Source organism: Vicugna pacos, chromosome 10, assembly GCF_048564905.1.
Source record: "Vicugna pacos chromosome 10, VicPac4, whole genome shotgun sequence".
In the NCBI taxonomy this organism is placed as follows: Eukaryota; Metazoa; Chordata; class Mammalia; order Artiodactyla; family Camelidae; genus Vicugna; species Vicugna pacos.
The window spans coordinates 73,106,891-73,209,107 of record NC_132996.1 but is presented as its reverse complement, the minus strand read 5'-3'; the positions used below and the strand labels follow the sequence as shown (position 1 = coordinate 73,209,107).

At 56.0% G+C, this 102,217-nt stretch overlaps 2 protein-coding genes, 1 long non-coding RNA gene and 1 other non-coding gene across 7 annotated transcripts; 1 reads left to right on the top strand and 3 right to left on the bottom strand.

Annotated features, from left to right (window-relative positions):
* Positions 1 to 6,627: 6,627 nt before the first annotated feature.
* On the bottom strand, positions 6,628 to 49,524 carry NAP1L4 (nucleosome assembly protein 1 like 4). Its single transcript, XM_072970531.1, has 15 exons — positions 49,397 to 49,524; positions 33,765 to 33,795; positions 32,942 to 33,000; positions 30,499 to 30,598; positions 27,977 to 28,118; positions 27,658 to 27,744; positions 26,290 to 26,424; positions 22,742 to 22,813; positions 18,325 to 18,464; positions 16,874 to 17,019; positions 14,635 to 14,657; positions 14,140 to 14,259; positions 12,011 to 12,040; positions 11,527 to 11,583; positions 6,628 to 6,770 (listed from the first exon to the last, which is right to left on the bottom strand). Exons 2-15 carry the CDS (start codon positions 33,776 to 33,778, stop codon positions 6,732 to 6,734), a joined length of 1,164 nt encoding a protein of 387 aa, XP_072826632.1. The 5' UTR covers positions 33,779 to 33,795; positions 49,397 to 49,524; the 3' UTR covers positions 6,628 to 6,731.
* Positions 22,027 to 22,149, bottom strand: LOC116285534 (small nucleolar RNA SNORA54). Its single transcript, XR_004195247.1, has one exon. It is a non-coding gene; the product is annotated as a small nucleolar RNA SNORA54 (small nucleolar RNA).
* LOC140699082 (uncharacterized) lies at positions 40,899 to 41,478 on the top strand. Its single transcript, XR_012077101.1, has 2 exons — positions 40,899 to 41,177; positions 41,279 to 41,478. It is a non-coding gene; the product is annotated as an uncharacterized lncRNA (long non-coding RNA).
* Positions 49,525 to 58,727: 9,203 nt separating the features above from the next.
* CARS1 (cysteinyl-tRNA synthetase 1) lies at positions 58,728 to 95,338 on the bottom strand. 4 transcript variants are annotated; one of them, XM_072970527.1, is made up of 23 exons: positions 95,204 to 95,338; positions 88,547 to 88,792; positions 83,137 to 83,228; positions 81,994 to 82,082; positions 81,357 to 81,453; positions 80,775 to 80,873; positions 79,757 to 79,906; positions 75,214 to 75,354; positions 74,904 to 74,992; positions 73,040 to 73,161; positions 70,072 to 70,184; positions 69,585 to 69,713; positions 69,104 to 69,233; positions 68,919 to 69,022; positions 68,348 to 68,445; positions 67,967 to 68,156; positions 67,477 to 67,545; positions 65,163 to 65,244; positions 62,993 to 63,073; positions 62,338 to 62,405; positions 60,124 to 60,183; positions 59,507 to 59,590; positions 58,728 to 59,042 (listed from the first exon to the last, which is right to left on the bottom strand). In XM_072970527.1, the coding sequence occupies exons 1-23, from the start codon at positions 95,226 to 95,228 to the stop codon at positions 58,908 to 58,910; spliced, it is 2,493 nt and encodes an 830-aa protein (XP_072826628.1). In that variant the 5' UTR covers positions 95,229 to 95,338; the 3' UTR covers positions 58,728 to 58,907. The 4 variants fall into 4 exon arrangements, with proteins under 4 accessions (XP_072826628.1, XP_072826630.1, XP_072826631.1 ...); XM_072970529.1 differs by having other exon boundaries at positions 81,994 to 82,063; XM_072970530.1 differs by lacking the exon at positions 88,547 to 88,792 and having other exon boundaries at positions 81,994 to 82,063; positions 95,204 to 95,312.
* Between the last annotated feature and the right edge of the window lie 6,879 nt (positions 95,339 to 102,217).

Genomic DNA, 102,217 nt, shown 5'->3' with positions numbered 1-102,217 from the left:
AGAGGCACCAAATTCATAGTCGGACAGTCGGATGTTGGGGGCAGGGGTGGGGAGTGAGTGTTTCATGGGGACAGTTTCAGTTTGGTAAGACAAAAGACGTTCTGGAGACAGACAGTGATGATGGCCGCACAGTATTGTGAATGAACTTAACGCCACTGAGCTGTGTGCCTAGAAATGGTTAAGATGGTAAATTGTATGTTACGTATGTTTTACCATAGTTAAGAAACTGTGCGTCTGCCATCTTTGTCGTGCACATCCTTGTGTCTGTTTGAGAGCCTCTGGAGTGGGTTGATGGTCCCCAGAGGTGTGTCCGTGTCCTCACCCCCACTGACTGTGACTTACATGGTAGAAGAGTGACTGTTACCTTGTACGGCAAGAGATACGATTAGATGATTAAATTCAAGAGCTTGAAAGGAGGCGCTGGTCTTGGATTACCCAGGGGGCTGAATGCCATCACAGCTGTTCTTATCAGAGATACACTGGAGACAGAGGCTGGAGGGATGTGGCCACAGCCCCGAGACAGCTGGAACCTCTAAAGCTGGAAGGTTCCGGAAGGATCCTTCCCTAGAGCCCTGCCAACATCTTGATTTTGGATGTCCGACCTTCAGAACCACGAGTGTAAATTTCTGTTGTTTTAAGCACCACAGTTTGTGGTCATTTGTCACAGCCACCCCAGGACAATGATACAGCCCCCAGGCAGTCGGTGCTGACCCTGCCCTCCCTCTCCTACAGCCCTCCCCCTCCCCTGGGACTGGAGCACACAGTCTAGTGGCAGATGAGGACCAGACAAAGGTGATGGGGTCATTAGCCGGCCATGGGTGGTGAGGTCAAGGCTTCCTAGGGATACGGGTGACTTTTGAGCTGGGTTTTCGAGGATGAACAGGAGTTCTCCACATCCCCTGGCTTGCCCTGGGCATGGGCTCAGAGCTAGACGTCCAGTGTGCTCTGCGGAAGTCTGAAAATCCAGACGGAAACACTGCCTGTCTCAGGTGGGGAGCCTGAGGCCAGGTCTTCCTGGCCCTAGACTCGGAGCCTGAATGGATGTGGATGGCGGGAGGCGGAGGTGCCCTGACAACCTGAGTCCAGCTTGTGTGGCTGAGAGGATGGATGATCTCCGACCCAGACAGTGAGGAGAGGTTTGGGAGCTGCCTGAGATGGGGGAGCACTAGTGGGGAGGGGCTGGTCAGAGGGGCCCGCCTGGCCCCTCCTCTGGTGGAGACGCTGGTTCCTTTGGCCCATCAGCCTCTCTCTCACTCGGCACTTTGCCGGGTGTCCTGGCCCAGGCTTCTTGGGCCCCCTATCCAGGCATCTCATGCTCTGAACAGTGTCCCCTCCCTACCTCCCACTTCGCAGGCCAGAGGCCTCGGGACCCCCTCCCCTGCTCCCACCTCTCCTATGCCTCTTCTGCCACCCCTTCCCATCCCAGCCTCTAGCCTGGCCACCCGTGGCCATCCACATGCGTGCCCTGGGGGCACTGCGACAGATGACAACATGCCTGGGGGCCTGGAACAACACAGATCTACTACCTTCCAGCTCTGGAGATCAGACCCGGCCCAGCCCCATCCTGAGCCCTCTGCTGAGGAGCTGGGAGTGGCCCCTGGGCCTGGCCCCCACCCAGTCTCCCCCTGTTCTTCTCAGAGCCCCTCTGCCCCGCTGTCTGAGGGGACCCCAAGGACAGGGCCAGGGTGCCCCTCAAGATCCCCTCCCCCACCTCCACTGCAGAGCTGGTAAGGGGCTCGTCCAGGTCACAGCGGCTCACAGCCTGGGGGTCCAGATGCTCACTTCTCAAGGGTCGTGGTCCTCAGCAGGGGAAGCCCTGGTTGCTCTGCTGGGATCTTCCAGCTGCTGCGGAAAATGGGGCAGCCATAGGGTAAAGACAAAAAGGCCCAGACATGCACTTTGGAGCCTCCGTGTCCCCCAGCTTGGCCCCAGACTCGCTGAGGCCGAGGGCCTTGACCTCCCGACAAGCTCCCAGCCGGCAGGCACTGGGGAGGCCGGCGAGGGCAGCCCTGGCCTCGCACACCCGGCCTTCCTCTCCCGAGTCCCCAGGGTGGCAGGTGGTGGTTGTCCTCCTGTCTCAGATGCAGAAACTGAGTCCCAGGGAGGCTGGGGTGTGGCCGACACTCCCAGACTTCTGGAGGAGCCCTGGGGAGCACCCCTGCCCCAGCGGAAGGAGCCCATGGAGGGTGTGTCTGTAGGGCCCAACCTGTCCTCCTGGGCCTGGAGGAGGGCCCCAGACCCCGCGAGCTCAGAGCCAAGTTGGGCGGGGCTGGGCCAGGCCTGTTAGGTCGTCATGGAAAGTAACATCCGGCCACCACCCTGAGCTGAGTCTACGTGGCCAGGCTGGCCCAGTGGTGACATCGCTGGCGGGCAGGGGCTCCGCCCAGACGCACCAAGGTGACTTGGCCTCAGGGGTGTGTGTCCAGGCCTCACCTGCCTGGTAGCCTGAGGAAGGGTCGTGCTGAAAGGGGGCCCTGGGGTCAGCGCCTGGTGGGAGTCCTCGCTGTGGCCCAAGTCGACCACGGTCAGAGGCCCCACCTCCAAGGCTCAGGGGCTGTAAGGAGGGTCCCAGGCATGCGAGGTGCCCAGAGAACCACACCAAATTCAGAGGAACTGAAAGTCCAACCTGGGCCAGAGAGGGAGCACCTGCTGTCAGGGCCTGGGGTCACAGGCTCCCGCCTGCCACGTGGCTCTGCCCTCTGAGGCTGAGGCTGGGGAGGACACGGCTGCCTCCAAAGGAAGGAAGCTGGGAAGTCATTCCACTCGGAAGGGCTCGGAGGCACGGGCCAAAGTCCAGGTGTGGCTGCGCTGGGCAGGCCAGCGGGCAGGGAGCCAAGGGCCACCCACACTAGGGCCAGTGCCCTCCAGCCAGGCCCAGCGCCCAGGACGGACCCTTCTTCAACCAGGGGCTCCCTCAAGGCATAGCTGGAAGTAGCAGCTTGCCCACTGGGCCCACTGGGCGCTCCTGGGAGGCAGGGGAGGTGGTCCCAGCAGAGGGCAGGTCAGGGGTCAGCAGCACTTCCAGCCCAAGGGCTTCGCCCTCCCACCCGGCCTGGCCTCCCACCTCGGGGGCAAGGCTTGGTGAGGGGGCATCTCCAGGTCAAAGTGCCCAGGGAGCAGGAGCCGTGGGGCTGAGACAGTCTGGTCCCGTGGTGGCCTGGACTCGAGGGAGGGAGCCCTGGGGCCTGGGAAGGTGCTGCGCGCACGAGGGGGTGGGTCCACTTGGCCCCTGTTCCATGATGTGGGGGCCCTGAGCCAACACAGCAGACCAGCTGCCGGGGCCGGGGGAGGGGGGGTGCTCGAGAGAACTGTTCCCTACGCCAGGGCAGGCCCCGGGTGCCGGAACGCCCAACCCCTAAGGGGGAGACCATTAGGAAGTGCCCTAACGTGGGGGCTTTTAAGAAACCAGCTTCACTGAGGTACGGTTTATAAACGGACCCACTTGAGGGAGCTTCCCCCACCGCGCGGCCCCTCCCTTCCCTCAGACAGCGCCCCGGCCAGCCCCAGGCCCACCCCTCGGCAGCCACGCTCCCCACACAGGCCTGGAAAGTTTGGATGCCACAGAGAAGGGCCGCCCCAAGCCCCGCGCAGGTGACACTTCTGAGATCCCGGTGCTGTGGGCTTCCTATTGCCGAGGGTCCGAGAGGGGCACAGCCACTGCTCTCGCCCACCTTTAACTGCTGGCCACTGGTGGACGTGTCCACACTGCCTAGGGCCCCTGCTCCCCGAGACCCTGCCACAGGGCCCAGTGCCTCCCAGAAGTGGGGGTGCCAAGACCAGCACAGGACAGAAACCAGAAAGGGAAGCTGAGCCCAGTCAGTCCCTTGGTTTTGAGCGTGTGTGACAGGTAAGCCAGGCCATGTCTCCAACAGCTCGGGCAGCCTGGGGCCAGTAACCCAGGGAGCAGGGAGGCAGAGCCGTGGGGTGAGAGCATCATCAAAGTGGCGCCCAGAGGGGGGCCCTCCTCATCTAGGGGCAGTCCAGGGGCCCAGTGCGGACAGAGGCAGAGGGCTGACCAGGCAGCCTGGGCGGCATACCCTGCAAAGCTGACCCAGCTTGCACCCCCTACCCAAGCAGGAGTGCCTCCTCCCCCCGCCCCCCAGCTGATGGCTCCAGGCAAACCTACTGGATACTCCATGACATACAGCAGGAGTGGCAGGGACTGAACGAGCCTGAGGGCCTCTGCACTTTCAAGGTCCTGGCAACAATGGGGATGGGGCACACGGGGCTCTCAGAGGCACTGGAGGGTCCCACAGGAGGGGACTGGCTGAGGGGAGGTCGGAGCCATGGCACATGGGGTGGCACCAATGCTCAGGGCTTCGGGCTGCGGCCTTGCCACCCGAGTGTACCTGGAACGGCCGACTGACAGCCTGAGGCCAGAAGGCCCCCGGCCTGCACGGCAGCCTCACACACTTCGTACCCCACAGGGGAGAGAAAACCCAGCACCTCTGAGCATGGCCCTCCCCCTGCTCCCATCTGTACTGACCTGACATCAGGACACTTTGCTTGGGCACTATGCCACGTGGGTCACCACAGAGAACGCAGAGAGGGAGCCACCCAGGTCTGGATCTTCTGCTGCCCGGGCCTGGCCCTCCGTCCAGCTCCCTGGTGGGCCCGTAGCCTCCAGACGTGATGACCGTGGCCTCGCGCAGCCATGCGCCTCTCAACGCACCACAGAGAGTGTTCTCATAAGGATGTGGGCGCCCTCGAGCTTTGTGGCCACAGTCGGTCCACTGTGGGCGTGTGGGGACCGACTCATCACTCCTGGGAAGTGAGGGCTGCCCCCTTGGGGCCCGTGTAAGCTGCGGGAGCGCACCCGGCCCCTGTGCCCGCACACTCCGGGCTGAAGGCCTGCCATAAGTCACACCTCTCTGGAAACCCTACCAGCTGCCCGGAAGAGGCTCGGAGTCCACACCCCCGCTCCGTCCTCTCAGGCTGTCCCCGCAACTCACCAAACCCCCAGCACCCTCGCCTCTTCTCAGCGGCCATCGGGGCAGGGTTGGGGCAGGCCTGGGGAGGCTCACCGCAGCCCCCCTGCCAGGGGGTCTGACACCACGCTCGCCTGGGTACCTCAGGGGGGCAGCGCTCCCTCTCCCTCTGGCTCTGGTCACCTTGGGCTCAGCCATGCCGGGCGCTTCCTGCTCCTTCTCGTGGCCAGTACTCTCTCCCTCTGGCCGTTGCCAGGGAGAAGCCGGCCCCTCAGGAAGGCCAGCACCAGGGGAGCTGGACACTGGCCCCCGCGGAGCAGGGGGCGGCCCTGCCAAGGGCGGTCCCAGGGTCAGGAACTGGAGTGAGAGCCCTGGCAGCAGGTGTTTCTGGGAAAAGCGCTCCCTCCTGTGAAGAGGGAGGAGCCACCAGGGAAGCCCCAACAAGACGACAGAGCAAATACGGCCTTCAGGCAGGAAGTGTCCCTCCTGGAACCTTCTGACCAAAAAGGCAAAACCCCACAAGCGCTGGAAACAGGGGGAACGCTTCCTTAAGGTAGCAGAGAGCCCACCTGGGGACCCCAGACCCACCCCAGTGAAGTGGCCTCTTTCTAAAGACTGGCTTCAGAAGCCTCAGAAACAAGACAGAAAACCAGGGGGCTGCGTGACCACACCTGGCGCTGCCGTGAGGGGAGCAGGCCGGCACCCCCGCCCGCTCCGCCCAGCAAGAAAGGCATGCACAGTGCTGGCTTCATGTTTCACAACTTTAATAGAATATTCTAACTATTCTGTACAAATTGAAAACACTGTATTCAGTTACAAATGTGTGGTAAGTAAGGCTCAGCACCCTACAGGCCTGGCCACAGCGTGGACACAGCGCCCCCTGCTGCCAGCGGCCGCAGTCGCACCCTTGGAAACCCACACGCCAGCCAAGAACAGGTCGCTCCCAACCCAGGGCTTTTAAGACAAGATGAACGTGGGGCCAAGAAATGGGAGCTGCTGAGAAAGCAGAACATTTACACACTGAACGGAAAGGCTCTCCTCCCCAGCCCGAGCCCCGCACCACAAGGACTGGCAGATCCCGGCTCTGCCCTATGGCCCGCGTGTCGTGGGGACCGGCTCCTGCTGCCGGCAGCTTCCTCCATGCAGGCCTCGTCCCGTAGGAGCCGGACCACTTCCCGCGCAGGGCACCAGGTCTCCAGTCGCAAACCTGGTTTCAGAAACTCTAAGCACAAGCGACAGCGTGCGTCCCAAGCCCTCACCAGCGTGAAAGGGTAAATAAATACGAGATGAACCACAAGAGCTCGTGCCTCAGGGTCAGTGGGCGCCACAACCCCAGGCCCGCCCGAGAAAAGCGAAGCCCAGGAAAGGACAGTGAGAGGAGAGCGCCACTCCGCCGGCTCCCCCGACAGTTGGCATGGCGGGAAAACGGCGTGTGGGTCCTTCAAATGAAACAAGAGTCCGGCCCGATGGCGGGAGAGGGGTAACCGGCTCCAGAGGCCCTGGAACCACATCCCCGGACACGTGCCCCTGGCATCTACCCTGTGTGGTCTGTGCCACCCCCCACCCCCGGCGGGGCCTGGCAGGTCCACTGAGCTGCGCCCAAGGCGGTAGAGGGTGCTAGAATTAAACCTCCTATTTCTGAAATGCATCTGAGTTACCACTGTACAGGTTAAGCAAAATAATAAAGTAAAAGGAGAAGTTAAGTGAAAACCATGCACTTGGAAGCGAGTTAGAGCTGAGCACTGTCAGGTCGCGGGTCGGCGCAGAGCTGACGACGTGCGGCGGCCACACCCGCGGGGCATCTCACTGCTGTTTGCACTCGGAGGGCTGGCTGGGCTCTTTCTGTCAAAAGAGAAAACAAGACTGTAAAGAATCAACCAACCCCATCAGCCAAGCATCTCCACCCAACATCGAACACGAAGACTCAAATGCTTCATTTATTCTTACTGAAAAAATGGTTCCTCCAAATGTACTTTTAAAATAGTAACAAAAAAATTAACTTCCCAGGAAAAAGATCACAGTGGGACTGCCCATTTTTGTTTAAGGACATTCTCATTCACAGCAGAAGGGTCCTGGGGGAAGCGGGGGTCCTCCGGAGGCAGAGGCTGATTAAACGCACAGGAAAGCCCTGGTCCCAAAGCTGAAGGCGCCTCAGAGCCGTGGGGCAACCACAGCCCTGCCCACGGGCACCCCTCCGGCCCTGCAGGGAGGAGGCTCCTGGGCCGCTGCCTGAAGCAACCCCTGTCCCCGCGGCTGGCCCGAGGCTCGCGGGAGGGACGCCCCCGGCACTGGGCTCTGCCTGCGCCCTGACAGAGGACGAGAGGCCACTGAGAGCTTCACAGACCAGCCCCAGCCCTCCCAGGAGCCTGCCCATGGGGGAATTCCATCCTCCAGAAAAGGGGTGAGGGAGATCCTCCCTGCCCCGAGGCGCGACTCACTTCAGAACGACCCAACACCCACACCTCACCACTGAAACACGTGAGGCGGCCCCACGGACCGCGTGTGGAGCCAACAACAGCCCGAGAGAAGGAGCTTCTGAGCAGACAGACTTCCTCCCAGTAACCGGTGGTTTCTGGCTGTGAAGATGACCAATGACTGAACGCGACCAGCCAGGCCCACGGAGTTTCAGAAAAGCCCGCAGCACAGTCTGAAAGGACGTCTGGGACAGCGCCACCAACCCCATCAGAGGACAAGCCAGGCTGCAGCCTGTTCCGGGGAAGCCACACTGAAGGGGTGAAAAACCGTGTGCAAAAGATGCACACAGACAAATGCCCGTGGGCCCTGGTCCCAGCCCCCGCCCAGAAGTGTAACGGAAAGGGCACAGGGACGAGCCGGCACAGGCGCCCCACCCGCAATCCTAGCTGAGGAAGACCGCATACCGCCATTCCAAGGACAGACTTGGAGGAGGCCAAGACCCGTGGCCAAGGGCCCAGACGCTGGCTCCAGACTCACTGGGGGTGCAGAAGTGCTCCAGGCCTGGGACGGCGTTGGCAGGACGAGGGAAGAAGGGTGTGCGTGCCTCCGGAATGCATTTGCAGAAGGAAGGAGGTTAGAGATGCCGAAGCTGGGGGTAGGGTGGGGTGGGGCCGGAGCGGGTGGTGGGCCAGGGGGACCCGGCATGCTGCGTCTCCCTAGGTAAATGTGTACACTGGACACCGAGGATGCCAGGTAAGGCAGAGCGCTGCACAGTCCACAACATGCTCCTCGAGGGACTCAGGAGAACGCATCTTATTCACATAAAGTAAACCCTCTCCTGGGGGTACGGAGATGGCTGGCAGAAAGGGGTCCTCACCAAAACCAAGACCAGGACCAGGGCCAGGGCCACTGCGAGGGCAAGAAGCTGGACGGGAACCCTGCGTCTGGAGGGGGGGGAGGCCGGGAGCTGGCCAGACGAGGAGGACTGGGCCGCCACCGGCACCCCTGCCACCCGAGGCCCGTGTGCAGCCCCGGCCCTGGGGACAGCGTCCACGTGGACGCAACTCCAGGCTGCAGGGCTGACACAGAACCGGGACGTGAACTTCAGCCACGACACTGACGGTCTTCAGCCTGTGGCAGAGGCCGAAACAGAACTGCCAACTAAACCCAAGTGTCCTGCTGCAAGTCAGGTGCTGTCGGAAGCCTAGGCACCCAAGGCTGCTCACGAAGGACAAGAGTCGGTGTTTCAAAGGAACAAACTAACAGCCCACGTTGCCCGTCAGGGGCCATTTAGAAGGGTTTTAACACACAGCCAACTGGCACGCGCCACAGGCACGCAGCCCGGGGCGGAGGGCGGCCGGGCTGCAGAGGGACGGCCTCCTCCCAGGGGAAGCTCCAGCCCTGCTGACAGTCTGACGGCACCGCTGTGGTTACACTGAACAGAGTCCCTCGCTCCTAGAGACACAGGCCGGTGCGGGCAGATGCTCCAGGCAACAGGGACAGCCCTGGCGGGCGTCTTCAGACGTGTGGGAAGCAAGGGCGATTAGATGCCACCACCAGTGATCAGACTTGGCCTTCAGACACCGAGATCCACGATGTACATTCACTCCATCGAGTTAAAATGCTTTCCTCAGCCCATGTCTGCCCACTGCCTGTCAGTTCTCTAAGAAACCAAACCCACAGGAGTAAGACAGGGAGGCCATGCAGACAGGCCCCCAAGGCGCTGGGGAAGCCAGCCTCCCGGCCCCCCGAGCCACGAGGAGGCGCTGAGACACGGCCCCCTCTCCCACACACTGGCCGCCCACTGAGCTCAGCTCGTGCAGCCCTCGCTGTTCCCTGGACGGCGCTGTTCCTGAGCTGGTCTCCCCCAGAGGCCCACCGGCCCCTCCCGTGCACCATACTAGGGAGGGGGCTTCTGGCTGGGGCAGAGCTACGATGCCCGATGACCCAAGTGGGGGACAGGGCGGCGCCGGGGCTGGCTGATGCCCACTGAAACCTGCGGCCAGTTCTTGCCTCGCTCAGGCAGAACTCTTCCCGGCACTAACGCCGACATGAAACGGATGCCAGTGGCTCTTCAGGTAAAATACTCTGGTGTGAGAAGTTCAGTTACCTTTCCTTATCTGTCAGTCTGCATAACACCTCAATTTAAAAAGTATAAATGATCGAGAGACATGTGTCAAGAAAATCGCAGTGGGCTGACGCCTACTGCCATTGTGGGCAGCCGATCCCAGGGCCCCCTGTTCTGCCTTCTTCCTGGAGGGCAGCCCAGTCGTCAACAAAGATGTCACACCAGTTACATCCCTGCTACGTGGTCAGCGACCAACACTGGGCTCGACAAGCAGAAGCCAGATGTGATTTCTGTCAGTTGGCTTTAAGAGGACACGTGAGAGATGCCTGCACAAAACGCCGCTCTTCAGCCAGCCCCAGTCCAGCCTGGCACCCGGTGAGTCCACCTGGACAGCCACTTCCTCTTTATCCACTGAGTCACAACGTGGCATTGTTGCAAAGCGTGGACCCGAAGTTTGGAAGTTAGGAATGAATGGAATTCCACCTTACCTAGAAACGTATGATTAACAGACAAAAATTACACCTAAATGGGGAAAAAAATTGAAAGGAACTGTCACCGTGAAAGAAAATGAAATGCACAGAATTACAGAGGAGGAAAAAGCCACTACCTCTCGTGACACGAGGGCGAGGCCCCGACCCTGAGGTGGGAAGCCTCCCGCCAGAGCCGGGCCACTGACACCAGAACCTCCTTCCTCTCGTTTTCCTCTGGTTGTGCAGGCTGTGACGTAACAGGCCCCTCTGAAGGGGTGTGCGTGAAGGAACAGAAACGTCACAGCATGACCCCAGAGGGCAAGACTGGGGGATTTTGACCACGTGGTTGACAGTTCTCAGCTCACACAATTGACCCTCCTAAGTCATTTCTCACCAGCCAACAATCAAGACTTCACGAAGGGTTAGTATTGACAATTCTCTACTTCTTGTTAAGCTGTCTGTAACCACTTGGTGACAATGCTTGTCCAGAAAACTCAGACGTGAGAGGAGTCAGAAGGTCCAGTGAGGGGGAGAGCAGAGGAGGACAGACAGAAGGAAACAAGACACGGAGGAGCGGAGCACCCGCTGCCGGTAAGACGAGCAGCGGGAGACAGACTGTGCATGCACCTGGAGTGGACGGGGCCAACCACCTCGGCCTCCGCTCCAGAGCTCACACCGGCACCGTGTGTCAGCGCCAAGGGCGGACACATGCACCTGGGCCCCAGGCGTTGCACCCACGGCAGGGCTGGGGCCGGTGGCCCTCCTCGCGACCCCTGGCGGTCCTCACTCGGGAACTGAGCACAGGCGCGTCCGTGCCGAAACGGACAGGCTGGCTCTGAAAAGATGAACGTGCTGGTGAGACCGTGCCCAAAGCAGTATTTATTGGGCACTTTAAGGAAGGAACCATGCCGTGAGCGAGCACTCAGACACAGCTGGTGCTGCAAGGCCACCACGACAGTCACACCCCGACAGCACAGCACACGTTCTGCTCTGGGCAAAAACAGGGTAAGAAACACACAGTCTACAGAAACAGAGGCAAGGCTCTCCAATGCCAGGTAATGTTAGTGGCCTCACAGCCCATGGTGTCAGCCTAAGAGGCAGGTGAGCAGCACATGTCACGTGAGCAAACAGGAGCACTTCTCATCACAGCTTCAGGACAGCACGGGGACAGTTCTGTATGGGAAGTGCGTGCCAGATGGCAAGGCCCTTGATCTCGTCTGAGATCAAAAGCGAAAACTCAGACCTGCAGGTGCCCACTCATCCTCATCAGCATTCTTTTTTCTTAAGCAAAGCTTCTGAGTTTATTTTAAATTATCTGAGATACCTAGACACTTAACTTTTGAGTATTCTCAGCCCAAGTACAATTGTAAGATTATACCCACGATTCCATCATTCGTTTAAAAAACTGAACGAGTTTCTATAAAATAAGATACAGCTTGTGAAAGAGTTGGAAAGTGTTTTAGTGAATATTTATACTTAACACTCAAATTACATATCACGTCTCAGCAGTTCCTCATTCAAGTATTTTTCTGGTGTGTTTTAACTTTACTAATTACAGAACGACAATTACATATTCATAACACCACTGCCTCAAAGTGGGGAACACGATTTAAAAGTCCAACCCCGCGGCCCCCAGATCACTAACCTTGGGGTTGATTTCGGCGTCGTCCTCATCTTCTCCCTCCTCATCACCTTCTAACTCCTGTATCAAAAGGAGAACTAGGTGAACAGACACGAATTAAGTTCCTGTGGCCCACACTGCCCACAAATAAAGCTAAACTCTGATTCACAAGGGAATCAACTGCAGTCATTACTCTTCATAACTGATTAACCCCACCCCCGGGCACTTTCTGTTCTCACAGACAACCCTGAAACGAACATATTGCTGAAAAAGTAGATTCTGTTTGTTAAATGATTATTTTCAAAGATGCACTTTCATGAGGCCAGCTGCAGGGTCACACTCTGGACACAGTTACACATCTGCCACGTCTTCCCTTGGCGCCAGTTCGGCAGGGCTGACAGCCGCCAAGGCCGCGCCGCTGGGATGACTGTGACGCGCCTGTGACGTCACGGGCTCTGGCCACTCAAGCAGAGAAGGCTTAGTGCAACCTCAGGAAAAGACGTCTTACCTCCTCTTCTCCTTCCTCACCTTCTTCAAACTGAAAAGAAAGGAAACGGGTTTTAGGTGTCATTAAGTGCGACGGCAACCAGACCCAGACCCAGACCCAGTCCCCGGCAGGCGCCCATGCTGGTCAGGCCGCTGCCTGAAGCACAGGGCCGCGTGCTCACGAGTCCTGCTGTGTCAGAGGGACACCAGGGATCAGAAAACCACTCGAAGGGGGACTGTGGATGCGGAGGGGTGCAGAAAGGAGACGGTCAGCTAGGGAGTGTGCTGGGTCCCACCGGGAAACTGGCTGAGCTAAGCAAACCCCAGCGTGCTTTTATTACACACAGGACTTCTGATGCCACTTTGTATCTCATACAGGCGAAGTCTTTAATTTGTATTTAGAAATACAATAAAACCTTGGCGTTCAGTCTTAACTGAAGTGCACAGGAGAAACTCCAATACTGTAGCTGGCTGGTCTTGAATGAATTTCTCCCGTGTCCAAGGACATCCCTGGTTGGGCACTGATTGGAGTCTCAAACATAAAGCAAAAACAAAATAAAAGACACCTTATCACTGCTGGCTGCATCGATATGGGAGGAGTTACTAGGAGACCCACAAGAGTGTGGGAGACAAAATCAGGACTTCTACACCCACTTCATCCCAAAACAATGTCCTGTGTGCGCACGCCCCTAGTGAGCCTCAGGTCAGCCAGCTCATCCCTGCACTTCAGCGAGCAGTTCCTCTGCCGGGCGGGGTTCTAAGGGCTTGAAAAGCAGCTGGAGTCATTACATCACCTCCAGCTCACACGGGGAATGGGCAGGACTGGGGCTCCTGCCTAAGCAGGCTGAGGTGAACCCCACTTCTAACCTCACTACACTGCGCAGCAGCAGTCATGTGCAGAGGTGCTGGGAATGAGCACATGCACGTGTGCTACAAGCAAACACGCCGCACTGCCCACGTGAGCACCCGCGCTGCACTCTAGCACACACACGCACACAGGCAGCGTATCAAGGTTTTAAGTTGATGGGTGTATGACCAAAAAAGTCTGGCGACCACTATCTGGAGATGAGTTTCCACTGTGTGCAGCCCCTCGATGGTTTTTGGCCAAATTATATAAAGCTGAACATTCAGTTCCTCACTTTACATCTTCCAGCACCACTAGGTGTTGGCCCTAATGCACTGGATGGAGCAGGTAGAGGAAATTCCATCATCACAGGAGGTTCCACTGGACTGTGCTAGTCTAGAATTCGCTACGGAACCAGCATTTTGTAAAATTAAGTCTGAGCAGCTGTGTGTCCATGTTCCTGGACCTTGAAAGCCACCTCCCAGCCCAGGGCAGACAGAGCGCACTGGAGAAGTCAGCTAGTCTCAGACCAGTCACCTGGCGCACCAGACGGGCCCCTCCCGCCACTGGGGCCTTCAGCACAAGGAGGGAGCTGTGAGGAGACGCTGACCGCCGCCGCCTCAGGGCACAAAGCCACCGAACCTGCCCAGCGCCCACTGCCCTGTCAAGGCCCCAACAGACCGCAGCAGGGAGGAGACACACAAGCACTCAACACAGGGAATCAATGTCTTCTCCCATCAACGTGTTCCCGAACCAGACCTCACTCGTCCACGTCAAGAAAGCTGGCAGTATGCTGGGCCTTGGTCGTGATGGAGAACTGTCTCTGGGGACAGCCCAAGGGCGGCTGGCAGGGCTGCGCTCAGGGGCTCTGCTCCCCAGTTCCGACCGTGGCGGGGCTGGCTCCTTCAGGCAGAAGGCACAGCGGCCGGCACGGCAGCGCTGTGTCTGTGCGGAGCAGGGGTCTCTACCACTCTGCTGGCACGATCGGCTCTGCCGCTAAGTGCTCGGCGTGGCCAGACCCCCGGGAATGAGCCTCCTCGTGTTCAGTCGCCCCAAGCTGAGAGACCCCGAGTGCAGCACAGTGAGCCCTGGTCCCTGAGAACATGTGAAACGAATCCCTGGGCGGGCCTCGCGCAGTGTCTGGCTCTCTGCTCGGACGCCTGCCGTCCCTCCCTCCCCGGTCCACGTCCTCCCAACGCCCCACAGCAGGCCCCACAAGTCTGGCCAAGGATGCCATGAGACCTAGGCCTGGGCGCCCTGAGCCACCCCGAGGCAGGGAGACGCCTGGGCGGCCACCAGCCACATACATTGTCATCATCCTCTACGGCCTCCCCGGTGAAGTAGAGCACAGCTCGAGGGACTATCCGCTCGCGAAAGAAGTGTCCGATCTCAAAGTCGGAGGCTAATGTGAATTCGGAATCTTCATCCTGAGGGGAGAACTGAACGTTAACTAGTCTCAGTCGGTAAACGTCACGCCCTCTCAGCCTCACTTCACCCGACCTCCAGTGACACGGCTGAGGAGCACTCCCCGCCTCCTGGCAGCACTGCCGAGTGACAGCCCTCTGCGAGGCGGGGCAGCGGTACCAGGACTGCCACACGGAGGGCAGGGCCCACACCTGCGGGGGGCCCGGGCTGAAGGACGCCCACAGAACATGTGCTTCCGTCCCACCCCGGGCCACAGGGGGCACCAGCCAGCCCAGGAGTCTAGGGAGGAGGAGCAGACTGGAAAGCAAGCAGCAGATGGCTCAGGAAATGAAGGCTTCAACAGCAAAACGAAGTCTGTGATGACGACATAAGCTTACCAGGGACTCTCCGTCTCCTGATGCTAGAAAAAAACCAGAAGACAGACGTTACGCTGGCAACCAAAACCTCTTAACAGCCCACACCAGAAGCTCAGCTGAGATAAACCGGGTATGTAACAACCCGAGGTTTCCAGTGGGAGTCGCCCGAGCTTCGTGCCTCTCCATTGCCCCCCACTCCAGGGCCCGCAGGCCCGGCTGGCGAAGGCCGCTCTAAGGAAAGGACTCACAAAAGCTCCAAGTATTAACAGAGGGAAAGGTGCACCGAGTGCCCCAGACTGTGGGTTTTTCAGGGGATCTGTGTTTTAAGTGGAGTTTTAACTCATGTCCTGTGCACATGATGATCCAGTAGAGGAAAAGGAAAATCTCGTTGGTTTGTTTTTAACCGGAGGTACTGGGGAGGGAGCCCGGGGCCTCGTGTGTGCGGCGCATGCGCTCCGCCACTGAGCTCCACCCTCCCCTCAAGAGGAAGCTCTGTAAGCCTCATAAGACCTGGGTGTGAGTGACTTGCGGCATCTCAGCTTGGCTGAAACTGCACCTCTGCTTGTTGGCAAAGGAAAGAGAGAATGGTGCTGATGCACTCCTCCACAGAATGAGAACCCCCCGGGCAGGACGCTGCTGCTCACAGTCAGGGAGACTTACTTTCCACACACACGGCCACACAGACCTGGGTGCCGAAGTAGGGCCCAGCCTGGAACCAGGTGTGACAGGAAAGAGACCGAACACCAAGCTCAGGGAAGCCCAGTGGCGCTTGAGCTCAGAACCCCAACCTCCACCGGAAGTGGAGCCCCAGCTGGGCTCAGCCCGGCCTGTCTACCCTCTCGTGAGCCCCTGTGATGGAGGCCTGTCCCCGGGGAGCCAGCGCAGAGAGGCAGCACTGGCCGATCACGAGGACACTGAGTGCTGGGCGTGGGCGCCCCTGCTCCACAGGCTGCTCAAGACGCCGGCTCGGCGGCTCTGGCCTGGCAGCCAGCAATCAGCCCCCAGACCTTCTTCATTTGACTGCTGGACTGGACTGGTTTTGCAGGATTAAAGACTGCAGGGCGCTGGACTAGCCATCCCGTTACATCCGTTTCATCAATTTTGATTTTCCCCCAGACTACCCCTCCCCCACTGTCACCCTCCATCACGGAGCCAGGCTTGACGTCGTGTTTACGTGATCACTCTGCAAGCAGCTACGCTGAGGCATCATCGACATGCCATACAATTCACCTCCAAGCAGTCACCAGTGACTTCGGGTGCCTTTCTAGAGCTGATTGTGCAGCCACGGCAGGTCAGTTTTAGATTCCCCAAAATCACCTCCTAAATCCGCTTGAATTCACTTGATTCCATTTCAGTTTTATTACTTATTTAAGACTTCCAACAAAGCCACCGAACTTAGGACTCAAAGCTCCTCTGCTTCACGGAGAATGCACACCGGTAACATCCAACGTGCCGACGTGAGGCTCCAAAAGGGATATTCCCCAAAAAGGGTATTTCAGAACTAAATTTATGACCGTTCTTATGCCCAAACGAATACACACTTGTACCCTCTAGGTTCAAAGACAAATCACAGAAAACAGTCACCTCAGTAAAAACCAGTGGACTGAGAGCTGAAGGGCAGCCTGGCAACACGGCACAAGGGCCAGACTCCCGGGTGAAGCCACCCTGTGACCCCAGGACCAACAGCCCAAAGGTTCCTACGGCAGTTACCTATGGCAGAGCCAGCATTTCTTTATTTCAAACTGTATTTTGCTCGTGGAAAATAAAGAGAAAAAGGTTTTTCCTCATTTCTGTATTTCAGCACTGCCAGCTGGGCTGGCCCCCAAGCCCTCGAGGTCAGGAGACGACGTGAGGGCTCCGAGCAGCTTCCCTCCAATCCAGGGGCTCAGCCTCTCCTGGCGTGAAGCCCCAGCTCTACTTCACTGGGGGAGGGGGTTCCCAGCTGTGACTCTGCCCAAAGTCTGCGTCTGTCACAAGCTATAGATTCCCAAACCCCTGAAGCTCTGTATCCAGGCACGCAGGAACACAAAGAAACAATCTGAGAAAGAGAGGGGTGGGCAGATGATCTGAAAGCGGAGCCCACGTGACCAGAGCCCCAACCCGCCATCCACAAGCCTGTGTCCCTGCACCCCTGCTGCCGGCACAGCCGCTGCCCCTTTACCGCCACGCTGGCCTGAGGACCGGGACCCAACCTCCTGAGGGTACCTGTCATTCTATGTGAGTGTGCAGCCAGGAGTCACCCAACGCCCAGCCAGCTCACCTTTCAGAGGACTGAAGAAGTTGAAAAAAGAATCGTTGGGGACTTGTTTGGTGATTGTTCTGACGGTGCCTCGACCCTTGTGTTTCTGCTTTTTCTTGATGGTTTTGACTGTCACGTTCTTCCCCTTCTTCCAGTCAATAGTGCACCTACAGGGACAAGACCACAGTCATGAGGACACACTCCATGAGAAAAACCGGTTCATGTGTGCACAGAAAGCCAATCACAGCTCTCTGCTTAAACTGCAAAACTTAACAGCCTGCAAGTAAGCGTCCCACACGCCTGCAAAGCCCCTTTGGAGGTCGGTGAAGGAGGGGCACACGGCCCTGGGCCACAGGCAAAGCTTTATGCCCCTGCAAGTCACTTCTGGCGGGGGGGGGGGGGGGTGTGATGATCCTGCTGTGGCCGTGCCTGGTCCAGGCCGGGCAGAGGGCCCAGTGTGAGGCTCTCGGGCTGGTCACCTGCTGCCCCTGACAGACCCCAACAGACCCCACAGTGCACATGAAGCCACCCACTCAGGGAGCCGAATTCACAAGGCAACTAAGTGAGGGAGACAGGTTGGAGAAAGCAAACAGGCGGCCACTGCTATACTGATGGCCACTGTGGGCCACACCGGTTCCGGGAGTGCTGGGCGGTCCCCGACTGGGCTGAGCACGGACGGCTGCTTAACTCTTTGAACCACCGTGGACCAACAGGTGGCACCTGGCGGTATCTGACTAGCGTCCTCCTGAGAGCACACTGGAAAGCCAGGTCGCCGTCTCACAGGGTGGCCTGGCCCAGGGAAGTGACCTTTCTAAATGAGTCCAGCTATTCGAGTCTAGTAGGATTTGAATAAAGTTCTGTGTTGCTCAAACAGGGAAGTTCATAAGGGTAAGTGCTGGGCTCAGTGAATGAAGGTAACTGTTTCAATGAGGAATAGAACAATTTCCCAAAACATCCCAAACCAACTAGAGGAATGAACTCCAAGCCATCCTCTCCTCTGAATGAGTCCATACTGAAATCGCCAAGTTGCCTGGTCATGAGGCAAACAACAGTTAAACTGCCCACCAACACCAAGAGCAAGCAGCTGAGCAGCACAGCCCGGTACTGACTCAGCCGTTCACTCGACACACGGTTGCGGGAGGAATCTATTAGCTCGCTGGGCACTGCTTCATTTCAGGGGACCAGAAAACCCACGCCCCTCATTAAAGTGCGGAAACTGGGCCACTGCCCCAAACCGTGGCCCACATACCACAAAGTACATTTCCCATGAGGCCATCACATGCCCAGACAGGAAGACTCTTTCTTTCTTTTTTTTTTCTAGGAAGACTATTTCTTGCACATTTTTGTCTAGTGGGCTTTTCAGCAGATTAAAGGCTTTTTGCTTTATTCCTAACTTCTGCCTTACTTGTAAAGTTCTAAAACCATCTCGGGCTTTTGTTTCAGAGAAAGAAGTGGGAACAGCATTTTCTTACCCGTCACAGTCCACAATCTCAGGCCCTTCAAAGGAAAAGGGGTCGGCCTTGTCCGGCTCTGACTTCATCTTGTATGTTTTTGTCAGGACTGAATTGGTAAAGTAGTCATTGGGTTCGAAGTGGAACTCTAATACAAAAGACTGAAAACAAAAACTTGGGGTGAGCACCACACAAAATCTATAAACTACAGACTTCATGAACCGCCCAGAACTTACTGGAACCCAGCCCCCTTCCCAAGCAGGACACCACAGGCAGGAACCATCACCGAGAAGCTCACAGGTGTGGCCACGTCACCAGAAAAACGTCTCTGCTGCAAAAACACCAGCCCAAAGGTAAGACAGAAACGGCATCGGGGGAAATACCAGCCACCCCTCAGGCGCAAGCGGGGGCTCCCTGGGGGGGACGAGCTCTTCTGCGGGATCCAGCTTCTCGCCGCCGCCGCCCTGCCCCTCCCTGCCCGCGGCCACGGCAGGACGGGGCTCCAGAGGCAGAGAGGGCAGAAGCAGCGCAGTCTTCCGCCGCCAGAGGCCCCGAGACGCAGGCAGAACATCTGCTTTGCCGGCAAAGCGCAAGACTCAACGTGGGGGGGAAGAGGAGGCACGGACTGGGCCTCTTCAAACACCCCGAGGACAAGCCCACCCTCACTCAGAGCGCCCTGCAGACCTAGGGACACGCAAGGGGGACGGGAGGGGCGCTGCACAAAGCAGCGGGTGCAAGCCAGACGGCAGCAGAAAGACGCCCATGCTCACGAGGAACAAAGCAAACGAAAAACAAAACGAGAAGCCCCCCTTCTGGGCAAAATGTCCAGAGACTGTGTAGTGCTGGTACGGGTTTCTGGGAAGCAAGGTGCACTCACACACTGCAGAGGGCTTTGTGAAGGGCAATTCAGCAACGCCAAAAATGAACAATGCAAATGACGTCCCGGGACTCGGTAATTCTACTCTGAGGAACCCGTCCTGTTTGCAAAGGACGCCTGGACGGACGCAGCCACTTATGCAAAGACACCCACCTCGGCCCTGTTTATAAAGGATCAGAGACAACCTGGGCGTGCGAATTAGTCTACACGGCCGGCTCTGGGTTCAGACAGCCTGGATTCAAATCCCACCTCTGCCCGTTGGTGCTGCGTGATTCTGCAAAGTTATTTAGTATGTTAAAGTGTGTTATATATAAAGTGTATAAAATATACGAAGTGTGTTAGTATCCTTGTCTGCAAAATGGAATAAAAGTTCTCTCTCTGAGCCGACTGGAGAACTCCTCTACAGGAGCACTGAGGGCAGGGCCAGGCCCACAGGCAACGCCTGCTGGAAGTCGGCTATTTTGTTATAATGACACAACTATCACTTGGGGAAAAAAGTTAAAAAGACTGAAAACAAACCATGTTCACAAGGGAAGTGAAAAAAGAACTCTCCCAAGAAGGGGTGGAGGGAGGAAGGGCCAGTCACAGGAGGGCAGGGGATTGGGGCAGTCCAGTCAGTGTCCAGAGGGGCCGGAGCAGCCGGCTGTGGCCTGGCCTCTGCCGGGGTGGCGCGGCTGGGGAGGGGGTGAGCAGCTATGGGGAACAACATCAGCAGGCCCGGCTCCACGCCTCTCCCGACCCTGACCCCAGCCCCCTTCCAAACCTGATCTTTATGTTGGGTTTGAGAAAAACCAGGGTAAAGACGGAAGGCAAGGAGGCCGCCAATGTAGAGGCTGATGGGGGGAGGGTGTAGCTCAGTGGTAGAGCACGTGCTTACCACACACGAGGTCCTGGGTTCAATCCTAGGTAGGTAAATAAACCTAATTACGCCCCCAAAATAATTATAAAATAAATAAGATTTTAAAAATAAATTTTAAAAAAAGCTTAACAGTTGGAGACTGCTTCGTTTGGGAGCGGCCCGGGACTGTGGCCGCAGGTGTGCGCGGGCAGCCTGGGGCTGCTCCGACCGTCCTCCCTTACTACCCCACCTTCTGTACAGACGGAGCTCTCCGCTTCCCCTCCTCCCCGTTTCCTCACCTGCCATCTCCCCAGAGCAAGGGCGCTACCGCCTTCCTTCGTAGTCTCCTTTCTTTCCTGTCCCGAGCCCTGTTTAGTCACCAGGAAGCCAAGTGCAAGTGGGGCCGATTTAAAGACAGCATTTACTCCAACAGAAAAGGGCCAAGTTCAAGCGACCTTGCCTACAGCCAAGTCGGCCGTGAGCAGAGGGCAGACGCCCAAACACACGCGGAGCTAAGGGTAAAATTCCATCTCTTCTGTCCCGCAAAGTGGCACACTTGCCACTGTCTGTGCCAGCACTCAGGCTGAGGAGACCAGGAGGCGGTCTCCAGCCAGCAACGCCCATGGGGCAAAGCAGGCAACTCAAGTCTGGGGCCTCTGCAGCTCTGCTCTAAGCGCGACAGAAAAGAAAGTGTAAAGAAAACACTAACATCATCAGAAAGTAAACCGAACACTGGCTAGGCCTTACAACATTCGTCTCCTTTGACCCAGCAATCACACTCAAAGGAACCTAACTGAGGAAACCACCAGAAATTCAAACAAAAGCCTGGGGTTCAAGTAAGCCGATCATAATGCATCGATTTAGAACGGGGTGGTGGCGGTAGTGGCACATCTGGGGGGATGTTAAATAGATCTGTTTACAGCCAACAGATACGACAGCTCCTGCCCACCCCACGGTCTGCAGGGCAAGGAAGGAGCAGCGTCACGCTGCCCACAGGCCCTCACGCTGTCACTCCACTGTGCTAAGGCGATGAGCACGGTGAGCTGGGGGTGGCCACGGGGCCGGGGCTGAGGGACGACCACCCCGGCAGTGTTTCATCCGGAAGCTAGGTGGCTTCCTTTCATTTTCTTTGTAACTTTAATGCCTCAGCTGTTTCACAGTAACCTGTAAAAGGGTGGACTGTGGGGAAGCTCACTGAGCCGCTGGTAGTCACTTCCAGAAGACAGAGGTCTGCACAGTGCTCAGCACACTTCTCCGTCTTGTCCCAGTCTTCTTACAGGAAGCACACACGACTTTTACAGTGTGCGCGGGGAAGCAGCAGGAACACCAGACTGGCTCAGAGTCTGGAGCCTTCCGCAGCTGGGGCTCCACCCACCTACGAGCCACTGAACAAGACGAGGGGAACCGGCACAGGCTGGGAGGGAAAGGAAACGGGCCGAGGGGATCCAAACAGGTGTCCGACAAGAGCAAACGAAGGGGAAAAGGAAACGATCCCTAGGGAGAAATTGGTCATCAAGTCTGGGTCAGCCACAGGTGAGGAAAACGCACAGAGAATCTTACAACAGCGCCCGCGCGCACAGCCCGATGGGGAAAGCCAAGACACCCCATCACAGCAAAGGCAGCGCACTGCCGCGAGGTGCCGCCAGGGGGCGCACCGGCCAAGCCCTGCACAGCGAGGGGCGCATGTGGGAGAAGCAGCTAGGAACAACCTGGGTGCCGCGGGAAAGAGGGGCCCCTCAGCTACCAGAGTGGCCCCAACCTGTGAGCAGGCACCACGCTGGCCGGTGCCCGTGCCCCACCCGCAGAGGGATAGCTGAATGCCACCTCCCAAAGTAGAGCAGACTCAGACAGGGACAGGGACAGGGGTGTGGCCCCTGCTCCTGCCCCCAGCAGGAACCACCTGCAGCACCAGGAGAGAGAAATCCCACTCACACTGCTCTGCAGGGAAGGAACCACGCCCAGGTTCCCGTCTCCCATCCCAAGATCCCAAAGTTACAGCCCTCAGGCACTGTGTCCCCACGAGCTGAGACTGAGAGCCACCAGTCAGTCAGTCATGTGCCGCTGGAACTACTGTCGCACCGGAATGGAACCCACCAGCCACAGGCAGACCAGCAGGTCACGAACAGTGCATGCCACCCAGGTCCAGCTCTCCTACTGCAGCCACTGAGACTGAGCTGCACGCCGTGGGACGTGCTCTGCAACGCTGTATCTCATGACAGCAGGGAAACGTTTTCCCAGCGTTAACGACCTGCAGCTGCTTCTACAACTGAACCCTAGCGGGCTTCTTTCACTAGCACCTTGGGCTTCCGTCACAGGCTGCTTCTATCTGAGTCCACACCTACCACCCTCCCCTGCCTGTTCTGTATACCTCAGATCCTCACAGACCTGGGACACTGAGGAAAAGGATGACACCACCCTGCTCGACCGAGGAAACAAATCAGCTTGGAGAGAGGGCGTGGCACAGCGGACACCACGGCTGAGGAGTCCCACCCTGCGTCTGCCGCCTGCACCTGCCACCCAGCAGCTGGTGGCCTGGGTTACCTGTCAGGCTGTGCACATGCTGGGCGAGGCCCAGAAAGGCCATCTGAGAGTAAGCGTCGCATCCAAGTCGCCCAACAAGAGAGTGGCCGGGTTTGGATTTCCTGCCCTGGCTCCAAGCCCTTTGCCCTCAGTGCCCCAATCCCTTCTCATACCAACCAGGAGTTCAAACCATCAGGACTCACCATAGGCTGTCCAGGCTCTGAGAACTTCACCTTGATATCCTGCAGGTGTTTCAAGATTGGCTCATCATATTCCTGAACATAAAGAGAAAAAAGAAACCTCCAGTGGGCTTTCTAAAAACAGCACACACGTTCTCATCAAGTGGCTGCTGCGTGTACTCCAAGACACCGGAGAGTCAGCCCCGTTGGAATCCTGTCCTCGCCACTCCCGGGAAGTCACCCAAGTTTGTCCACCGCCGTCCAGTCGTAGGCTGGCAGCAACGAGGTGCCACGCTGTACGGCACGGAGCACTGGTAACATCAGTGCCACGCAGGAAGGCCAAGGGCCCTGCCTGCCCTCACGCCAGCGCCACTGCACACGGGGTCAGAAATGCCACCAACCTAGACCGGTGGTCCTCAGCACCTCTGAAGGGACAGCATCAGAGGACATGCCTAGACAAGCTACTGACCTTGGCAGCCAAGCCATTCCTGCTCATGGCACGTGGCAATAAATATCCAAAATCCAACACACATAGTTACTCACAGTCAGGGCCACTTACAGGGGGTGTCCGAGACCTCAGTGACAGGCATTCTGTAGGGGCCCTATGCTTTTACATATCGTCATCACACAAATTCAGAAGTTTGCCAGGGCCTGTCATTTGTAAAGTCCAAATGAGAAAAATTCGGGGGGAAAAAGAAATCACAAGACCGGAAGCCGGTGACCGCTTACTAACGATGACTGCTTCATCCGTAAAGTAGTTACTTCTCTGCCCTTGAAGTCTGGGGCTGGACCTAGTGATTTCCGTTACGGTCTAAGAACCGAGTCTGATCACCACCAACTTTAAATTCCTTGGACATTACAGGCACACCTCGCTCTATCGTGCTTCACAAATACACAAATACAAATACATATATATTTTTTTCTCCCAAATTGAAGGTTTGTGGAAACTCTCTTGTCAGATGAAGGTTAGCACTCTCCAGCAATAAAGTGCTTTTACATTAAGGAATGCACAGTGACACGCTACTGTACACTTCAGTACAAAAGCCAGAAACGCGACACAGCAGAACAAAATGTAAGGTACACGCACCGTCTTTCAGACATGTTACCGCACACTTACGAGGTTTAAGTGTGCACGCAGCTTGCACGTACCCTGGGAAACCAAACCCTCGTGTGGCTCACTTTCATGCTACATCTGCTTCCCTGCAGCGGTCCGAACCAAAGCCACGCCTCCCCGCGGTGTGCCCATCTAGCACAAAACAAGCAGCAGCCCCAAAGGCACCCAGCAGGGCTCCAGACGGAAAGCAGCCCAGACGGTTCTCAAAGAAGGCCGCATCAGTATGAGGCGTCAGGTCCCAAACTCCAGAACCAGGAACCACTTGGCCCTAAGGCTGCAGCCTGCCCACCTGGCACACACGGCTAGTTCTTAACGCTCCAAGATGCACGTGTCACTGTATGCATTCCATACGTGGCACAGGGATCTTCAAACTCAGCCCAGGCAAACCAGCAGCACCCATTGGTGTTTTCCCAAATTCATGAAATAACCATCATGTTCTTAATTTCCTCAACGAGCCATGTACCGTGCGGGCCAAGAACTTTCTGTGGCCTAGAGCATAATGGAAAGCCCTAGGTTAGCAGACTCATAACTATGGACCCTAAGGGCCAACAGTGGAAGCAACTCAGGGACTGAGACTTAAAGCTGCCCCTTCCCCAAGTTTCAAAGCCTTACTTGTGGAGACTGCACTTTGGCCGCCCCCAGACAGAGGAGCCAGGGGCCAGGGGCCGGGGGCCGGGCCTGTCTTCAGGACCTAACGTTTGACCAGCAGGGAACCTCCCACCATTACCTGCTTCAGGCTATAAACAGCCTGAGCCACACTTCATCACCCTCTGCACACTGAGGGAGTTCTCGGAAAACACCACCCTGTCTTTTCAGAGCCGTAACACAAAGCGGAGGGAGACGCTCTGCGGCATAAATACTGAAGTGCAGACATGGACACAGAGGTGCTGGGAGAACGGAGCAGACACCTCATCAAAACACAGCCACCTGTGCTGCCACCCCCAAGCCAAGGACAGGCTACACACAAAGCAGCTGCTCTCATCACTGGCTCCCACCTGACCAGCTGGCCACGCAGCACCAGAGTCGGGTCACCCAGTCAAGTCACCTGACCAGCACCGAAAAACCGACTTCATGGCAATCCTGCCGCCACTCAGTGTGCCCCCGACCTGCAGCAGGGCCATCACCTGGGGGCACATCAGAAATGCAGACCCTCAGGTCCCACCAAGACCTGATTCAGAACCTGCATTTTCATGGGATGCCCAGGTGCTGGGTACACCCATGACAGTTCCATCCCTCTCTCCGTCTGCTCTGCTAGTGGGGGGATTTTCAACCCTTAGTGCACGTCAGAAACACGCGGGAGCCTCTCCAAACACGGCGAGCTCTTTCTGACGTGCGGCAGGGGAGACACTGACGCTACTCAGTTTTAGAAGCTGCCCAGGTGATTCTCACAGTCAGGCTGAGAACCAGGCTTTGGTGCGTGCTATTCACGTTTTCCAGTAAATTTCTCGCTCAGACATTCTTTTAAATGGTCTAGTTTTCTTAAGCCCCACTATTTCCTATGAGAAAGGACACTCAGACAAGAAAACACAGGCTATCCTAAGTCATGTATTTTAAATGTTCCGCGAGCTTGGAAGGAGAGCAGGAAACTCGTCCCGCCCATCCTTTCTTAACTTCCAGCCTTCGGATAGGCATTAAAAGAGGCGGGCAAGAAAGGCAGTGACGTGGCAAGTTTCTGGAACCATCACAACTGCGGTAGCGCCATCTGCAGGCCACACGCTGACACGGAAGCACCGTGCAGATCTGACTGGATGAAGCCCGAAAGCAGAGACGACCATCTCTGTGGACTTCTGAGCAGGATCATTTTTTGAATTTTGGAAACTTCTACCGTAACTCAGTTCAGGGAAAGTTACATTTGTTGCCTTTTAACTGCTTCCCATTTCATTGTAGAAAGTCTAACACAACAAGATAAAAACAGAAGGCTCAGCTATTCCCATTAAAACAGAACTAGAGAGGTTTTCAAGTGAGACGATCAGAACACGTGAGTAACTTGCTGTGTATTTATACGACCGGCAGCACCGCACGACAGGCCCATTCTGAGTTTCAAAAACCACTGAGAAACATCCAGGGTCTGTTCGCTCCACTAAAATTGCAAACAGTAAATTTCAGAAATCATCCCAGAGCAGTCCGAGCCTGCACCAGCAAGAGCATGTGTGCAGGTCTCCCATCTCACACCTCCCGCCGGCTCGGGTCACAGTGAGGTGGAACAGGGCCCTGAGCACGCCTCCTGGGGCGCTGGGCGCAGGTGCTGAGCGGCAGCCCCCCCCCTCCAGGACCGCAGTCCCGGCAGCTCGCAGGGCGGGCTCCGGCCGTAACCACGCCTCCCGGCGGGACCCGCACTGTCTGGGCTGCTGGTCACAGGAGGTGCCCTCCCACCCGTAATCAACAACTGCTGAACACCCTGTAGAGTGGTTCGCAGATTTAAGCCTGCCAGCCCTCTGTGAGGTGGACATGCGCCCACCTGGACGAGCTCACTGAGCATGTCGACATTCCTGAAGATGGTGAACCAGAACTCCGGGATTCCTCTGGGGTTTGGCTCTTCTGCTGCTGCTGCTGCTTCTTTTTCTGCTATGACTACTTTGTTTTTCATGTCCCCCTTAAAAAAAAAGTAAAATAAAACACCACAAAGTAACAAGTTTACAAATAACCCAATGGCTTAATACAAAACATTATTTCAAAATCCCATGTAAACTTCTAAAGTTGTCCTTCGAATCTTCGCCTCTAAGACCCACTGTGCCCATCACAATTTCAAACGATTCCAAGAAGAAAGGCGTTCCATCCAGGAGTAACTTCATGCTTCAATGTCAGATCAAGGGGAAGAAGCTGAATCAAGAGCTGGTATGATGCCCCCCATCTGGGAAAGGCCGTCTAGTGCCGGCTCGGAGACACCCATCTCGGGGCAGGCAGCACCGACGTGCGCCCCAGCCACGCTGCACACCCGCCTACACGGAGGGAGAGGTCAGGACGGAGGCACAAGGCAGACACAGGGCGGTGACAGGAAAGGCCCTGTGGCCACGAGGAGGGGAGTCTTTTCCAACATCACAGCCTTGACACGATTCTTAGAGAAAATGATTACAGGGGTGTTTGAATTAACAGAGGCAGATTTTCCTCAAGCAACAAAGACTGGCTCATAACTACATGGATACACCAGCATGGCTTCAACTATGCCAGATTTTTAAAGGATCAAGAACATACGTGGCTACCAAAACTAACATTATACACTTTCAAAAATCTCTAAGAATTTATATTATAGAACAAAAACAGCTACTTGTCTCCCAAACATAAAATCAGGCTGACAAAGTTCACCCTGCCATGCTGGGACTCCCCACGGCACTGGAATGATACTTGTCACCAGAAAAAGGCTGTAAGCAGGTGACCGACAGACAGGGCACATCACCGAAAGGACGTGGAACCCAGCAACCTAGAGCAGCGAAGTGCACCTGGCTACGGCGCTGGCACTGCTGGTCCCTGAGCAGGACGGCTCCGACATCTTCGGTGTGCTCTCCCCGGGCGGGTCTTTGCTCTTTCAACTAAGACTTCTCCTGATGGTTCCATCTCTGTTCCCCTGGTCCCTTAGCTCACTGTACTACTGTGCAGAGTCGTCACAGGTGACTTGAGTCTGGTCCGTCACACTGACAGACAGAACCCAGTCCAGTGCCAGGCCTGCAGGCTGCTCAGTTCCACTGCCATAAAGGAACATGAACACCCAGCCTCAGCTGGAGCAGCACCTGCTGCCAGCAGCTCTCTCCCACAGCTCAAAGCCACTGAAACTATCCTATTTCTAGCAGCACTGGAACAGAACACAAGTTGCACTCATTAGGAAACTTACAGCCAGCTTGTCCTCCTCTTCATTCTCACTGTGCCACTCGGACTCTGCGTCTGTGGGCTCAGCATCACCGGTGACGAACTCCCTTCTCTAAGTGAAGACGAAACCTTCTGAGTTACGTTCAGTTACTCACACAATCGAGAGCTAAGACAACGAGACTGTAAATGAAGTGTGGGGAAACGGAGTGCTTTTATAACTTATCTTAGGATTCTAAGTTTTAGGGCTTCAAGAATAATATCCAGTGATTCACTGGGTATATCTGATGTTTCACCTAAAGGAAGATTTGAAATACACTGATTAAATTTTTCAGCAGAGCCCCTACCTTGTCAAAGAGAGGCTGGTATAAGGCTGCGTACTTCCTCTCCAAGTCGTGGACCTCTTCGTAGAACTTGGCTTCTATGTGAGCACATTTCACCTGCAGCTGTTTCAACGCATTGATCCTTCTTTTTACTGCCTTAGGTAAACTGAAAGAGGGGACAAGACAACAAAACACCCATACGTCTGCAACATAAGGTAGCATGCACAGAATTAACCACCTTACCATGAAGAAAAGCTCCTAAAAATCATGAAGGACACCCCTGCCGCCTCCCCCAAGAGCAGGGTGGTGAGGGAGGAGGAAGCTGAAAACATAATCCACGAAACAAAAAAACACAAACAACCAAACATCAAAGAAAGAGCCAATCTCACAAAACATCCAAAAGAACGCAAATTTAAAAGAACTGCTGTCTTTTCCTTAACAAATCGGCAAAAAAAAAAAAAAAAAAAAAAAAAAATCCCCAGGTTTGGTGAGGCTGGAAGCAGAGGCCCTCTGACTCATCTTTCTTAAGGGCAAACAAGATCCTTGGAAATGTTCTTTGGATCTACTTCTAAGACTATATCCTAAGGAAATAACAAAGTATTTAGTTTATATGCTGGAATGACCACTGATGCATCATCTACAGACTGGAAACAATGACAAGATGTGCAGAATTAAAGCAGGGCCTGTCCTCAGCCACGTCCTCGAGGGGGACTCAGGGCCACGTCAAGTGCTCGTACTGACCCTGACCCTGACCCAGGGAAAATCAGAGACAACACAGCCAGGGCCTCTGTTCTCTTCTAGAGTCAGAGAACTGGGAGCTTCTTTGCTTTCTGATACTTTCCCCTCTTCTTAAAAATACGTTTGCTTGTATGCATTGCTTTTATAAATTAGAAGAAACCATTTTAAACCCATCAGAATCACTTGTTTAACTTAAAGCTCTCAGTCACGCTCTAGAACCAAGAGCAGATTCCTGGGACTCTCAAAGCCCCACAGTCCCTGTTAGTGGGCCCAGGTCCCGCCCTCTGGGTGCTTCTCTCCCGCAAGGGCAGGGCCGAGAGCACACAGCACCAGGCAGCTCTCCAGCACAGCGCTGTTCAGGAAACGCAGCATCCGGGGGGAACTGGTCCCAGGAAGCTGCGGGCACCTCAACCCCTGGATGCTCCCGCCCCTCGCATGGAGCGGGCTGGTGTGTGCACGCGACCCAGCACACCCTCCTGCGACTACCGCCAACAACCAGCACAATGTAAACGCTATGCACACAGCTGCCGGTGTAGGACAAGTTCAGTTTGGCTTTTTGGAACTTTCTGGGAAAGCCCTCCCCTTACTTCTGACCTGCGGTTGGTTGAAACGGCAGGTGCAGAACCCACAGAACCAGCGGATGAGGAGGGTGGACGGTACAGGAGCAGTCCTGAACCACAAAGGACCCCTGTCCCGGGACGCCCACGCGCACGGCAACCTCAGTTTAGGCAGAGGTCCTTCACCAAAGACTCCCAGCAACAGCTGCCCCGCGAGAGCACGGGCAGCAGACGAGGACAAAGGAAAGGCAGAGAGCCGAGCAGAGCAGCAGACACACGGCACCACCTGCGCTTCTTTTCGTCGCTGATTACACACCTTGAACACCTCCTGGCTTGCAAAGCCTCCTTAATGGAGTAACGAGAAGGCTTCTAAGCCAAAGGGCACCCCCACCGCCTTCCAAACAGTAACCGCAACGACACACCGTCCTCCCTGCCCCGTGCGTCCGGCGTGGAACAAACTCTGCCCCCACAAAACCGTTCCCACACCCGCATTTCCTCTGAGAGAACGCCCCCCCATTCACTCAGTTCCCAAATACAGAAAGCCAGAAACCATCGCTCACACTCCTCTACCCGCCCCCTCAGTGTCGCTACACCCCACTGACTAAGCCTGCGAAATCTCACAAGACCATCCCCACCGAGTCCCCTCCCAGAGAACCCTCTACACTGATGGGCAAAGCTGACCGCAAGTGTGCCCGCCCTCCCATAACGGACCCCAGGAGCATCGTCAGGCCCACGTGGGGACCAGTGTGCAGTGGGCGCAGCTCGGCCTTGGGAGGAGGACACCCAGGCTCTGAGAAGAGGACTGGAGGGTGGGTGTCCCCGTTGTCCCCCCTGTGCAGCACAGCCAGGACACTGGCCTCCTCCCAACACGCAGGTGTGGCTCCCACAGGTGATGGAGGAGAGTCAGGCAGGAGCGGTTCTCTTGGCCAAATACAAGCCACCGTGAAGAGACAGCACTCCGCCTGCCCACCTGGTCCAAGCCCCCCGCTATGGCCTCCTTGTCCCCCTGACTCCCCTGAATGGGGGAAGTCCTCTACTATCGCCAAGGGCGGCACTGTGCCCTCACCTATGAGCTAACAGGATGGTCCCATATCATGTTCTAACCCCAGCCCTTGTTCTGGAACCCGACGCCTGACTCTCAGGAGGCAACGTCTGCCAAACAAAAACGTACTTCTTCCTGGTCTGAGGGCGCGGGAGAGCTTTCCCTTTGTTTCTTAAAGCTGTATCGAGCCTCGCTTGCAGCATACTCACGTCTCGATGTAGCTCGAAGGAGTGTGGGAGACACTGTCAAGTCGTTCCTGTAAAGCTGCCAGAACTTGTGGATTCTGCATCACTTGATCTGTGAGCTTTTCTATTAAGAGTTTAAAAAAACAAGGCCAAACACGTCAGCTATGCCCACCACACAACAGAGCCAAGAGTCAAATCGCCAACACATAGACTAGCTTTATCTACTTCAATTTCTAAAGGCAGGAAGTGGCTTCTTAAAAACATGTTTCAAAAATACTTATTTTTAAAGGCATTTGATACTCACTGTTAATCTCCCAAGTGGACAGCTGTAAATCCACTGAAGGACCCAGAGCCCTGACTCTCCCCTGGGCTGTCTGCACCCCACATCCCCCTACTGAGGGCACTGCCACTTGCTTGGTTCAGGCAGCCTATCTCCTGTCACCTCGCCTTCTCTGCCCAGGTCCCTTGGTGGGGCCCAGGAGCTGAGGACAGGGACGGGCACCTGGGCCTCAGAGTAATCAGCACCCACGGGCACCCCAGTTCACAGCCCAGGAAAGCATGACTCCCACCAGTCCGCAGGAGGCGCCAGGCTGCCCGGCGCTCTTGGCCTCCACCTTCACCTGCAGTGCCCTTCTGCCCAAACCCACCTCAAGGCCCTGCCTGACCACCCCTGCCAAAGCCACCTGCTTTGTCCACCACGCTGCCTTACAGCTCACACACTCTATACTGGTTCCCACGAATAAACAGGACCCCCAGAGGTCAGTTGTCCCAGTGAGCGGCACACGCTCTGTGCTGAACCAATTCCCTCCTAGGGACCCTATACAGAAACCCAAACTTAGCGCCTTCACCTACTCAAAAGGAAGCACACACCTGAGTTCTACCTTTGCAGGACAGTGACGCGGGAGCTGAACACAAGTCGGCACTCAGTTTAACATTCAGCTCCAAGCACAAGCACTAACTTGAACCTGAAGGTACGTAAGTGTGTAGATATAAAACCGTATGCGTGTGTAACACGTAAATACCACACGTACACGCAAACATGCATCTCTAGCACCAGCCGCTGAGAGGCCTAAACCCGTGACAGATGGCACCTATACTTTGGGTTTTAAATCTCCCTCCACCAAAAGTCACAGGGCCTCTTGCACAAACGGAAGACTCCAGGTCTAGGACAGGGAAAGTTCAAGAGAAAATGGATCGCTTGTGCCACAAAGTTAGAAAGTACTCAAAATTAGTGGGGACACAGGAAAAGGACATAGAAGCCAGCTTAAAGGGACCCCCCCGCTCCACTGTTCAAAATGAATGATGGCAAATGATAAATCACTGAATAAAAAGCTAATCCATGAGTCTACAGTAACATTAAAATGGGGTGGGGGGAGTAGGGAAGGAAAGCTTTCCTTTACTATATGTAATATGTTAATAAGATCGGCAGAACTAGAAAAACGCCGTTTTATAACCACCAATGTCATCACTGATTTGCAAGGATCACCAACTGTGCCACAAACCTGGTGGGAAAGTTTTATGGAGAACAGGACTCCCACAGGGCATCCGATAGCTCACTTACGCAAAGGACCCTGAAGTGTAGAAACCGGCAGGCACTGTCTCCACCAAGTCACCAATCTCAGTGCCCCCGTCACCAGCCCACCTGCACCTCCCACCCTCTCAGGGCACCACGTGGCAGTCTTGCTAAAACGTTTCCCCTGAGCCTAATGAGGAGGAGACAGGCCAATCCAGGGTGTGGGCACGCTGTAAGACAGGGGACACACGGCCTGCTTCAAGGAAGAGGAACAAGGTAGTGGGTAACCCTAGAGTGAGAGAGACAGAAGTAAATGCAATACACAGCCCCTGGCCAGGCCTGATTTCGCGTTGGGGTGCAGTGAACGGGGCCACACGTCAGCCACCAGGATGCAGTGACGTTAGACTGCTTGGTTGTGGTAGCTGCATGTGGTCATAGGAATTTATCCCGGTTTTTAGGAAATTTACACTAAACTGTTTTAGGAGAAAAGAGCCAGAATATCTACAACTTGTTTTCAAACAGGTCAGAGAGGAAAAAAAGGATCTATCTATAGGTCTGAAAACGGGGGGAAAATAACACACCTATCAATATATGATCACACCAAAATGACATGGTATCTGGGACCTGCTTCCGAGCACTCGGGGTGGGAAGGAAAGGCACAGGTGCAGGCAGGCCAGGCGTCTGGGGCTCGGCGCTAGCCCTGCGTGGCGCGGGTACGGAGAGCGCCTGCGCCGGGCACTTTCCTTCTGCAGAGGCTGAATTTCCTAGAGTAAAATGCTTTTAAATGATGCAGATTTCATTTCAATTATTCTAACTTTGCTGAAGTCTTTAAAGTTTAGTAATTATAGTAATCCTGTACTTGAATCACTTCTTTTATTTCAGTAAATGGTTCAAAAGTAGGAGCCTCCCTGCCCTGCATGCGAACAGTTCAATTTCCCACTGCAGTGAACTGACCTGTATTACTTGCATTTTTAGCAGCTTCCAAGGAATCTGAAGGAACCCCATCTGAAAAACTAAAACATGTTTAAAAAATATTACTCTACAGGAAGTTCAAAAGATAAATAGCTCAAGGGTGTTTTTCTTTTTCTTTCTCTCTTTTATCAGTAACATTTACTGAAGGGATGGATAAATACACAGAGAAACATACTTGACAGCAAGCCATCAAACTGGTAGCCAGAGGGTGTTTTTCTAACTTAATATATTAAAGAGGTGTCTCTAAGGTGACTTCAGATTTGGGCAGAAGAGAACTCTGGACACAGGTGTGATGTATAAAACACTTTCCTCACTGTTATGTTAAAAAAGCAGCCTTGCCAAGCTGTTAGGACAGGTGTCCACAGAGGCTCTGTGACACAGCCACACAAAGTTCTAAAAACAAACTTCATGAACACAGGTCTAGCAGTCTTCAAAGATGCCTGGACACACCCCCACTCACCAAACACAAGCCACATCAAACACAATGCATAACCCGCCGTGGCCTTCAGGGCAATCTGCAAAAGTCTCCCACTCGACCCCTGGAAGCTGCGGGGATACCAGGGTGGCGTCAAGATCTTCCAAGAGCTGCTCACCCAGGAGGTGCCAGGGCTCCTCATGAAGGCCTGAGACATTCCCACACCCAAAGCCAGTTCTCTATGGGCTCAAATACACAAGCGGGGTGTGGGGGTGGGCACGGGAAGCCAACAGCTGGAACGGCTAATGCTGTTTGCTGAAGTAATAAGGCTGGGCTCTTGTCACCGACTAAAATTTTAGACTCCAATAAACAAAGTCCGTTCTGGCTTACCTGTTATCTGCCATCTGAATGCTTTTGTCCCCTACAAATTAAAAAAGAAGTAACGTTACTAAGTATTCAGAAACAAAAAATGTTCAAGTGTACTCTTTTGACAGTGATTTACTGTGGGAGATGAGGGATCTCCTAAGGAGGGGCTCGAGGAACTTTCTGGGGTGCCGGAAATGCTCTAGACCTTGAGCGGGGTACTGGTTACTTGGATACACACACTTGTCAAAATCCATCAAATTATACACTTGAGGTGGGAGGATACAGCTCAGTGGTAGAGCACATGCTTGGCATTCACAAGGTCCTGGGCTCAGTCCCCACAACCTCCTCCAAAAATAAGTAAGTAAGTAAGCCTAATTACCCCCTCACCAAAAATAGAAAGTAAAAGTAAAAAAGTAACTATACACTTAGGATCTGTGTTTCAGTGCAAGCACATTTTATTTATAAAAAATTTCTCTTGTTGGCACTCAAATGACCAGACTTCAGAACAAAGACAATCAATTTGAACTTGCCTGATCTCTATATTGAGTTTAGTTTAAAGTAATCCAGAGCATTTACTGGTGTTCATATTGCCTTTCAAACTCTAACTCACCGGGCGGTTTTACTTTGCTGTGTTCTATCAGCTCCACACGAAGGCGCGGGGCTTGCGTAAAACGTACGTAACATCCTCAGTATGACCCCACTTCCACAAGACACGTATGAAGAAGGATTTACAGCCTAGAAGACTTTCACCTACAGGTGTTAAAGGTGGGTTCTAGGATATTTACTTCTTGAACAGAACATTCTATTAGTACAATTTCAAACCCTATCTAAACGCGTAGCTATAGAGTCAGGTTTGGGGATGGAACTGCTTATTCCCAGACGTAGGAAATACACTTCAGAGCCCCTCTGAAGGGTGGTTCCCAGCCGACAGCTGGTCGACGTCTCATTCTTACGCATCTGAGAGAAGCCCAAACCCCTCAATCAGTGCTTCAGGGTCAAACAAAACAAGAATAACCCTTCATACTTAAGAAAAGCAGCTCCAGTTGGAATTTATGAACTACAACTGTTCTGTATTCAACTCGACCGCATCTTTCTTAGGCCATTTTGTTTCAGAATAAAACATGTCAACTGCCTTTAAAGTTAAAAATACTACATAAATGTTACATTATTTTTTTCAAAAAGCTAAATGAATTAAGGAAGCAAATAAAAACCAGAAGGAAAAAAAAAAAAACCCTTCAAGGGTCCCTATCACGGCTGAGTCCAGAGTCAGTCCACCCAGAAATCCCAATCCCCAGGCTCCCTGGCTCAGCTCCTCTGCCGTTTGCTGCGTGCACACAGCTGCACCTGGGGTATTCACTCCCAAGCTAGTATGTTCTGCTTTTTCATGTATTATAAATGCAAAGCGTGAGACACACAGAGGTTGGTCTTCAAAGTAACACCTGACACCAAAATTTTAAGAGCAAATACTTTTACCTGTTACCGGCTGTTAAACACTGCGGTTTCCCCCGCGATACACCTCTGATACCATCTGTACAAACACGTCTTAGTTTACACGAGATCTTATCCCGAGTTGTCCTGCATTGAGACGGCAATAGCAGGATTTCCGGGTCAAAGACCGTAAGTGGATCGGGTACCTACAGCCAAAAAGGTTCCAGGCAACTCTAATTTGTCCACATAATTAAACTCTCCATTGTGTAACTAACACATCCAACTGCACCTTCTGTGCAGACCACATCCACATCAAACACTCTCCTGCGGCAGCTGTCACTGCCAGCCTAATGGACCAAGTCCAGTTCTCACCACCCAATTCCAACACCTCCTGCACCAATGACAGTACCTACAGGGTAGGTACTTCCCACATTTCATACCCTCACCAACTCTGGCAGGGAGGAGGCACTCCCAGCATACAGGAGAGGACACCAAGGATGAGGAGGGTGAAACGCCTAGTCCACGGCCACCTGGCTAGTTAAGATGTGGACTTGGGTTTGTCAACTTGAAAGAAAGGAGGTAAATGAAGGCAAACATGAGTTACCAGAAAGCAAGTTTATTCGGGAATCGCAGAGAAACCGCGATTCAGGACACGCCGACTACAGCGAGCTACAGGTGAGTCTGTTGAGGCGCAGCAGGGGTCGCTTCCATTGGCAGCGTGCAAAAGGGGAAAACCCCACTAGGGGTCAGCAGCAAGTCCACTGGCTCCAAGGTTGGGAGAGATTCTTGGCAGATCCTCACTGTTTGGAAGGTAAGTTTCGATCTTTTGTAAATCAAACTCTGATGGGAAATCAGTCCCACCACCTTTGACTCTGTTTTCCGAGAACACATGCACGAGACTCTCCACTTCACAGCCTTTGGTTTCATTTCAGATTAAAATTCTTTCACGCTCCTCCCTTTTGATCAAGCTCTTTCACAGGAAGTGTCACCGGTCAACCTTACTGTACGGGAATCCCACTTAATCAAAGGTGTCACTGGCCCCAGTGGCTTATGTGTCACTTGGAGCAGAGGAGACCCAACCTTGGACGTCTCGTCCCACAGACAAGGGAAACCACAAGTGGCTACCTGGCCTCATCTGAGCAATGAAACAACCCTTGAGAAATGGGGAATCTCAGTTGTGTTCCTCCAAGGTGGTCAGTTCAGTTGCAGGATAAGTCTTTACTCTGTATTTACATCTGGTAGTAAGAACTTTATTCTGTACACACATCTGGGAGAAAGACATTTGCCTGCTGGTACAAGACAGCAGAAATTTAATTATGTGGACTATACCCAAGGCCAGAAGTTGAATTACAGCTACCGACTGGAATAAACTTCTCAACCTGTTTCCCCAGCTGTCCACATTTAATAGGTCAAAAATGTCCCAGGACCCTCGGGTTTGGCCTATTTCAGTTAACAGTCTGACGCTATCTTTCATTATTTGTAGTTCCTGTGTGAATTCCCCCGATTTGTTAACATAAAAACAGCACTCCTCCTTGAGCCGGGCACAGGTTCTGCCATGCTGTGCAGGGAAGAAGTTTAGGGCGCTGTGGTTTTCAGACTGCCGCTGCTAGGCTGTCCATTTGGGTTTGCTGATGTTCAAAGACTCACACAACCGTTAAAGGTAGGAGCCATGACTGTGGAGAGATTCTGAACTGCCTTCTCAAGCTCCGCTACTCCAACCTAAGGGGAAAAGGCCTGGGCGAAGGCACGTCCAAGTCTCCATCTACCACGGGGGCATCTGTAGGCATCCACCCAAAGCTGTATCCATCCCAGCCACGCTGTGCGCTTGTAAGCTGGTAGCACAAAGGGCCAAGACTGGTGGTGATGGAAGGCGGGGTTTCCCTGACTTCAGCATCAGGAGGGATGGCAATGACTCTAGCGTCCTTTCCACTGAAGGGGTGTGGAGAGGGCATTCCTTCCACACAGAAAGTAACAACCAGTGCCTTTAAAGATAGGGTTCAGTGGGCCCTTTTGTCCAGATTTCTTTTCCTGGAATAAAAAAGATCTCATGATCAAAACCAGTCATTTATATAAACACATGGTAAGTGGTTTTGTTAGCAGTCAGAATGGTTAGAGGGGTTTCTTAAGTTTCAATATGCGTGGAGTAACAGGTGCGTCTGCCTGCTACAGGTGACGTTCCGATGGAGGACTGGGGGTGCTCCAGGGAGAACGCAGGCTGGCTTAAGTCTCCACCACTCGGCAGATTTTTGATCAATTCCCTATGCAGTACCACTGAAGGAAGCACACCAGCTTCCCATCTCCTGGTATCATTACCCTTTTCATTATCCCACCAAAGAGACCCATTAGTCTCCTAGATTCCAGTGGGGAATAGATTCATGACCATCTGAGTCATACACAATCATTACAAGCATTCAGCAGGAGGCAGCCTAGAGACTTACCTGTCCCATTAATGTTCCTAAAACATGAGAAAGGTTTTGGGTTAAGAGTCTGGACTGTATGGGTGGGGAGGCACCCCATGGAATGCTGTAATATCAGATGCCAATTTACCAGAAGAGAGGATATATACAGCTGCAAAGGCATGAAAGCAAAATCCTCCATCTCTGCCAGACAAACCTCCCCGCCGTCCTTCTAAGGATAACGGCCAGGCTTCCAGTTCAGGTTCATCATGAGTGTTACTGACACTGGTGCAACCAACAGTGAGGTTGGTGGAAATCAGTTTTTATAATGTGGGAGCAAAGGGGTGCATCACAGACAAACTAGGGGGTGGCAAGGAGGTCAGAGAAAAGACAAGTACAACTTTAAGCAGCATGCCTTGGTTGTGTGATACAGAACAGGGTAAAGCGAGAGGTTACATCTCTGAAGAGCCGTCTACTGGTGTTTGCTTCAGTCAAAGGGTTCAGCTTTAGGTCCTGAGCTGCAATGCAGGTCCACTCGAGTCTGGGGGCCTTTTTAAGATGGGAACACGTGAATCCAGGAGCCTAACCCCTGGAGCTTGGTGGCACAGGGGTTAGTCCATAACACCTGGTAGGGGTCCTTCCAATGAGGTGGGGGGAGTCTTTATGGAGAGGCCTCTGTCTCCAGACTGTAAAGAGACATCTTCATCTCCTGGGAGCATGCTGTGGAAAGGGTATTTCACTACAGCATAACCTCAGACCTGTGCAAATGTGATGTGTGCACCCTTTTATTAGCTGGTCAAAGGAAGCAGGGGCTAAATGCACAAGCCGTCCATGACTATTTTCAAAGGGTGAGAATTTATGATTCCCAAATGGAGGAGATCCAAGATTTGGAAAAACCAGGGCAGTACTTTTGGCCAATGTATTTGAAGGAATTCAACTAATTTAGCCAACAGAATCTTTGTAACTCCATTCGTGTATTGAGCCAGTCCTGACAATTGAGGATGATAAGCCTGGTAGGAGGGTAGAACTGGCCGCACAGCACAGTGACAGGAGTCCTCTGGTCACTATGGAGTTCCAGGGCGGGGGTTGGGGGTGATCTTTCTTAAAAGGACTTCAGCTACAGAAGAGAGTCACCGTTCTACGTGAAAACATGCAAACCGTTACTAGAACATATTTACATCCACAAGCTAGGGGCAACTGTATGAAATCCACTTGCCACAACTTTAACAGCCTGTTGAGGAAACAGTCCGTCCTGGGGCGGGACCAACAGGCCTCCCTGGGGTTAATTCAGGACAGGTACAAGCATGACAAGCGCTCTTTGTGGACTCGCTGCTGTTTCTCTACCAATGACCACTTACAAGGACTGTCGTCTTCTCAGTGGCCACTGGTTTAATTCACGTACAGTGGTCAGTAAGGGAAGTTTCCGATTTTCTGGCAGGACCAGCTTATTACTGGGTTCAAACCACAGTCCCTGTTCTTTGCGGGTGTAATGACCGGCCTTCAGATTTCCAGCTGTGCTTTTCTTTCAGAGGCCAGCGGTTGTCCACTCCTGGTTGTTCCCTTAGGTCCCTGCAGGGGAAGAGCCTTCGGGCCATGACAGAGCTTTGGTCTGTGGATACCGTATGAGAGGGTTTTTGCAAAGATGTCAGGAAGGCGTTTTCTTTAGCTTCCAGGAACCAGACCTGCAGAGCGCAGGCACTTCAACGACAGCGAGAGCTACTGGCAGCAGCATGAATTCCACCAGATTCTGAACATAAGGGCCATTCTTAATTTGGTCTCCACTGGAAGTGGGGAAACACTTGTTTCTATAACACTCCAAACTAATGCACCACTCTAAAGGCATACTAGCTATCAATAGATGTTTCCTGTCTTGCCTGAGAGAGTGCACACAGGCACACCTCGGAGATACTGCAGGTTTGGTTCCAGACCACCTCAGTAAAGCGAACGTCACAATAAAGCAAGTCACGTGAATTTTTTGGTGTTTACATTGTACTGCAGTTTGTTGAGTGTGCATCAGCATAATAGCTTAGATAACAATGTACATACTTTAATTTAAGAATACTTTACTGCTAAAAAATGCTAACCACCATCTGAGTCTTCAGCAAGTTGTAGTAACAACAAAGATCACCGATCACCATAACAAATGTAACAGTATTGCAAGGATTATTCAAATGTGGCAGATACACCAAGAGGGCAAGTGCTGCTGGAAAAATGGTGCCAACCGACTTGCTTGACACAGGGTTGTCACAAACCTTCAATTTATAAAAAAATCTGCGAAGCACAACGAGGTGCCCCTGTACGACTCAGCTTGCTGAGCTGAAGCAGCTGAAGGTAAGGGGACAGCCTCAGTGATCTTGAAAGGAGCCGGTAACACGTGCCCAGCACAAAACTTACCATCTTTATTTTTTATGTGGGAGACACTGATAAACCACACAAGATCAGGATTCATCAAGGGGGTTTCCTGTAAAGTCACGAGCGGTCCACAGGTGACCCACCAAAGTCAGGGTCCCAGGGAATTTCATCAGGAGAGGAGGGGGGAAGGGTGCAGACTTGACACCTGCGACCGCTACAGTGAATGAGAGTGACTGAGCCAGTGAGGAAGACTTCACTGTGGGGGGAGGGTAGAATGGCTTGCTGCAAGGTGCTGAGTGTGGTGTGAATTCAAGGGAGCCTCAATGGTCCGAGGTGCACAGATGGTAGTTTACCCAAAGGGCGCAGCAGACAGCTCTAAGGCACGAGCTACCCTCAAGGCCAGGGCTCTAACTGTTGGCCCCAGTAACGCAGGGCGGGTGATAGCCCCATGTTTTTCGCATAAACGTTCTGACAACATCCCTTCCTCCTCATATACCAAAAAGAAAAAGCGCAGCTGATGATCTGGGCATCCAAAGGCAGGTGGATTTATTAAGCTTCTCCTCAAAAGCTAAGCCACCCTGGTCAGCCCCAACCCCGGGGCAGCTCCAGGGTTCTTCAGAAGGCGTTTGGGGGAGAGTCACTACGGAGAAGCTTGGAATCCAACTGCAACAATAACCAGTTAGCCCAAGGAAACCCCATAGCTGACATTTGGTTTGGGGTCTGGAAAGTTTAAAATGCCTTGACGTCCACTGGGATCCAGGTGTAGTCTCTGTTCTGAGAGTAAACATCTAGGTATCGAACCAGAGTTCAGAAAAATTGCAATTTTTCCTTAGAGAACTTGTATCTCTTAATGTCTAAGATTTTTAACAGGTGAACAGTGTCTTTCTGTGGGAATTTTGGGAGGCAAGCAAAGAAGCAAACCATCTACATATTGCAGTAAGGTGGAGCCTCCAGAGAATTCTATGTCATTTAAGCCAGCCTTTAAACTGTCAGAGAAGCAGCCTGAGTGAAGCCCTGAAGCGTGACTGTCCAAGTGCACTGTGGCCTCCCAGGTAACGGCGAAGAGATACTGATTACCTTCAGCAACAGCAACACTAAAAAACACACTGGATAAGTCAACCACAGTGAAAAAGCGGCTTCTGGTCTAGACGGGTGCCAAAAGCACGTGGGCATAAGGGACGACAGGACAGCAAGGACAGCACTGCTGTCTATCGCCAGAGGTCCTGGCACGCCTCCATCCTGGCCACAGAGATTTTTACAGGTAAAATAGGGGTATGACCAGACTGGGGAAAGGCTTAATGAGTCCTTGGGCTTACAGTCTTCTGGACAGAATTTATGCCCGTACGATTTCTTTATTTACAGGCTACCACTTTATTCTTCAGAGAGGTTTTGAGGGGTCAATCTGGATCTCAATGGAAGAGGCACCATGAATTCTGCCTATGTCTGCTGAGCATTCTGCCCGAAAAGCAGTGGGGACTGATACCCGGTTTAGTGGGGGAGGCGGGTAAGTCCAAGGTTTGCTCTTCTCTGGTCTGCAGTGTATTAAAGGCAAAGGGGCTGAATTCTCCTCAGTGCTGATCGGAATTAAAGGGATGCCTCCCCCTTCTGAGAGAAAGGATGGCAGTGTGCCACTTCTCCAGGAGTCTCCTCCTAGTAAACTAAGTATGGGAGCCAAACTGACAGGGAGAAATGAGTGCTCTGCACAAGCCCCAGACAAAAAGGTATGGCTGAGGCTAGGGCCTCGCTGCAGCCCGAGGTACAATGCACTGAAGACGCGCACTATTCTGAGGAAGAAACTGTTTAACTGCAGTTAGGCTGGGCGCTGGCAGAGCAGCCCCATGCCAATCACTGCTGTCAGGAACTTGTCTCGCATGTGGAAAGCAATCTCCCCCAGCCTAAACTTAAAGGCACGACAGGGAACGTGTGTGTCCTCTGAGCTCCAGCACTGGGGTGGGTTTGGCTGTCGGCTCTTGGAGGACTGCAACTGTTTGGATTCCAATTCATAGCAATCTTTTTTCCAGCGGCCAGGTTTGCTTCGGAGTCTCCATCTGCTGGAGCTGTCTTTCTTTCGATATCATAGTATCGGGTACTAGGTAACTGACCGGCCAGATTGACGATATCAGGGTAGACACAGTCTCCAATTCGATACAGGTTCTTCTGACGAACAGATTAATTCCTTGGTCAGGTCATTTAAAACATGGAGTTAAAAGCCCCCTGGCTGGAGTCAGCACCCACTAGAAGCCTGAAATTCCACTTGAACATGATGTGGGGCCTGCCAGAACAGCTACGGACAGGTACAGCACGCTTCCTGACGCATGCCTGCATCTTCCAGTCCCTGGACTTGGGGGAGGCTCTAGGGGTGGCTTCATGTTGTCTTTGGCTGTATGGAGAGCTTGGTCCCACAACAGGGCAGGTGGCTGGTTTAGTTTAAGCCTTGGCGATTGTTCAGGGTTTTCTCCACCAGTTGTTTTAATCCAGTGCTGGGCTTGCCTTATTTCAGGCAAGCAAGTGGACTGACTGGTAGACTGCAGAGCCCAAGCTGGCAAGTCAGGGTTTACAGTACTGAATTTCTCACCAAAGAGGCTCCTAAGCTACCTTGGGAAAGTTCCTTAGTTACAGCCCTAAACCTGACCTTTGCCCAAGGGGTGCAGGAACCTTGCTGTGGTCCAGTGTTGAAAGAGGAGGTTTTAATGGACTTGGCTGGGGAGGTTTCAGAGACAGGAAAGCAAGGAAGTTCAGGCAGAGGGGAGGGGAAGGAGGCAGCAGAGAGATACACAGAAGAGGGGAAGCAGTGGGGGTAGACAGGACCTCAGCTCGCACTAAGATACAGAGGCCTCTCACATTTTTAAAAATCCATCTTTAGCTGTTTATTGGCTTGGAAATAAACAGGATTTGGGGATTTGGAAACAGGGTTCTGTAAGAAGGCAATTTAAGAATCCTGAACACATTCAGGAGCCTCCAGATGACAATTAAAATAATGACCCCATTTGAATGGTTTAATCTGGTAGCCAGGGTCTTGGTTTGATGTTTGGGGAGATCAAAGGTTCCCTACAATGGCCAGTGGAGTTCTAAGTTATCCTTAGTAAGACTGGTCCACTTTACTAACTGTCTTAGCAAAGGTCCTCAATGTGTCCCCATGTAAGCGAACGATTAAAATTAACTTGAATGTAATCAATATGTTTCCTAAGACTTGAGAATTTCAATACAGCCTATAATTCTTATTAGGTTAGGACGGTAGTTAAACGAACCCCACACCATAATTATTCGGCTCACGTAAGTCAGAGCACTAGTGACCGCACCCTGTCAACCTAACACGAAGCCTGGTCAGCCCCAGGGAACAGCTCCAAGCCCTGCAAGGACACCAGGTCGTGCTTTGGTTTAGGAGCACAACAGAGGGGCAAACAGGCCAGCTACTCGTCCCGACTCCAAGAGGGAGTTAGGACATGCCCGAAGGACACCACAACATCACCCACAAAACCTGGCCAGAATAGGAAGCCCTGGCTGAGGCAGCCCCGAGCTAGTCCATTTTGCTCTAATCTGTGGATCCCTTACCCAGTCTGTACCATTACATTCCTTAGTATTAGCCAAGTAATTATGTTGGAATTAACAAACCAGCAGGTAAGTGAAAATATATCTAAAGTAAACCACCAGATAACTATGTAAATATCTGAACTACTGGCAAAAGCTCTCGCAAATCAACACACCCTTCAATACACTTGTTATCTCTTATTGAAAAAAAGTGTTGAGATCCTAAACTCATATAAGTAGTCCCAAACTTACGTTCAATCTGATTTCAATCATGTGTAAAGACTGATAACCTTTTTTTTTTAAGAGTTCTGAATTGGTACTTCACTTTTTATTTGACAACTAATTATCTTTATATACCAGGGTCTTTTATATTACATCTTCTAGTGTCCCCATTGTAAGCATTAGAAGCACTGGTTTTTTTTTTGGAGGGGGGTAGATATATTTTTTCATTGAAGTACAGTTTACAATGTTGTGTCAATTTCTGGTGTATACAGAATAATGCTTCAGTCATACATATACATACATATATTCTTTTTAACCACAAGTTACTGTAAGATACTGAACACAGTTCCCTGTGCTACACAGGATGAACCTGTTATGTATAAGACCGATAATCCAATATATATGCACTTCCTTTTTCTTTTGGTATGATAAAATTTACTTTAAAAAATTCACACATACTACATAGATAAACCAAGACTGGCAAATAGTTAACTACTGTTGCTAAGAGTCAGGTAGTTAGGTATGGGGAATCACTACTTTTGGATATGCTGAAAACTTTTTATTATCACGTAAAAAAAAAAGAATGGATAAACAATACATTTGTCCTCCTACTGAAGAACAAAGCGCATGAAAGCATGGACCTGTCTACTTGCTCAACGCAGCAGTCCCTGTGGCAGGAGACAGTGGCCAAGCAATCTGCCTACCTCATTCACTCACTGCTGCTGAGTGAGTCTGCCTGTGTTATACGTACACAGCACGGGGTCAGGGATCCCTTGCATACCTGAGCCTCTCCCAAGCAGGTTCTGAAGACACACAGGAAGTCATGCCTGCTTAGAAGATCTAACTGTCATGACACAACAGTGGACTGTCTCTTCAGAAGCTTGCCAGAGACCAAGCCCTCAGTTTTCAGGAAGAAAGTAAAAAACAATTTCCCTTCCTTAACCAAAGCATTCCAGGGGTAGGTACAGCTCAGTGGTAGAGCGCATGCTTAGCATACACAAGGTCTTGGGTTCAATCCCCAGTACCTCCTCTAAATAAATAAATAAATAAATAAATAAATAAATAAATAAATAACCGACCAACCCTCATTACCTCCCCCTCCCCCCAAAATAGTAAAATGAATTAAAAAATAAACTTAAAAAAATTTAAAAGAAACAAGTGAAATTAATTTAAAAATAAAACCCAAAACATTCCATTTTTTACTCAAGACACAGTGGTTCTTCACTGCTATAGTTCCAATTTCCCCCTCCACTCTTCTCTCTGCAGCTCACTAGCATATGACTGAATGAGTCAAACATTTGAAAGTTTTTCTTAATCCAAGGTCACCAAAGCTCTTTCTCTCCACCCCATTTACAACGGCTGTCACCCAAGTCCCCACTCTTCCCTACTTCTCTTCTCAAAAACACCTACCAATACTCAACTAGCTCGCCTGTCACCCACTGTGGAGTGCACGCCAGCAAGGCCTTTTGTCCGCTTTGCTCAGCACCCCAGAACCTAGAAGCGTGCCTCACAGACTGAAGGCCTCCGTGAATGAAAGAACAAATAGATGTGAAGCGCTGCAAGCTACTTTGTGATAAAAGGGCAAAAATGATGTTCCAACTTACAATACAACTACATGCTTATCACCTTTGTACAGATTTAAGCTGTATAATCCATCTTTCTACTGCACAACTACTGAACAGAAGCCATCTTACCTCATTTTTGAATAGGCTTTTTGAGATAATAAAATGAACAGTACAAACATTGAAAAAAAAAAGTCTCATGACCCAGAATGGAAGCACATTTAAGAACAACAGTGACAGGGTATATCTGTAAGAGGAAATGTAAGGCTACACAGCAGGTGACCAAGATCAGAAAGCAGAGTTCACAAAGTGATCTTTTGTAGTTTTCTTACTACAGAAATATACTGCTGCTCTTGTCGCTAACTATTCATGAAATTTAAAATTCAATGGCAAACAATGTAAAGCAGCCCTGTCTTCTCTGAAAAGGGCAGGGGAGAAAACCAACGGTTGTCAAATAAAAACAAACCTATGTCATCACAAACTATTTCTTGGAAACTGTCGTAACAGTCCAACACAAAAGTCTTCACTACCCATTAGTAAGGGTTTCCTTTGTGCTCAAGGGAAAAAAAAATCTCACAACTACAGTTTAGGAAGGCAAGTATTCACTAAACTAGGAGATATGGTTCAAAGTAAGCTAAGGCCAGAGAAGAGCGACTTCCTGCAGTAACTCCGCATCAGCTACATTCTAGTTCTGAAATTATCCCAATGGTAGGACAGACAAACTAAGTGGTTTATCAGCCTTTTACTTTGGATGCCTAAACACAATTCCTCTTTTTTTTTTTTAATGAATGAAGTCTTTGAGCTTCTTTGATTTATTTATTTATTTGGGGGACAGATTAGGTTTCTTTCTTTATTTTTAGAGGAGGTACTGGGGATTGTACCAAGGACCTCATCCGTGCTAAGCATGCTACCACTTGAGCTATACCCTCCCCACATTTCCCTTTAAAAAACAAAAAAGTGAGGGGGCGGGTATAGCTCAGTGTTAGAGTGCACGCCTAGCATGCAGGAGGTCCTGGGTTCAATCCCCAGTACCTCTACTAAGTAAATAAACTTAATTATCTCCCCTCCAAAACATAAACAAATGAAAATAAAAAACAAAAAAGTAAGCACTCCTTAGATAACAATCCCAGACCAATCGCCCAACAAACTCCTCACTGCTGCCTTATTATTCAAACCGGCCATCACTGGGAGCACTGGTTCTTCCCCATTTCATACAGCTGATACCTTCCTGCCCAGATACTATTCTTCAAAAACAAACAAACAAGAAAACTGGGTTCACTGGCAAATTTTTTGGAAGTACAACATGAACTTATCGAAACAGTTTTAAACCACTGTTAAACTGTGGGCAATGAACAAAAAGGAAGAAAAACACTCTGAAAATGAGTAACTCTGAACTTTGTTATCTCACGTATACACGTGTATTTGAGGTCACCTCCTCCTGAAGCCAGAAGACTATCAACTGCTCCAATGAAGGAAAGTGGAGAAAGCTTCAGTCTGAACCCCAGCTGGTCAGAGAACTGCAGATACAGGGAATTAATGTGCTCTCAATATCAGGCTGCTAAAAATCCTGACAGGTTAATGGAACTATTTTAACTGAAGATTCAAGTATAAATTCACAGACTGCAATGTGTTGATGAACACATTCCAACTCAAAGCACTCAATTTCTGTAAAATCATGAACTACCTCATACAGAGAAAAATCTCTAAACTCAAAATACCACAGAAGAGTCTGATAATCTAAACCATCAATTCACAAAACTACAATGCCTGGATATTTTCAGAGGACAACAATCCCAAAACACATGTATTCTTTCCAGAATTCAGCTCACTGAGGTTATCAAATCAAAAATGACAAACCCAGCCATGGTACAGAACCCATTCAAGGTCTCCACTCACTGTTCTACATATCATTTTCAAAGATAATGTCACATAAGTACTTAGATGTTATCTCATGATCCAGAGGCACATTCAATCACAAACACTCGAAATTAGTAACACCGTTCAACCAGGGGAGGAAAAAAAAATAAAAAAAGACTGCAAATGTATGTGTAATAACAGGTATTTAAGACAGCACTACACAATTAGAATTACTTTGTATAATTATGAACAATTATTTTGAGAATAATAATTCTCATACCATGAGACAAGGTCTTAAGCTTCTAGTGAAAATGTCCCTAAGTAAACCTGGGAAGGTTACAATTTCTATTTTTATTTTATCTTTAAAATTAATTTCTGTTGTTACTTTAATTCTGTAAGAAATTAAGCTTTGCAATGTTTTTCTTGACCAATAGTCATATCCTCAGTTGTCTTCCAAATTTCAGAACAAAAATGATAACTTACCTTCAAAAGATTAAAGAAAAAACTTTCCTTCTCCCAAAACAAGTTAAAAAAAAAAAGGAAGAAAGAAAGAAAAGAAGAAAAAGAAAAAAAAGTAGCTAGCAGATTCGAGAAAATTCATTTTCTGGGTTATTTTTCCTGTCAACTCTACCTTAATAAAGTTAACCACTGATAACTTTAATTTTTAAACCATCTCCCTCTGCTTTAGTCACTCATTTAATCTTTTAAACGTATCCCTACTCTATTACCACCTTTCTCAGGAGTTCATTTTACATTTGTGTATTATTTATCCCACTAGCAACTGTTAATAATCAATCTGAAATTATTTCCAGATTCTATTATGGGAAGCATTCAGCATTCTGGGGAATCACACTTTGGAGCTGGAAGTGATCGACCAGCTAAAATTCTCAAAAACTAGTCTTCTGTTAGGTTCAGTGCAATAATAAAAACAATTTCTTATTAAAACTTCCTTTATTTTCTATACAGAAACAGTAAAACTGGGCAAAGTGAAAACCGCCTGCCTTACAGGGCCTTAAACTTCCTCAGTGGTTAAAAGGAACAGTACTTATCTCATAAGGTTATCAGACTATTATTACGAGTTGACGCAGCCAAAGAGATTATCGGAGGCCACGGTGTGCAGTACAGTCACTAGTCATCTCGAGGTACAGTTACTACTGCAGGAAGGCAGGAACTTTAAAAAGGGCAATTTTAAGTTCCACGACTTCCCCTGCTTGCTTGTACGAGAGAATTTTCACAAGCCTGTATGTATGCTTTACACCTACACGCAGGTAAAGCAGAGTGAGCATGTGAACCAAAGCCCGGACCGACGCGTCCCAAGGATTCCTTTGAGAGTGTAGGACAGTGACGACCCTGCTAGGTGAGTGCACACGCGCCCACACCAGTGACCGGACACAGCCCTCCTAGGGGCCTAAAGGCTTCTTGCCGGGCTCACCTTAGACCACAGAGAACTGCGGACGGTGGCAAGTCTTACCACCACCAGGCAGCCCTTTCCTGGGACGAAAAAGCAGTCAGAAAACAAGAGATCGGGGGGGGGGGCGCGGGGAGGACAGTGGCCTAGCATTCAGGTAAAAAGACACCAGTGTGTCTGCTGTCACATCTCTGAGCCGAGACATGCATGGCACCGTTCCATCCGTGACGTGCCCGCGCCACCGAACTCTCCCTTCTTGGAAGGTCCACTTCTCCGTCTGCAGGATGACGTTAGACAGTAGCGCACGCTAGCCGGCCGCCCCGTCCCGCGTGTCCGTTAGTCCGCCGCGGGCGCACGCCGCCGCCGCCCGTGTCCCCTGCGCGGCCTCCAGCACCACCCCGGACCGCGCCGGGTCCCACTTTCTCCGCAAACGCAGCAGCCCCGCCGCACCGACGCGGGGACGGAGCCCGCCGCGGCGCGCGCTCACTCTCCGCGCGGAGAGCTCCGGTTCCGCAAACAAAGGTCCTTGGGCGGCTCTGCGTTCGCCCCGGACCCCGCGGCCTTAACCTTCGCGGGACGCCGCGGGGCCGGCAGGCGGGAGCCACGCGGGAACAAAGCGCTCCTGACCTTCAGGAGCGGGGCGGGGCGGGGCGCGACACCTGCCACCGCCCCGCCGCCGCCGCCCGGCCCCACCCGGCTCCCCGCGGGTCCCGCTCCCGCCCGCCGCCCGCTCCCGCACGCCCCGCTCCCCGCCGCCGCTCCGGGCGCTCCGGGCCGGGCCCCGCCCCTGCCGCCGCGAACTCCCGAGATGGCGGCCCCGGGCCTCGTCCCCACCGCCCCTGTCCCGCCAGCTACGCCAGCCGCCCCAGCCGCCGTTACCCGGTCGAGCCCTCGCGTCCATACCTCACGCCTCCTGCGGCAGTAGCGGCGGCCGTGTCTACTTCGCTCGCTCCGGGACTGCGCCGCCGTGGCCGCCAATAACGCCGCCTCCCATTGGCTGAGCCTCTGGCCCCGCCCTCCACGAGCAAACTGGGCTGCGATTGGGCGGGCATGGCGCAAGTCAACTACGCTTCGGCGCCGATGGTGACGACCAATCAGAGGCCGCAGAGGAGGCGCCAAGCTGAGCCCGGCAGAGACCCGCGGGCCGCATGCAAACAGGAGTGTGTGACGTCTGCGGGGGCGCGCGTCCGCGTTCCTTCTGCCTCTTTAAGGGCCGGGGGCGCGCGGAAGCCACGTGGTGGGCGCCTGCGGCAGCCCACCCCCCAACCCCCTCCGTCGCACCGCCTTCCCACCCCCCCAACCCCGGCCTGCGCTGTGCATTCCTCACCCCGCCCCCCCGGCCGGTGCAGCCCCCTACTCCCGACTCGGGCGCACCGCCTCTCCTCCTGCGCGGTCCCCCTCCCCAGGCCCCGTAGGACTGGGTGCCATCTCCTGGCCCAGTCATCCCCCGCGCCCCCTAGTTCCTCTGGTTGAGTTCCACCGCCAGGAGCGCGCGCTGACCCCACCGACCTCCGGCGACCCCATCGCCTGGGCCTCTCCCCTCAAATTCCTGGGCTGTTCCTGCCTGCGGGGCGTGACACGCGGGGTCCCATCTTCCTCACCCACCCCCACCCCATCCCGCACACTCACGTGCTCTTTTGGACAGCGCCCAGGCCTTCCCTCCCCAGTCTCTCAGCCTGGCTTCAGCTTGGCAGAGCCACTGGCCAGAAGGGCAGGGGGTGCTGGGCCTCATCTGAGTTCCTAGAAAAGCATTAATCTAAAAACTGCATGAGTAAGATGACAATTTGGTTGGAAACCCATATTCCCCAGGCCTGGTCTTCTGAGAGAATTTATTTCTATGCACTATCTTCAGTTACGGGAGGGTCTTTGATTATTTCTGTCCGTTTCTTCAGAAATTTTACTTTCTTTGAGTGGCGTCTGAAACACTCCTAACTTTCAGCAAGTTCCTGTTCTATGGTGTTGGGGGATGGGAGGAGTCTGAAACCATCCCGAGGCTCCTGTTAGGGACATAAGGTCAGTTACAAACCACAGGGTGGCCAGCAAGTGCCCGGCTGTGACCCTCACAGCTGAGACTGGCCTCTGCCCGCGTCTGAACTGGGAGGATGTGTGTGTCCTTCCTGTTTGCTTTACCTGGATCTTTCCTGCAATGACTTTGCTTTGCTTTTGGCGAGGTTGGCAGAGCTGGAGGGTGGAGGGGGAACATAAGCTACTCCAAAAGTAGGAAGCCCAGCATTTTCAGGTTTGGAGGTCTTTCCTCCGCCTGGTTAGTAAAGTCTCAAACCCTCAGAGGCCACCGGATCTCGTCCTGCCTGGATGCTGGGGGCTGGTGCAGGTGGCATCGAGCTGGTGGAGTCCTCTCCAGAGCCGGCCACCATGCCAGTGGTAGTTAGGTGGCCTGGTGGGCTGGTAGCTGGGTCTGGTCCTTGGTGGAATGGCTGTGGTGGTGCGACTGTTCCCCGGGTCACTTGAGTGAGTTGGTGGGAAGGTGGGTGACATCGTCCAAAGCCCTTCTGTCTATGACAATACTGAGAATGCTGTTCTGATTTCTTGCCACAGCAAAGGAACACAAACAGTGGGGCTTAGAAAACAGCAGCATTGTGTTCTCTCAGGGTTCTGGCAGCTAGGAGGCAGAAATCGAGACGCCACGGGGCTGGGCTCCCTTCAAAGGCTCTAGGGGAGGACTCTCTGCCTATGCCAGCTTCTTGGGGCTCCAGGCCGTCTTGGGTTTGTGGCTGTTCTCACTCCAGTCCCTGCCTGATCTTCACATAGCCTTCTCTGTGTCTCCACGTGTCCTCTGCTTAGAAAGACACTCCAGTCCCTGCACTAGGGCCCACCCTAATGGCCTCATCTTAACTTTATCACATCTGCAAATCCCCTGTTTCTGACCATCAAGTGCACAGGTTCTGGGAGTAGGGGTTGAACCTGTAACTGGGAGGCTGCCATTTGGCCCACAGCACCTTGAGGCGGTGCCCTGGCCGTTGCCTCGACCCATGGGCTGTGCACAAGAGAGCAGGGGTAAAGGGGCAGGTGTTCCTGGGTGGAACCACCGGAGCCAGAGCCCTGCTCTACCCAATTCTAGCGGGGTGGCCTTGGCTGAGAAGCTGGCACCTGCTTTGTGGGACTGGGGAGAGTTGGATCAGCACTGGGTGAGTGGCCAGTTTGGTGTGGGTCTGTTCTGGTTACCACAGCTGCCTGGCAAGGGCCAGGAACTAAGTGCCTGGGGACACGACATGTGGCGAGGGGGAAGGCTCTTCCCTTTAGTCCCTGCGCAGAAAATCCTGTCTGGTAAGCCGCTGGGCCTGCGTTGCCCCAGGTGACATCTGGTCCACCACAGCCAAAGGCCCTGATGCTCAGGGTGGCATGTGCAGCCACCTCGGAGCCAGCACACTGAGTCCAGGGCCACTCTGGGCTGCCTTTTGACAGGCCAGAAGGGCCAACTTTGGGGCCTGCTTGTGGCGCAGACACTGCCTGGAGAAAGCAGGCAGGGCCCGGGATGGTAGAGCCCTCCTGTCCGCACCCCCGGCCTGCCACTCTGGGGCTCATGTAGGTTTGGGAGAAGGCCCCTTTTGGGGGTTTGTGAGTGATAGCAAGATCCTGTCTACCCACATTTTCCTTTGTGGGCTCCCACCTGTCGTTTAGGTCCAGCTGGAAGTACTCTCCTCAGAGGGCCCTTCTTTGAACACCCCTACTGCCACCTACCCCTGCCTTATTTCCACCACAGCACTATCGCCAGCTTTCTTGAAGTATGTTCACTCAATCAGGAGCAAGTCTGTCCCCCCTACTAGAAGAAAAAGTAGCAGGAAGGCTTCCAGGAGGAAGTGGTGCTCCAGATACCTGAGAACTGTAGGAGAGGGCGGAGCGCGTGCGGAGGCAGGAGGCGGGCAGCACAGGGCATTCCAGGACCTACAGACAGCTGGCAGGGGTGGGGGGGGCTCACACCCTGCAGGGAGCTCCTGGCAGATGTCTGGGCACACGTTTGCACGACAGAGATTTCAGGGCGGGGGACAGCGGGTGATGCCTCAGCCAGGCTGCACTCCGTGGCCTCACCTGCAAGGAGGAGTGACGGGGAGGGGTGTTGCCAGCAGGGTGCCAGGCTCAGAGTGATGCCAGCAATGCCACCCCATGCCCTCTGCCTGGGTCAGACGTTTCCCCAGACCTCGGGCACTGAGTCTGATTCCCCAACAGAAAGGGGAATAGGAATCCACTGCAGTTGTCCTCATGCGGAACGGCTCTTTGAAACCTGCGAAATGTCCGCCTGTGTCTATTGTGAAATTAGGCAACGTTCCTCGCCTGCCTGCACTGTGACTATATTTTCTTCCCCCACCCATTATAGTCACATATGGGTTTATTTAAATAAAGCACTAAGTCATATTAAATGTGCTGAAGAGGCCAAAGTTCAGGGATGGATATCTGCTGGTTCCTGGGGCTGTCACAAGGAGGTACCAAAAATGGCAGAGCTTCAACAACAGAAAGCTGTTCTTTCCCAGTTCTGGACAGCCAAGCCTGAAGCTGAGGTGTGGGCAGGGTCCCGCTCCCTCCAGAGGCTCTAGGGGAGGGCCTTTCTGCCTCTTCCAGCTCCAGGGGCTCCAGGTGTCCCCGGGCTCGTGGCCACAGCACTACAGCCTCTGTCCTCACATGGCCTCTCCCTGGGTCTGTGTCTCCCCTTTTACAGATAAAAGTCATTTGGATTTAGGGCTCACCCTACTCCAGGGCGACCTCTCCTTCTTCTTCTTTTTTTTTTTTTTTTGGAGGGGGAAGGTAATTAGGTTTATCTATTTACTTATTTTACTGGAGGTCCTGGGGCTTGAACCCAGGACCTCATGCATGCTAAGCACGCACTCTGTAACTGAGCCCCACCCACCCAGCCAGTGCGACCGCTTCTTAGCCTGACTACATTTGCAAAGACACTGTCTCCAACAAGCTCGCACTGTGGAGTTCTGGGTGAACGTGAGTTTTAGGGGGACACTACTCAACTCAATACAGCAAGGCACCTGCGAGATGCCCACCCTCCAGCAGCAGCCCCACTGGCTGCCTGGGTTCCCTGTCCCTGGCTTTAGAAACCAGCTCCCAGCATCTGGGGCCTTGTGTCTGAAGACACAACCCCCACCCTGGACCACAGGCTTCTGGAGGCTTCCCAAAAGCCGGGAGCGAAGGTGGTTTCCATGTCACACGGATGCCTGGAAGGTGGGAACACACTCCCATCTCTCCCCTCAGGATACTTTCATCTGACAAACACCCAAGCTTTGCTGACACCAGAGCCTAGTATTGGAGACTCTTGTTCCGTGGACACAGTCCTTCCTGACTATCCCCCGACGGCAGAAGCACTAGCAAATGGATCTCCACTGGGCCAGTCCCTCCTTAGCCAGGAGGGTCCCTGCTCTTCACAGGCTGAGGCCCCTTGTGCCCTTGGCTTGAGGTCACAGCCAGTCCTCTGTCCATCTGCACCCTCCACACTGTCCACCAGCACACTGGTGAGCTCTGCTGCTCTGCAGCCTTCTGTAGCTCCCTGCTGCCACTGGTGAACCCAGAACGGGGCAGGCGGGCCAGGCGCCAGTGGTTTGTTTATAAGTCCCCAGATGATTCTAAGTATTACCAGGGCCGGGAAACACTGGCCAGCTCATGGCTTTCTTTTCCCCGCCATCGTCACACTGACCCCAGTGAGCTCTGAGAACATGCACATCTGTCAACAGCCCCTCTGCACAGGTCCCTAGCCTGGCTCTGCCTCCAGCCATGGGGAGCTCAGGGGGTTACCCTCCCGGGGCGGCCCTGCCCTTGGATCCTGCTCCTTGGCCACCTCAGCCTCATTGACCATCCCAAGACTGAGCTCAGGAGGATGGGCACCTGATCTTGCTTCCCACCCGGAGAGTGTTCCTCATCTCGGCGCCACAGAATAGTGGCAATGCCTTGGCCTGGCGATGCCTCGCGTGGACACCATGGTCCCATCCCCAGAGGAGGAAATGGGAACATGGGCTGCATGACCCCTCCAGACCCCCCCCAACACCCAGCGCTCAGAAATGGCTGGACCACATCCAACCTTCCCCTCACCTCTTGGAGGCTCTGCTGGATGAATAACCCCTGGGGCTGGTAGAAGAGGGGGAGCACCATGCCCCGGAAGCACTCCCAAGATCCCCTAACAGGGCAGCGGCACCCAGGTCATGATGCACTAATGAAACAGACACGTGGAGACGTGAAGGAGGAAGCAGATCTCCTGGTGTATTGGCATCAGAAATACCCACCATGTAGTCCGTGCGAGGAGAGAGCCGCACAACGCGGTGTATCTGTAAGCTCACACCCTCAGGAGGAAGGAGTCCGGGGGGCTGTTCCCCAGCTGTTATAGGCTCTCTGAGACGGCCTTAAAGGGACGCTAGGTTCCTACTTTGTAAGGGTCATTTTCTGCATGATTTGATTTCTTAAGTAGTGAACTATGACTTTGTCTAACAGAAGCATGAAAGACTTCTCCTTGGGGAGAAGCAGAAAGACAATTCTGGCTCTTAGAACTGGAAAGAGTCTTCCTGCACACAAAAGAAACGCTTTTTACGGTGACTTAATATTTTACAAGTTAAAAAAAAGTTTCTGCCTCATCTTGTTCCAGAAGATTCTGCAGCAGCTTGTGAGGGTGCAAAGGCCAAATGCAGGGGGCCAGCGAGGACGCTCTGACCAGGTGGCCCCAGTCCGCCCCGTCCAGGCACCCTGGCAGAGGCCAGCCGCCCACACACCGGTCCCCTGCAGCAGCGGGGCAGGGCTCCTGTCCGCACTAAAGATGAGAGTGTTTCCTGGCGGCATGTTTTAAAGAGCACTTGCTTGTGGGCAGTTTCGAACACAGGTGGGCAGACAGGATGACCTCGGAAAGACACCGGTCACTGAGGTGTGACCGTGAGTACCTGCGTGATTTGTTTCATCAGTTCCCTTGGTTGAAGGACATTGAATTACAGGCCTCACGTCACTTTGTCCCAAACTCAGGACATCTGTGGACACAACTGCCTGATCACACTGACGAAATGAACAAAAATTCCTTAGCTTCACACCACACCCAGGCCATGTGCTGATTTCCCTAAACGTCTTTGTGGCCACTTTGCTCAGACCAATCGCGGTTCGTACGTGGGATGTGGTGGTTTTCTTTCTCGTGTCTCTCTTGTCTCGTCCGTCTGATCCTCCCCCCAGACAGGACTTCGTGAAGGTGCCAGCTTAGGGGTCCCGACGAGGGCCTTGCCTTCTAGATGGCTCCATTTGCTCCTCGCAGCGTCCTCTGCCTGTGTCTCCACCCCCAGTACGTCCTGTGAACAGGAAGGGAAATGGACAGCCTCCTCCTTTCAGTGGGGCCCCTGAGCAGAGGCCTGGGCGTCACCCCAGGGGCTGGGGGACATGCAGGCCCCCCGGCCCCACCCAGACCCCAGCCACAGACCGCGTGGTAAGGAGGTCCCGGCGGCGCCAGTCTAAAGGCTTCATTCAACACTGATTGCAGGTTTCTGGTGGAAAGACTTCCCTGTGCAGGTGATGCTGGGGGCTCCCCACAGGGGACACCTCATGCTCACGGCCCCTCTTTGGGGGATGCTGACACTGCGTACTGGTGGGGGAGGTGGGTACAGGAAGAGCTCAGCATTGTTAAGGTGACATGCCCACCTTTCCCAGTCCCGTGACCTACAAGCCACCCTCAAGGTGACGCTTTGGCATCGTGAGAACAGTCAGCTCCGGCCAACTTCCACCGAGGGTCTCAGCACCACCGACGGTCCTGGCCTGCGGCGGGGCTGCAGCATGGACGCTTTCTAATCGTCCTGTTTCGTCCACTTCTACCAGCTGGCACTGTTACCCCTTCGGTGGGGCAGCTGGTGGCCCTGAAATACAGTCCCTACGGAAGGAGGAGAGATGCTGAATTCTGCCGTTATAAACAAGTTTCCAGACCAAGCGTCACCTCCACTGGTGACAAGTTATTTCTTGGCTTTTGCCTTTAAGGGTACATACATATGCCTGGATTTCACTGACTCCCTCTTTTCAATGCTCAGTTGTCCCAGACTTGGCCAGGGGAAGCTCCTGAGGTTCTTCACTTTGAAATAATTGGAGGTTCCCAGGAGGCTGCCATAGAGACGTCCCTGCACCCCACCCCCCCAGGTTCCCGACAGTCACATCCTGCCCAAGGTCAGCCCAGGAGACCAGCAGCAATGCTGTCCTGTGGCCGCAGGCGGAGACTCCTGAGGCCACCACTGCAGTCGACGGCAGGCTGTCCAGAACTGTCCCACTGCCATGAAGGTACCCTTCTCCTGCTGTACCTTCTAGTCAGCCTCCATCTCCACCCCTGGCCTCCCTAACCTGCTTTGCAATTTTGGCATCTCGAGAAAGTCATCTCCATGGAATCTCATGATCCAATGCCCTGGAGACCCGCCAGGCTGCTGTGTGTGTTACTGGCCTGACCCCCGTGTCCCTCTGACACTCCTCAGTCTGGGGAAGCTTACCCTGGGGCGCCGGTGGCCTGTCCCCTGGTGCATTTGCTCCAGGCCTGACATCAGCCGCTTCTCCAAGGAGAGGGCTGGAACCCAGAAACCTGGAACTGGGCCCCCAGTGGTGCTCGCGGTGTCCTGACAGCCCACGTTGCTTTCTCCGGCTCCTATTTAACAGCAGTGATTTCCCTCAACTTCCTTGACGTTATCTTTGTGCTTTCCCTCTCGTTGAACTCTGCTGCTGACACAGGCGTGCAGGTCGTCTCCGCCCCACGGCTCGGGGTTGAGGACACCACCACCAAGGCCCCACTGACAGCAAGGCAACTGAGCTGCGTCTGACCTGTCACTTCTGTGGCCTCAGAATACAACCCACAAACGATGTGCAGCGAAGTGGCAAGTCCTCAAATCAACCAAACGGGCCCTTTTCTCACCCACTTGGTTTGCAGTTTTGCGGCAGACGGCACTTTCTGAAACAGCTGTGACGCTCTGTCCAGCCCCTCGCCGCTCCCGCTGCAGGGAGGTGACTGCGGGTGGGCGCCGGGGCGGCCTCCACTCAGGGAGGACAGTGGGAGCCCCTGTGACCTCAGGGATTAGGCCCCAAAGGGCACGCGGCGCCCGTCTCCCCTGGACGCATGGAAGCCGCCGAGCTGGAGGCCACGCCAAGCAGCCCCGACTGCAAGCCTCCCACCCAGACGCCAGGCACCGGCGCGCAGCCCCTCACGGGTGGACTGCGCCCTCGGGGGCGGCCCTGACCGACAGCCGCTTAGCGGGGCCCTGGCCACGGGAACCGCCAGCGGCAGGAAGGTCGTCGTGGTGCCAGCCACTAAGCCCTGGGGTGGCCTGGTGGGCAGTGACAGTTAACTGGAATGGGTCTGTTCCACTTTGTTTTGGGGCCTTTTTAATTCCTGGTTAAATTATTTTCCTTTATGCAAAACATTTACCGGGTTCAAAAGTTGGACACGTCAATACCCAGAGCCCGGCCTCACGGGTAGCCCCGAGTGCACCCAGCACCACCCGCAGCCTGCTTCCCAGCTGCCCTGCGGACAGATGCTTTGGTCCGCAGGGCGGGCCCTTGCGGACAGCTTCCTACAGGCGGGCTTCCAGGGGCGAAGGGTGAGCGCGCCCGCCCCTGGACACGGCCACACTCCCTCTACGGGGCTCCTGCCATTTGGAGCTGCCACTATGGCTGCATGAGAACCAGACGGCGTCTCTGGCCCATCTCCCCGCACGGATGACTCATCACTTGTCTGCGTGGCTCCGACCTGGTGCCACGCTTCAGGTGAGCAGGTGCCGGTGCTGCTGACGCCCTCCTCAGGTAAGGATGGTCAAGCGCATTTGAGTTCAGGGGGTGATGCCTGGCCCAGGGAGTAGAAACGGGTATGGGGGCGGTGAGGGCACGGTCCCCACGCTGGGACCTAGAGACACTGGCCGCCCTGCGGTGCTGAGACCCACCCCTCACCCGCGCGGATCCCGGGCTTGCTGCCAGGTGTGGCGGTCCCCGGCTGAGCCAGCCCTGCGGCAGCCCAGTGCGGCCTGGCCGGGAGACCCGCTGCGCCGACTCAGCGGCAGAGGGCCGGCGGGCAGCCTTTGTGCAGGCGCCGCAGCTGCCGCCCGCCGGAGCCTGTCTTTTTTCTGCTCGAATACCTCCAAATGCACCCTCGCACCAGAGATTAGCCGATAGCAATCTGCACGGGGTCGGGGGATGTTCCCGGGCTGAAGCCCGTCGTGACCTGCTGACCAAGCACCCGGCGGCCCCCGCGAGTGCTGACCGAGCAGGCTGACGGCAGAGAGGGCGCCCGGCCTCGCGTTTGGTAGAATTTATTAGTGAGGTCTCAGGGCCGGGCGTGGCACAGGTCTCTCTGGACAGAATTCTTAACTTAGGACCCGAGGACCACTGCACACATGACCAGAGCCGGGGCAGCCACCAGCGGGCAGAGGAAGCTGTCGTGCGTTGATGGTCAGTCTGCCACCAGCCCCTGGTGTCACTGGGAGCTTCCATTCTGAACTGACTGCAGATACTCCTTGTGCAGCTTCTCCTGTACCTCAAAGAGCTTCTTCAGCTTCTTGGCCTGTCCCTTGCTCAACTCCTTGCCTTCTGCGTCGTGGGTGGGCAGCCCCTGCAAGGCAGAGCACCAGCGGTCACGACTCCCCACACCGCTCCGGGCCCAGCCTTTGGGAAGCAGCCAGCCTGGGGCCGCCTGCCTGCCGGCTCAAGGGGTGAGGGACGCTGTTCCCACCAGGGCCAACACGGCTTTGTTCTGACTCGTGCTCAAGAACCCCGGGGCAGCGAGCACATCTGTACCAGGGCACTTCTGGGCCACCTGGGACAATAGTCCATGTAAATCCGTCACCCGGCCCAGGTGGTGCCCTCCAGTGCAGAACCCCTGGGCCACAGGGATGGCGGGGCAGCCCCCTAGGCACTGCAGGCTGCAGATGCTGGACCTACAACAGGCACCCACATCACTCCTCCTTTCTGCAAATCGCATCCTAGACAAGGAATCTCCTCCTCCAAGTTTGAAAACCCCCATCATGCCTATTAAGTGGCCTAGCATGTTCTGAAAAGATAAATGGGCATTCTTACGTTTTCATCAAATTGGGAGTATTTGTCAGTTTCTGACAAGAACATCTCGCTGGGTGAAATCTTCATCTTGGCCAGCTTTGCCGCCTGGAACACAGACGCGGGGTCACTGTTGCCGAGCTCACATCGGGGTCCACACCTGTGACCCCATGTCAGCCCCCACCCCAGCCCCCAAATTCAGAGAGCAACAGGAAAGTTGGGGAGTCTCAGCCCGGCAGAGGGAAATTAAAGGAGGGACAGTGCAGGGGTGGGGAGGGTGTAGCTCGGTGGTAGAGGGTGTGCTCAGCATGCATGAGGTCCTGGGTTCCAACCCCAGCACCTCCATAAAAAAAAAAAAAAAGGATAAGGCAACACTAACGTGGGCGTTTCCTGCGGGAACAGCAGGAAGGCTCCTCAATCACCATATCGCGAAGGCTACAGATCTGTCCCTGCCCAGGGCTCCCAGCCTCCCACGGGCTGGGGGAGGCAGAGAGCAGGCAGAGATCCAGGCTGCATGGGTGCAGGAGAGCCCCCACTCCCCGCGGCCGTGGGTTACTTCCTGGTTACTTCCTGCTGCCCCCCACCCCCGCCGCGGCCATGCGTTACTTCCTGCCCCCCCGCCCCCTGAAGCCGTGCATTACTTCCTGCTCCTGTCTTTTCCTGGCGGCATCCTCCTTCTTCCTCCTTTTTTCTTCTTCAGCCTGGGGAAGAGCAGACGCCCTGTGAGCCGGGTCCACAGAGGCCCTGGGGGGTGGGTAGAACAGGACAAGCCCCTGCCGTCCCCCAGTGCCCTGCCTGGGAGCTGGACTCTACCAGCCGCCCCCACAGCGGAGACGAGCCTGGTGCAGGCAGGGCCTCCAGGCGAGCACCTATCCACAAGGGCCTCTGGGAGCCCAGCCCTGCCCTGGACCTGGTGCAAGAGCAGACACCACTCGAGACCCTCTGCAGTACGACCAATACGACGAAGTGACTAGAGACCACTGGCCAGGCTCGGTGGGCGGAGCCTCTGTCAGGCGGGGGACCAGGGCAGCACGGTGAGGGCTGACCCTGCGTGGGTCCTGGGCTCCTGGGGAGGAAGGGAGGGAGGGCCGGCTGGAGGAGACAGCATGGACGCCGGGAGCCCGCTTCCCAGCAGGCAGGCAGCATCCAGACAGGGGCCAGGGCCCCAGGGACAGAGGGAGCTTCTGGCCTGGGTGCTGAGCTTCCTGTGAGAGGCTGCCTTGGAAGGTTCTGGCTTGAGCCACTGCATGGACAGACATGAGCCACTGACAGGAAGGAGGAACAGGTCTGGGGAGTTGAAAGACAAGTTCCCTCCTGGATGCCTTGGGTTTCAGATGCTTCCTGTCAAGTGGAGCCCTCAGGTAGGCGGCTGGACACCGGAGCATGGGCACAGGCCAGTTTGGGGCCAGAGAGAACTTGGGGGTCACAGGCACATGGGTGGCAGAGAAGCTGTGGGTCGGGGTGAGGTCACCCGGGGAGGGAATGGGAGGCCAGAGAGGCGGAAGGTGCGGCCAGTGCGTAAGGGACGCAGAGCAACGGCTCCAGAGAGCAGGGGTCAAGGGTGGGGCCACCCCAGGACGCGCTTGTCACCAAGAACCCAGCCAGAGCACTGACTAGAGCAGAAGGGGCGGAGCAGGGAGAGAGGAGGAGGGGCCGCACGGAGCTCGGGAAGTGGGAAGAAACGTGCCAAGGACTTTTGCGTTTCCCCTTAGAGACAGGATGTGCTTCTCTGGCTAGGGGAGCGAGACACTATGGGGGGGGCAGAAGGACAAACCACCAGAGTGACCAGGGCAGCCCGCTGGCCCTGGGGACGAGGCTGCAGTCCTGGGCACTTCCGCATGGAGAGCTGGTTGGAATGGGGGCCCCCAGCTGGGAAACGGGGTCACTGGAGGGAAGTGCTGTGGCGACTCCTTCCTTGAGGGCCTTGTGGCCAGTGAGGAGCCAGGCAGAGGCACGTGGCAGGAGGGCTGCCCACCTGGGCCAGAACCAAGCTGTCCGCCGTGGCTTCACCCCACCGGGGCCAGCGCGTGCAGGTGGCAGAACCCCCGGGGGAGGGGAGCAGGGGCCCTGGTGGCAGGAGGCACCGCCAGCCTCACACGCTACAGAGCCCAAGGACAGGCAAGAGCCTGCCCTGGGGACGTGACACCCGCTGGGGTGACCAGATGGGATGGAAATGGGGGGGGTGTAGCTGAGAAGGGCCCCAGCTCCTCGAAACCTCCCGCCTCTGAGGAGTCATCAGTCTAACTCCGCCAGACCCGCCTGGCACCCGCGCTCCTTATCCTGCCTGCCCCGGGAGCGTTCTTCCTGGTCCCTGGCCAACCCCTCTCCTGTCAGCTCTCCACTGAGCAGCTGTGAGGTCCCTTCCTGGCCCCCTGTTCATGGGGGCTCCTCTCAAGGCCTTCCAGGCCTGCACCCCCACGAGCTGTGCCCAGCTGTCCCGACGGGTACTGTTGGGTTCCCGTCTCTCTTGTTCTACGGGACCCCGAGGTCCCTGGGAGCAGGGGCGGCTCTGATTCACGGAGCCCCTGGCTCAGTCGGTCCCAGAGGCGGCGTAACGCCTGAGGTGCGTGAGGCGTGGGTACCGGGGACGGGTGGAGGTGTGACTGTGACCCGTTCAACCCCCTTACGCTCTGGGTGCAGTTCTTTAAGAAGACGTCCTTCCTCAGAAGCTGGGGTTTTGTTAACAGAGTTGTCAAATAGTTACCTTTATAGTTAATTCTTCCTTCTGACATTTATAAGTTCTGGCACTTTAGTAAGAGTATAAACACTGACTCTCAGAAGGTGAAGAAGATAAACGCCAGCGGCCTTTACGTTTCCGGGAAATACCCCGCCCATATCATCTCTGTGTTACTCACCCTCCTCTTCTCCTCTCTCTCTCGCAGTAAGGCGTCTCTGTCCACCAACTTGACCACGGTGGGCAATCCTGAAAAGCGACAGCCGACGGATGAGGCCGAGCCTGGCCCGCCCCCCTGCCCCCAGGGCCCCCGCAGAGATGTGGGGGGGCTTTCAACTGCTCACACAGCTCAGACCCTGAGGTCACGTGCGGGGGGCTTGCTGCTTACGACAGAAAGCCCAAAAGTTGTAAAATGAGACATGGTGCCTGCATGTTTAAAATTCAGTAATTTTCTGTGCAGCAAAAACCCTACCAGTCAAAAGACAAGCTGTGAAACTCGCAGACAATCCACATGACACAGGCCGTCTCCCAAGGGACAGGTCATGAAAGAAGGTGGCCAGTGGCCTGACAGAAATGGGCATCAGGCAGTTAGGGGGCAGGAGTGGACGCCCGGACGCCTTTCAGAGGAGGTGCTGGGGTGACCCACGAGAAGACACACCCACAGGCCACCCGGGACCACAGCAACACGCAGAAGTTTCAGTGTCCTTGGACCCACCCCGGGAGTTCTTCCTGTGGCCCTTGCGAAAACAACCCTCCACCCGAGTGTCCTTCCCATGTCCCTGCCCGTCACATCCAGGCTCCTTCTAACAGGCCCCCAGGAACGGCCGAGGACCCACCTTCGTGGTCTTCCAACCTCACTCCGAGCTCGGGCAGGATGTCATCCCGCAGGGCATCACTGAGCTGCAGGACCTCGGGGACTGCGGACAGAGAAAGCGGTTCAGTCCATCGGGCACAAGGGTGCCTGGGCCTCCCTGAGCCTCTGGACAGGCCGGCGGCTCCATTCACCGCAGGAGGCGGGAGGGCCCAAGGCATGGCCACTGCAGCCCCCAGGACCCCGTGGTCTGGGTGCTGCCTCAGGGCCCTGCTCAGGGCCAGCGCTCCTGCAGACGGACACGGACTGGCCCCTGGGCTCTGCGCAGGGACGGCCAGCTGGGCAGCAGGCCCAGGAAGCCAGGGTTCTGCTGCACAGAAGCAAGATCCCTGGTCACTTGGGAGGGTGTCCAGGAACGCCAAGCCCCAAGGTCCTGGCGCAGCAATCCTGAGAGGCAGCCGCGCCCCACAGTCCGGAACCAGGGACCCGAACCCACACCTGCTCTGAGCCTGAGCCCTGAGGTCACTTCACGCTGCAGTCAAGCACACCTAGCCCAGGGACCCCCTGGCGAGAACGAGCACACAGCTGCAGTGAAGGGTGTGGCTCCCCAGGAAGAGACGTGTGTTTGGAAGTTGGGGTGACTCCACAGCTGCCAGTATCTCTCACCAAGAGACCCCAGCCAAGTAGGGAGTACAAAAGGGCCAGGGGCCTGGGGGATGGAGACCCACGCCCAGCCTTGGCGACTCGGTGCCTCGCGCACTGGCGCTCCTGGCCAGGCCTTGCCCCACCCGAGGCGGGTGGCCGCCCAGAGTTGGGCTAGAAGGGGCAGAAGGCCCAGGGAGCCCGGGAGGAAGTGCAGCCCTGGCTGGCCGCTGGCTTTGAAGTGACTCATCCAGGAGAGACGACACACGTGAAGCAGGCAAAGCGGGAGGGCTGAAAGGACTGCTGGTGTGGCTTCTGGGCCGGACGGTCCCCTCAGGTGTGGACACGCGTAACCACTGTGTCAGTTTCTCTGCTGGTCCCAGAGGCAAAGTCAACACCACTGACTCCCTCCTGACTTCGGGATGGTACCCAGGATGCCTGATGGCCAGATAGGCCCCATCCTCAGGAGGATGACCGACTCAGGAGGATGTGGCAAGGAGAGGCTAGCCCATGCACACTTGGGAACAAGGGGTACATGAGGGCTAAACCCCAAGTCCACACACTTCTCCAGACACTCCAGCTCTGTGTGTCTGACCTCAGCGTGAAGGAGCTGCAACTCTGGGGTAAGAGCCGGGCCAGGAGGCGGGCAACCTGGGTGAGGCAGTGGCCTCTTGGACCGGCGGTCCCCTCTGTGACACAGGACACAGTGCCACCCCGACCGCAGCTAGAAGGAGAGTGAGACGCTGGTGAGGAAGCAGGCCACCCACCCCTTCCCAGCCGCAATGCTCTGGGGCCCGGGGACCCGGGACAAGGACCTCTGTAGCCCACGTCCTCGGAACCCAGGTCTTAGGCCGGCTCTCCGTTTCCCAGCCCCCGGAGGCTGCTAGGCCCGATCGTCCCATCTGACCAAGCCCTCTGCTGGCCACGGCCCGCACCGAGCGTCCAGGTGGGGAGTCTATGCAGGAGAAGCTCGGGTGGCTCAGGGACAGGTGACGGCCATCTGACTCCAAAGCTCAGCAGGATCAAATCACGGAACAGACTTCTGTAAATTCCGCGCTGGGAGCAATCAATGCTGGCTCCTCCCCAGGATGCAGCTCCTGACTGCCTTTTTTTTTGCAATAGGCTCACCCCATTCAACGTCAGGGCGTCCTGACCCCCCCCCGGAAGCCTGATCCCAGGGGGCTCTGCACGCTGGCCCTGCCTTCTTGAGGAACACGTGTCCCTGCAGAGGCTGTCCAGTCACCAGGTAGCCTCTGCAAAGCAGGAACGAGGACACCTCCAGCTCTCGGCCTGCAGACGCCCCTGAGAGCACAACCACATTCCCACAAACAGAAGGGCCCCCCCGCAAGATGTCGGCCCCTCACAGTGCCCTTGGGGGGCCTGGCTGCCCCGCCTGGGCCTAGGGAAGGGGAAGGGCCTGGATCTCGTGAGCAAAGGCCAGAGGAGCTGCCCACCTCCCCACACGCCAGGGGTAGGACTGGCCCGAGGTGCCCAGTGCCCACGAGCCCGCGAGGGGCCGCAGCTCCCGCACTCCCGGCCAGCGCACGGCTCACCTTTGTGCTCTCGGGCAATCCTCCGCACCCCTTCCCGGAACTCCGACAGCACCTGGAGGTATGGCATGACCGTGGACTCGAGCTGTGGGGAGAACGTTTGTTTGCTGGGAGAGAACAGCCCCCTCATGTTCACAGAGAAGAGTCCAGACACGCGGCTGGGCAGCACCTCTGCTATGCCCAGTGCCCACAGCACGGGCCTGTCCTTCCCGGACGCTCGGCCCCTAGACGCAGGGCGCCCGCACGTGGTGAGGAAGGGACAGAGAGGGAGCCTTCCTGCCTCCCAGCAGCTGAGGCCCGGTTGCTCCCAGGGGCCACGTGGTCTCACGCAGACACACGGCTGTTAAGAGCCCGTCTTCGTGGTGACAACTGGTGTTCCCAGGAGGGATGACTTTCTGGGGTGTGACGCCGGTCGTCCTGGGCTGGGGCCTGGCCTCCAGTGGGGCTGGCACCACAGAGCCTGGGTGTGGGGGAATCTGACCCAGGGCCACGCACACTCGTTTACACACCAGTAAACTGTCCCCTCGGACTGTCTGCCACCCACACGCACACTCACGTCTGCTCGACACTTAAACCACCCGTAGTGACACATGGGCGGCCATGGGACATAAAGGAAAACCCCAGAAGGAGATCCAAACTGGAGAAGTACTGATGACGGCAAGCCTTTCTGTGACATCCGTCCCGTTTTCCCAGTAGGCTTTCAAGCAAGGTCTCTCCTGCCTCTTAATTAAGTCATTCGGCAGCTCAGCAACCAAAACCTAGCGAGTAAACGCAGATGCTGGGGAGGCTGCCGAGCCCTGGGCATGGCCTAGACCACACCAGGCCCGATGCTGCACGTGGGCCAAGGCCCGGCGCACTGGGGGTGGGGCGGGGTGGACCCCGCGGTCTGCAGTCTTCATGCCCCGCACACACCCCCACAGCTGCTGGGGAGCCTTGCTGCAGGGGGATGGGGCTCTCACCCCTGCCAGCCTCCTACCTGAGGGAGGCACCCCCAGCCGTCCGGCTGACCACACTAGCGCATGCTGCAGGCCATCCAGTGCACGTGGCCCGAGACTTGGGAGCTGCCTCCCCTGCTCCTAAGACAATTTGGGTCTGGAAGTTAATCCACGAACTTGGAAAAGCACGACCCGCGGGTCCCGTCCCCTGGCTGAGCAGACACCCACCCCGATTCCTCGAGGCCACTCACTCCAGGGAGCTCAGGGGCGGTCCAGCACCACTGAGGGCCCCCAAGCAACTACCGGGCATTCAACATTAAATGTTTTTTTTCACGTTCAAAGGCAGACTTTCTTCTATCTAGCAGGTTTTTCTGCTTTGTTTTAGAAAAATAAACATCCAGTATCATCACACAAAAGAACAAAGCAATCACTTTCTAAAAGCCATCAACTAAGGGGAGGGTATAGCTCAGTGGTAGAGCATGTGCTTGGCATGAACAAGGTCCTGGGTTCGATTCCCAAGTACCTGCATTAAAATAAATAAATAAAAACCTAAGTATCTCTTCCTCCTAAAAATAAAGCAGCAAGTACCACGGCAACAGTTAGCCCTGCGGCTGAAAGGCCTGCGGAGGAGGGCGGGGCCGAGGAGGGCGGGGCCGCGGCTCTCGCTTCCTCCTGGAGCTCAGTTCCGGGGGAAACGCCCCTAAACTCGGTCTGCAGGAGAGGGAGCTTGATGCCTCCCGTCACGGAGACACAGAACCTTTAAGAGGTTCTGCCTTTTCACTTTAGACTTGACCCCTGTCGTGTGTAAGGAATGACACGCGTGTTGTAGCCAAATCACTGAAGAGCGCTCCTGACCAGGGGAGGCGGGGAGGGCGTCCGAGATGAGCCCGAGTGCCCGTGTCGGTCACCACGCAGCGGAGACCGCGTGTCCGACTACCGGGAGACACCGCAACTGCAGGCGGGTTCTCTCACTGCAGGGACCATCAGACAACGGGGCACCTGCGTACAGCTGCACGTGAGCCGGGAAATGAGCAGGGGGCCTCCGGGACACCCCGTGGCTGTGGCCACGGCCACGCCCTTCCTCATGGGACAGGGGCTGTGGCCGTGACTGAGGCTCACCCGAGGGCCAAGGACCGTCCCATCCAGCCTGGTCTCCTGGGGCCAAGCTCACACAGACAGCACCGCTGCCGTGAGGAAGGCTGTTAGGCCCCCAAGGCTAGCCCCCAAGGCTAGACATCACAGGGGTCCGTCCAACTCTGCTCAGTTCTCCTGTCAGGAGGGACCTAGTCCCGGCCTCAGACTGCGGGAGGGTTGACCCCTGAGGGGAGACAGAATGCGCTGACCTCACAGGGAGACTCCAGGCCCAAGTGCGCTTTACTCACGTTGAGGCTCGTTCCAGGTCCTCCGACGGGGAAACCCAGGGAGCTTTCCTCTTCTATGGCCCCAAAAATCTAGGGAAAGAAGGAAGCACGTAGGAGACGAGGTCCTGAGAGACCACAAGTGGGTCGGGTCCTCAGGACACGCTGCTGTGCCGGGAGGGGCGGGACGGCAGGGCGATGGCCTTGGCAGGTGGGAAGAGACGGAGAGCCAGGCCCGGGCTCCCCCAACCCCCACCCACTCCAGGACCGGTCCTGGCCCCCTCCGGCCAGGGCCACTTGGTGGAAAAAGTGCTTGTGCTTTTCAAACCTCAAGATGGGAGGGGAGAAAACTGAGGCAAAGACGCGAAATCACTCCGAGCAAGGACGGGGCAGGGCTTGATCCCTAGGGCCCAGGTTTGCGGCAGGACCCGAGGATGGAGCGCAGGACAGGGCCTGCAGAGCACCTGCACCAATGGGGGCCTTTACCAAAAAGCTGGAGGCCGGGCCTGCTCACCTTCAGCATGTGGGTGAGGTAGCGGGCCACGCTCTCCAGCAGACCTCGGTTGGGCCTCCTCCTGGCAGCCTTGTGGGCCGCCACGTAGAGGTTGCACTGGCTGACCAGAGCCCGCATTTCTTCCAGGGCGGTGCGCGTGTCCACGTTGTCACAGAGCGCCCGGTGAACTGCACACTTCCTGTCGTAGAAGCTGGGTGGGGACAGGGAGGCGAGCATCAGGCCGGCGTCACCCCGCAAGCCCTCCCCACCGCACACACGGCTCTTCTGCATGTGGTTTTGCACAAACAGGTGTGACGGTGCCACAGGCCGCCTCCTGGCTGTCGGGATGTGTGACACGAGGACGGTGTGTGAGCCCCGGAGGGGACGCAGGCCCCGTCTCACCTCTCGTTCAGCTCCGTCTCTGCGTCCTCCCACTTCTCAAACTGACCGGCTACGTCCACGGGAGCGCGGAGGAGGTCCTTCACGTTTAAGAAGAACTCCTGCGGTGAGAAAGCTCAGCTGAGCGGCCCTCAGACCTCTCCGCCGCAGAAGCCCTCGCGCGGCGCCGTTCTGCCGACGGGCTTTTCCTTCACGTGTGGCGTGAAGCCCGCAAGGCGGCGGCGTCACACAGCCGCCAAGCAAGAACGTGAAAGATTTTTCTTCAAGACAGAAATGCATTTCAATTTTAGTTTTAGGGAGCCCTAAAATCACTTCTACAAATACTTCACTTCAACTACTTCAAAGGGTTGGTTCCATTAAGATTATCATTTTGGTTAGTAAGCAAGTCTAATAAATCTGCTTGTGTTTGAAAAAAAGGTTCAGCCCACAGCGGCTCTGGGTACAAGGCAGGTTGGCAGGCGTTTCAGGCAAGGGGCAGGGAGCTGGCTTCCCCACTGGAATCTGGCTGCTCTGGCCCGAGCCTGTTCCCTCTAGGGGGACGGGGGCAGGGACCCCAGAGGTGCCCGGGACCTACGTTCAGGAACCTCTCGTACTGCAGCGCCGACTCCATGGTGTTGGCCGAGTAGTCCAGCGTGTCCTTCCAGGCGTGCATGAGGAAGGCCAGGCGCAGCTGCCGCGCTGGGAGAGAAGCAGCAGGGTCCCTCAGTGTCCCTGCAGCCACCGCCGCGCGGCCGGGAGGACACACTGGGCTCTCCTTACCTGAGTGCTTCTTCAAGGCGTCTTTAATGGTGATGAAGTTTTTCAGCGACTTGGACATCTTGCAGCCCGCGATGGTCAGGTGGCCCGTGTGAAGGAAGTACCTGACCCAGCAGTCATTCTCAAAGTAGGCCTGGGCAGGAAGGGGCAGGGGGGCCAGCGCAGGGCTCAGGGGCGCCCTGCCGGCCGCTCGGTGGGCGCGGAGCCCCTTCGTGGGAACCTCACACACAGAAGGAGGTGCCCCCCTTGTTGGGCGGGGCAGCGGGCCAGGAGGTGACAGATGGTTGGAAGCCAGGCTTGGGTGCCGCCAAAGGCCAGGCTGTTATGTGTAAACCAGACTAAGTAATTAGGGTTCAAAGTCCACGGATGGAGCCCCGACGTGGACGCCAGGCTCTGTTCAGAAAGCACCTGGTTGACAGCCTGATCTGCGACCCCACGGTGGGGACCCCGCCTGCCTGAGCCCACCCCCACGGCCTCCACCTACCTCCGACTGTGCGAGCTCGTTGTCGTGGTGGGGGAAGCGGAGGTCGAAGCCCCCTCCGTGAATGTCCATCGAGGCCCCCAGGAGGGTGCCCGCCATGGCAGAGCACTCGATGTGCCATCCTGGACGGCCCTGATGACAAGACAGCGGTGAGTGCCTGACCATCGCCGGTGCCCACGACCCCCAGTGCCCCAAAACTAACTGGGAACAGGGGTCAGTTTCCACACCCAGGAAGGTGAGGGGGCTGCACTGGGAAGGTCACAAGCTTCAGGTACTTCTGGAATCCCTGGCACCCCTGCGGCTCTGGGCCATCAGGACTGCTGACACGGACCGTCAGAGGGTGTCCCCCAATACTCAGAGGTCCCCAGGACGGGGGCCCCCCAGCGGCAGAGCGGAAGGAGCGAGGCTCAGGAGGGGAGATGACGTGCCCCAAGGTTAGGGGGCCCCAGGACGCGTCCCACCAGCCCCAGCCGCCTCCGGGGACGCTCACCTTTCCCCAGGGGCACAGCCAGGACGGCTCCCCAGGTTTGGAGGCCTTCCAGAGGGCGAAGTCGCTGGGGGACCGCTTCTCACTCAGGCGCTCTGCCGAGATGCTCAGGTCGCCTGCGGACACGGGGGAGGCAGTGACTCTGCTGCCTGGTAGACGCACTCCTCTCACTCAAGGGACGAGTTGTTCACTTGTTATTAACTTGGGCAAGCAACTATCCAAGCTGACTGTGACTAGATCTTGGAGCTGCCCCAGGACCTAGATTTACGAAATCCGCATTGGAAGCTCAGAAGACACAGACTCGCGAGCTGGTGTCCAACGGCGATTACCACGGGCCTGGACCCACACCCACCGCCTCCCTGCACGCACAGCCCTCGTCTAGGAAGGTGAGGGCTCCTGGACAGGGTGTGACGTCCTCCTGGACCTGCCTGGGGGACCCCACGATCTTGTATGGACACCCAGCATGACTGTGGCTGTGGCTCTGGAAGGATGAGGACAAGTCAGCTGGCTGTGTGTGGCCTCTTGGGCCTGGAGGTGCAAATGGGGGCCTCTGCTGCCCCTCCCGTGTTCATCCAGGGAAGTCATGGGAAGAAGGAACCCAGAGCGAAACGGAGCTCTGTTCCCTGGGCCAAGTTCAGGTCCTGGACAAGGTTCCTCACAGAAAGCAGAAGAAGCCAGCCAGAGGACCAGCCCACGGCCACCGCTGGAGGTTCCCCTAGACCACCTCGGATGTGTGGGACACATCAGCTGCTGTGACAATGAAATCCCACCATCAGTCCAACCTGCACGCAGAGAACCCTCGTGGGGGCTGGGCAGGTGGTGGGAGAACGGGTCAGAGCAAAGGCCTCTGTTCTGACTCAGCCCTGAAAGGTCTGCCAGGTCCCTCACTCCTCCTGGGTGCCATCGCCCCCTCATGGAAAGGCCGGGAATGGGACCTGGGTAAAGGCCACTTTGCGAGCAACACGTCCAGCAGTGCCCGCGAGCTGCCCGAGGACACATTCCAGAGGGAGGCACCACTGAATGCAGACCTCGTGACGGTAAAACAGGCACTAGACACAGATTACTTGGAAAACACGGAAAAGGACCAGGGGGAAGTGCCGTAAGCATAGGCGCAGGGATAGCCACCATTAACATCTCGGCGTGCTGATCTGCGGTTTGCGGCTTTTTAATCCCGTAAGCAGAACACAGACGTACCCGACAAACAGGACGCGCGTCATCCTGGTTTGTTTCCTCGCACGGTGAGCATTTCACCGAGTCGCCAGCGGTTACTCAAAGACATAACTGGATATGGCGCTGCGACCTCCTCTTTACCCACCCTTTCCTTGGCAGCTAGCGTACGTCGAAGTTTAAAATTTTTTCTTTGTTAGGAACATAGTTATCATGAACGTATCTTAACTTCAAAAAATTTATTTTGAAAAATTTTGTAGCAGGGGAAGGAGGATCCTTTCTGTCTCACCCCCCTCCCCCAACAGTTGTCTTCAACAAACGTCAACAAATGTCACTGCCTGGTCACACTTGGCATTTGCTCCAGATATTTTAGGGACGAGAAATAAGTCCCACAGTCCCTTCTGCCTTCCCCCGGGTCATCATTTCTGGTGCCCGATGCGGCTCCCCCAGGGTGTGCTCCCCTGGCCTGCAGGGTCTGCCCGATGCCCGGCCCCTCTGCGACTGTTAGCCTTAAGTGCCACCGGGCCCGGCGCTCGTGCTGGGAGACTAACGCAGCCCGTCCTTTCTCCCTGTTTCTGTGTCTTCTCTTTTAGGTTCTGATGTGTCTTCAGAACAGAGCCCCTAAGGTGCAATTACTTGATCAAAGCATGCAAACGTCTTCCCTGTTTGGGGAAAGTGAATGCTGTGAATTAACAACTGAGCAGTCTCTGAGGACTGACGAAGACACCGCATTCTGTCCATAGTCTGAAGTCGAGGGGGGTCTGCCAGCACCCTGAGACCTCAGTTCAGTCCCAAGCGGGCTTTTCCTCCAAGTGCAACACAAAGCTTTCCACGTCTACCTGGGCACCAGGCACGCAAGCGCACAGGCAGGCCTTACAGCCTTGATGCTCTGACTGCTCTACCCATCACAGCCTGAAAGCTGCCCGCCCACTCATCGTTGCATTTCAAAAACCCGAACGTAGGGCCACTATCTACTCGTGCTCAGCATGTTCAATGGTGAAACCTAAATGTTGGAATGATAACATGCGAAAATTATACCCATAGTTCAAAAAACAAAAAGTATGAACATTTTTAGGGTCCAAGTGGCTTCCAGAAATGCTGGTGGGTGAACAGTGTGTGTCTGGCTCATGGGAGCAGCGCCCGCAGCGCAGGGCCACGCAGAAGAGAATGCAGAAAACACGACAGACAGACTTCCACCTGGTCCAGAAGCAGCCTGGTGTCTACGTTTGAAGCATCTGGATCAAAATGGGCATGGTGGATGTCATTATATATGTGTCACACTTGCTGTGACAAGGACACAGCCATTCCCAGCTGCCACCCTGGTGTTCACAGGGTGACCATGCTGCCCACACCCAGAGCCTGGGCCCTTAGATAAGGACGGGGCTGAGGGTTCTCCTCACGAGTTCCTGCCACCACCTCATGAATAACAGGCAGCGCCAGCTCCCCTGCCTGCCCTGCCCCGTTTCCCAGGCCTGTGAGTAGTGAGTCTGCGACTGCTTCCTTTCCCGGGGTCCTCCTTCCCCACTCAGTGTGCGCCCCTCACTCAGCGGGCCACCTGTCTCTTTTCCACACTCCCGCAGGGCCCCACAGCCCACTGAGCCCGGGGGCCCTGGGCGCCAAGATCAGCAGACACCAACCCCCACCAGGGCCCCGAGGTCTGGACACTTTCCAAGGTGGGCCTGTACCTACTCACTCTTTTGCTCCTTAAACAATAATGCACTTCAAGGGCTAAGTCCTACAAACCCTTTAGGTGAGAAGCAGGGTTCCAGCGAGTGTTTGGGGGCTGCGAGCCCAATGCGCTTACCTTCCCCCTCCTGCAGGGCCTTCTGATCCCCGACGGCCTCGGGCACCAGCTTCCCGTAGCAGTGCCCCTCACTGGAGGCAAACTTGACTGTGTCAAAGTACACGGAGCCGTTTGAAACATAGCTGTGAGACAGAGACCAGGGCGGCTGTCACGACCCAAGGACGATCTGGACATTCAGAGCACCATCCGGTGTCAGCTCGGCGCATCTGCCTCTGGTTGGGCCACTCGGCGGGGTGGCCAGGTGGCTGCTCCGAACCACGGCCGCAGGGTGGACTTAGTAGGGTGGGCTGAGTGGGGATGTGATGGCGACTTACCCCTCCCAGCAGCCCATCCCTCTGCACAGACCCTCCACCTGGAGTCCGCAAGGGTGTAGCCCCAGCCCTGGCCTCGGCGTCGGTGACCACACCATCTTGCATGACACCCTCGCCTCTGTCTGCGCTCTACCCCCTGCCCGGCTGCCGAGGCTCTCTGTCTCCCGGGACCGCTCCTGATTCTTCCAGCCCATAAGTCTCTCTTCTCACCTTGGCCCGCCCACGGTGCCCAGCCTGGCACAGTCGCCCTGTCGTGACCATGTGGAGTCGGGGGAGCATGGAGGTGCAGTCACTTCCCGAGAACCTGCCGCCCTGGGCCCTGGGCCTGAGGCTGCCGGCTCCTCCCAAGGCACAGTGACACCTCCATCCCCCATCTCCCTGCGAGGTGGGCAGGGAGCTTTTGGGGGCAGGAACCCCTAAACAGCAGACGGTTGCTGGGCTCCGTCCACACCCCTACTTGTGGCCTGTTCCTGAAAATGCTGACCTCAGGGACCTGATAAGCGTTCCACGCAGGCAGGTGGTGGGAGAATGGTAACCTGGGGCCGAATCCCAGCCCCGCAGGGACCACCGACGAACCGACCCTGCCTGGGGTTTGACACCAGGAAGTCTCGGAGCACCTGCACCATGCACCCAATGTCTCCAGAGACCTGGCAGGGCCCCTACTCAGCAGCGTACAGTGTTGGGACCCCTTTGATGTGTGGTCTTAACTAGGAGCATCCTGGTGGACCACTGGCCAGGTGCTCCCTGAAACGCCTCTCACCGGGGTCCCCACGACAGGCCACGAGCCTGAGCAGAGGGGCCGGTCGGCCCTGGGCGTGGGGGTGCCCGGGTCCTGGCCAAGGCCTGGAGCCTCATGAGAAGGTCTGCGGAGACAAGGGGTGCAGCCAGCACCGCCCTCCTACTCTTCCTTCCTGACCTGAACAAACAGGTGACCCGTGCACAGCTGATCACCTGTATGGATGGCAACCAACACCAAGGAAACCCAGAGGCTCTCTTACAAAGTGACCTTGAAGCCGAAAACCAGGTGGCACAGAGGAGACAGGCTGCTGTGAGGGGACAGTGAAGAGGGGCTGCTCGTATGATGAGGTTACGGCCTCAACCGTGTCCCCTGAATGCCGGAGTCCTGACCCCCCCACCTCAGAGTCTGACTGTTCTGGGAAATAGGGTCTTTACAGAGGGAATCAGGTTGAAATGAGTCCCCTGGGGTGGGTCCTAATCCAGTAGGGCTGGTGTCCTTACAGGAAGAGGAGATCAGAGCACAAGAGGAGGAGCGAGGGTACGTGGGCACAGGGACGCCATCTGCCGGCCAAGGAGAGGGGCCTGGACAGACCCTCCCTCACAACCCTCAGCCGTGGAGGCCATGAGCCAACACACTTTTCTGGTTCAAGCTGCTGCCTCCAGCGCTTTGCGACAGGAGCCCCCGGGCTCTGCCACCCTGAGCAGCACAACCACCAGCTCCCCTGCTCCCGGCCCCGGCCCGAGAAGGAGCGCTGCTCTCCTTGGAGAACCTTCCCTGGCGCACTGGGCGGCCCCGAGGAGGGCCTCGCGCTTACCCGTAACCATTGTCCACGATCTTCTGGACGAAGTTCACGATCTCCGGCACATACTCACTGACCCGGGTCAGGACGTCAGGAGGGAGGACCTGGAGGGACGAGAGAAGTCCAACTCTTCCTTCTGAAATGCCTGTCCCAGGGAGACATGCCCAGAAAACCAGAAAGCACCGCTGTGAGCCCAGGGCCCCTCGCCTCTCGTTTTAAACCGAATTTACTTGCAAAATGAAGATGGTCTGGACCCCACGGGGCCTGTCGGTCACCGTGGCCCTCGTTCCAAGACAGCAAGGCCAAGATAGGCGGCAGCACTTACGTTCAGGGCTTCCATGTCTCTGTGGAATTCCTCCTCCCAGAACTTGGGCAGCTTGGAGAAGATGGAATTGTCAGTCACTTCACTGCCGTGCGTGGAATCCAGCCAGTCGGAAAGAAGATCCTTTGCTTCTTCCAACAACACCTGAAATAAAAAGAAACAATTTCCACACGTAGTATGACAGCTGGTGCGGCCGACCTGCGCCAGCGAAGGCCTCCCGGGGCTCAGATGCGCCGTCACAGCCGGATCCGGGTAGACTCACGAGTGAGTTCTACCAAACGCTTAAGGAAGAATATACATCCGTTTTCCACAATCTCTCTCAGAGGACGGATGCTAAGAGAATTCTTCCTAGCTTGTTCTATGAGCACAGCTTTCCCCTAACACCTAAACCAGACAGAGACATTACAAGAAAACCACAGACCAGTATCTCTCCCAAACATAGATGCGAAATCCGTAACAGAATGTTAGCAAACTGAATCCACAAAAGCATTAAAAAAAAAATCACATACCACAATCAAGTCAAATTTATCACAAGGATGCAAAGGCTGGTTCAACTTTGCAAAATCAGTGAATGTAAATCATCACATCAACGGACTGAAAAAGAAAAACCACGTGTCACATCTATAGATGCAGGAAAAGCATCTGACAAAACGCGACAGCGTTCAGAATAAAAGGTCTCAGTGAAGCAGGAAGAGAGGGGGACTTCTAAAACAAAGCTACAGAAAGCCCACAGCTGACATCAGACTGAACAGTGAGGAACCTGAAGCTTTCTCACTAAGATCAGGTGAACACGGGGATGTCCCCTCTGACCGCCCCTTTCCAGCATCATCCTGGAAGTCCTTGCTAATGCGATAAGGCAAGAGAAGGGGGAAAGAAGAGACAGACCACAACAGGATTGCAAACCCATCACAAGCTGAAAGTATCATTAAGCTGAAAATGCATTTAAAACACCTAACACACCAACCATCACCGTTTAGCCCGGCCTACCTAAAACGTGCTCAGAATACACCAGCCCACGGCTGGGAAAAATCATCTGACACGAACCCTGTTTTATAATTATGTGCTCAGCATCTCATGTAACGCACGAGTATTGTACTGAGAGTATAAAACAAAACGCTTGTCTGGGTCCCGAGTAACTAAGTGTAGCAGGTGTCTACTCTGGTGATCGAGGCACTGACCGCGAGCTCCGGTTCACTGTTGGTGCCCGGCATCCCCGGAGAGTCCAGGCCTGCACACTGCTGGCCCAGAAGAAGAGTTTGGAGTACGGCTTCTACTGAATGTTTATTGCTTTTTCACCATTCTAAAGCTGAAAATCTTAAAAAAAAAAAAAATAAAATACAGCTGAAAATCTTGTAAGTCAAACTGTTGGAGGTCAGGAACCATCTGAACACTGGGAAAGAAGACAAAATTATACGCCAACAAGTAAGTGGAATTTGAAATAGGAAACACAACCCCATTTACACTGGCGCCCATAAAATGAAACACTTGCACGTCAGCCTTACAAAGTATGTGCGGGCGCCACAGGAGGAAAACCACAGGGCTGTGAGTCTAGAGCGGGGACAGACCCCACGTCTGTGGGAAGGAGACTCAGCAGTCAGGTGCCGGTTCTTCCCGCCTTGACCTGTACGTTCAGTTTAATCCTAACCCACGTCCTATCAAGTTATTTTGTGGATACTAACAGACTGACCCTAAGTTTTATAAGGAGAGGGAAAAGAGCCAGAGAAGCCCACACAGTACTGAAGGAGAAGACCGGAGCCGGAGGACGACGCTGCCTGACCTCAAGACGTACCATAAAGCTACAGCCACCAGGACACTGCGGTGCTGGGCACAGGACAAGCCAGCAGATCAGCGGAACAGAGCAGAGCCCAGAAACAGGCTCAGGTACCGTCAACTGCAAGGCAACAGAGTGGAGCAAAATAACTCTTTTCAACAAGCTGTGCTCGACCTGACGCAGCCCAAAAGAACTGACTCAGGGAGCACAGGCTTCGGAGCACAGTGCAGCACCAAGGAGGGGAGCATGGCAGAGCGCACGCGCGGCACGCACGCGGTCCTGGGTTCAGTCCCCAGTTCGTCCTCAACAAACAAATGAACCAACCAACCAGCCAACCAGCCAAATTACCTCCCTCCTCAAGAAGCAAAAAGAAGCCAAAAACCAAAACCAAAACCCAACTGTAACCCTCCTAGAAGATGACACAGGAAAAAGCCTAGACGACCCAGGGTCTGGCAATGACTTCGTCCCAGCAATACCGAACGTGGGACCCATGAGAGAAAGAATCGATAAGCCAGATTCATTACAATTAAAAATTTCTGCTCTGGGAAAGACACTGTCAAGAGAGTGAGAAGAGCAGCCACAGACTGGGAGAAAACACTCGCAAAAGACACATCTGGTGAGTGAGTGCTGCCCCAAATACACAAGGAACCACTGAAACCCAACAATAAGAAAACCACCTGATTAAAAAAATGGTCCGGAGATATCAACAGACACCCGACCAAAGAAGACGTATCAATGGCAAATAAAAGTCAAAAGCTGCTCCCCGTGGTAGGTCATCAGGGAAATGCAAATTGACACGAGACCACACACACCATCAGAGCGGCCAGCACTGAGGGCTGCCGAGGCTCCGGGGCAGCGGCAGTGCTCACCTGTCACTGGTTTGGATGCAAAGTGCAGCCACTTTGGGAGGGTGTGGCAGTTCCTTAAAAAACTACACATACTCTTCCCACGTGACCCAGCAGTCACGCTCCTTGGCATTTACCCAAAAGAGCTGCAAGTTTATGTCCACCTGAAAACCTGCATGTGGATGTGTACAGAAACTTTATGTGTAATTACCAAAACTTGGAAGCCACCAAGGTGCCCTTCAGTAAGTGCATGGAAAAACAAACTGGTCCATCCAGTCAATGGGCTGGACTTCAGAGCTAAAGCGAAATGAGCTATCAAGCCCCAAAAAGACACGGAGGAAGCTTAAGCTCACATCACTAAGTGGAAGCAGCCAATGTGAGGAGGGTGCGTCCTGTGTGACTCCAACTCTGTGATGCTCTGGAAACGGAAAGCTACGGAGACAGTAAGAGGACCCGCGGCTGCCTGGGCTGGGGGAGGAGGGCTGAGTGAACGGAGCACAGAAGACTCTGGGCCGCGAAGCACCTGTGCATGAGACTGACGGCAGGGATGTCGCCACACGTTCGTCCAAGCCCACGGGACGCACACCTGCTCATCACAGCTCTCGGAGCAAGACCCTCATGTGCAGTGACTCTGGGCGGTAACGAAGTGCAGCGGAGCTCACTGACTGCAGCCAACGTGCCAGCCTCTGGGGGAGGCTGAGGGGGATGGAGGGTGGGGAGATCTCTGTACCTTCCTCTCGGTTTTGCTGTGAACCCGAAACTGCTCTAAAAAAATAAACTCTTCTTAAAAATTGATAAAATAGAAGCTAGAACAGAGAGCAAGAGTGTCAGCACGACCAGAGCCGGAGCTCTGAAAAGATCCTTCCATGCGGAATTTAAAACCCCAACAGTGCCTTGCATGGGACCCGACAAGCGGAGGCACATTCAAAACACACCTGAAGAACAAAGACAAGACGAGGCCTCCGACCTCTCCGGGCATCGCGCAGACGCCGTGATGCTCACGCGGGCAGGCAGCCTGGCCGACGGAACAAGACCAGAGGCCACGTGCCAGGGTCCACCGCAGACCCCGAGGAAAGGGGGCCTTCCTGTACTTGGGGGGAGGGGGCTGGGTCCCTCCTCGCACCACTTACAAAAGCCCACTGTCGGGGGGTCGGAGATGTCGATGGGAACTGCACAACTTCAGAATCTTTGGAAGAGAATGTTGGAGGTTTTGGAGGTAACTATGCTTTACAATTTTAATGAACAGGATGTCAGTGGAACACCTGGGAAAGAAACCTCACAGCAGCCCTGTTGGTAACGTGGAAGCCCAGCGCCCGGGAGAAGCAAACAGCGGGGCCCAAGGCGTCCACTCAAGTAAGGACAGCTGCCACGTGTGGCCCCCCTCAGAGGCACACCCTGCGCAGAAGCCGTCTTCCCCAAGACCCTGTTGCCCCCGACTCCTCCTCAGAGAGCTCAGCACGAGCCGGGCCCTGCGAGGGCAGAGCAGAGGGGGCTGGCCAGGGACCGGCTCCCTGCAGCTTCCACCCTCTTGCAGGTTCTGTAAGTGACCAGCAGGGGGCGCCGGTGCAACAGAGAAGGACCGTGGGACCCGTCCCTCCAGGCGGCTCAGGCCTGGGCACCCTCGGGCACCCCGTGCCCTCCCAAGTGTCCACGGAGGCCTTTTCACAGAGACGGAGGTCGGCCGGGGGAAGCTCAGGTTCAGCGGGGAAACCATGAACCCCACAGCCCATCCCACCTGTGCCTCTCGCTCTGCTTCCCCGGGGCTGCCGCTGAGCAGTCAGGAGAGTCCTCTGGACACTCTGGGGGTCACTCTGAGAAGCCGGCTCCCCCCAGGCCCCCCGCCCGATTTCTCCAAGGGAAGGGGGAGGGGCAGGGGTGGCTGCTGCCATGACAGGCTCCAACCCGGGCCCTGGGCCGCTCCAAGCCTCACCTGCGCGGGGCCGTCCAGCTCCTCCCCAGCCAGGCTGCGCCCCACAGCCTCCTCCAGCGGCGCAGCGGCTAGTGCCACCGCGCGCTCCAGGCGCTCCAGCATCTGCTTCTTGTCGGGGTCCGTGGTCTCGCTCAGTTTTACAGAGAAGGGCTGCCACCACAGGGAGAGGTCACCGTTAGCCACCTCCTACCCAGTGGCACCCTAGGCCCAAGGCCGACTCCACACGCCCGAGGCCACTTTTGCCCCCGCCCGTGGGGACACAGGGGTCCGAGTCTGCACGGGGGGCGCCCTGCTCTTCCCAAGTGGCTGAGTGACCCCACAGCCTGGCCTGCGTGGTGCTGCGTGGCCTCCGGGTCTCGATGTGAACCGGGGGTGACAGCAGAGCTCCTAAGGCCGCACTCGGGACACACAGTGTCACCCGGGACTCAGGGACTTGCCTCCACCACGAAGGCGCCACCGCCCGGGGGCCTTCCCTCGCTGGCCTAGAAGACTGCTAAGCTCTCATTTTAGCCCGAGTTTTGCTTCCAGAGAGAAAACTTCACAAGCACAACAGTAATTATCACTGTAATTACTAAAACAAAAGGCCTTCTTCCCATCCCACTATGCAACGCAACAAGCTGTGACACCGTTTAGCCATAATGAAAACACTGAACTGGGGAGAACCAGTGTCTTCAAATAATCCTGAAAATGCCCAGCACCACCGACTTAAGGGGCTTGGCACAGCTTCTGCGTCTCAGTCAAGCATACGTGGTTGGGCTGTGACCTCCAGGTGGACGACTGGATGCTCATCTCACCGGCTCCAGGACCAGTCCTGCACCCTCCCCTGTAGCAGGGACAGTCACCCACACTGCGCCCTGCCCGCGGGCCAGGGCAGCACTGCGACTGAGACCTCGGTGACCTTGGTGGGGCCGGCTACAGTGGCGCCCACTTGTGAAGCCCGCTGAGGACAGCCGCTGCCAACCCGAGCTGTGCGAGTGGCCAAAGGCCTGGCCTGGGGACGCGGAGCGGGTGGGCCCACCTTCAGGGCGGTGCGCACGTCCTCCAGGAGCTGTGCCGCCTGGGGTGGCTTCTGCCGGTACCGCTCAAACAGGTGGTTCTGCCGGGCCCTCTTGATGATCTGGGGGCAGAGAAGGGAGATGGGGGTCAGCTCAGCACCTGCTTCGTCCCTGCGCGGCAGTGACTTGGAGTGAGGGGTGGCCGCAGATGCCAGCCGGGCCACGTCCCCCACGCGCCAGGCGGTGCCCAAGCTCCACGCCTCCCAGAGCTGAGACTGTCCTGACGACCTTCCCGATGCTGGGAGACCGGCCGGCCCAGCTGTACGCCACGCACACGATGGCGCGCTGCCCAGGTCTTCCCTCCCAGGCACCGCGTGTTATAACATTTATTGAACTTGGTCCCTGAGCCTGCAGGGTTCTAGCAGCACTGAAAGAGCCGAGTACGCGACAACATCACCCGCAGACGGACGTGATTCACAGACTGGATTCAACGTGCACGAGGGCACAGCCCGAGCTGGGCCTGCGCACTTCACTCACTTCCCCGACGTCACTTCCCCCTCGTGCGCCCCCGGCACTTAACCTTTCATCCTGAAAACCCCCTTTACCTTGTCATCGACGTCTGTGATGTTCATGCAATAAAAGACGTCAAATTTGAAGTAGTCCCTCAGCACTCTTCTCAAGATGTCAAAGGAGATGTAGGACCTACAGCGATGAAAAGACAAACCTTTCCAAAGGGCACACCACGCACATGGCCTCAGCCTCGCAGTTACGCACAGAGGAAAGGGTGCCGTGACACCCCCGACGGCCAGCTACTCGCCCACGGCCCCCACCCGTGACTGTCAGGGAACCAGCACTCGGCTCTCCCACCAGAGCCGCAGGACGGGGTGGCCTTCAGGCTCCTGGCGACAAGTGTCTGGCCAGAGCCCAGGAGGGGGACTTTCTGGTTATCAGGATTTCTTAATGTTGCCACAGCGAGTGTGGAGTACTCACGGAATGCAGTTTTCTTTTCTTTTCTGGGGTTTATTTGGAGGGAGGAGGTAATCAGGTTTGTCCATTTATTTACTGGGACTGAACCCAGGACCCCGCGCAGGCTAAACAGTCACCCTACCGAGGAGCTACACCCTCCCCACTGCTCTCAAATTTTTAATCCTAAAAACCAGAGAAGGAACGTGTGGCACTGCTTGTCGTTTCAGGCCTCAGGTCCCCGAGCAGAGCCAGGTGCTGGGTGAGGGCGGGCCCTACCTGGCGTGTCCCATGTGAGAGGCGTCGTAGACGGTCGGCCCGCAGCAGTACCACGTCACCCTCTTCCCATCTTGAGGAACAAACACGTCCTTTGTTAGAAATGAAGGAGGGACCGTCACCAGAAACGCAGGAGGCACCTGCGGGGTCCGCGCAGCCGTGACACGGGCACGCGGGCTTCTGTGGTTTGCACGCTCAACAAGGACGGCTGAGTCTTCCTGAGGAAAGCCGTGTTTGTCTGGGGTGGGGGAGGGGAGCCCAAGGACGCTCCTGAGGCGAGTCCCACGCACCGAGGAGCCCGGGTGGCCAGGCCTCTCCCTCCCCAGGGCTCTACTCCTGTCTGGAGGCTGGTGGTCAAGGAAGCAGATGCTTCTGTGTTTGCTGGAGTCCTCCCTCTTTCACAAGATCAGCTACAGTTTACCAGGCACCCCCAGGGCTGAGCGCTGAGACTGACTGCATTCCTCCCAGAAGCGATTCCAGAGGCGTGCTGCTGTCACAGAGGACGGTCCGCACCCCGGGAGGAGCCGCCTCGCGGCCAGGACCGGCCAGCGCGCAGCTGTCCTCAGGTGGTCCACCAGTCTCAGCCCAGTTCCGGGGCCGCTGTCGCCAACCAGGCCCACGAGGGGGGTCCTGTCTCCTGCCTGCTTAGTGTGCTCGCTGATGGACCCCCAGTCAGCTCGTGGCTGGAGCCCTTTTCAAAACCCCTCAAGCCACTGGCCCCACCAAGTGAGCCCCGCTCAGGGAGGAGCCGGCTCTGCCTCCTCCCCGACACCTGCTGGGCTCCCAACAGCAACCAGTCCTGCGCCTGCCGCCCTGCTCGGTTTGCCTGGGACATTCGCCGCCACCACGTGTCCCCTCCGAGAGCACGCCATCCCTGGCCTGGCTGTGGAGGGCTGCGAGCGCGTGCGGCGGGCAGGGCCCCGGCCCAGCCGGTGTGCTCACTCGTGTGGGGTGTGCCGGGTGTGCCTAGTTCCAGGGCACAGCTCTGCCCCAGCCACACGGGGGACACTTGCTGACTGGCTGAGGGTCAGCAAACCAGAATTACGGACTCCGGCCTGAGCCAGTGAGCGGACCGCCGTTTGTGCTGGGTTGGGCACATGGGCTCCTACAGCGCCGGCTCCGCCCTGCCACCTAAGCCCCCCTTACCTTCCTCCGGGTGAGGCTGTTGTACAGGCGGAGCTGGCATGGCTCGGACCTGGCTGGAGGGGACCACTGGGGCTGTGCCCGCCGGCCTTTACCTGCCGAAGAGAGCACAGCTGGTCACAGCGCACCAGCCACTTCGCTTCCACGACAGAAGGACTGCGCTCCCAGAAACCATGCGGTTCTCCACCAGTGCCGCCGTGTCAAACGCAACTGCTTCTCTGTCCTGCCCTGCCCATCCCACCACCCCGAACCCCACAGGGCATGAGGAGGCCCACCACGTCCACCCCAGCCCCCACCCTCTGCTGGCCCCGGGCACACGGTGCCGGACACAGCTGACTGAAACGCAGTCCCTAACTCGGGGCTCACACCCTCCCCAGGAAGACGGCCCTCTGTGGAGGGTTCACGGGACGTGGGACACGGGCCATCTCCAGACACAGAAGCCAGGTTAGCACAGAAAGAGCTGCTAGCTCATGGCTGCAGACAGTCAGTCAGAAGCACCTGCAGCCCCAGCCCAGCATTCGTCAGCGAGTAGCCAGCCCCCAACTCGATTCTGGTCCCTCCTTGCCCTCTGCAACATGCAGGTGGCTCCCGAACGTGGCTCTGACCCAGAACCTCATGGCTCCACATCGGTTCTTGAAGGCCTTTAGAAATAGCCTGAGGTGTTCCCCATGCTATGCTCGGGGCTCACAGAGCCGGGCCTCCTCCAGTCACGTTCATCCGGGGCCCCTGCTCTCCCTTCCTCCTGCCGCCAGTCTCCCCTCCCAACCCCCATCCCTCCCTCGAGTCTTGGGGCTGCCCCTGCTGCTCTGGGGGCCCAGCCCACACTTCCAGCCAGATGAAGGGCAGTCCTTCCACAGTCTGCTCCCTGAGAGCCTGAAGGAGCTAATTACCAAGGTGAGTCTTCACACCCGAGGGCATCCGGTGACGGACCAGCCTCGTCTGGCACTGCTGCTACACCTGGAACCGAGCTGTCCTCCCCATCCTCACCCAGAGCCAGCTTTGCCTGCACTCCGCCTGCACAGCTGCAGGTGCAGGTGGACGCTCTCAGCACTTCCCATCCCTGCCCCACCTCTGTGTCTGCCCTCATGAGACCCAGCACAGGGCCCCCCACCCCGAACCCACCTTGAGCGTGGCCAGCGGGTGGCTGCCCACTGCTTGCCCTGAGGAGTCACTGAGGAATCAGCCTTGGGCCTGGCCATGCACTCCCTAGAGGACGCATGTAACTGACCAGGGAAGGCGGGGAAGGCGGCTGCGTGTGCGTGTGCGTGTGCATTTACAGGCATGAGCGTGCAGGTGGGCGGAGGAGCGGCAGATGGGGAGGGAGACAGACAGCTACACAGGAGCCCCTGACTCTGGTAGGTGCCCGCAAACTCCCCAGTGGCCACAGACCAGAGGGGGCAAAGCCCAAGTCCCCGCAGAGGTGAAGTGCTCCCTGAGGTCAGGTAGCCTTGCAGGTTCACTGTCAATGCAACAAACAGTCCTGAAGGACACTGCTGGTCCATGATGCGCTGGCTCGCTCCGCCCTGCTACGACTCCATCCACGCCTCCCCTCAGTTAGATGCTGCAGCTCCCGACACAGGGACCGAGCTGCCCCCCTGGGATGACTGGGGACAAGGGTGGGCGCTGCCCACACGCGGACGTGACCCTGACAACCATGGGGCTGGCCTTAAACCGGAGGGGCGTGGGGTTCACAGGACTGAAGGCTCATCTGAGGAGACGGTGGCGACAGGACACGGCTGAGGGTGCAGCCAGGGACCTGGCCAGGGGACACTGTCCTGGACAACAGGTCCCACTAGGTCTTTCCAGCTCCCAGAGGGCAGCTCCCGCCACACAGCCGGGAGAGTCCAAGGAAGTCAGCACACACGATTCCCATCTGCCGAAGGGGAGACCCGGACATGTTACCCAGCGACCCTCGGTTTGATGAGAAGGAACTGTCACCAGAGTCCCCTTCCACTGCCAACTGCCCCGGTGCCCTGGGCACTGACTGTCTCCCTGAGCCTCCCGCAGACCAACCGTGCCTGTCCGCCATCCTGGTTTCTGTCTGAAACACTGACACGCCTCCGTTCACCCAGCATACCCCGTCCAGCCCCGGCCCCATCCAGGGCAGGCAGTCCCTGGGGCGAAACCAATCCCTGACCCGCAGCAACAAAACCAGAACATGAGGCTCAGAGACGCCTTGGGAACGAGGCTCCAGGAAGAGACGGAAGGAGACACACCAGCTGGTGTCCCCCGGGGCGCTGTGCCCACCTTGGCCTCAGGGCAGAAGCAGCACAAAGGTTCACAGCCCTAAAGACCCGCCCAGCTCTGACAGACCCACGCGTCTTCCTCAGTGAAGACCAGGCCCTTAAGTTCCTCCCTTGGGGTACCAGTAGGGGGATGGGGCCGGTAGCAGAGGGAGCCCCGGGAAGCAGGAGCCAACTGGACTGAGCCCCGTTCGCTCTGGGCCGGGGCACTCGCACAGACACGGCGAGGCTGGAGGCCCTGAGCGGAGTGGACCCTCCCTGCAGGTCGACAAGATGGAGAGGGGGTGGGATAGGAGCAGAGGGGTGGGGCCTCAGGCAGAGCTGTGGTCCCGCTTTCTGCATCTGAGAGGCCTCCCTGAGCTGCCAAGGGCCCTGGCCATGGGCAGACGCGGAGGCACGAGAGGCACAGGGGCACAGACCGAGGGACGGCAGAGAGGATGGCGAAGAGCTGCTCACGGGCACCCCGGTGCTGAGGGGGTGCCCAGCAGTCGAGGGGACTTGGAAGCAGGAGCAGGACATGGAAGGAAGGCAAGTGGGGTGCTGGGGACCGAGGGGCTGGAAGAGGGGGCATTCCTGCCCGGGACAGACTCGAGAGACATCTGAGATGGGGCAGTGATGCCAGGAGGCAGATGCTCGGACGTCATCCCAGGGACGTCACTGAGGACACGGACGCAGAGGGGTCTGGCCTCCACTCGCAGGCTGATCGACCTCACACCTGCCACGCAGGGTCCCTGCTGGCCTCCCAGGTGCGTAGGTGGGGAGGGGACGTGGAAGTGAAGGAGGTGGGTACCCCATCTGTGTCGTCCTGGGAGCCTGCCTTTCCCCCGGGCCTCGAGCAGCCACACCCACCCGCAGGGCACGCTGGGGGTTGGCCAGAGACCCGTTTACCTCCTGGTGCTGCCGACCACGTGTGCCTGCTTCGTTCTCCCCACCAGTGCCCTGCTCGGAGCACCAGACAGCCCACTGCCGAGGCTCAGAACCCTGACTCCCCCGATCCCCGCCCCCGGAGGCCATGCCTTGAGAGGTGGGACCTGGGGGGACAATCTGACACCTGAGCCCTTCAGAGAGAAGGCACCGGGCACCACCGACGTCAACTGGGTCACTGCCTGCACGCACAGGGAGGGGACCTCCTGCACAGCAAGACTCCCACCCAATGACAGGAAAGGGGCGTCTGCTGCAGGTGATCCAGAAAACCAGTGTCCCCCCACCCCCACCCTGCCGCAGCAGACACAGGCGCTGAAATGTCTGGCTGAAAGAATCTGAAAAAGGCCCCCGAAGGCTGCCCGGCCAGCAGGGACCACTGAGATGGCATGTGGTGGCCTCTGGCTGAAGGGGGCGCAGGCTCGAAGCCCCCCCAAGAGGAAACCCAGCTGCTCGAGGGCATCAGCAATTATGGGAGAAGCACCTCGACCTGTCAAAGAGAGACCACCCAGGCACTGAGCCCGGGGACTTTGAGAGGTACCCCCAAAGTAGCCAGGGCCAGGCCGCCACAGGCGCACATGACTGCTCTTCTCTCAAAGCCCAGAAACACCCTCTTTCTGGTTTCCAAAAAGTTCATGTTAATGAGGACTGCTTTAGGACTCAACAATTCTAAATCTGGTGGACACACACCCTACCATCTGAGGGAAAGAAAAAGAAAAAGAAGCAGAGCAAATTCAGGTCACAAACGGAATGAGCTGAACACCAAGGCCAGTTCTCTGTGCAGCGAACACCCCTGGCGGCTCTGCACCCGCCACCAACCCAGCCAGCTTCTCTGGGTCTCATCCTAACCTCCACTCAGGAGACGCTGGCCGGCCCACCAGGCTGCGTGCTCACATGCCGGACAGGAGCCAGCCCCATGGGCTCCTCCGGGGCACTGCTGCCCACCAGGCCATGCACCTATGGGGCCCTGATGGAGGAGGCCCTGACCGTGGAGAGGGCCCTGACCGTGGAGGGGACTCTGACCGTGGAGGGGGCCCTGACCGTGGAGGGGACTCTGACCGTGGAGGGGGCCCTGACCGTGGAGGGGGCCCTGACCGTGGAGGGGGCCCTGCCCGTGGAGGGGACTCTGCCCGTGGAGGGGACTCTGCCCGTGGAGGGGACCCTGACCGTGGAGGGGGCCCTGACAGTGGAGGGGGCCCTGACCGTGGAGGGGACCCTGCCCGTGGAGGGGGCCCTGACAGTGGAGGGGGCCCTGACCGTGGAGGGGACTCTGACCGTGGAGGGGGCCCTGACCGTGGAGGGGACCCTGACCGTGGAGGGGACCCTGCCCGTGGAGGGGACCCTGACCGTGGAGAGGGCCCTGACAGTGGAGGAGGCCCTGACCGTGGAGAGGGCCCTGACCGTGGAGGGGACTCTGACCGTGGAGGGGGCCCTGACCGTGGAGGGGACTCTGACCGTGGAGGGGGCCCTGACCGTGGAGGGGGCCCTGACCGTGGAGGGGGCCCTGACCGTGGAGGGGGCCCTGACCGTGGAGGGGACCCTGACCGTGGAGAGGGCCCTGACCGTGGAGGGGGCCCTGCCCGTGGAGGGGACTCTGACCGTGGAGAGGGCCCTGACCGTGGAGGGGGCCCTGACCGTGGAGAGGGCCCTGACCGTGGAGGGGACCCTGCCCGTGGAGGGGACTCTGACCGTGGAGGGGGCCCTGCCCGTGGAGGGGACTCTGACCGTGGAGAGGGCCCTGCCCGTGGAGGGGGCCCTGACCGTGGAGAGGGCCCTGACCGTGGAGGGGACCCTGCCCGTGGAGAGGGCCCTGACCGTGGAGGGGGCCCTGACCGTGGAGGGGACTCTGACCGTGGAGAGGGCCCTAACAGTGGAGGGGGCCCTGACCGTGGAGGGGGCCCTGACCGTGGAGGGGGCCCTGACAGTGGAGGGGGCCCTGACAGTGGAGGGGGCCCTGACCGTGGAGGGGGCCCTGCCCGTGGAGGGGACCCTGACCGTGGAGGGGACCCTGACCGTGGAGGGGGCCCTGACCGTGGAGGGGACCCTGACCGTGGAGGGGACCCTGACCGTGGAGGGGGCCCTGACCGTGGAGGGGGCCCTGACCGTGGAGGGGACCCTGACCGTGGAGGGGGCCCTGACCGTGGAGGGGGCCCTGACCGTGGAGGGGACCCTGACCGTGGAGGGGGCCCTGACCGTGGAGGGGGCCCTGACCGTGGAGGGCCACTGTGGGGAGCAGTTCTGCTACTCACTTGCTTGAAGCCCACAGGGCTGGCCTGTGGCGTGGGGGCCCAGGATCGCCTGTATGTGCCTGAACCACCGAGCCACGTGGAAGAGCTGTGCGTCGGCGGGGGGGGCCGAGAGCTGCCTGAAGGCGTCCAGGTCCGCCTGGGACAGGCAGTACCCCCGGACATAGCTGCGCGTGCTGAGATGCTCGTTCAGGGCCCGCACCCTGGCTGCCTCGTCACTAATGCTCAGGATGGACCTGTAGTCGGGAGCTGCAAAGACAGAGGCACGTGGGTCAGTGTGGACGGAGGCCTGGGGTAGTCCAGAATGACACGGGGACCAGGGTCACCTTTCTCGGACGGAAATGTCCAGAACAGGCAACTCAACTAAGAACGCAGACCAGTGGGTGCCCAGGGCTGTGGGGGGCAGGGAGCAACTGCCTATGGGGCTCCGGGGTAGGGCGATGAAAACAGTTCGGAACTCGACAGAGATGGCGACTGCACAATATTGTCACTGCACCAACTGCCACCAAAATGCTCACTTTAAAATGGTTCATTTGGAGGAGGAGGGTAGAGCTCAGGGGTAGAGCATGTGCTTAGCATGCATGAGGTCCTGGGTTCAATCCCCAGTACCTCCAGTTAAAAAAGGAAAAAGAAAATGGTCAATTTTATGTTTGGTGGTTTTCACCTCAGTTAAGGAGGAACACACCTGCCCCCTGAGCACTGGTCTGCCTCCCTCCCGGAGCCAGGAGGCTGGAGCTGACCAGTCCCCAGGTGGGAGACGGGGGCGGGGCGGGGGAACTGCAGAACGCTCCGTCCACCTCCGTCCACACCCGGCACCAGCCTGGCTGCAAGCAGCCAAGGCTGAGCTCTGAGGAGGACCACAGCCCCTCAGCCCCCTGCCTGGAGACCCAACATTCCGCCCACACCTGGCCCAGGCCCCGCCTCCTTTCCGGGAGCAGTTACCGAGGACAACTGTCACTGTCTATCTCAGGGACCTGAGGCCCCTCCCCTGCCATGGAATCATCAGGAAACACGGGTCCTTGGATCCCCTCTGAGACAGTGAAGGAGGCCAGGCGGGCCTGGGCGCCCTGCTCTCCTTTGAGGGGTTCACCTCGGGCCCCTGCCTCACGGCTTCAGTGGAAACTAACAGGACGGTCTCTTCCCGCGAAGTGAAATCCCCAGAGGAGGCAGCGGCTGCCAAGGGGGCCCCAGGCACCGGGAAAACCTAACTCTACACAGGCTCCTTGGCAGCAGCTTCCTTCCGGGGAATGTGTGCATCCCTGCGTGGTCCCAGCAGCCTTGCCACTGTCAAGACCCGGGAAGCCACCTCCTTTCTCTTGAGGGAGGAAACGAAGTTCACGGAAGGTCATCAGGGACCTGCCAGAGGTGTGGGCAGAGCTGAGGGGTGGGCCACGTCCCGGGAGGGGCTCTCAGACTGCCCTCGGGAAGCGGTTCTCCTGACAGGGACCCCCGAATCCCCACCACCCGTCTCAGGCATCTCTGGTGCAGCCACCTGTGCCCGGACCGAGCGGGCGGGAGGCAGGGGGACCAGGCAGAGGTGACGGCCCTGCTCTGAGAAGCCGCGTGGACTTCCACGCCCCCTGCCCTCACCCCGAGAACAGCACCTGGACGCGCAGACCGCCCTCGCTCAGGATGCCCTCTCGGCAACAGGGAGAGCCCGGGGACTCACCAGGCCCTGCTCGTGACCCTCCGGGGTGACGCGCTCACGGGGGAGGGGGTGGGGGGCTCCCTCCTTTTTCTTCTGCTCACATGTTGCACAACAAGCGTGTTATTTGTATGAGAAAGAGGTGTCAAACTTCCCAGCAACAGCGCGGCTTTCAGGCGCTAATGGAGTAGTTCAGGGGGCTTTGGGGGCAGCGGGGTCTGCACCCCTCACTGCTGGCGGCTCCCTGCCGGCGCCGAGACCCGCTCGGGCTCCTCCCCTCGTGGGGAAAACACGCACACAACATGGTCATCTTCAGGAAGGCCGTGTCCCTGGATCCCCTCTGAGCCAGGGAAGGAGACAGTAAAGATGTGGCCATCAGGGACATCGCACTTGCCAACTGTGTGCCACACGCTGGGCTCACAGCCAGTGCCATCCGCTTGTCATCATCATCATTACAACCACTGCTGTGTTGTTAGTATTATCATCATCATCGTTGCCCTGGAGGAGGTTACCCAGGGATCAGGCACAGTTAAAATGCCCAGTCGGGGGCAGGAGGGGCGGTGCCCAGTCAGGGGACGGGCTCCCAGGCTGCGGGGCGGAGGTGGACAGTGTCCCCGGGGTCAAGGCAGCAGCTGCATGCAAGTGGATGTTGAGGACATAGATTAAACGCAGGTCAGCTCTCAAGTGCTGTGGGTGTGGGCCAGACCGCGGTCTGCCCGTCAGCCTGTGATGCCCAGAGGTGAGAGGCTCTGGGACAGGGGACCCCTCAACACGGAGCCTCATGCACCCACATGCAGACAGAAAACTCCAGTGCATGGTCACAGCCAGGCCACCTGTGTTTCCACTCAGAAACACACCGCAGGAGACACACATTCTGCCTGCGGAACACATGCACCAATACCACAGTTTAGAAAGCCAAAGTCCTTATGACAAGTTTACAAACTACACAAATGCAGGAACCAGGTGATAACCAGGCAGATAAGGAGCCAAAGTCACACCAAGGGAGCCGCAGTCGAGATGTGAGTCCACCAGCCAACACCTCCCCAGCCCCTTCCCGTCAGCACTGACACCTGCTCTCCGCCTACCTCCTCCCTTCCGCCTCCTCCTCCCCATCCAGTCAGCTCATGCTGCCCTCATGCTACCGGCTCAGGTGTGCTCCAGCTCAGGGGTGCTCCATGGCAAGGGCAGCATGGGGCGCTCCTGGAAGCACATGTTCAGGCCCAGCTGAGACCTTTGTAATTGGAACCTGAAAGTGGCCAGCTCCCCATGGGCCCATGCCCTGCACCAGGGCTCGCAGACCTCAGCGTGCAGACCCCGTCACTGCAGGTCCGCCTGTCTACCAAGCTCCCAGGCTGGGTCTGTTTCCATTCCAAAGACCACCCTGGGCTCAGCGGGGGTCTGCACCCCTCCCTTGCTTCCTGGCCACGTGCACCCCTGCTCTCTGACACCTGGCGCCAATGCCACCCACTCCAGGAACCGAGGGGCCCCTCCCACCAGCCAAAGTCCCCTCAGCGCTCTCCAGCCCCCACCTCTCTCCTGTGTGCCAGCCCTGAAGTCCAGCTGCTACTTGGCCATGGGCTGTTCCCCAGCATCACGTCTCACTCCCAAACACGGGTACAATTCCAGGGAACAGCAGGGCCACCTTCCCCGCCGGGTCTGAAGCTGGCCACCTCTGATTCTCACTCCTCAGGGCAAACCCAGCAGCGAGAGCCTGGTCCTCCCAAGCCGCCAGCCTCTCCTGTCCCCGCTGCCACTGCCCAGGTCACCACTGTCTTGGGTGTTCCTGGTGTCCCTGCCTCAGTCCACATGGGGGGAGGGGGCAGATAACCTTCCAAAACCCAAATTCCAACAAGGCACTCAGAGCCCTTGCAGACCCCTCCCCATGGCCCATTCCCAGCCCTGCCGCCCTCTGGCCTCATTGGAACTTGCTGGAAAGCAAGGCAGCAGGCTCTGGCCCTCAGGTCTCAGGGCACGCAGTGCTCTGTGCTAGGAGCCCCACTCCTGCTCTTGCTCTGGGCTCAGCTTCCAGCCCCTCTTGGGAGACTCCCACCCCACTCCGTGGCCGGGCCCTTCCTCAGGAGCAGGATGCAGGGGGCTCCCAAGACCCATGCCCTCCATCTCCAGGCTCTGGGACTGAGCATGGCCAGCAGACTGATGCCCAGAGAGCTGCCCACATGTGTCCCTGCCCTCCATCCTGCCAGAGTGACAGACAGCTGGCACAGGAGGACTTGGCCGATGATGGAGCCACAGAGGGGAGGGGCCCGGCCTCTGAACCACCTCCCTGGAAGCAGCCTACCAGCAGCACGTGAGGTGGGAAATGACCCAGAGAGGAACGGCCCAGCCACCCTCAGAGGCTCTGGGTTCTGTGCACCACCCACCCCGTCCCCGCTGGATGGAAAGTCCGGGGAGGCTGAGACACCCCACCGCTGTCCCTCCAGGACCTGGCAGAGCTGATGCTGAAGCCCATTTACTGAATAAACAGAATGTGACAGATCTTCTCAGGGACACTGGAAACACTGTAACCTCCACCCCGAGGGCACAATCTCTCACAACTCTTAAAGTCAATACCGGGGAACCTGAGTTCATACATGAGCCAGTATCTGTGGTCTATAAATAGGTCCATTTCATTTTTCTGTGGGAGACACAGTAAGTATCAGCTCCACCCTCTGGTCTGCCTGGACCCGCTCTGGAACTGGGGTGCTTAGTGTCACTCTGACCAGTTATCAGAAGCAGCACAGTATAGTCTAGGTCCCTTCTGCAGCCACACAGGCTCTGGCTAGCTGTGTGACCTTGGACAAATCACTTAACTTCTCTGAATCTCAGGATTCTTGCCTGGACAGGAAGATAAGGGCAGTATCGACCACAAAGGGTTGCTTTGAGGATTACAGGCCCTCGCAGATGTATTTAGACCAGAGCCTGGCACAGACTCATGCTGAGAAAAATGCCAGCTATATGATTATCACGAAGGACTTTGGAATTAGACTCTATGAAAAATGAAACCACAAGTCTGACCTAACATGCGCCCACTGCAGAGAGCCCCAAGCTGCAGGGGAAGGCCTCTGAGATGAACTCCATCCACCCTGGGGTCCCCAGACTCCACACTAGTCTCTCTAAGACAACCCAAACTTGAAACAGGTCACATGACTTCAAGCTCCAAAGAAGCTGTAGCCCCACTGGCAGCGCAGGGGACCAAACAGGTGTTCTGAATCAACTTAAGGAAGATAATGTGAAGTGAAAAGGACTTTCTTCATGAGGGCCTCCTTGGAAAGTCTGGGAAAGTGCTCACTTTCCAGGAATCCAAACTTGAGAGTAAAAAGCATTCAGCAACTGGAAACCAGGAATATCCAGAATGGTTCTGTGACAGCTTTACCACTTCACTGTACCTCCTGTTTCCTCAGGATGGCCACAGGTTCTGGCCTTTGGGGGAGCCCTAGGGACAGTGTGTATTGGGGTAGGGGGAGGGAGCAGCAGCAGTGAAGCCAGAGCAGGCGGGCTATGCCCTAGTGCAGAGTGCAGGCTAGGAGATGTCCTCCTAAATTTGAGGACCAGGAAAATCTGTCGGCTGCCCAGACATCCTGAGGGGTGCATCCTAATCCACATACCAAGCTCCAAAAATAGGCCAATTCTTCCCAGGCTCTGAAAACCTCAAGCTCTGAAGCACTTTAAAAATCCAAAACATAAAAACCTAAGATGTCATCTATGTCCACAAATGAACACAAAACACACTTTCATAAAAAAAAAAAAAAGGAAGCAAGAAAAAGAAAAAAACCCCAAAGGCTCCACTTTCAAGACTGACACAGTGCCTATTCCATCCCTATCCTAAATCCTCTATCCCTCCCGACCCCTCGAACCCCCACGACACCCTCTGAGCTGGGGCATGCTACCCCGCCGGAGGGAAGGAAGGGGCAGATCTGAGACCCCAGTGGGCTGTCAACCACACTGCTATTTCACCGGAGTCTGGGTGGACTTCTGAGGGCCTGGTTCCGTGGTGGGGGTGGGGGGCCCGGAGTCGGTGCTGCAATCCAGGCACACCTGTCAGGTGGAATGTGGGGGTGCCTGGCAGGTAGGTACCAGTGTGTGACAGCAGCCCTGTCATCAGGGGGCTCCTACGTCACTGGGTTACCCAGGCAGTCAGAGCTCCCCGTCTGGAACCCCAGTAGCACGGGGGACCAGCGGGTGCCAAGGAAGCCTGTGCAGCCCACAGGGCACAGCCAGGAGAATGAAAGCCGTACACTGAGAGTTCTTCCTGCACAAAGTTTGCTCCAGAATTAAGAATCTCGGGACAACCACCGGTCTGTCTGGCATCTAAAACCTTGCTTGAGGGAGGGTGAGGAAAGACTCCTTGGAGTCTGCCTGTGGGCGGCTTGTCTACCGGCTGGTGACATGAGTGACCCGGGTGGTCAGAGCCAGAGCTGCTCCCGGAAACTCCCAGGCGGTAATAAAGTGGGGCAATAACGCTCTGAACAGGCAGCTCCCAATGGCTACTGTTCGCGGCCGCAGATGAAAGCCTTCGTAAAACCCCAAGCCTTTCATGTGTGTGCGCGTACCGCCGCTTCCTCGGCCCCATTTTCCTAAATGCCAACCTCAAGCGCCCTCCGCCCACCCAGGGTGCTGCCCGGGCTGGGAGCAACCCAAAACAACCCTCGGGCTGTGGCTGTCCCGACTCTGGGGCGCGGGACGGGGCGAGGTCTGGACCAGGGACCGGCGCGGGAAACGCAGGGCCACCTCCCGGGGTTGGGGCGCAAGACAACCAGGGCACAACCCAAGGAGGGGGCTGAGGCTGAGGAGCGGGTGGCCTCGGCAGAGGCGGGTCGGGCCGGGTCCCCGCGGGGATGGAGGAGCGGAGCCCGGCCGAAGGGACCTGGGGGTCGCGCGCATGCCTCGCCCTCTGCCCGTCCCGCTACCCGCCCCCTCGGGGACCTGGCTCCCCTCAGATCCGGGTCGCCTCTCCGCTCCGGGGACCCGCGCCCCTCAGGCCCGGGGCCGCCCCCGCCCGCCCCGCCGCGCGCACTCACCCTGCTCCGCGGAGGAACCTGCCATCGTTGGAATCCCGCACCGGCGACCGCGGCGACAGCTTCCCAGAATCTGATGCAACCATTGTCCCGGAAGTCCCGCCTCGCGCCCGGCCCGCCTTCCGGGGCACGCCCGGTCGCTAGGCAACCGCTGCGGGCTCGGGACGCCGCCGGCCCGGGGCATGCTGGGAGTTGTGGTTCTTACTGCGCTGCTTCCCGGGCTTAGGAGCATCGCAGGGGCCAGCGTTCTGTGTACGGAACCGGGACCAGGCCTGGGTCCAGCCCGGGCACGGGGCTCCGGGTGGAGGTCGCAGCCTCACCGCGGGGAGACAGGCCTGAAATGCCGATCATCTCATGCCTGGGTGTTGAAGTTAGCACTGCACCAAGTGCTGTGGCCACCAGCTCCAGCCTCCCAGCGTCCAGGAGGGAGGACCAGTAGGACAGAGGCTCAGAGAGGGGACTGGGGATGGGTGGGAAGTGCATTCTGTGCGGAGGGGACTGTCCTGCAAATTAACCCAACAGAGAGCACGCCACTGAGAAATTCAGCATGACCACGGGACATGCTGGAACAGCCCTGATGAGGGATGGGGCTTGGGGCACGGGCGAGGGCTGGCTCTCCTGGAAGCATCTTGTAAACAAAGTCAGAAATGGTGGGTGGGGAGGGTATAGCTCAGTGGTAGAGCACATGCTTAACATGCAAAAGGTCCTGGGTTCAATCTCCAGTACCTACCTATAAATAAATAAACCTAATACCTTCCCCACCAAAAGAAAGAATGGCAGAGATCCACAGGAGAGTTTAGACAGGGGTGGGCATGGCTGGATTTCTGCTTTAAACACGGGAGGCAGCAGGTGCTGGGATATGGGGGGATAAGGGAGCTGTGGGGCTGGAGATGACACCCCAGTTTCTGGACTGAGGGAGGCTGACTAGTGGCTGTGGCATTTACTTCAATGATGAACTTGAAGTTGAAGATGTGCTGGGTGAAAGTAGGCAGCTGATTTGTGTTTCCAGGACTGTTGATGTTGGGTAGGAAAGAGGGGGCAGTGTAGGGCTCACATTCTGAGCTCAACCATGGATGGAGACCCTGGAGACACCACAAACCAGAAGGAGTAGAGGCTTCTCAGGCCTTAAATCTCCGTTTCAGAGCCCCTCACCCCACAGTACATTGTTGTGACCCATGCTTTATTCTGTGCAAGACACCACCTCCCAGGGACATCGCACTCAAGGTTCTGCACTCACAGGGAATGGGAAGAAATGCCATTTAGGATAGAAATTCTATCAGGAAAGGAAAAGTTATAAAACCGTGTATTGCTGTATTGTACAATCTTTTGGCAAAAGAGTATCTTTGGCATTAATACTTTGAAAAGCTTAAGGTATTTCTCCAGAGAATTATGCTAAATGGAAGAAAAAACCCTCAAGACATTACATACTGTATGATTCTAGTCATTTAACATGTTGAAACAGCAAAATCATAAAAAGAAAGGACTAGTGAACAGCAGAAGTGAACACAGGAAGAAGGTGGGTGTGACTATAAAAGGACCCAGTGATGATGGAGATGTTCTGTGTACTGACTGTCAATGCCAATACTTGGGCTGTGTGTGACTTTGTACCACAATTTTCACAAAACTTTATAATTTCAGGAACTGGGTAAAGGAGAAGGAGATCTCTATATATATATATTTAGGGGGGTGGTAATTAGGTTTATATATTTTTTTAGTGGATGCACTGAGGATTGAACCCAGGACCTCATGTATGCTTGGCAGGCTCTCTACCACTAAGCTATACCCTCCCCTCTCTATATTATTTCTTCCAGCTGCATGTAAGTGTATGATTATCTCAAAATAAAAAGTTTATAGTGATATCTATTCCTTACAATATAAATAGTTGAACGTACTTAAAAATGGTCTTTGTGACTGTCGCCATGACTGACCCTGGCTTGTCCTTCCTGGTTTAGAAAGGTGGGACTTAGTCAAATTCCAGTCTTATCCTCAGTTAGAGGAGCTGAGGGGTAGTCTGAGTTTTTTTCTTCTTTTTTATTGTAGTATAGTTGATTTACCATGTTGTGTTAGTTTCACGCGTATGGCTGTATACCTGAAAATATATATTCTTTTTCAGATTCTTTTCTATTATAGGTTATTGCAAAATATTGAACACAGTTCCCTGTGCTATATACAAAGTACGATCTTGTTGTTTATCTGTTTCATATAGAGTAGTTTGTATCTGCTAATCCCAAACTCCTAATTTAAACCTCCTTCCCTCTTTGGTAACCATAAGTTTATTTTCAATGGCTGTGAGTCTGTTTCTGTTCTGTAAATAAGTTCATTTGTGTTCTATTTTATATTCCACAAATAAGTGATACTATATGATATTTGTCTTTCTCTGTCTGACTGACTTCACTTTGTATGATAATCTCTAGGTCTGTCCATGTTGCTGCAAATGGCATTGTTTCGTTCTTTTCATGGCTGAGTAGTATTCCACTGAATATATGTACATTTTCTTTATCCAGTCATGTGTCCATGGACATTTATGTTGCTTCCATGTCTTGGCTATTGTAAATAGTGGTGCCATGAACATTGGCGTGCGTGCGTCTTTTCAAATTAGTTTACTCAGGATACATGCTCAGGATCGGGATTGCTCATTAATAGGGTAACTGTATTTTCAGTTTTTTTAAGGAACTGCCATACTGTTTTCCATCATGGCTGCACCAAATTGTATTCCCACCAACAGTGTAGGAAGGTTCCTTTTTCTTCACACCCTCCCCAGCATGTGTTATTTGTAGACATTTTCATGATGGCCCTTTTGACCACTGTGAGGTGATACCTCATTGTGGGTTTGATTTGCTTTTCTCTGTAATTAGCAACGTGGAGCATCTTTTCATCTGCCTATTGGCCATCTGCATGTCTTCTCTGGAGAAATGTTTATTTAGGGCCTCTGCCTATTTTCTGATTGGATCGTCAGGTCCCAGTGTGAGCCAGGTGTTACTCATGTCTGTGACTGCTCAAAGTGGCCCGTGGGTTTCCTGTCATCGACTTGCTTATACATATTTATGGGGCACCTGGTCAGTGCCACGCCCTGTTCTAGGTCATGGAGACATCACAGTGACCTGAGATCAAGGAGATGGTGGGGGCAGAAAGACAACAACCAAACCCTCCTGGCCTCGGCGCCTGGGGAGAGCCTCCGAGAAACGTGAGCCCGGGAATGCCACCTCTGCCACACTGGCCCCGGCTCACGCCCCGTTCTCACCCGTCCCGGCGCAGAAGCACTTCTGCTTGCATGCGGAACTACCCGCCACCCCACTGGAGGAAGTATACGCAGTCTTTCTGGGTAAGGGCCACAGCTCCATCGGGATTCATGAAGTTTCCGATGGGATCAGAACGGGGAAAGCAGCTCCGATCCTGTCCATGCAGGATCATGCTTAATGGAATAATCCTGTGCCAAAAAAGGGTTTATCTGGGCGTCTCCGCCTGCCCACCCAAGATAATGTCAGCAACCAGTTTGTTTACAATATTTTGCAAATATGTCTGTAGCTGCATCCTATAGAGGGCAGCCATGAGCTTGAAACTAGAAACATCCCTCCCCAGCTCAGTCCTCCCACTGCGGGCCAGCTTCTGAGCCTCTTCCAAATTTCCTGGATGTCTGGGTTCCCTTATCACGTCATTTTCATCAAGTCCGATAAACCCCATAGACATCTTCCAGTTACTTTCTGGAGCCTTATGTACAAATTCATAGCAGATCCTATTGGTGGCCAAAAAAAAATAAAAACAAAAAAAGGAAGGGTGTTTACACTTCCTGGCGGCGCATGTAGCATCCTCCGTAACTGCTCCCGGGGCTGCCTCCTAGAGGAGTTTCCATCTTCCCCAGGGCCTGGGGACCAGGCGGCACATCATGGGCCAGGATGTGGGGGGCCGGCTCAGATGATTCCTCAGGAGGATCCAGGTCCAGGGACCAGGAGACCAAAGTCTAGCCATGACCTGCCGTGTCTCCTGACACATCTGATGCTCATTCATTCCAGGAGACCATGAGCCAGAGAGAAGGAGCCAAGGACCCCGGGAACGTCAGAAGCCCTGTGGGAGGAGCGTCTGCTGGGCTCGGCCCTGCCGCCCCTGGGTCGGGCCGAGAGGGCCTGGGGGGTTAGGCCTCCCGCCCAGCCTCGCCCACTGTGACCTCATCTTAACTGAGGACATCTGCATGTGGGACAGGCACATCCCATCTCCGAGCACGGCCCACTCTGAGGCGTGGGAGCTAGGACCTGCACATATGGCTTCGGGAGCACGTCATCCCATCTGCAAGGGGTGTTTGGCCTTAAGTCCCCTAAGGACCCCCATGGGAGCAGCAAGCCCACACAGGTGGCAGCCAAGGCTGAGCGGGTCCTGAAGGAGCGTTTGTTCTCCAAACACGGGTCGTGCAGACCCCTGCAGGTGCTGATTTCCACCCTGGACGTGACCCTGAGCTCTGCTGCTCAGACCCTCCAAATGACTAAGACCCGAGGTCTCTGGTGGTGGGGACACTGGGGCAGCTGCTGAGCAGTCAGGCAAGGACAGAGATTCAGGAAGAGGTCCAGGTGTGGGTGTGGCTGGAGTGAGAGAGCCCCGGCTGCTTCTAGACCCTGCCCCGTCACCTGGGCAGGGCTGGTGTTTCTACTGGGTCTGTGATGGTGCCGGTTTCCCCTGGAGCCCATCTTGAGGATTCTGGTAGGACCTGCCATGGCAAAGCCACTTCCCACCCCACAGGAGATCCAAAGGAACTGAGAGCACGGGGGTGGGTGGAGCTCAGTGTTCGAGCAGGCTTGGCATGCACGAGGTCCTGGGTTCAATCCCCAGCACCTCCATTAAAAGAAAAAGAATTGAAAACAGGATCTTGAAGAGAGATTTGCACCCCCTTGTTCACAGCAGCATTATTCACAGCAGCTAAAGTGTGGAAAGAGCCTAAGTGCTGGTGGACAATGAATGGAGAAACTTGATGTGATCCATCCAGAAAATGGAAGGTTATTCAGCCTTAAAAACAAAAGACATTTTGACACAGGCTACAGCATGATGAATCTTCAGGACGTGATGCTCAGTGAAAGAAGCCAGTCACAAAAGGACAGATACTGTCTGATCCCACTCGCATGAGGTCTCCAGAGGTGTCACATTCACAGAAACAGAAAGTAGGATGGTGGGGGGGGGCAGGGGCTGGGGGAGGAGAAAGAGGGGAGGACAAAGAGGGGGTTAGTGTTACAGGGGACAGAGTTTCTGCTGGGGAAGAAGGAGAGGTTCTGGAGGTGGATGGTGGTGATGGTTGAATGATGTGATTACGCTAAATGCCGTAGGACTGTGCAGTTAAAAATGGTTAAGATGGGAAATGTTATGTTACGTGTACTTTACCTCAATAAAAGAAAAACCATGAAAAGCAGACAAACCACAAACCTGAGGCAGAGCAGTATCTGTCCCTTACCTTCCCACCACCCAGAGTCCGGAAGGGAAGGGGGGAAAGTCGGGCTCGCTCCAGCAGCAGTTTTGGGAATTCAGGTCTGTCTGGCTCCAAGTGTCACGCAGCAGGTGTCTGCTGAATGCGGGGCTTATGTGAGTGGGGCCGCGCACAGACTGAGAAGACAGTCTTGTACTGGTTACTGGTTGCAAGTAGTAACGTAAGTCAGCACTTCCCTGTGCCGGAAGTGTCAGAGCAGGTGGGTAGTTAGACATGAGCAGAGCAAGGGGGCCGTGGGCCAAATGGCAGGAATTGGACAGAAAGGAGGGGCACAGGCCAAATGCAGCCTACATCACGTAAGCCCCGGGGGCCCTGGGCAGACAGAGAAGCTGGAACCTCTGGGCTGATAAGCGGTCACACGTTGTGGGGTGACAAGTGCCCTGAGGCCGACAAAGAAAGGTGGGAAAAGGTAGGAATCTCCAGTGTCCAAATGTAACCTTTTCTCATTGCGCCCTGATTACAATAAAACTAGCCTTGCAGATTGCAAGTACCCAGCATGCACCAACACTGTGACACTTCTGATCCAGGCTGAATAAAGACAAAAATCCCTGCTCCCCTCGGGAAGGCGGAGCTGGGATGAAAGTCAGGGAATATGACCCCAAACCCTTCCCTCCCAGTGAGTATTCCGCCCATTCAGTTTTACACTCTGTGTAACCAGCTTGTGACAGAACCTCAGGGCAGCTGCTCCCCTGAGCTGCCCGCTCCCCCGGGAGAGCGTGCCGTTCGCCCCCGATAAACCCTGACTTCCCTTCCTCAGCTGCCACGGCTGCTCTCCGAGCTCTTTCTGGGAAAAGCCAAGCCCCTAATCACAGGCAACAGTAACGTTTCCCACTCACAGGCGAGTGAGAGGGGCTCCAGGGGAGGAGACCCCTCCTTGTGGGGGGACGGATTACAGCCCCCGCACGTGAACAGGGAGCTCCAGGCCCCTTACACTCCTAAGCCTCCTCAATGCACCCCCCCCCGGGCAGTCCCGCACTCCAGGAGGGGCCTGCCAGCCACTCAAGTCTCTGAGCCCCGCCCAGGACCCAGGTCGCTTCTGCTAGAAGCCCTTTCTACTACAAGCTGCCGGCAGGTCACCCAAGGAGGTGACAAGTGTTGTGGGGTTCAGCGGACCAGTGTGCGCAGGCAGCAAAGGAATTTCCAAAAGACAAAGGGTGAGAGCAGAGGAGTTTCTCAGGGACGCTGTCGCAGACAAGAGTCGCCTGTGCAGCCCAGGGGGCCGGGTGCTGGGTCTTCTGTGAGGGTCACACCAGGTACCGTGGGGTCACAGAATGCCTGATGCACTTGGCACAAGCCACTGACTGGTTGATGCTGAGGTACAAGGAAAGGGGGCCGTGAAAGGCTACCCGGCCCTGGGAGGGGGCTGGAGCCAGCCTGGCAGGCAGGCTTCCCGGCGCCGCGCCCTGGATCATTATCTCGGCTGAGGCAGGCGTGTACCAGGGAAGGGATGGTCTTTGCTATCTTTAAAGGGCAGCAGCCAGGCACCTGAGGGCCCCCCCAACATGCCTCCCCCCCACACGTCCCCCACCCCTACACCTTCCTGCTGTGTCCGA

Coding starts and splice junctions, on each gene's coding strand:
- NAP1L4 (XM_072970531.1), bottom strand. Junction 30,599..32,941: donor TAAAAATGCAAGTAATACAG/GTCAGTTCACTG, acceptor AACTCTTAATAG/AAAAGCTCACAGATCAAGTG. Junction 12,041..14,139: donor CCGTAGAGGATGATGACAAT/GTATGTGGCTGG, acceptor CTTTCTTTTCAG/TTTGAAGAAGGTGAGGAAGG.
- CARS1 (XM_072970527.1), bottom strand. CDS start 95,228: ATGGCAGGTTCCTCCGCGGAGCAGG. Junction 75,355..79,756: donor AGCTGGACGGCCCCGCGCAG/GTGAGGCTTGGA, acceptor TTTTTATTTCAG/GTGTTGTTGGAAGAAGCAAA. Junction 73,162..74,903: donor ATCGTGGACAATGGTTACGG/GTAAGCGCGAGG, acceptor TCTGTCTCACAG/CTATGTTTCAAACGGCTCCG.